This window comes from Hordeum vulgare, chromosome 3H (assembly GCF_904849725.1).
Source record: "Hordeum vulgare subsp. vulgare chromosome 3H, MorexV3_pseudomolecules_assembly, whole genome shotgun sequence".
Taxonomy (NCBI): Eukaryota; Viridiplantae; Streptophyta; class Magnoliopsida; order Poales; family Poaceae; genus Hordeum; species Hordeum vulgare.
In genome coordinates this window covers 535,906,221-536,050,399 of record NC_058520.1, presented here as the reverse complement: position 1 = coordinate 536,050,399, position 144,179 = coordinate 535,906,221, and the positions used below count along the sequence as shown (strand labels likewise).

The window sequence follows — 144,179 nt, the reverse complement described above, 5'->3', positions numbered from 1 at the left end:
TAAGAAGGTAAATTTCGTCGAAGGAATTACTACATTGAGTGATAAAATGGGTGATCTTATGAATATGTTTGGTAGTAAAAATACTCATGTTGATTCTAATGATGTTCCATTTTCTACTTTGATTGAGCAAAATAATGATGCTATATATGTGAACTCAATCTCTATAAACAATTTCAACAACAATGCTTATAGAGGGAATTCTATCCTAAGCCATACCCTAGAAATCCCTCCAATAATTATGGTAATTCCTATGGTAATTCATACAATAATAATAATAGGATACCCTCTGATCTTGAGAACCAAATTAAAGAATTTATTAGTTCTCAAGTGATTTTCAATACTATGGTAGAAGAAAAGCTACACAAAGTTGATGATATGGCTAGGAACATGGGTAGAATTGCTCATGATGTGGAAAATATTAAAAGTAATTTTTTCACCTAAGCATGATATAAATGTGTTAATTAAATCTATCCAAATATATATGAATGAAAGTAAGGAGAGGACCACTAAATTAAGAGCTAAGCGGGAATTCTTAGAAACGGCCCTTCCACCCGGGTTTTTTCGTAATCATGATGAGGATATTAAAATGATTGGTGTTTATCCTATTGAATCATCGTTTAGTAATATAAAACTTGATTAAAAAGGTACTAGAGATGAGTCAACTTCTATGTGAATGTGAACAAGCATAAATCATTACGTTTTCTACCTTGTCCAATGCCAACAGTTTTGGCATAATATAATTAATGGGGGATCACAATCACAACTTAGGATCTCTTTGGCTTCTCTGTGCTCCACAACTCCGCTCCTGGAGCGGGAGGAGTGGCGCCAAACGCTCTAGCTCCGCAGAGACCGAAGTGCGGAGCGGAGCTGGCTGCGGTTCAATTTTTTGGAGCGGCTGAAACTGAACTCCGTAGATCCTGGAAAAGAAAGAGTTCGTGGAAATTACGGCAACTTGCCACCGATAAGTGAAACCCGTACGGTTCGTGCGATATGTCTCTCTCGCTCGTACGTTTTTTTGCAACATAATTTTTCTTGGACCAGCTTATCTATACGAAAATCCCAATTAGCGATGGAAGCCAGAGTTTGGCTGCCGAACACGTTTGACTAATCGGGAAAGCTCGCACACAGTGCGAATCAGCGAGCGGAAGGCGGATTTAAAGATTTGGGGGAGCTAGGCTATTGCCGAATAGGCTCTTACTATAAGACTGGCATATGAATTTTTTCATTATTTTACTTTATTTTGATTGCAGCAAGAAAGTAAAGAAGCAAAACCAAAACTAAACTTTATTATATAACTCTCACTCGATTACATAGATAGATGTATCACAAAACTAGCACTCAAAAGAAAAATATTGAACTAAACTTTTATTTGGATAAATCATGAAATAACTAAAGATCAAACTAAGATGGATAAAGATAAAGAAGAGTGATGGTGATACGATAGCGGGGCACCTCCTGCAAGCTTGGCACAAGCCAAGGGGAGTGCCCATACCCGTGTACTCAAGTCTCCTTCTTTGGTGGTGAAGATGGAGGTGGTGGTGTAGATGATGAAGTAGTGTCAAACTTATCCTCCGGCTTCCATAGTAGTGGATCACCATTATAAGAAGAGGGAAGAGTCTCTAGAGTCCTGCAAATGGCAGCTAAACCCATACCTTTAAACCTTGCTTCATACTCAAAGATTTTGTTTTGAAGATCGAAGATTTGGCCTTGCAGAAAATTGATTTGCTCGTTGAGGGTGAATACGATATCCTCCAAGGGCCTGCCATCCACCTTCAGATCATGGGTGAATTCCATGATCATGGAGTGGTTGGCACTAAGTCCATGCTCCACCATGCCTTGGCACTTGAAGATCTCCAGCTCCACCGCCACAAGCCTAGATTCCATGGTCCCCATCTTCTTGGGCCCTTAAACATACCGGATGTGAAGCACCCCATCACGCATCTCAATGGTTTGAGGGTGCTTCCTCACCTCCGATAAGTAGGGTTTGATGACCCTCTTGAAGAATGTGTCCTTAGAGGAGCTTGATGAGGCCATGGTAATATAGATATGTCAGAAAAACAACAAGAAACAAGGATAGAGGATTTCTTCGTGGAACGGGGTGTCAAATCATCAGTAGATATATGTAGATAATTTTTATACAAGGAAATACGTGTTCTATAAGAAAACGGATCCAGGCAGGTGCCCGAGGGGCCCACTAGACATCTGGTCGTGCTAGGGGGGGCTGGCGCGCCCTGGTGTCTAGTGGACACGTGGCATGCCTTCCCGTGTGTTTCTTAATTTACTATTTTTTTTCTAATATTCCAAAACTGCGAGAAAATATTTTTGCGGATTGTTTTTAGCCCGTTTACTTACCGTATCACATACCTCTTCCTTTTAAGGGTTCTAGAGTGTTCTCGAAGGTCTCCCTAATGTGCTCCTCCGGTGTCATGGTTTGGATAATATTTATTTCAACATTAGTTGGTGTACCTAAAATATAGTGCTTTATTCTTTGTCCATTGACCACCTTTGGATTAGTGTCTTCGGGGTTATTGATCTTAATAGCTCCACACTGATAAACTTCTTCGATGATATATGGTCCTTCCCATTCGGAGAGAAGTTTTCCTGCAAAAAATCTAAGACGATAATTGTACAATAGAACATAAGATAAAGGGAAAACCTTCTTCTTGACTTCATCTCCCGATAAACCTGCAAGCCTAAATAATCTACAAACTTCATCCAAATAGATTAGGTGCATATCAGGATGTTTTGTTCCATCTCCTGCATAAGGATTAGCTAACATTTTCTCTATCATATCCGAAGGAATTTCATAATAAACATTTTCAGTAGGTTCATCAGGTTGAGAGACAACTCTTGGTGCTTCCTATCAAGGTGAAGATACCTCGAACAAACCCCTCAAAGGATTACTTTCCATAGTGGCAAGTAACACTAAATTTCAGCACGTAATATAAATTTTCCCTTACCAAAGGTGCTTCACTCCCTAGCAACGGCACCAGAAAAGAGTATTGTTGACCCACAAGTATAGGGGATCAATGGTAGTCCTTTAGATAAGTAAGAGTTCTGAACCCAACGAGGAGTGGAAGGAAATGACAAGCGGTTTTTAGCAAGGTAATTTATGCAAGCACTGAAATAGTGGTAACAAGTTGTTTGATAGCAAGATAATTGTAACAAGTGGCTAGTAGCAATAGTAACAATAGGTGCAGAAAGGTAGGCCAATCGTTTGTTGGCAAAGGACAGGCCGGAACACTTTCTTATAATATGTAAAGCGTTCTTGAGGGAACACGGGAATTTCATCTAGTCACTTTCGTCATGATGGGTTAATTCGCGTTTGGTACTTTGATAATTTGATATGTGGGTGGACCAGTGCTTGGGTGATGTTCTTACTTGAACAAACCTCCCACTTATGATTAACCCTCCTGCAAGCATCCACAACTATGACAAAGTATTAGGAATAAATTCTAACCATATCATTAAACGTATTGATCCAAATCAGCCCCTTACGGAGAAGTGCATAAACTGGGGTTTAAGTTTCTGTCACTCTCGCAACCTACCATATAATTACTACTCCACAATGCATTCCCTTATGCCCAAATATGGTGAAATGTTATGTAGTCGATGTTCACATAAGACCACTAAGGGAATCACAATATTCATATCATCAAAATATCGAACGAATATCAACTTCACATGACTACTTGCAACATGACTTCTCTCGTGTCCTCAAGAAAAAAAGTAACTACTCACAAGTGATAAACATGCTCATGATCAGAGAGGTATTAAATAGCATATTGGATCCGAACATATGATTTCCCACCAAATAAACCATAAAGCATCAACTACAAGATGTAATGAACACTACTAGTCACACCTGAGGTACCAATCCGAGGTTCCGGTACAAGATTGAGCACACGAGATGAACTAGGGTTCTGAGAGGTGGTGGTGCTGTTGAATATGTTTATGAAGATTGGCCTCCCCAAGATGAGAGGGTTGTTGGTGATGACGATGGCCTTGATTCCCCCTCCGAGAGGGAAGTTCCTCTGGAAGAATCGCTCCACCGGAGGGCAAAAGTGCTCCTGCCCAGGTTCCATCTCGAGACGGCGGTGCTTCGTCCTGAAAGTCCCCCTGTTATTTTTCAGGTTAAAAGGGAATTTATACGAGAAGATGGTCGCCAGAGGTGGGCTAGGGATCCTACTAGACATCAGGCCACGCCAGGGGGCTGGCGTGCCCTGGTGTCTAGTGGGCGCTTGGTAGCCCCCCTCCGGTACTTCTTCGCTCTAGTATTTTTATTTATTACAAAATAAATCTCCATAAAGTTTCATCCCATTTGGAGATGTGCATAATGGGTATCTCTGATGAAGCCTTTTCGGGTCCAGAATTCCATCTGCCGGCATTCTCCCTCTTGTTTTAAACCTTGCATATTACGAGAAAAACGGCATTAGAATTACTCCACCAAGTGGGAAAAAATCATAAAAACACTATAAATAACAGAAAGAAAACATGATGCAAAATGAAGTATCATTTTGCGATATGAAGATAGTTATATCTGAGTATGTTCATGACTAATTATGCCTTAGTAAGAATATTGGTGTTCAAATTTGTGATTCCCTATGCATGCATGATACGTCTCCATCGAATCTACTTTTCCAAACTCTTTGCCCTTGTTTTGGATTCTAATTTGCATGATTTGAATGGAACTAACCCGGACTGACGCTGTTTTCAGCAGAATTGCCATGGTGTTGTTTTTGCACAGAAATAAAAGTTCTCGGAATGACCTGGAAATTTATGAGGATTTTTTGTGGAATATATGAAAAATACTAGCGCAAGAATCACCCAGAGGGACGGAGCCTGGAGCTCACAAGCCCACCAGGACCGCCCCGCCCCCCTCGCCGGGCGTGGCAGGCTTGTGAGCCCCTCGTGGCTCCTCCGCCTCCAATTCCAGCTCCATATATTCTCTCTCGCCCGGAAAAAAATCAGGGAGAAGAATTCATCACGTTTTACGATACGGAGCCACCACCACCACCTGTTCTTCCTCTGGAGGGCAGATCTCGAGTCCGTTCTGGGCTCCGGAGAGGGGAAATCATCGTCGTCGTCATCACAAACCATCCTTCATCGCCAATTCCATGGTGCTCTTCACCGTTCGTGAGTAATCTCATCGTAGGCTTGCTGGACGGTGATGGGTTGGATGATATCTATCATTTAATCGAGTTAGGTTTTATGGGGTTTGATCCCTAGTATCCGCTATGTTTTGAGATTGATGTTGCTACTACTTTGCTATGCTTAATGCTTGTCACTAGGGCCCGAGTGCCATGATTTCAGATCTGAACCTATTATGTTTTCATCAATATATGTGTGTTCTTGATCCTATCTTGCAAGTTCTAGTCACGTACTATGTGTTATGACCCGGCAACCTCGGAGTGACAATAGCTGGAACCACCCCCGGAGATGACCATAGTATGAGGAGTTCATGTATTCACTAAGTGCTAATGCTTTGTTCCGGTTCTCTATTAAAAGGAGACCTTAATATCCCTTAGTTTCCATTAGGACCCCGCTGCCACGGGAGGGATGGACAATAGATGTCATGCAAGTTCTTTTCCATAAGCACGTATGACTATACGGAATACATGCCTACATTACTTGACGAACTGGAGCTAGTTACATATCTCCCCATGTTATAATTGTTACATGATGAATGTCATCCGACATAATTATCCATCACCAATCCAATGCCTTTGAGTTTTTCCTACTGGTCCTTGCTACTCTACTTTCACCGCTACTGCTGACACTACTGCTACTGTTACCGTTATTGTTGTCACTACTCTGCTACTGAAACTTTGCTGCAGATACTAAATCTTTCAGGTGTGGTTGCATTGACAACTCAACTGCTAATACTCGAGAATATTCTTTGGCTTCCCCTTGTGTCGAATCAATAAATTTGGGTTGAATACTCTACCCTCAAAAACTGTTGCGATCCCCTATACTTGTGGGTTATCAAGACTATTTTCTGGCGCCGTTGCCGGGGAGGCATAGCTCTATTCTCTGAGTCACTTGGGATTTACGTGTGTTGATCACTATGAGGAATCCGAGAGATCCAAAAACTAAAGTCTTGCCCTCAACTACGAGGACAGGTAAGGAGCTGTCATCTAGCTCTGCACTTGATTCAACTTAAGTTATGAGTAAGTTTGCGACACCACCACCTGCTAGAAATTCTGATATGTCGCATGTGATTGATGATGCTACTTATGCTATCCATGATGCTTATGATGATGCTTTGCTTGATACTGCTTTGCCACCGGGTGCATTTCTTGATGCACAAATTGCTAGAGTTGGTGCTGAATGTGATGATCCTTCTGAAACTGCTGAAATTATTGAAGTAGAACTTGTTGTTTCACCTGTTAGAACTAGCTCTCCTAGATATGAATTGCCTAATAAACCTGAGGGTTATGTTATGGAGGGAGAGGTAGCTGAAGACTTTCTTGCTTGTAAGGATAGCTATGATCTTGAGAATTTATTGCGCAAGTGGAAAGAAAAATCTCTGAATGCTAGAATGAAATACGATCCTAAGTTTGCTACTTCGCCCATCTTTGTCACTGATAAGGATTATGAATTCTCAGTTGATCCTGAGTTGATCACTTTGGTTGAATCTGATCCTTTTCATGGTTATGAGTCTGAGATGGTTGTAGCACATCTTACTAAGCTGAATGATATAGCCACCCTATTCACGAGTGAGGAAAAAATTCGCTATTACTATATCCTTAAGTTGTTCCCTTTCTCACTAAAGGGTGATGCTAAGACTTGGTTTACTTCTCCTGCTCCTGGTTGTGTCCGTAGTCACGAGGATATGATTTACCACTTCTCTGAGAAATATTTTCCTGCCCATAAGAAAGAAGCTACCTTGCAGGATATATCTAACTTTGTGCAAGTTGAAGAAGAGAGTCTCCCACAAGCTTGGGGGAGGCTTGTCCAGTTACTGAATGCTTTGCCTGATCACCCTCTTGAGAAAAATGAAATACTTGATATCTTTTATAATGGACTAACCAATGTTTCTAGGGACCACCTAGATAGTTGTGCTGGTTGTGTTTTCAGGGAAAGAACTGTGGAACAAGCTGTAATTCTATTGAATAATATCTTGAGCAATGATAATTCTTGGACTATTCCCGAACCACCTCCGAAGCCAACTCCGAAGAAAAGAGGTATTCTATTCCTCAGTCATGAAGATATGCAAGAAGCCGAGAAATCTATGCAAGAGAAAGGTATCAAATCTGAAGATGTTGAATCTACCACCTATCGAAGAAATACATGGTCTTGATAACCCGACACAGGTAGTAGAGGTAAATTCTCTTCGTAGATTCAATGAGAGTGATATTCCTTATGATAAACCGGCTAGCTTATGCTTAGATGAATTTGATAACTTCGTTGCCAAACAACAAAGTTTCAATGATTATGTTAGCAGACAATTGGAACATAATGCTCGTATGATTAGTCATATAAGTTCTTGTGTGGATAGAAATGTCAATGATCTTAAGCTTTTGAGTAGACATGCCTCTATCGTCACTACTCAAGTAGAACAAGTACTTAAGGCTCAAAATGACTTGCTCACTGAGTTGAATGACAATTCTGTTAGAATCGTCACTAGAGGTGGTAGAATGACTCAGGAACCTTTGTATCCTGAGGGCCATCCTAAGAGAATTCAACAAGATTCTCAAGGAGCTAGCACTGATGCACCTAGTCATCCTGGTAAAAGGAAGAAAAATAAAATGATAGGAACTTGCATGCTAGCAAACATGTTGCTGTTACACCTGAGAATCCAAATGATGTCTCTGTTTCTGATGCCGAAACACAATCTGGTGATGAACATGAGCCTAGTGATAATATTGATAGTGGTGTTCGTGTTGATGGTCAACCTAATAATGATAAGGATGTGGAGACCTGTTGTTGATCTTGATAACCCACAACCTAAGAACAGGAGATTTGATAAGAACGACTTTATTGCTAGGAAGCATGGTAAAGAAAGAGAACCATGGGTTCAGAAACCCATGCCCTTTCATCCCAAACCATCTAAGAAAAAGGATGATGAGGATTTTGAGCGCTTTGTTGAAATGATTAGACCTGTATTTCTGCAAATGCGTTTGACAGATATGCTCAAAATGTCTCCTTACGCTAAGTACATGAAAGATATTGTGACTAATAAAAGGAAGATACCTGAGGTTGAGATTTCGACCATGCTTGCCAACTACACTTTCAAGGGTGGAACTCCTAAGAAACTAGGTGATCCCGGAGTGCCCACTATACCTTGCTCCATTAAAGGAAATTATGTTAGAACTGCTTTATGCGATCTTGGAGCCGGTGTTAGTGTTATGCCTCTTTCTCTCCCTTTACCGTAGGCTTGAATTGGATAAGTTGACACCCACTGAAATCTCCTTGCAAATGGCCGACAAATCAACTGCTTTTCCTATCGGCATTTGCGAGGATGTGCCTGTTGTGGTTGCTAACGTTACTATCTTAACGGACTTTGTTATTTTGGATATTCCCGAGGATGATGCCATGGCTGTCATCCTTGGAAGACCCTTTTTAAACACTGCAGGGGCTGTTATTGATTGCAAGAATGGCAATGTCACTTTCCATGTTAATGGTAATGAGCATACGGTGTACTTTCCGAAGAAACAACATCGAGTACATTGCATCAATGCTATTGAAAAAACTTCACCAATTCTTATTGGAAGATTTGAATGCCCTATACCTACTGTCAAGATGAAGTATGATTTACTTGTTGGGGATATGCACATCCCGTTAAGTTAACCTAGTGATTATTCGAAAATTCTCCGGTTCTATGTGATTCGAAAAAAGTTTGTCAAGGAGACTTGATCAACCTCATTGACGGATTTCTTTCGATATCCATGAGATGGATGAATCTAGGAGTCACAACCCTCTGTTCCCAACTTTTAACTTTGTGTTGCTTAAAAGAAAAATGATAAATTTAGCTTTATTTTCCTGTTTTTTGATTTCTCCGTCCCTTAGAAAAGTGTCCCGAAAATAAAAGTTCTTCAAATGCCCTGAAATTCAAGTATGATTTTTTCTGTTTTTTTTTAAATTTCTGAGATAGAGAGCTAGTCAGGGGGATGCACCAGTGGGTCACAAGCCCAGGAGGCCCGGCCACCCCCCTGGTCGGGCCTGGCAGGCTTCTGGGCCCCACGTGCCCCCCTCCACTTATTCCAGCTCCCATATCCTTCTCCTACCTCCAGAAAAAATCATTCCACAGCTCAAACCCGTGTTCTTTCTCCTCTTGCTGCATTTTTCGATCTCCTTGTGCAAAGCCCCATTCACCAAACTATTTTGGGGAGTTGTTCCTTGGTATGTGACGCCTCCATTGGTCCACTTAGTTTTTGCTCTAGTGCTTTATTCGTTGCGTATTTTTTCTGCCTTGGTGACCGTGTAATTGAGCTTTGCATGTTCATTTTAGTTGGTCCCAAGTAGTTTTGATGCATGATTTGGCCTCTAGGCACTTGTAGGAGTAGTTGCTATGAGTTTTGTTGAGCCTCGTTCACTTTTCTTTTGAGTCACCAAAAATTTCAGAAATTTTCAGAGAAAGAAAAAGGAAAATATGAGGAGATTCCTAAGAGGCTCTTCAAGTCGTGACCCCAAGGAAGATGAAAATGAGAAGAAGAAACCCAAGTATCTGATCCCCCGAGTTGCAGAAGTTCGAGCATGTGAGTGGCCAAGCGATGTGTTCTTACGTGCCACGGGTCTTTATGAGGATTTTTATTACTTGGTGGAGAACGCAGGCCTTACCGCATTTGTTGAAGATAAGTGTCCACAATATCTCCTCCTCACTAATATTTTCGTGCAAAGCTTTAATTTCTATCCTACGAAGTATCCTCCTATGGTTGAGTTGAAGTTATATGATATCCCCAGTGTATGTCACTTCAAGATTTTTGGAATGTTTGCAAGTTACCTTATGTTGGGGATATTCATGAACCTCGTCCACGGTACTTGGAGGCTTTCATTGATACTATTGCTGTAGGAGAGGAGAGAGGAGTGTCTTACGCTAGAGTTGCTAGTATACAATTTCCTGTGCTTCGGTATTTCTCCCTATTCGTGGGAAAATGTTTTATTGGCCGTGGAAAAGCTGGGGCTCTTAGCTCCCCAGATCTTGCGGTTTTGCGCGAAGCTCTTTATAATGATAAAACTTATAGCTTGGGCCCTATAGTGGCTCAACGGTTGAACACGAACTGTACTAAAGGCGCTGTTTATGGAGGTATCTATGCTACCCGTCTTGCTAAACATTTTGAGATACCTATTAGATTGAACGAGGAAGAAGAGATGCTTCTTCCTGAGAGATATCTAGATTATGATAGCATGGTTTGCCATGACTTTCTTGATAAAGATATAAATAAGAGGATGATTTATAACTTGGTGTTTAGCCAGGGTACTCGTGAGACTATTACTTTGCCTGTTCCTTCTTTGTTCAATCTTCATCTAGGCAGGTACATTATTATGCCCTCAGACATCTACGCATATTGGGGCATAGCACCACCACAAGCACCCGTGCCCGAGCTACCAGTCGAGTACCAGACACGAGTTTATTAGTGGGAGCCAGAGGAGCTCACCCAGCACTGGCACCCTCAGTACACTCCGGAGTACCCCGGAGATGGTTACTTCCCTCCGTGGGAGTAGACCAACTTAGGCCAAAAGCCTAAGCTTGGGGGAGTACGTGCTTCTCACCGACTTTATATTCTTGCTCACACTTTCACTTTGATAGTCGGTGTTCACACCTTGCCATTGTATCATTCATGCTTGTTTATTTCTTTTTCTCGCTTTCTTCTCGTGTGTTTGTTTGATTTGAGAAAAACAAAAAAAATAGTTGTAAGTTTGCTTTCCAGCTTGCATAGTGGTATTTAAAAGGAAAACCCAAAAAGATTTCTCGTTCTTCTTTTGTTTGTTGGGAGCTTTACCGTGTAAATAGTTTTCTTTTTCTTTGGGTCAAGGTACAAGACCATGGTTAAAACGTTTAGCGGCTCTCACTTGCATGTTTGTTTATTCGTCAAAGAGCCATATTACTTTGTCTTCTCCTCTGTGTTTGCTTGCAGATTCCAGCTTAGTCCAATGCACGAACACTCTCATTATGATTCACATCATTCGGTCATGCAAGTGAAAGGCAATAGTGACGATATATGATGAAGTGACTGAGCCTGGAAAAGCTGGTATGAACTCGACCTATTTTGTTTTTGTAAATATGACTAGCTCATCGTTCCTAATTCAGCATCGTTATGAGAGAAACATGTTTACAATGACAACTTAGAGATCATAGTTTCTAATGCCATGCTTAATCAGCTAGGAGCTTATAATGGTTTGTCTTGGATGCCAACATGAATTTCAAGATGATTATGATGTAGTATGATAGGATGGTATCCTCCTTTGAATGATTCAAGTGGCTTGACTTGGCACATGTTCACGCATGTAGTTGAAACAAAATCAACATAGCCTCTATGATATTCATGTTCATGGTGATTTATGTCCTACTCATGCTTGCACTCAATGTTGGTTAATTTCAATGCATATTGATGACTGTTGTCGCTCTCTAGTTGGTCGCCTCCCAGTCTTTTGCTAGCCTTCACCTGTACTAAGCGGGAATACTGCTTGTGCATCCACTTCCATAAACCCAAAGTTGTTCCATATGAGTCCACCGTACCTACCTATATGCGGTATCTACCTGCCGTTCCAAGTAAATTTGCGTGTGCCACTCTCTAAATCTTCAAGTAGTAATCTGTTTTGTATGCCCGAACCGCTCATGAGGTGACAAGGGGTGGTCAATATCTTCCATGCTAGGCGTGTTATCCTCGATATGTGTTTATTCACTATCACTCACGAGGAAGGGGCCGATAATCGGAATGCCCAGTTCCATGCTCAAATCGAAAATATAATTGCAAACAAAACTCCCCTTGGATTGTTGTTGGTATGGATGGCACCCGAGGATTCGGCTAGTCGTGGAGTGTGATTGATCGGTGGTGGGGAGTCAAAACTTTACTTTTCTGTTTGGGAACCGCCTATACTATGTGTAGCATGGAAGATGGTGAAAACTCTTGGTCATCGCGTTGACAATGAGAGCATACCACTCAAAATTGTTTATCTTTGTTTTAAAAGCTTGAGCTCTGGCACCTCTGCAAATCAATGCTTCCCTCTGGGAAGGGCCTATCTATTTACGTTTCTGTTGAGTCATCCTCTCCTTATCAAAAGGCACCAATTAGAGAGCACCTCTGTCATTTTTATGCTTTGCTATTAATTGATATTGAGTATGGCTGTGACTGGATCTTCTTTGCCATGAATTACAATGTTCAGTCACCCCTTGGTCTTTGAAGGTGCTCTGTATTTATGTTTTGCGGTCTTAGAAAGGGCTAGCGAGATACCATCTCTTCATATTGCTTCATGTTTGTTTTGATTGAAGTGTTGACGTTTGAAACTTATTATTATTGCTCGCTAGTTGATTATGCCATTGATATGAGTACATCATGAGACCTAAATGTCATTGCTTATGTGATTAGCTTATGATCTTGCTGAAAATCTGAATATGAGTTAGACGTAATTACAACAACAAGATCAAACAGAGTTCGTAAAAGTTTTTCTTTTGTCTCTTTCAGTTTGTCAAACTGAATTGCTTGAGGACAAGCAAGGCTTTAAGCTTGGGGGAGTTGACGCGTCTCCATCGTATCTACTTTTCCAAACTCTTTTGCCCTTGTTTTGGACTCTAATTTGTCTGATTTGAATGGAACTAACCCGGACTGACGCTGTTTTGAGCAGAATTGCCATGGTGTTCTTTTTGCGCAGAAATAGAAGTTCTCGGAATGACCTAGTAATTTACGTGGATTTTTTGTGAAATATATAAAAAATACTGGTGCAAGAATCACCTCGAGGGACAGAGCCCGGAGCTCAGAAGCTCACCAGCCCCCCCCCCCCCGGCCGTGCCTGGCAGGCTTGTGAGACCCTCGTGGCTCCGCCGCCTCCAATTCCAGCTCCCTATATTCTCTCTCGCCCAGAAAAAATCAGGGAGAAGAGTTCATCGCGTTTTACGATATGGAGCCGCCGCCACCACCGGTTCTTCCTCTCGAGGGTAGAACTGGAGTCCGTTCTGGGCTCTGGAGAGGGGAAATCGTTGCCGTTGTCATCACCAACCATCCTTCATCGCCAGTTCCATGATGCTCTTCACCGTTCGTGAGTAATCTAATCGTAGGCTTGCTGAACGGTGATGGGTTGGATGATATCTATCATGTAATCGAGTTAGGTTTGATGGGATTTGATCCCTAGTATCCACTATGTTCTGAGATAGATGTTGCTACTACTTTGCTATGCATAATTCTTGTCACTAGGGCCCGAGTGCCATGATTTTAGATCTGAACCTATTATGTTTTCATCAATATATGTGTGTTCTTGATCCTATCTTGCAAGTTGTAGTCACCTACTATGTGTTATGACCCGGCAACCCCAGAGTGACAATAGCCGGAACCACTCCCGGAGATGACCATAGTATGAGGAGTTCATGTATTCACTAAGTGATAATGCTTTGTTCCGGTTCTCTATTAAAAGGAGACCTTAATATCCCTTAGTTTCCATTAGGACCCCGCTGCCACGGGAGGGATGGACAATAGATGTCATGCAATTTCTTTTCCATAAGCACGTATGACTATATACAGAATACATGCCTATATTACATTGACGAACTGGAGCTAGTTACATATCTCCCCATGTTATGACTGTTGAATGATGAATGTCATCCGACATAATTATCCATCACCGATCCAATGCCTATGAGTTTTTCCTACTCGTCCTTGCTACGCTACTGTTGTCACTGCTGCTACTATTACCGCTATTGTTGTCACTACTATGCTACTGAAACTTTGCTGCAGATACTAAATCTTTCAGGTGTGGTTGAATTGACAACTGATACGTCTCCAACGTATCAATATTTTTTTATGGTTCCTGTTTTTTCCGTGTTTTTGACCCTTCTCATAGGAGGATTTTAAACGGTGTCCAAACGGAATAAAACTTCTGAAAATATTTTTTCCGGAACAGAAGATACGCACGGGACTTGAGAACCAAGGCAGAGGCCACCAGGGGACCCCACAAGCCCCCTAGGCGCGGCCAGAGGGGCGCGCCTAGCACGCTTGTGGGGCCCGTGTGGCTTGTCTACCCTACCTCTTCCGCCTATAAATTCAGGAAAAATCCAAAACTGCGGAAGAGATCCACGAAAATACTTTTCCGTCGCCGCAAGCTTCTGTCTCCGCAAGGTCCCATCTGGGCCACGTTCTGGTGCCCTGCAGGAGGGGGGATTCGGATACGGAGGGCTTCTTCATCAACACCATGACCTCTCCGATGATGCGTGAGTAGTTCACCATAGACCTACGGGTCCATAGCTAGTAGCTAGATGGCATCTTCTCTCTCTTGGATCTTCAATACAAAGTTCTCCATGATCTTCATGGAGATCTATCCAATGTAATCTTCTTTTGCGGTGTGTTTGTCGAGATCCCATGAATTGTGGATTTATGATCAGATTATATATGAATCTTATTTGAGTTTCTTGTGATCTCTTATATGCATGATTTCTTATCCTTGTAATTCTCTTGGAGTTGTGGGTTTCATTTGGCCAACTTGATCTATGATTCTTGCAATGGGAGAAGTGCTTGGTTTTGGGTTCATACCATGAGGTGACCTCACCCAGTGACAGAAGGGGTAGCGAGCCACGCATCGTGTTGTTGCCATCAAGGGTAAAAAGATGGGGTTTTCATCATTGGTTTGAGTTTATCCCTCTACATCATGTCAACTTGCTTAAGGCGTTACACTGTTCGTCATGAACTCAATACACTAGATGCATGCTGGATAGCGGTCGATGTGTGGAGTAATAGTAGTAGATGCAGAAAGTATCGGTCTACTTGTCTCGGACGTGATGCCTATATGTATGATCATTGCCTTAGATATCGTCATGACTTTGCGCAGTTCTATCAATTGCTCGATAGTAATTTGTTCACCCACCGTAATATTTTCTATTTTGAGAGAAGCCTCTAGTGAACACTGCGGCCCCCTGGTCTACTTCACACCATATTTTCAGCCTTACATTTTTACTTCGTTGCACTTTCCGCCTTCAGATCTCAGTTTGCAATCAATCTTGAAGGGATTGACAACCCCTTTATAGCGTTGGGTGCAAGCTCGTTTGTGTTTGTGCAGGTACTCTGGACACTTGGCTTGATTCTCCTATTGGATTGATACCTTGGTTCTCAAACTGAGGAAAATACTTACTGCTCCTGTGTTGCATCACCCTTTCCTCTTCAAGGGAAAACCCAACGCAAGCTCAAGAGGTCGCCGGGGATTCCTAGCGCCGTAGCAGAAGGATTTCTGGCGCCGTTGCTGGGGAGGATCAAGTTCTAGGTGAACCTCATCCAAGTAAGTGTCGCAAACTCATCTCTTGAGTTTACTTTTTTGCCTCTCGTTTTCCTCTCCCCCACTTCTGAAAAACAAAAATTTACAAAATATTTGCCTTTTTCGTTCGCCCTTTCTCTCGCTTGCTTTCTGTTCGCTTGTGTGCTTGTTTGCTTGCAGAAGTCACCATGACTGAAAACACCAAACTTTGTGACTTCTCGAATACTAATAATAATGATTTCATTAGTACTCCAATTGCTCGTGGCACTAGTGCGGAATCATACGAAGTCGATGATGCTTTGCTGAATCTTGTTATGAAACAGCAATTCTCCGGCCTTCCTAGTGAAGATGCCGCATCCCATCTTAATACCTTCATTGAGCTTTGCGATATGCAAAAGAAGAAAGATGTGGATAATGATGTGATTAAATTGAAGCTTTTTCCTTTCTCGTTGCGAGATCAAGCAAAAACTTGGTTTTCGTCTTTGCCCAAAAATAGTATTGATTCTTGGAACAAGTGCAAAGATGCTTATATATCCAAGTATTTTCCGCCAGCTAAGATTATCTCTCTTCGTAATGATATAATTAATTTTAAGCAACTTGATCATGAACATGTTGCACAATCTTGGGAGAGAATGAAATTGATGATTAGAAATTGTCCCTCTCATGGCTTGAGTCTTTGCATGATTATACAAATCTTTTACGCTGGCTTGAATTTCGCTTCTAGAAATATCTTGGACTCCGCCTCAGGTGGAACATTCATGGAAATTACATTAGGAGAAGCCACAAAATTCCTAGACAATATCATGACAAACTACTCTCAGTGGCACACTGAAAGGTCACCTACTAGTAAAAAGGTACACGTTATAGAAGAAATTAACTTGTTGAGTGCTAAGATGGATGAGTTAATGAATTTGGTTGCTAGTAGAAGTGCTCCTTTAGATCCTAATGATATGCCCTTGTCTTCCTTGATTGAGAGTAGCAACGCGAGCTTGGACGTTAATTTTGTTGGCAGAAATAATTTTGGCAACAACAATGCTTTTAGAGGAAACTAAGTTCCTAGGCCTTTTCCTAGTAACCCCTCTAATAACTTTGGCAACTCCTACAACAATACTCATGGAAATTACAATAAATTACCCTCTTATCTATAGAGTAATATCAACGAGTTTATCAACTCGCAAAAGATTTTCAATGCGTCCATAGAGGAAAAACTACTCAAAATTGACGATTTGCCTAGGAGCGTTGATAGAGTGTCTGGTGATATTGATGCTTTGAAAGTTAGATGTGCTCCTCCCAAGATCAATATGGATGAACCTTTGAAAGTTATGCGTGTTTCCATGAGTGAGAGCAAAGAAAGAACCGCACAAATTCGTGCTAGACATGAATGGCTTAAAAAGGTGTGTTCTCGTGATAAGAATCACGAAGATCTTAAAGTGCTTGGTGTGACTCCCATTGAATCCTTGTTTTCTAGTGTCAAACCTAATGATGATGGGGCTGGATATTAATCCACTTTGGTTGAAAAACGCCCCAATGATTCGGAGTCCATCTATCTTGATGCTAAAAGCATTGAAAGTGGAGTAGAAGATATCAAAACTTTGAGTAGTAATGAAACTACTACTTTGGATTTCAAGGAATTCAATTATGATAGTTGATCCTTGATTGAATGCATTTCCTTCATGCAATCCATGCTAAACTCTCCACACGCTTATAGCCAAAACAAGGCCTTTACCGATCATATCGTCGAAGCTATGATAAAATCTCTTGAAGAGAAACTTGAGTTGGAAGTTTCTATTCCTAGAAAGCTTCATGATTAGTGGGAACCTACTATCAAAATGAAAATCAAAAACTATGAATGCAATGCTTTGTGTGATTTGGGTGCTAGTGTTTCTGCGATTCCAAAGTCTTTATGTGATGTTCTAGGCTTTAATGAGATTGAGGAGTGCTCTCTTAATTTGCATCTTGCGGATTCTACTGTCAAGAAACCCATGGTAAGGATCAATGATGTTCTTATTATTGCAAATAGGAATTAGATTTCATTGTGCTTGATATTGATTGCAATCCTACATGCCCTATCATTCTTGGTAGACCTTTCCCAAGGACTGTTGGTGCTATCATCGATATGAAGGAAGGGAATATTTGATTTCAATTTCCTTTAAAGAAGGGCATGGAGCATTTTCCTAGAAATAAAATAAGATTGCCTTATGAATCCATGATGAGGGCTAGTTATGGTTTGAGCACCAAAGACGACGATACATGATTCCATCACCCTATGCCTAGCTAAGGGCGTTAAACAATAGCGCTTGTTGGGAGGCAACCCAATGAATTTATCTTTTTCTTTCTGTTTTGTTGGGTCCACACCATCATAATTCTGTTATGATTGTGTTTTTTGTGTTTCTTTTTGTGTTTGAGCCAAGCAAAACCTTTATGACCAGTTTTGGTGATGGTTGTTTGATCCTGCTGGAAAAAGAAAGAAACTTTTCGCTCACGAGATTATTTTTCTTTTTTATTCAGAAATATATTTTAAGTTGATTCTTTTTGCTGCTGCTTGATATGCTTTTTTCCGAGGCGTTCGTAATTTGTCAGAATTTTGGAGGTACCAGAAGTATATGAAGTATACAGATTGCTACAGACTGGTCTGTTTTTGACAGATTCTGTTTTTGTTGTGTTGGTTGCTTGTTTTAATGAAACTATGGATAGTATTGGGGGGGTACTAGCCATGGAAAAGTGAGAATACAGTAACCTAACACCAATATAAATAGAAATCAATATTGTTACAGTACCTAAAGAGGTGGTAGTTTCTTTTCTTGTGCTAATGATATCACGAGTTTCTGTTTAAGTTTTGTGTTGGGAAGTTTTCAAGTTTTGGATGATATTCTCATGGACAAAGGGATAAAGAGTGCAAAATAGCTCAAGCTTGGGGATGCCCAAGGCATCCCAAGACAAATTCAAGGACACCAAAAAGCCTAAGCTTGGGATCCCCCGGGAAGGCACCCCCTCTTTCGTCTTCAATCCATCGGTAACATTACTTGGAGCTATATTTGTATTCACCACATGATATGTGTCTTGCTTGGAGCGTCTTGTATCGTAGGAGTATTTTCTTTTTGTTGTGTCACAATCATCCTTGCTGCACACATTTTGAGAGAGACACGCACTCATCGTGAATTTTCTAGAATGCTCATTGTGCTTCACTTATATCTTTTGAGCTAGACAGTGTTGCTCTATGTGCTTCACTTAGATCTTTTAGAGCACGGCGGTGCGTAACTTGGTAGTTGTCTTGTGCTATGAAAGTAGTCCCAAAGGTGATAGGTATCCAAAGAGGATACAATAAAACTTCCATCTTCATGTGCATTGAGTAGAAGAGAAGTTTGATTCCTCTCAATTAGTTTTGAGACATGGATTTGGTAATATTAAGAGTCATGTTAGTAGGGTGTTGTGAATCTAGAAATACTTGTGTTGAAGTTAGTGATTCCCGTAACATGCACGTATGGTGAACCGCTATGTTAGGAAGTCGGGGCTTAATTGATCTATTGGTTGTCATCCTTTGTGTTGCGGTCGGGATCAGACGATGGTTTACACCTACCAACCCTTCCCCTAGGAGTATGCGTTTAGGACTTTGTTTCGATTACTAATAAAAACTTTCGCAATAAGTATGTGAGTTCTTCATGACTAATGTGAGTCCGTGGTATAGATGAACTTTCACCTTCCACCATTGCTATCCTCTCTAGTACCACGCAATTTTCGCCGGTGCACAAACCCACCATATGCCTTCCTCAAAACAGCCACCATACCTACCTACGATGGCATTTTCATTGCCATTCTGAGATATATTGCCATGCAACTCCCACCGTTCCGTCTCATGACTTGTGCCGTCACTCTCATATTGCCATTGCATGATCGTAATATAGCTAGCGAGATGTTTCAACGTCATACGCCAAGCTAGATCGGTGCACATCCTGGTACATTGCCAGAGGCATTTCCTATAGAGTCATCATCATTCTAAGCTTTGAGCTGTGAGTAAATAAAAGTGTGATGATCATCATTATTGGAGCATTGTCCCATGTGAGGAAATAAAAAAAAAAAGAGGCCAAAGTTTCCCACATAAAAAAAAGAGAAAAAAAGAGGCCAAAGATCCCAAACAAAAAAAAGAGTGAAAAAGAGAGAAGGGACAATGCTACTATATCTTTCCACACTTGTGCTTCATGATAACACCATGTTCTTCATGATTGAGAGCCTCTTGTTTTGTCACCACCATATGCTAGTGGGAATTTTCATTATATAACTTGGCTTGTATATTCCAATGATGGGCTTCCTCAAAATTGCCCTAGGTCTTCGTGAGCAAGCAAGTTGGATGCACACCCACTAGTTCTCATTTTGAGCTTTCACATACTTATAGCTCTAGTGCATCCTTTGTATGGCAATCCCTACTCATTCACATTGATATCTATTAATGGGCATCTCCATAGCCCGTTGATACGCGAGTCAATGTGACCATCTCCTCCTTTTTGCCTCACAACCTCCACCACACTTTATACCACCATAGTGCTATATCCATGGCTCACACTCATGTATTGCGTGAGAGTTGAAAAGGGTTTGAGAAAGTAAGAGTGCTAAACAATTACTTTTCCAATACCAGGGTTGTGCATGATTTAAATTAGTTGTGTGGGGATGATGGAGCATAGCTAGACTATATGATTTTGTAGGGATAACTTTCTTTGGCCTTGTTATTTCGAAAGTTCATGATTACCTTGCTAGTTTGCTTGAAGTATTATTGTTTTCATGTCAATAGCAAACTATTATTTTGAATCTTACGGATCTGAACATTCATGTCACATGAAAGAAGTTACAAAGGACAACTATGCTAGGTAGCATTCCACATCAAAAATTCAGTCTTTATCACTTCCCTACTCGAGGACGAGCAGGAGTTAAGCTTGGGTATGCTTGATACGTCTCCAACGTATCTATAATTTTTGATGGTTCCATGCTATTATCTTGTCAAACTTTGGATGTTTTGTATGCCTTTTATATCTTTTTTGGGACTAACTTATTAACTCACTGCCAAGTGCCAGTTCCTGTTTTTCCGTGTTTTTTACCCTTTTCAAAGGAAGATTTTAAACGGTTTCCAAACGGCATAAAACTTCCGAAAAGATTTTTTCCGGAACATAAGACACGCACGGGACTTGAGAACCAAGGCACAGGCCACCAGGGGACCCCACAAGCCCCCTAGGCGCGGCCAGGGGGCCCGCGCCTAGCGGGCTTGTGGGCCCCCTGTGGCTCGTCTGCCCTACCTCTTCCGCCTATAAATTCAGGAAAAATCCAAAACTGCGGAGACATCCAAGAAAATCCTTTTCCGCCGCCGCAAGCTTTTGTCTCCGCAAGATCCCATCTGGGGCACGTTCTGATGCCCTGCCGGAGGGGGATTTGGATACGGAGGGCTTCTTCATCAACACCACGACCTCTCCGATGATGCGTGAGTAGTTCACCATAGACCTACGGGTCCATAGCTAGTAGCTATATGGCTTCTTCTCTCTCTTGGATCTTCAATACAAAGTTCTCCATGATCTTCGTGGAGATCAATCCGATGTAATCTTCTTTTGCGGTGTGTTTGTCGAGATCCGATGAATTGTGGATTTATGATCAGATTATCTATGAATCTTATTTGAGTTTCTTCTGATCTCTTATATGCATGATTTCATATCCTTGTAATTCTCTGCGAGTTGTGGGTTTTGTTTTGCCAACTTGATCTATGACTCTTGCAATGGGAGAAGTGCTTGGTTTTGGGTTCATACTGTGCGGTGACCTCACCCAGTGACAGAAGGGGTAGCGAGGCACGCATCATGTTGGTGCCATCAAGGGTAAAAAGATGGGGTTTACATCGTTGGTTTGAGTTTATCCCTCTACATCATGTCATCTTGCTTAAGGCGTTACTCTGTTCGTCATGAACTCAATACCCTAGGTGCATGCTGGATAGCGGTCGATGTGTGGAGTAATAGTAGTAGATGCAAAAAGTATCGGTCTACTTGTCTCGGACGTGATGCCTATATGTATGATCATTGCCTTAGATATCGTCATGACTTTGCGCGGTTCTATCAATTGCTCGACAGTAATTTGTTCACCCACCGTAATATTTGCTATTTTGAGAGAAGCCTCTAGTGAACACTATGGCCCCCGGGTCTACTTCACACCATATTTCCAGCCTTACACTTCTACTTCGTTGCACTTTCCGCCTTGAGATCTTACTTTGCAATCAATCTTGAACGGATTGACAACCCATTTATAGTGTTGGGTGCAAGCTCGTTTGTGTTTGCGCAGGTACTCTAGACACTTGGCTTGATTCTCCTACTGGATTGATACCTTGGTTCTCAAACTGAGGGAAATACTTACTGCTCATGTGTTGCATCACCCTTTCCTCTTCAAGGGAAAACCCAACGCAAGCTCAAGAGACCGCCGGGGATTCCTGGCGCCGTAGCAACAACCAAACTGCTAATACTCGAGAATATTCTTTGGCTTCCCCTTGTATCGAATCAATAAATTTGGGTTGAATACTCTACCCTCAAAAACTGTTGCGATCCCCTATACTTGTGGGTTATCAATGCACATGAAGTCAATAATTATGCTATGAAATTACATCCTACTTGTGTTGCATTATTCGGTGTTAGTTATGTTTAATGTTCACTTATGATAATTTTCATTCCATGGTTGGGCTCTTCTCAATCTATTTGCTAGCCTTCACTTGTACTAAACAGGAATACTATTGGAAATATGCCCTAGAGGCAATAATAAAATAGTTACTATTATATTTCCTATTTCAAGATAATCGTTTATTATCCATGCTATAATTGTATTGAATGGAAACATAAATGCATGTGTAGACATATAGATAAAACTGCGTCCCTAGTGAGTCTCTGGTTGACTAGCCTGTTGATCAAGGATGGTTAAGGTTTCCTAGCCATAGACAAGTGTTGTCACTTGATGACGGGATCACATCATTATGAGAATGATGTGATGGACAAGACCCAAACTATGAACGTAGCATATGATCGTGTCATTTTGTTGCTATTATTTTCTGCATGTCAAGTATCCATTCCTATGACCATGAGATCATGTAACTCACTAACACCGGAGGAATGCCTTGTGTGTATCAAACATCGCAACGTTACTCGGTGAATATAAAGGTACTCTACAGGCATCTCCGAAGGTGTACGTTGAGTTAGCATTGTTCAAGACTGGGATTTGTCACTCCGTGTGACGGAGAGGTATCTCGGGGCCCACTCATTAATACAACATCACATATAAGCCTTGCAAGCAATGTGACTAAAGAGTTAGTCACGGTATCTTGTATTACTTAACGAGTAAAGAGACTTGCCGGTAACGAGATTGAAATAGGTATAGAGATACCGACGATCAAATCTCGGGAAAGTAACATACCGAAGGACAAAGGGAATGGTATATGGGATTATATGAATCCTTGGCATAGAGGTTCAACCAATAAGATCTTCGTAGAATATGTAGGATCCAATATGGCATCCAGGTCCCGCTATTGGATATTGACTGGAGAGTGTCTCAGGTCATGTCTCCATAGTTCTCGAACCCGCACGGTCTGCACACTTAAGGTTCGGTGACGTTTCGGTATAGTTGAGTTATAGGTGCTGGTGATGTAAGTTTTTCTCAGAGTCCTGGATGAGATCTCAAACGTCATGGGGGTTTCCGGAATGGTCCGGAAATGAAGATTGATATATAGGAAGTTGGTATTTGGATTCCGGAAGGATTTCGGGCATTGTCGGCAGTGTACTAGGAGTGACGAATGGGTACTGGGGCCCACCAGGTGGGCCCACCACTCCTCAAGAGAGCCACGTGGACTTGATGGCGGCATATTAGCTCTTAGTGGGCTGTCTAGTCAACCAAATAAAGCCCATGCGGAAAAAGGTGGAAAATCCAAAAGAGGTGGACAATTTGGGAAGGAGTCCTAATCCAAGTAGGATTGGAGGAGGACTCCTCCCGCCTTTGGTCCGTCCGACCCCAAGGGGTTTCCCTTGTTGGGCAAGGCTGCCTCCTCCCTCCTCCTATATATACTAGAGATTTTAGGGGTTTTGAGACACAATTTTCAGCCACGTGCAACCCTCTCCTCTAGCTCGTAGTTCTTCCTCTAGATCGGATTTCTGCGGTGCTTAGGCAAAGCCCAGTAGGAATAGATCACCACTACCACCGGCGCGCCGTTACAGTACAGGAGAACTCATCTACTTCTCCGTCTCTCTTGCTAGATCAATAAGGCGGAGATCGTCATTGAGATGTTCGTGTGCTGAACGCGGAGGTGCCCTCCGTTTGGTACTAGATCGGTACGGATCGTGGGACGGTGGGAATTTGGATCGCGAAGGCGTTCCACTACATCAACCGCGTTTCTTAATGCTTCTCGCTTAGCGATCTACAAGGGTATGTAGACCCAATCTCCCTCTCGTAGACGATCATTACCATGATAGGTCTTTGTGTGCGTAGGAAATTTTTTGTTTCCCATGCAACGTTCCCCAACAGTGGCATCATGAGCTAGGTTCATGCGTAGATGAAATCTCGAGTAGAACACAAAAGATTTTGTGGGCGTTGATGTTTGATTTGTTGCCCTCCTTAGTCTTTTCTTGATTCGGTGGTATTGTTGGATTGAAGCGGCCCAGACCAACCTTACGCGTACGCTTACGAGAGACCGGTTTCATCGACTAACATGCAACTTGTTGCATATAGATGACTGGCGGGTATCTGTTTCTTCAACTTCGGTTGGATCGGATTTGACCGAGGCGGTCCTTGGAGAAGGTTAAATAGGAATTTGCATATCACTGTTGTGGCTTTGCGTAAGTAAGATGTGATCATACTAGATACACATAGCAGCCACATAAAACATGCAACAACAAATTAGAGGACGTCTAACTTGTTTTTGCAGGGTATGCATGTGATGTGATATGGCCAAAGACATGATGTGATATATTGGATGTATGAGATGATCATGTTATAATAGTTAAATATCGACTTGCACATCGATGCTACGGCAACCGGCAGGAGCCATAAGGTTGTCTTTAAACTAACATTTGTGCTTGCAGATGCGTTTACTACATTGCTAGGTAGTAGCTTTAGTAGTAATAGCATAGATAGCACGACAACCTTGATGGCGGCACAATAATGGAGATCATGGTGTGGCGCCGGTGACGATGAAGATCATGCCGGTGCTTTGGTGATGGAGATCAAGAAGCACAAGATCATGGCCATATCAAGTCACTTATGAATTGCATGTGATGTTAATCCTTTTATGCACCTTATTTTGCTTAGAACGACGGTAGCATTATAAGGTGATCCATCACTAAAATTTCAATATAAAATTGTGTTCTCCCCGACTATGCACCTTTGCGACAGTTCGTCGTTTCGAGACACCACATGATGATCAGGTGTGATAGACTCAACGTTCACATACAACGGGTGCAAAACAGTTGCACACGCGGAACACTCAGGTTAAACTTGACGAGCCTAGCATGTACAAACATGGCCTCGGAACACAATAGGCCGAAAGGTCGAGCATGAATCATATAGTAGATATGATCAACATGGAGATGTTCACCACTGAAACTATACTCAACTCACGTGATGATCGGACTTAAGTTAGTGAATTTGGATCATGCAACATTCGAATAACTAGAGGGATCTCTATTTGAGTGGGAGTTTATTAGTAATATGATTAGCTAAACTCAAATTGTCTTGAACATAGTCTAAGTAATCTTTGCAAAATTTTAAGTTGTAGATCAATGGCTCGCGCAGTAGCAACCCTCAATTTCAATATGTTCCTAGAGAAAGCTAAGTTGAAAGATGATGGTAGCAACTTTGTAGACTACGCTGGAAATCTGAGGCTTATCCTTCAAGTTGGGCAAAAGAATTATGTTCTTGATGCAGCGCTAGGAGATGAACCACCCGCTATGGCTGACCAAGATATTTTGAACGCTTGGCAAGCTCGTAAGGATGACTACTCACTAGTTCAATGTGCAGTTTTGTATGGCTTAGAACCGGGACTTCACCGACGTTTTGAACGTCATGGAGCATATGAGATGTTCCAAGAGTTGAAGTTTATCTTTGAGAAGAATGCCCGGATCGAGAGGTATGATACCTCTGATAAATTATATGCTTGCAAAATGGAGGAGAATTTGTTTGTGAGTGAACATGTGCTCAAAATGTCTGGTACTCAAACCGTCTAGCTGAGTTGGGGATTGCTCTCCCGCAAGAAGCTATCACTGACATAATTCTTCAATCACTACCACCTAGCTACAAGAGCTTTGTGTTGAACTATAACATGCAAGGTATGAATAAGTCACCCGGCGAGTTATTTGCGATGCTGAAAGTCGCTGAGTCAGAAATCCAGAAAGAGCATCAAGTGTTGATGGTCAATAAGACCACTAGTTTATTGTAAATCACATGAAGATGTGAGAATAGATTATTGACTCTAGTGCACGTGGGAGACTGTTGGAAATATGCCCTAGAGGCAATAATCAATTAGTTATTATTATATTTCCTGTTTCAAGATAATCATTTATTATCCATGCTATAACTGTATTGAATGGAAACATAAATGCATGTGTGGACATATAGACAAAACTGTGTCCCTAGTGAGTCTTTGGTTGACTAGCCTGTTGATCAAGGATGGTTAAGGTTTCCTATCCATAGACAAGTGTTGTCACTTGATGACGGGATCACATCATTAGGAGAATGATGTGATGGACAAGACCCAAACTATGAACGTAGCATATGATTGTGTCGTTTTGTTGCTATTGTTTTCTGCATTTCAACTATTCATTCCTATGACCATGAGATCATGTAACTCACTAACACCGGGGGAATGCCTTATGTGTATCAAACATCGCAACATTACTCGGTGACTATAAAGGTACTCTACAGGCATCTCCGAAGGTGTCCGTTGAGTTAGCATGGATCAAGACTGGGATTTGTCACTCCGTGTGACACAGAGGTATCTCGGGTCACACTCGGTAATACAAGATCACATATAAGCCTTGCAAGCAATGTGCCTAAAGAGTTAGTCACGGGATCTAGTATTACGGAACGAGTAAAGAGACTTTCCGGTAACGAGATTGAAATAGGTATAGAGATACCGACGATCAAATCTCGGGCAAGTAACATACCGAAGGACAAAGGGAATGGTATACGGGATTATATGAATCCTTGGCATAGAGGTTCAACCGATAAGATCTTCGTAGAATATGAACATCCTGGTCCCGCTATTGGATATTGACCGGAGACTGTCTCAGATCATGTTTGCATAGTTCTCAAACCCGCAGGATCAGCACACTTAAGGTTCGGTGACGTTTTGGTATAGTTGAGTTATAGGTGCTGGTGATCAAAGTTTAGTTTGGAGTCCCGGATGAGATCCCGGACGTCACAAGGGTTTCCGAAATGGTTCGTAAACGAAGATTGATATATAGGAAGTTGGTATTTGGATTCCGGAAGGATTTCGGGCATTGCCGGCAGTGTACCGGGAGTGACGAATGGGTACCGGGGGCCCACCAGGTGGGCCCACCACTCCCCAAGAGGGCCATGTGGACTTGATGGTGGTGCAATAGCTCTTAGTGTGTTGTCTAGTCAACCAAAGAAAGCCCATGTGGAAAAAGGTGGAAAATTCAAAAGAGGTGGACAATTTGGGAAGGAGTCCTAATCCAAGTAGGATTGGAGGAGGACTCCTCCCTCCTTTGGTTCGGCCGCCCCAATGGGTTTCCCTTGGTGGGCAAGGCTGCCTCCTACCTCCTCCTATATATACTAGAGGTTTTAGGATTTTTGAGACACAATTTTCACCCACGTGCAACCCTCTCCTCTAGTTCGTAGTTATTCCTCTAGATCGGTTTTCTGCGGTGCTTAGGCGAAGTAATGCAGGAATAGATCACTGCTACTGCGACAAGAGACCTTCCCTGGCAACGGCGCCAGGAATCCTTCTTCTTCGGGTTACGCCTATAGGGACTTCCTTGGAAAATATGCAAAGGATTTCCCCGCGGCCTTGGAGCATTGCGTTGGTGTTCCCTTGAAGAGGAAAGGGTGATGTAGCACAGCGACGGTAAGTATTTCCCTCAGTTTGAGAACCAAGGTATCGATCCAGTGGGAGGATCGCGTCAAGTCACAAGTACCTGCACAAACACAAAGATCTTGCACCCAACGCTATGAAGCGGTTGTCAATCCCTTATAGATTGTTTGCAAAGTGAGAACTGAAAGCAAAACGTAAACAAAGCAAAGTAAAAGTGAAAGTGGAGACGATAGTTGTGAATAGACCCGGGGGCCGTAGTGTTCACTAGTGGCTTCTCTCATGAAAGCAATTAGACGGTGGGTGAACAAATTACTGTCGAGCAACTGATAGAACCGCGCAAAGTCATGACGTTATCTATGGCAATGATTATATCTATAGATATCACATCCCAAACAAGTAGACCGATACTTTCTACATCTACTACTATTACTCCACACGTCGACCGATATCCAGCATGCATCTAGTGTATTAAGTTCAAAAGAACAGAGTAACGCCTTAAGCAAGATGACATGATGTAGATGGACAATCTCATATCTACGATAAAAGCCCATCTTGTTACCCTTCATGGCAACAACACGATGTGTGCCTTGCTGCCCCTTATGTTACTGGGAAAGGTCACCACATGGTATGAACCCAAAACCAAGCACTTCTCCCATTGCTAGAATCATAGATCTAGTTGGCCAAACAAAACCCAAGACTCGAAGAGACTTACAAGGATATCAAATCATGCATATAAGAAATCAGCAAAGACTCAAATATAATTCATAACTAATCTGATCACAAATCCACAATTCATCGGATCTCGACAAACACACCGCCAAAGAGGGTTACATCGGATAGATCTCCATGAAGATCATGGAGAACTTTGTATTGAAGATCCAAGAGAGAGAAAAAGCCATCTAACTACTAACTACGGACCCGTAGGTCTGAAGTGGACTACTCACGAGTCATTGGAGAGGCGACGATGTTGATGTACAAGCCCTCCAACTCCAAAGTCCCCTCCGTAGGGCACCGGGAAGGTTCTCCAGATGAGATCTCGCGGAAACGGAAGCTTGCGGCAGCGGAAAAGTGTTTTCGTGGATGCCCTGATTTTTTCTGGATTTTTAGGGAATTTATAGCCAAAGAGCTAGGGCAGGGGAGCGCCAGGGAGGCCACAAGCCTGGTTGCCGCGGGCCCCCTGGCTACGGCAACAGGGCTTGTGGGCTCCCTGTGGGCCCCCTGCCTTGGCCCTCAAGCCTCCCGATCTTCTTCTGTTCTGGAAAAAATTATTTCGGGGATTTTATTCCGTTTGGACTCCGTTCCAAAATCAGATCTGAAAAGAGTCGAAAACACAGAAAAAACAGGAACTCGCACTTGGCACTGAATTAATAAGTTAGTCCCTAAAAAGATATAAAAGGTAAACAAAACATCCAAAGTTGACAAGATAACAGCGTGAAACCATCAAAAATTATAGATACGTTTGAGACGTATCAATCACCACCACCACCGGTGTGTCATCACACTGCCGGAGAACTCATCTACTTCCCTGTCTCTCTTGCTGGATCAAGAAGGCGGAGATCATCATCGAGCTGTACGTGTGCTGAACGAGGACGTGTCATCCGTTCGGTACTAGATCGGGACGGATCGTGGGACGGCGGCGATTTGGATCACGAAGACGTTCCACTACATCAACCACGTTTCTTAACCCTTCCCGTTTAGCGATCTACAAGGGTATGTAGATCTGATGTCCCTCTCGTAGATGATCATCAGCATGATAGGTCTTCGTGTGCGTAGGAATTTTTTTGTTTCTCATGCAACGTTCCCCAACAAATACTGCTTGTGCATCCAAATCCTAAACCCAAAGTTGTGCCAAATGAGTCCACCCTACCTACCTATGTGCGGTATTTCAACTCTGTTCTAAGTAAATTTGCATGTGCCAACTTTGACGTTCAAAATAAAATTATGTTTCGTGTGCCCGTACCGCTCATGAAGCTGCGAGGGGTAGCCGGAATCTTCCATGTTAAATAGGTTATTCTCAAGAGAAGTGTTTATTCACTTGTCATTGCACGAGAGTATGGCAGTAATAGGGATGCCTGGTCCCAAAATGCAAAGATCTATTTTATGTTGCCAAATAATAAATTCTTTCGAAAGAGTTGGTATGGACGGTACCCGTGGATGCGACTAGTCGTGGAGTGTGAAAGAATTGTGCAAAAAGGAATAAACTTTATTTTCAGTTTAGGAACCGCCTATAATTTATTTAGCATGGAGGATATTGGAAACTCTTAGTCGTTTTTGTTGACAGGAAAAGCATACCACCCAAAATATTTTATCTCTAAATTTTCCACTTTAAGCTTTGGCACCTCTAGAAATCCCCACTTCCCTCTGCAAATGGCCTATCTATCTACTTTATGCAATTTTTATTTTAGTCTCCATCTTCTCTTATAAAGCACCAACTAAGGACCACCATCATCATACTTCAGCATTGGATGTAGTTAATGTTTGGTTGTGTTGCCTGAACGGATCAAGATGGAGCATGATGGTCTAGGGATACCATTCTTTAGCATTGATATTTTGAAAGACTTGGTTGCTTGTTGATATGCTTGAATATTGAAATTTTCATGTAAAACTATAGAGTATTGTTTTGAATCATCTACAAGTCCATATTTCCATGCTAAAAAGAAAAAAAGAATATGATGAACATGTGATGCAGCATTCCACATCAAAAATTCTGTTTTTATCATTTACCTACTTGAGGACAAGCAGGAATTAAGCTTGGGGATGCTGATATGTCTCAAATGTATCTATATTTTTTTATTTTTCCATGTTGTTATATTATCACTTTTGGATGCTTTATGATCAATTTATAGCAACTTTATATCATTTTTTGGGACTAACCTATTGACACAGTGCCTAGTGTCAGTTGTTGTTTTTTGTTGTTTTTCTTCCTTCACGGAAAATCAATATCAAATGAAGTCCAAATGCCACAAAACTTTATGGAGATTTTTTTGGACCAAAAGGAAACTTGGAAGCCAGGGATAATCACGACAGGAGGCCCAGGCAGCCTACTAGGCACCAGGACGCGCCCGCGGCCCCTGGCGCTGTGGTGGCTGATGGGGGCCTCGAGCTCCTCCTCCACCGCATGTGAGCTCTATAAATACCCCAATATTCCAGAAACTCTAGAGGAGTCGACGAAAAATTATTTCAACCGCCGCAAGTTCGAGAAGCCATGAAATCCAATCAAGAGCCTGTTACAAAGAGGAACATTATCAAGGAGGGGTTCACCATCCTCGTTTGTGCTCCTCTGATGATGCGTGAGTAGTTCATATCAGACCTATGGGTTTGTAGGCAGTATCTAGATGTCTTTCCCTCTCGTTTTTCTTCTCGATACAATGGTCTCTTGGAGATCTATTTGATGTAACTCTTTCTTTTGAGGTGTGTTTGTTGGGATCCGATGAATTGTGAGTTTATGATCAGATCTATGAAATTATATTCATGCTTTATTATTATAGCCTCATATTAATTCTCGATATTTGGTTTTTGTCTGGCCAACCTGATCTTTTATCTTGCAATGGGAAGAGGTGCTTTGTGATGGGTTCGATCTTGCGGTACTCAATCTCGGTGACAAAAACACACATGACACACACATGTATTGTTGCTATCAACAATAAAAAGATGGGCTCTATTATTACATGAATAGATCTTGTCTACATCATGTCATCGTTCTTAAGGCATTACTCCGTTGCTCCATGAACTCAATTCACTAGGTGCATGTTGGATAGCGGTTGATGTGTGGAGTAATAGAAGTAGATGCAGGCAGAAGTCGTTCTACTTGTCTTGGATGTGATACCTTCATACATGATCATTGTCTTGGATATCGTCATAATTATCCATTGTTCTATCAATTGCCCAACAGTAATTTGTCTACCCACTGTTTGATATTTTTCTCGAGAGAAGCCACAAGTGAAACCTACGGCCCCCGGTCTATTTCATATCATCTATTTCCAATCCCTACTTTGCTATTCACATTTCTATTTTATTTTCATATCTATATTATCAAAAAACAAAAAATACCTTGTTGTGTTTTATTTGCTATCACTTTTATTTGCATATACTAATCTATCTTTCACTTTACCCACGAGGTATTGACAACCCCTACACGCGTTGGATTGCAAGGATTTGTTATTTGTGTGTAGGTACCGCTTACATAGTCTTCTGGATCTTCCTACTGGATTGATACATTGGTTTTATAACTGAGGGAAATACTTGCCGTCCCTGTGCTACATCACCCTTTAAGCTTGGGGGGAAACCAACACAAATCAGCGGGGAGTCAGCCCCACATTACGGAGTCAAGCTCTTCTACCAACTGGCAATCGGACTCTCTCAGAGATCGAACTAAATGTGGCTTGATTCCGTGCATGATGAGACCATTAGCCCATTTAACCTGTTCATTTATTTGTGGGTGATATACTTAGGCGTAATCAAGCTAAATGCCCAAGTTCGCGCACCAGTCCTTCACTTGCTGTCGGGGATATAACCCCAAAATTTAACCCGCCCGATGGGGCCGGGTTAAGCCGCGAGAACAACGTGAGAATATGGACCACAGGACTTAGTTGACAAGCCACCAAGCGACCCATCACCAGAAGACGACACTAAATAGAAGGACGTCCGATTTCGAGGAATAGGACGTTCGATTTCGAGAAACAGAAGCGGTCCAATTTCAAGGCCGCGCTCAAAGCGCCCTGCCCTAAGCATGGCACTAAGGACAAGCCAGCTAAACATGCATGGGAAGACTGTTATATCATGCAGGGATTCCAAAGGAAGACTCTTGAGAGACACGCCAAGACGTGTTGGAGTCAAGATTCCCCTGATTGGTCACATGGAGATTTTGGACAGTCAAGTAGCGATCAGTATCACGTTTTCACCACCAACACTTGCAGGCAAGATTCAAAGGTTAAAAGGAGGGCTATTGGCATGGCCGAGCCGGCAGTTCCAGAGTACCTCCGTTGGTCTGAGCAGCAAATTACTTGGAGTCGTCAGGATCACCCACCCCGGGTTGACAACCCTGGGGATTGGCTTTAGTGGTAACACCTCAAGTCGGTGGTTATAGCCTCTCAAGGGTCATCGTGGACGGAGGAAGTAGCATCAACATCCTGTATTTATGACACCTTTCGGCGGATGAGTCTTCCCGACAACAGTTTGGAAACTTCGACCTCCGTTTTCCATGGCGTCGTTCCCGGAAAGTTGACATATCCGATTGGGAGAATCAATATTAACGTAGTCTTTGGGGATGAGCACAATTATAGGTCCGATCCTATGACTTTCAAAGTTGTGAAAATACAAAGCCCTTATCACGGCTTCTTCGGAAGACCGGCTTATGCACGCTTCATGGCCCGTCCCTGCTATGTTTACCTCAATCTCAAGATGTCGGGTCCCAACGGTCCTTTCACGGTGAATGGAGATAGGATGACGGCCTAAGAGTGTGAAGAAGGGGATGCAGCCTATGCAGAGTGAGCTTGCGTTGTCGAAGAGCTGAAGTTTTATGAAGCCAACATTGACCTAGCCGATATGAGTCCTCTCAAGAATCCAACCATAGAGTCTGAGGAGCCTCTCAAGTTTAAGATGGCCGAAGACACCAAGCAGGTCGACTTTGTCCCACGCGACTCATCCAAGAATTTCACTATCAGGACCAAGTTTGATACTAAATAGGAAAGCGCGCTCATCAAGTTCATCCATGAGAATCGGGACATCTTTGCATGGAAACCTTCTGACATGTCGGGAGTACCGAGAGAACTCGCTAAGCACCACCTTAATGTGGATTCAAAGATGAAACTAGTGTGCCAATACCTCCACCGTTTTAACGAAGAAAGACACAAGGCCATTGGGGAAGAAGTAGCCCTGCTCCTAGCTGTTGGGTTCATCATTGAAGTATTTCATCCTGAATGGTTAGCTAACCCGGTTCTCGTTCTAAAGAAAAATGGCACCTCGCGCATGTGTGTTGACTACACGAACCTCAATAAAGCTTGCCCTAAAGATCCTTTCGCCCTCCCATGCATCGATCAGATCATTGATTCTATGGTGTATTGCAAGTGATTATGCTTTTTAAATGCATATTCGGGCTATCATCAGATCACAATGGCCAAGGAGGATCATGAGAAGACGGCTTTCATAACCCCTTTTTGTGCCATTTGCTATGTTTTTATGCCACTTGGACTAAAAAGCGCAGGGGCGACTACCAGCGATGTTTGCAGAATTGCCTTCACCCATAGATTGGGCGTAAAGTTCACGCCTATGTTGATGACATCGTGGTGAAGTCTAAGAAGAAAGAAACACTACTGGATGATCTTAAAGAAACGTTTGACAACATACGAGTCTACGAGATGAAGTTGAACCCAACAAAGTGTGTGTTCGGGGTCCCTGCTGGCAAGCTACTAGGTTTCTTAGTTTCAGAAAGAGGCATTGAGGCCAATCTAGACAAGATCAAGGCGGTAACTTCACTAGGTAAGTCGGCTAACATAAATAAGGTTCAACGCGTGGCAGGACGTATCACAACTTTGAGACGATTTATAAGCCGCCTGGGGGAGAAGGTGATACCTCTATATCAGTTGCTGAGGAAAATGGACAATTTGGTATCGACTGATGCAACCGACGAAGCTTTTGAGTCACTCAAGAAGCAGCTGGCCGAGCTTCCGGTTCTTGCTGCCCCGGCTAACAAAGAGCTTATGCTCCTGTACATTGCTGCCAACTCTATGGCAGTAAGCGTTGCTCTCGTTGTTGAATGGAAGGAGGAAGGAAAGGAATATCCAGTCCAGCGGCTGATTTATTTTGTCAGTGGGGTGTTAACCCTGTCCAAGCAACGATACCCGCACTGGCAGAAGCTCATCTTCGGGGTCTTTATGGTGAGCCAGAAATTGAAACACTACTTCCACGGATACCCAATCACATTTTATTCAGCACCTCTTGGTGACATAATACAAAATCGCGAAGCAACTGGGCGGATTGCTAAGTCGGCAATCGAACTTGGTCCACATCGGGTGAAGTACATGCCACGGACAACTATCAAATCTCAAGCATTAGTAGATTTCATCAACGACTGGACGGAGTTGCAAATGCCCTAAGACAAGTCGGACAATACGTATTGGAACCTACACTTCGATGGGTCTAGACAGTTAGAAGGATCCGGGGCTGGGGTCGTGTTAACTTCTCCACGAGGTGACAAATTCTGCTATATCTTATGGCCCATGTTTACCTACACCAATAACGTGGCTTAATACGAGGCTTTATTACATGGGTTAAGGATGGCCAAGGAAATGAGCCTTAGCCGGGAAAGATGTCTGGGAGACTCAGATTTAGTGGCACAACAGGTTTCAGGGACCTTGGATTCCAAAGCTCCTTTGATGGCGGCTTACTGATGAGGTGTTACCGAGGTGGCGGGTTACTTTCATGGATTCCAAGTCAACCATTTAGATCACCGGCTCAAGGAAGCAGCAGACGCCATATCACGGCTTGGGTCTCGGCGAAAGCTTGTTCCCACAAATGTTTTTCTAGATGTTCTTCACAATCCCTTAGTAAAACTACCATTTGAAGAAGACTTAGCAATTCCAAATCTAGAGTGACAGCTGGTGGCGGCTCTCCATGTGACCCTAGAATGGACGGTGTCATACTTGACATATCTCACTAGAGAGAACTCCCATTCGAGGAGGTTGAGGCTCGCCAAATAGTGTGTCGGTCTAAATCTATGACTATCATTAAGGGCGAGCTACATCGGTGGAGCAGTACTGTTGTATTCGAGAGATGTGTCTCTCCCAAAGAGGGGCAAGAAACTTTAAGTGAAATCCACGCTGGTGATTGCGGGCATCACGCTGGTTCAAGATCTTTGGTAGCAAAAGCTTTTCGACATGGGTTTTATTGATTGAAGGCTCATGCAGATGCGGAAGATCTTGTGTGCAAATGTGATGGCTGTCATAAATTTGTGTGGCAAGCTCACGTACTGGCTCAAGATTTGCGCCTGATTCCCATCATGTGGCCGTTCGCAGTCTCGAGACCTCATATGGTTGGGCCATTCAATATGTCACCAGATAAAAAGACCCACATCCTAGTGGCGGTTGATAAGTTCACCAAGTGGGTTGAGGCAAAACCTATCAGTAATTGCGATGCGGAAACAACGGTGAAATTTTTGAAAAAACTAATCTATCGATTTGGCTATCGCAATAGTATTATCACAGACAATGGTACTAACTTATTCAAGGGGGCTATGGAATAGTTTTGCCAGAAGGAACATATCCGACTTGATTTAGCGGTTGTGGCACACCCGCAATCTAAGGGGGCTATGGAATAATTTTGAGAGGTATTAAACCCCGGCTTATGGTCCCGTCGACGCGAACTCTAGGATGTTGGGTGGAGGAGCTTCCCTGAGTTCTTTGGAGCATTAATACTACTCCAAACAGATCCACTAGGTATATGCCTTTCTTCCTGGTCTACGGTGTTGAGCGATACTCCCAAGCGACATTCAACACGACTCACCTAGAGTCGCCACTTATGTTGAGGCCGACAATGAAGAGGCAAGGAAAGGCAAGATTCTTTGGATGCTCTGGAGGAGGAGCGAGACTTAGCGGCAGCTAGTTCAGCAATATACCAACAAGACCTACATCGCTACCATAGCCGTAGGCTTAAAAGTCTTACCTTTCAGGAAGGCAACTTGGTGCTCCGGCTTATCCAAGATAAGACAAGGATGCATAAACTTCTGTCACCATGAGAAGGACCATTTATTGTCAGCAAAAATCTCAACAACAGTTCGTATTACCTGATTGATTTATGACCCGGTAAGAACACCACTCAAGCAGAGACAACTCACCCTTGGAACATTGCTCATCTACGACCTTATTATGCATAGAGCTACCGGCTCATTATTCCTTGTAAAACCTCTATGATATTTTGAATTTAATAAAGCTCATCTTTTCGCAAAAAAATTGAGTGTGAGCCTTTGTTATTTACATTACATAGGGGACTAGAAGACAAAATTGTCGTGATCTATAAGAATTAAGCCGACTTATCTCGGGACTACTGGTCTCCTTGTTGTTTAGCAGTAATAGCATTGTCTTCTACAATCCTATGCCAGGCCTTCTTGTTGATCATAGGTCACTTGGGGGCTTCTAACTGATCGAGTTTAGCCTTCTTACCCTCTTGATCGGCAAAGACACCACAAAATGGTTAAACCTAGCGGTATGCTTTGGCGACTCCGAAAAAGGTGACTCCATGTACTCTTGACTAATCAATCCATTATGGACCGTGAATTAGCAAGGTTAAAACATGGGTATGTCATGTGAGAGACGGCATATTGAAAGCGAGGATAAACCATGTATTATTATGCCCGCTTCATTGAAGCAAGGCTAGAACTTCGAAAGATGGTCTATTTTTACTACGTCCCACTAAGCCGGATTTTATCGATGTCATCACTTAAGATTGTTAGGCATACATATAGTCTCTCTTCAAATAAGTGAGAGGGATGAAGGACGAGCGATGATGGCTGAATCTGAAGGAAAACAGATTCAGAGCATACAAAGTTATCTCGCTCATACATTCGCAAAGACACACGAAGGCGAGTCAAATATGTTACAATACACTCGAGGCCCAATTGATGGAAACTTAAAGTTTTTACAAAATTCAAGCCTAAGCTTTGTCTTGATCCTTGGCTTGGTATATCTTTGACTAATCTTCTGCTTGAGGTGTCGGCTCTACTATTTGACGGTCATCTAAATTCCAGTTACAATGAGCCAAGGCTTCAAACCTGGCTTCCTCATGGAAGATTGGTGATGGATTGATACGTCTCCAACGTATCTATAATTTTTGATGGTTTCATGCGATTATCTTGTCAAACTTTGGATGTTTTGCATGCTTTTTATTTATTTTCTGGGAATAACTTATTAACTCAGTGCCAAGTGCCAGTTCCTGTTTTTTCCATGTTTTTGACCCCTTTTAGAGGAGATTTTGAAATGGGGTCCAAACGGCAGAAAATCCCCGAAAAGATTTTTTTTGGAACGGAAGAAGATCGAGGAACTTGGGAGCCAAGCCAAAGGAGCTCCAGGGGACCCACAAGCCCCCACCCCGCAGCCAGGGGGGAGCCATCCAGGCTTGTGGGCCCCCTGGAGGTCCCCTGACCTAGATCTTTCGCCTATATAATCCCACAAATTCCAGAAAAAATCAGGAGATCATCGAAATCGCTTTTCCGCCGCCGCAAGCTTCTGTCTCCGCAAGATCCCATGTGGGCACGTCGTGGTGCCCTGTCAGAGGGGGGATTCGGACATGGAGGGCTTCTTCATCAACACCATGACCTCTCCTATGATGCGTGAGTAGTTCACCATAGACCTACGGGTCCATAGCTAGTAACTAGATGGCTTCTTCTCTCTCTTGGATCTTCAATACAAAGTTCTCCCTGATCTTCATGGAGATCTTGTTGGAATTATGCCCTAGAGGCAATAATAAATATTGTTATTATTATAATTCCTGTATCAAGATAATCGTTTATTATCCATGCTATAATTGTATTGAATGAAGACTCATTTACATGTGTGGATACATAGACAAAACACCGTCCCTAGTAAGCCTCTAGTTGGCTAGCGAGTTGATCAAAGATAGTCAGTGTCTTCTGATTATGAACAAGGTGTTGTTGCTTGATAACTGGATCACGTCATTAGGAGAATCACGTGATGGACTAGACCCAAACTAATAGACGTAGCATATTGATCGTGTCATTTTGTTGCTACTGTTTTTCTGCGTGTCAAGTATTTGTTCCTATGACCATGAGATCATATAACTCACTAACACCGGAGGAATACTTTGTGTGAATCAAACGTCGCAACGTAACTGGGTGACTATAAAGATGCTCTACAGGTATCTCCGAAGGTGTTCTTTGAGTTAGTATGGATCAAGACTAGGTTTTGTCACTCCGTGTGACGGAGAGGTATCTCGGGGCCCACTCAGTAATACAACATCACACACAAGCCTTGCAAGCAATGTAACTTAGTGTAAGTTGCGGGATCTTGTATTACGGAACGAGTAAAGAGACTTGCCGGTAAACGAGATTGAAATAGGTATGCGGATACTGACGATCGAATCTCGGGCAAGTAACATACCGAAGGACAAAGGGAATGACATACGAGATTATATGAATCCTTGGCACTGAAGTTCAAACGATAAGATATTCATAGAATATGTAGGATCCAATATGGTCATCCAGGTCCCGCTATTGGATATTGAACGAGGAGTCTCTCGGGTCATGTCTACATAGTTCTCGAACCCGCAGGGTCTGCACACTTAAGGTTCGATGTTGTTTTATGCGTATTTGAGTTATATGGTTGGTTACCGAATGTTGTTCGGAGTCCCGGATGAGATCACGGACGTCACGAGGGTTTCCGGAATGATCCGGAAACGAAGATTGATATATAGGATGACCTCATTTGATTACCGGAAGGTTTTCGGAGTTACCGGGAATGTACCGGGAATGACGAATGGGTTCCGGGAGTTCACCGGGGGGGCAACCCACCCCGGGGAAGCCCATAGGCCTTGGGGGTGGCACACCAGCCCTTAGTGGGCTGGTGGGACAGCCCAAGAAGGCCCTATGCGCCATAGGAAGAAAATCAAAGAGAAAAAAAAGGAGGAGGTGGGAAAGGAAAGAAGGACTCCACCCACCAAACCAAGTAGGACTCGGTTTGGGGGGGGGGAGACCTTCCCCCCTTGGCTCGGCCGACCCCCTTGAGCCCCAAGGCAAGGCTCCCCCTCTCCCACCTATATATACGGAGGTTTTAGGGCTGATTTGAGACGACTTTTCCACGGCAGCCCGACCACATACCTCCACGGTTTTTCCTCTAGATCGCGTTTCTGCGGAGCTCGGGAGCGTCGTCACCAACCTCCGGAGCCCTGCTGAGACAAGATCATCACCAACCTCCGGAGCGTCGTCACGCTGCCGGAGAACTCTTCTACCTCTCCGTCTCTCTTGCTGGATCAAGAAGGCCGAGATCATCGTCGAGTTGTACGTGTGCTGAATGCGGAGCTGCCGTCCGTTCGGCACTAGATCGTGGGACTGATCGCGGGACGGATCGCGGGGCGGATCGAGGGACGTGAGGACGTTCCACTACATCAACCGCGTTCACTAACGCTTCTGCTGTACGGTCTACAAGGGTACGTAGATCACACATCCCCTCTCATAGATGGACATCAACATGATAGGTCTTCGTGCGCGTAGGAAATTTTTTGTTTCCCATGCGACGTTCCCCAACAGTGGCATCATGAGCTAGGTTCATGCGTAGATGTCTTCTCGAGTAGAACACAAAAGTTTTTGTGGGCGGTGATGTGCGTTTTGCTGCCCTCCTTAGTCTTTCTTGATTCCGCGGTATTGTTGGATTGAAGCGGCTTGGACCGACATTACTCATACGCTTACGAGAGACTGGTTTCATCGCTACGAGTAACCCCCTTGCTCAAACATGACTGGAAAGTGTCAGTTTCTCCAACTTTAGTTGAATCGGATTTGACCGAGGAGGTCCTTGGATGAGGTTAAATAGCAACTCATATATCTCCGTTGTGGTGTTTGCGTAAGTAAGATGCGATCCTACTAGATACCCATGGTCACCACGTAAAACATGCAACAAATAAATTAGAGGACGTCTAACTTGTTTTTGCAGGGTATGCTTGTGATGTGATATTGCCAACGATGTGATGTGATATATTGGATGTATGAGATGATCATGTTGTAATAGATAATATCGACTTGCACGTCGATGGTACGGCAACCGGCAGGAGCCATAGGGTTGTCTTTATACTAACGTTTGTGCTTGCAGATGCGTTTACTATTTTGCTAGGATGTAGCTTTAGTAGTAATAGCATGAGTAGCACGACAACCCCGATGGCGACACATTGATGGAGATCATGGTGCGGCGCCGGTGACAAGAAGATCGTGCCAGTGCTTTGGTGATGGAGATCAAGGAGCACGTGATGATGGCCATATCATGTCACTTATGAATTGCATGTGATGTTAATCCTTTTATGCACCTTATTTTGCTTAGAATGACGGTAGCATTATGAGGTGATCTCTCACTAAAATTTCAAGACGAAATTGTGTTCTCCCCGACTGTGCACCGTTGCTACAGTTCATCGTTTCGAGACACCACGTGATGATCGGGTGTGATAGACTCAACGTTCACATACAACGGGTGCAAAACAGTTGCGCACGCGAAACACTCGGGTTAAGCTTGACGAGCCTAGCATGTGCAGACATGGCCTCGGAACACATGAGACCTAAAGGTCGATCATGAATCATATAGATGATATGATTAGCATAGGGATGCTTACCACTGAAACTATGCTCAACTCACGTGATGATCGGACTTGAGCTAGTGTAAGTGGATCATGAACCACTCAAATGACTAGAGAGATGTACTTTTTGAGTGGGAGTTTAGCAAATAATTTGATTAAGTTAAACTCTAATTATCTTGAACATAGTCTAAGTCCACTTTGAATATATTTGTGTTGTAGATCATGGCTCACGCGACAGTCACCCTGAATTTTAATACGTTCCTAGAGAAAGCTAAGTTGAAAGATGATGGAAGCAACTTTGTAGACTGGGCTCGTAATCTTAAGCTAATCTTACAAGCTGGGAAGAAGGATTATGTCCTTAATTCTGCGCTAGGAGATGAACCACCCGCTATGGCTGATCAGGATGTTAAGAACGCTTAGTTAGCACGTAAGGAGGACTACTCAGTAGTTCAATGTGCAGTCTTGTATGGCTTAGAACCGGGACTTCAACGTCGCTTTGAGCGTCATGGAGCATTTGAGATGTTCCCGGAGTTGAAGTTTATCTTTCAGAAAAACGCCCGGATCGAGAGGTATAAGACCTCCGATAAATTCTATGCTTGCAAGATGGAGGAGAACTCGTCTGTCAGTGAACATGTGCTCAAAATGTCTGGGTACTCAAACCGTCTAGCTGAGCTGGGGATTGAACTCCCGCAAGAGGCTATCACTGACAGAATCCTTCAATCACTGCCACCAAGCTATAAAGGCTTTGTGTTGAACTACAACATGCAAGGGATGAACAAGTCTCCCGGCGAGTTGTTTGCGATGCTGAAAGTCGCAGAGTCTGAACTCCGTAAAGAGCATCAAGTGTTGATGGTGAATAAGACCACTAGTTTCAAGAGAAACGGCAAAGGCAAGAAGGGTAATTCAAAGAAGAGCGGCAAGCGTGTTGCCAATCCGACGAAGAAACCCAAAGCTGGACCTAAGCCTGAAACAGAGTGTTACTATTGCAAGGGTATGGGTCACTGGAAGCGCAATTGCCCCAAGTATCTAGCAGATAAGAAGGCGGCCAAAGAAAAACCAGGTATATTTGATATACATGTTATTGATGTGTACTTAACCGGCTCTCGTAGTAGTGCCTGAGTATTCGATACCGGTTCTGTTGCTCATATTTGCAACTCGAAACAGGAACTGCGGAATAGACGAAGGCTGGCGAAAGATGAAGTGACGATGCACGTAGGAAATGGTTCCAAGGTTCATGCAATCGCCGTCGGCACAGTTTCACTTCAGTTACCATCAGGATTAGTTATGAACTTAAATCATTGTTATTTAGTGCCTGCGTTGAGCATGAACATTATATCTGGATCTTGTTTATTGCGAGACGGTTAATCTTTTAAGTCAGAGAATAATGGTTGTTCTATTTCTATGAGTAACATCTTTTATGGTCATGCACCCAATGTGAGAGGATTGTTCATATTGAATCTTGATAGCGATACACACATACATAACATTGAGACCAAAAGAGTTAGAGTTAACAATGATAGCGCCATATTTTTGTGGCACTTCCGCTTAGGTCATATTGGTGTAAAGCGCATGAAGAAACTCCATGCTGATGGACTTTTGGAGTCACTTGACTTTGATTCACTTGACACGTGTGAACCATGCCTCATGGGCAAGATGACTAAGACTCCGTTCTCCAGAACAATGGAGCGTGCAAGTGACTTGTTGGAAATCATACATACCGATGTGTGTGGTCCGATGAGCGTGGAGGCACGCGGCGGATATCGTTATTTTCTCACCTTCACTGACGATTTGAGTAGATATGGTTATGTCTACTTGATGAAGCACAAGTCTGAAACATTTGAAAAGTTCAAGCAATTTCAGAGTGAAGTTGAAAATCATCGTAACAAGAAGATCAAGTTCCTACGGTCTGATCGTGGGGGTGAATATCTGAGTTTCGAGTTTGGTGCTCACTTAAGACAATGTGGAATTGTTTCACAGTTGACACCGCCTGGAACACCACAGCGTAATGGTGTGTCCGAACGTCGTAATCGTACTTTATTAGAGATGGTGCGATCTATGATGTCTCTTACCGATTTGTCGTTATCGTTTTGGGGTTATGCATTAGAAACAGCTGCATTCACTTTAAATAGGGCACCATCAAAATCCGTTGAGACGACACCATACGAACTGTGGTATGGCAAAAGGCCAAAGTTGTCGTTTCTTAAAGTTTGGGGATGTGATGCTTATGTCAAAAAGCTTCAGCCTGAAAAGCTGGAACCCAAAGCGGAAAAGTGCTTCTTCATAGGTTACCCAAAAGAGAAAGTTGGGTACACCTTCTATCTCAAATCCGAGGGCAAAGTGTTTGTTGCTAAAAACGGAGCTTTTCTCGAGAAGGAGTTTCTCTCGAGAGAATTGAGTGGGAGGAAGATAGAACTTGACGAGGTTGTCGAACCTCTCATCCCTCTGGATGGTGGCGTAGGGCAAGGGGGAACCTCTGTCGTTGCGACGCCGGTTGAGGAGGAAGTTAATGATAATGATCATGAAACTCCGGTTCAAGTTTCTGGCGAACCACGCAGGTCGACGAGACCACGTGCTGCTCCAGAGTGGTACGGTAATCCCGTCTTATCAATCATGTTGTTGGACAACAATGAACCTGCAAATTATGAAGAAGCAATGGTGGGCCCAGATTCCAACAAATGGCTAGAAGCCATGAAGTCCGAGATAGGATCCATGTATGAGAACAAAGTGTGGACTTTGGAGGTACTGCCTGAGGGCCGCGAGGCTATTCAGAACAAATGGATCTTTAAGAGGAAGACGGACGCTGACGGCAATGTGACCGTTTATAAAGCTCGACTTGTGGCAAAGGGTTTTTCACAAGTTCAAGGAGTTGACTACGATGAGACACTCTCACCCGTAGCGATGCTTAAGTCCGTCAGAATCATGTTAGCAATAGCTGCATTTTTCGATTATGAAATCTGGCTGATGGATGTCAAAATGGAGTTCCTTAACGGTTTCATTAAGGAAGAATTGTATATGATGCAACCCGAAGGTTTTGTCGATCCTAAGAATGCTGGCAAGGTGTGCAAGCTCCAGCGATCCATTTATGGACTGGTGCAAGCATCTCGGAGTTGGAACAAACGCTTTGATGAGGTGATCAAAGCATTTGGGTTTATACAAGTGGTTGGAGAATCTTGTATTTACAAGAAAGTGAGTGGGAGCTCTGTGGCGTTTCTAATATTATATGTGGATGACATATTGTTGATTGGAAACAACGTAGAGTTTTTGGAGAGCATAAAGGATTACTTGAATAAAAGTTTCTCTATGAAGGACCTAGGAGACGCTGCTTACATTCTAGGCATTAAGATCTATAGGGATAGATCAAAACGCCTGATAGGACTTTCACAAAGCACATACCTTGATAAAGTTTTGAAGAGGTTCAAAATGGAACAGTCCAAGAAAGGGTTCTTGCCAGTTTTACAAGGTACGAGATTGAGTAAGACTCAGTGCCCAGCAACTGATGAGGATAGAGAGCATATGCGCACCGTCCCCTATGCTTCAGCCATAGGTTCTATCATGTATGCAATGTTGTGCACTAGACCGGACGTTAGCCTGGCCATAAGTATGGCAGGTAGGTTCGAGAGTAATCCAGGAATGGATCACTGGACGGCGGTCAAGAATATCCTGAAGTACCTGAAAAGGACTAAGGAGATGTTTCTCGTGTATGGAGGTGATGAAGAGCTCGCCGTAAAAGGTTACGTCGATCCAAGCTTTGACACAGATCCGAACGACTCTAAGTCGCAAACCGGATACATATTTATTCTTAATGGGGGTGCGGTAAGCTGGTGCAGTTCCAAGCAAAGCGTCGTAGCAGATTCTACATGTGAAGCGGAGTACATGGCTGCCTCGGAGGCGGCTAAGGAGGGTGTCTGGATGAAGCAATTCATGACGGATCTTGGAGTGGTGCCAAGCGCACTGAATCCAGTAACCTTGTTCTGTGACAACACGGGTGCCATTGCCTTAGCAAAGGAACCACGGTTTCACAAGAAGTCCAGACACATCAAACGTCGCTTCAACCTCATCCGCGACTACGTCGAAGGGGAGGACGTAAATATATGCAAAGTGCACACGGATCTGAATGTAGCAGACCCGCTCACTAAACCTCTTCCACGGGCAAAGCATGATCAACACCAGAACTATATGGGTGTTAGATTTATTACAATGTAATTCGCATGATGATGTGAGGGCTAGATTATTGACTCTAGTGCAAGTGGGAGACTATTGGAATTATGCCCTAGAGGCAATAATAAATATAATAATTATTATAATGTATCAAGATAAGCGTTTATTATCCATGCTATAATTATATTGAATGAAGACTCATTTACATGTGTGGATACATAGACAAAACACTGTCCCTAGTAAGCCTCTAGTTGGCTAGCCAGTTGATCAAAGATAGTCAGTGTCTTGTGATTATGAACAAGGTGTTGTTGCTTGATAACTGGATCACGTCATTAGGAGAATCACATGATGGACTAGACCCAAACTAATAGACGTAGCATGTTGATCGTGTCATTTTGTTGCTACTGTTTTTCTGCATGTCAAGTATTTGTTCCTATGACCATGAGATCATATAACTCACTAACACCGGAGGAATACTTTGTGTGTATCAAACGTCGCAATGTAACTGGGTGACTATAAAGATGCTCTACAGGTATCTCCGAAGGTGTTCGTTGAGTTAGTATGGATCAAGACTGGGTTTTGTCACTCCGTGTGACGGAGAGGTATCTCGGGGCCCACTCAGTAATACAACATCACACACAAGCCTTGCAAGCAATGTAACTTAGTGTAAGTTGCGGGGTCTTGTATTACAGAACGAGTAAAGAGACTTGCCGGTAAACGAGATTGAAATAGGTATGCGGATACTGACGATCGAATCTCGGGCAAGTAACATACCGAAGGACAAAGGGAATGACATACGGGATTATATGAATCCTTGGCACTGAGGTTCAAACGATAAGATCTTCGTAGAATATGTAGGATCCAATATGGCATCCAGGTCCCGCTATTGGATATTGAACGAGGAGTCTCTCGGGTCATGTCTACATAGTTCTCGAACCCGCAGGGTCTGCACACTTAAGGTTCGACGTTGTTTTATGCATATTTGAGTTATATGGTTGGTTACCGAATGTTGTTCGGAGTCCCGGATGAGATCACGGACGTCACGAGGGTTTCCGGAATGGTCCGGAAATGAAGATTGATATATAGGATGACCTCATTTGATTACCGGAAGGTTTTCGGAGTTACCGGGAATGTACCGGGAATGACGAATGGGTTCCGGGAGTTCACCGGGGGGGCAACCCACCCCGGGGAAGCCCATAGGCCTTGGGGGTGGCACACCAGCCCTTAGTGGGCTGGTGGGACAGCCCAAGAAGGCCCTATGCACCATAGGAAGAAAATCAAAGAGAAAAGAAAAAAAAAGGAGGAGGTGGGAAAGGAAAGAAGGACTCCACCCACCAAACCAAGTAGGACTCGGTTTGGGGGGGAGACCTTCCCCCCTTGGCTCGGTCGACCCCCTTGGGGCTCCTTGAGCCCCAAGGCAAGGCTCCCCCTCTCCCACCTATATATACGGAGGTTTTAGGGCTGATTTGAGACGACTTTTCCACGGCAGCCCGACCACATACCTCCACGGTTTTTCCTCTAGATCGCGTTTCTACGGAGCTCGGGCGGAGCCCTGCTGAGACAAGATCATCACCAACCTCCGGAGCACCGTCACGCTGCCGGAGAACTCTTCTACCTCTCCGTATCTCTTGCTGGATCAAGAAGGCCGAGATCATCGTCGAGCTGTACGTGTGGTGAACGCGGAGGTGCCGTCCGTTCGGCACTAGATCGTGGGACTGATCGCGGGACGGTTCGCGGGGCGGATCGAGGGACGTGAGGACGTTCCACTACATCAAGCGCGTTCAGTAACGCTTCTGTTGTACGATCTACAAGGGTACGTAGATCACACATCCCCTCTCGTAGATGGACATCAACATGATAGGTCTTCGTGCGCGTAGGAAATTTTTTGTTTCCCATGCGACGTTCCCCAACAGATCTATCCGATGTAATCTTATTTTGCGGTGTGTTTGTCGAGATCCGATGAATTGTGGATTTATGATCCGATTATATATGAATCTTATTTGAGTTTCTTATGATCTCTCTTATGCATGATTTCATATCCTTGTAATTCTCTTCGAGTTGTGGGTTTTGTCTAGCCAACTAGATCTATGATTCTTGCAATGGGAGAAGTGCTTGGTTTTGGGTTCATACCGTGCAGTGACCTCACCCAGTGACAGAAGGGGTAGCGAGGCACGCATCGTGTTGTTGCCATCAAGGGTAAAAAGATGGGGTTTTCATCATTGGTTTGATATTATCCCTCTACATCATGTCATCATGCTTAAAGCGTTACTCTGTTCGTCATGAACTCAATACACTAGATGCATGCTGGATAGCGGTCGATGTGTGGAGTAATAGTAGTAGATGCAGAAAGTATCGGTCTACTTGTCTCGGATGTGATGCATATATGAATGATCATTACCTTAGATATCGTCATGACTTTGCGCGGTTTTATCAATTGCTCGACAGTAATTTGTTCACCCACCGTAATACTTGCTATTTTGAGAGAAGCCTCTAGTGAACACTATGGCCCCCAGGGTCTACTCCACACCATATTTTCAGCCTTACACTTTTTACTTCGTTGCACTTTCCACCTTCAGATCTCACTTTGCAAACAATCTTGAAGGGATTGACAACCCCTTTGAAGCGTTGGGTGCAAGCTTGTTTGTGTTTGCGCAGGTACTGTGGACTTGACGAGACCCTCCTTCTGGATCGATACCTTGGTTCTCAAACTGAGGGAAATAATTACCGCTCCTGTGCTGCATCACCCTTTCCTCTTCAAGGGAAGAACCAACGCAAGCCCAGCCTCTGTCAACGTGTCAACTTCTGGCACTGTTGTCTGTGGGATAGCAATGGATCGATGTCAGAAGCAAAGGTTTGCTTGTGATGTTGTGGAGTCAGACCAACTGATTTAAATCGAGGTGGTTGAATCTTAGCATTGTTTGAGTCATAGGCAGGATGATAACTCTTCAAGGACATGCCACTTACAAGCTGGCTACCATTTTTTGGGCTGTTGAGACGCTCTGATGATAATCATCTTCTTCGAAAGGTGAGCCACCACCTTCAGCTTCGGGAATCCTTTCAACATTTCCGCCGGGTCAAGTTCACATGAGTAAGCTAGAGCACGACTTAAAGAATAAGTGGCTCCAGCCCGGACAACTGATCTTTTTAGTTCCCCGATCTGTTTTGGAATTGTAGAAAGGAAGGCTAGGACATCCTTTATAAGAGTGATCGGCTCTTTATTCCCAGCAAGAGCCTTTATGGTGCACAAGCTCCATGTATACAACTGTTCAGTTGGAACGTATACGAATTTAAGGTTCAGCAAGCAATTGTCCTGAATATTGCGTGTACGACGACCTACAAAAGAACCAAAACACATAATAGGCCATAATATTGATTGTTGGCAGGCAAAAGGTTGAAAAGCTCCACAAGCACTCACCAAAGAAAGCATAAGTCATCTGGTCGATGTGCTTTATAAACTTGGACAACTCTCTAGAGACTATTTTCAACCTGCTCTTAGCATCAGTGGAGCGTTTTCTCAAGGCGGCTTTTTCGTTTTCAAAGGACTCCCTTTCTGCCATGAAGCCAGCCTTGATTTTCTGAGTTTGCTCCAAAGATAGACGAAGCTTTTCTTCAAGCTCTGCTCAGGCGAGTTGTCCCAGTTCAAGAGCTTTGGTCAAATCTGAGATTTTTGATTCATCAGATTTCGAGTTTTCCTACAAAAAGGATGGGATGGCAATTATGATAACAAGTCTCAAACAGACTTTGCGCAATATGCTTGGCACTTGGGGGCTAATGAATATAAGTTTTTTAGCCTACATAATGAATAAAAGACCCAACTCATCTCAAGGAGATGAGACGGCCCTTGGAGGCTACGGGTCGAGTTCAAAATTTCAAATAAGTTATAAAGACCCGACTCATCTCAAGGAGATGAGCCAACCCTTAGGGGCTAAAGGTCGAGTTCAAAATTCCAAATAAGTTATAAAGACCCGACTCATCTCAAGCAGATGAGCTGGCCCTTGGGGAATACAAGAGAATATGTGCATATGAGGTGCATATCTTACCTCTCACTTCATCTTTATTGTACTCACAAGGCTAACTTCCATTTAACGGCTTGAGGAAAGACGCTCAAGATAACCAGCATATAACTCTTCAACACCAAGAGGAAGAGACTGAAGTTTAGCTTTTCCCTTATCAGATGGGGCGTTTCCTTCTTTCGTTGGTTGCTTTGCCAAAATGATAGAAGGCCCAGGAGCAGCATAGTCTGACCCAAGGATAACCACTTCTGTAGCAGTATCACAAGGGACATCCTGGGAAGGAGCATTAGAGATTGTCGGGTTAGCTTCGACACCCGGAGAGGAAGCAATATGATTCTCAACCTCAGGGTGAGGTAGATCAACAGGAACCTCCTCGCAACTTTCACCTTGCCCGGTGCCAACAGAAGCTGCCGTATCTAAATCCTCCGGCTCAAGAGTAACACAAGAGTTGCCAACTTTCCGTGTCTTTGCCATGTCCCTATAAAACAAGAAGACAGAGTAACCTTTAAATAAAAATTTATATAGGCTGGCATATACCACCAAAAATGACGAAACTTACCCTTGGTTAACAATGAAAGGCGGCAGCTTCGCGGAAGAAGAGTCGCGAGACGAGGGAAGCGATTTCTGATAATCCGAATCAGCATGATTGAGGGGTTGTTTAAAAATACTAGCCTGTGGACGAGAAAGAGTCGGACTATGTGGCACCTTGTCTTGGAGTTGTCGAGAAGTGGATTGTTCATATATGCAGGCTAAAGGAGACTCGTCTTGAAATGCTAAGGCGGTGACAACCACTTTACTTCTCTTGTTAATAGAGGCAACCTTTGGCTTACTAGCCGAGACTTTTCGTTTCTTCTTCCAAAACAAAGAAGAAGCTTGCAAGATTTGAGCAGATTAAACAAAGGTGCTCAAGAAAGTTGAAGAAAGTATTACAAAGGTACTCAGATGATGAGTTAGGATCCTTACTGGAGGAGCCGGGTTGAGCGTATTGAAAGGCTCCAAGGCAACTTGATCACACACAGCTTGGGTTTCCCCAAGTAATTTCTTCACAACTTTATTTATACCGTATCCTGTCAAAACTGTTCTGTTGTACCTTTGAGGGTAATCTTCACGACCGGAGTACTTCCACATCAGAGAACTCCGGCGACTCAACGGAAGGATCATCCAAGATACCCAACATCGGGTCAAATCTACTCCGGTCAGACCCTGATGTTTGAGAGCCACCAATTTTTGAAAAGACAAAGGCAAACTTATCATGCTCCTCGTGAGAAATCTGGCCAGGAAGCTTGAAATCCACTCGAAGGCGAGTTGTCTGTAACCCGACAGGGGATTTTCATTCTTTGGGGCAGCATTTTTACAATAGAACCAAGTCTTGTTCCACCATTTAGGATGGCTCGGCAAAGCAGCAGAAGGGAAAACACCATTTCTACGTCTTTGAATCGAGATTCCACTCAATTCTTGGCTAAGCCCGTATGTGCACTCAGTCTGGCGGTTCAGGCAGAAAAAATCCAAGAAAAGCGGAACGGTGGGTTCCATCTGCAAATATACCTCAAACAAGACTTGGAATTGGCAAAGATTCGATATGGAATTAGGTACCAAGTCTTGAGGATGAAGGTGGAGAGAATAAAGGTACTTCCTAAAAGAATTTTGACCCGGGAGGAGAGAAGCCCCTAAAGAGATGATCCACAAAAACCACAACCTCTCCTTCATTAGGATTTGGCCTTGTTTCTCCTTGAGGAGCCCGCCACCTGAGTATTTATTTAGTGGATAATAAACCTTGACCTACATACTCCTGAAGCAGATCTTCTGAAACTTGCGAAGGCACCCAATTACAGGTAGAAGTCTTCGACATATTGATGTGCCTCGACATGAGTAGCAAGGTTACAAACAGTTATCCATATTATGAGTAAAGATAGAAAAGCACAAAAGGAGGAAGCACTGTAAGGTTCAGCCGTAAATCCACAAGAAAGGCAATTTATTCATATGGCGGGTTAAGGTAATCTAAAAGGTAAAGCCGGCAACCTTGGAGGCACATCACCAGTGGCTAAAAGTTTTTCCTTTACAAAATTCTATGGAATATAAGGCAAACATGTTTCACCAAACTTTGCGACAACCATGCATCTAGAAAATATTTGGAAAATGAAAATTATTAAACCTAAAGGCATGACAGGGGCATTCAATCTATATCACGAAGGTTTTTTGGGAGAAACTAAAACATACCGTTGCAGTGGAAATGAAGGATCTAGAACATGAAGAAATAAGAGTGTTGATGAACTGACAGAAGGATCCCTCCAGGTCTCCGATGAACTCTAGGGGTAATTCAGATGAGGAATTTACGAAATGAAAGAGTACCATACCTCGTCGATCAATGAAGGTGTCGAAATAGCCCGAGTAAAACCAGGAAGCAGCAAGGAATCGTAGCAATGGCGGATGGTTATTGAAACAAGACGACGACAATGGTGCGACTCGATGCTCGGGCTAGAGGAAGAAGACATGAAAAGAGGGTAAAAGTGAAAAAGAAAAGCGTTCACCCATTTTATAATACCCAAAGGGACAGCTACAAGGCGCGAGAATAGAGGAGTCGCAGTAAAAACATTGACACGATGATGCCTCGATTTCCGGGAGAAGGGTGCATGCAGGACCAGTTATGATGATGATGCGATGGCATTAACTCTGGCGAGTGATGTCAGGAAATGAAGAGGTGAAAATTACAAGCCGATAATCAGAGAGATTGCGACAAAGGCAAAAAATAGCCGGCTCAGTGTATCTTGGTCAAAATAGCTTGACATGAACAAAGTTCAAATCAACCTGGGGCCTAATGTCGGGGATATAACCCCAAGATTTAACCTGTTTGATGGGGTCGGGTCAAGACGCAAGGACAACATGAGAAGATGGGCCAGAGGACTTAGTCGACAAGCCACCAATCGACCCATCACCAGAAGACGACGACTCAAAGATATACAAGGAAAGAGACGCCACAAGCTTTCCTAACCTAGGAAGAAAGATAAGGTAGATTTGTAGTAGGACACGGGTGCTTATTCCACCTAGACTCCATTGTAGGCTTGGGGATTCTACATGTATATAGAGGAGAACCCTCAAGCCAGAAAGATCAAGTGAGAAACCCTCCAGAGCTAGGTTAGCGATCCCGCACCCTTGTAATCGAGATTCCCATCAATACAAATACAAAGCAGGACGTAGGCTTTTACCTCCATCAGAGGGGCCAAACTTGGGTAAATCCGCCTCTCGTTTCCCAATCAACTCCTTCGAGTCACCACACCGCGACGATGGCCGCACCACTAAGTCCATTTACGAGGACATCTGCCGTGACAAAACCATTACATTTACCGAGTTGTGAAATTGGATCCATTATCTCCTATTATACTACTAGAAAAAATGCCCATGTGTTGCAACGGGGAGTAAACATTTTAATTTATTTAAGCTATTATTTTAATTTTGATTCAATTTTGATTTTGACTTGTCATATTGATGGCGTGCACTTACGATTATACTAACGAGGCCGACCTATAGATTAACTTTATTTAAGAAAGCCTATATGTGTCACTTTCACATACCCCGAATGAAACATAAATTAAAATCGTACTTATCCGTTCAATATTAACGTTCATGACTATCACACAAATAGTTCAAACATTTTTAAAATAAACCATCATGTACTTATAATGTTCATGAATTTATAAGTGCATGTACATCACAAAATTGGTTATATATTCACTGCAAAAAGATAGTATAGTCTCATGGTCAGTACGTATGGATTGCACAAAAAATAAGGTATATACGTACGGTCCTAGATCGCGCAACATGTATAAAGAGAGAATCTCATGCAAATATAGCATTGCCAAGGATTATATTTTTTTTCCTTCGCTCGCTCCTTGTCAACCAACGACGGTACGAAATAAAGACGTGCAGTGTATCATCTATGAAGTTGCACCCTAAATTGCATTTTAAAAATAATTAAGGACAGTAAAACCGGACCTATTCCGAGCTCTCTCACGCATCCTTGTTCGTGAGCCGTTGATTTCGCGTGTGGGATGTAGATCACCGTCAAATCAATGTTCACCATATTCAAATTCTGCACGTTTTTCTAATCAAATTTCATATATAACATGTTAAAATTGGAGTTACGGTTTAAGAGATATGTTTTTTTGAAAAAATATATTAATTCTTAATAGATGGGGGATGATTAACACATATATTAGGGGGTTTTATGTAAAACTAGAAAAATGGTTCATAGTCACTTAAAATAGGGACTGAGGGTTAGTTCGGATTAAATATAGGGGGTTTTGCATAAACATAAAAAAACGGTTCGACCTGACTTACAGAAGGACTGCAGGTTAATTACTTGAAAAGGCATGGACTTCTTTGCAAAAACGCCAACGACGTACGACCAAAAGCAGTATTTGCTTTATTATTAGGTAGAGATGAGGGAAACCATAATGGTGAACCACATCGGATATAAAACCACTGACAGGTCTGGACTTGGCAGAAGTTACCGGTTTAGCTTCGATCCACTTAGTGAATTTATCGACCATAACCAGTAAGTAATCAGTATTGTCTAAATAACTGTTGCGGGCATCTGGCTTTGATTTACAAAACGCTGACATCCAACATAATGTTGGACGAGTGTGTAGGCGTGTGTCGGCGTGTGCACGCGCTGTGGTCCAAAAGAAACTAGTCTGGAAAGTTTTGCTTACCAGGGTCCTAGCCCCTACGTGGTGGCCTCCCATCCAACATCTATTTCAGCCAAGAGTTGTTTACCTTCTTCGGATATGCACCGCTGGAGGACTCTGTGGCATCCATGTTTTCAGAGTTCATGGGTCAACCCATAGTGCCTCTGTTATCGGAACACTCGACATTGCGCCAAAGTAGCATTCACCCGAGGATGGTCCGCATGTGTCGTCTCGTTCGGGCCTAGAGGCCGGAGCCCGGACGAGAGTCGTCTCCACAATGAGATCGGCCCCCTCTGATGTGAGAGCATCAGGGTAAAAGGTCTCGTCAGAATAAGCTCTCCCTAGGAGTCAGCGATGGACTCTAAGTTCCTGAACCAGATCTCCTAATCAGGGGCAAGATTTCCGATACGGTCTAAGAGACCGTCGGGTTGGCATGCGGTACGATGCTACCGAACGTGAAGACCTGCCCGAGGATGAAAACATCCCCGATGCAGATTTTATTATTGACGATGAGGCGAGCCATCAATCCTTCCGTAGTTCCACAACGGTCTCTCAATGCAAGCACCAATGTCGGTGTCAAAACCAACATATCTCGAGTAGGGGGTCCTAACTATGGATCTTGGATCGATGGGTAACAAGGGACAAGGGAGATGATGTTTTACCCAGGTTCGAGCCCTCGTGATGGAGGTAAAACCCTACATCCTGCTCTTGTAGTATTGATGGGGTTGCACAGAGTACAGAGTTTATCTTCTTCGAGCTTGGATGTTTTGGTATAGACCCTAACAATAATGAGCTTAATCCCCCCCATGAACTAAAGCCTCCTGGTTTATATAGATACCTAGGGTGTCAGGGTTATACAACGTCAGTTACACATCAAGGAGGGATCACACAGGTCTCCACGGGATCATGGGCTACACGCCAAGTCTTCGGAAGAGTCTGTCTTGAATACAACTTCACTTCATTTACCCCAAGCACAATTGCGATGATAGAACAACCCAGGAGTCCGGCCCATGAAAATAGGTAAGCGGCCCCAGGACCCCTTAAACATGGACTCCCTCAATCCCCATACTTAATTCCTACTCGTCCTCGAGTAGGTGAACGATAAAAGAAGTAGTTTATAAAGTACGGATGCTAGCATAGTATATAAGTTTGATCAATGATAATTCCAATTTCTTTTTCTATCATCATAAAAAACAACTCTTTTCTCATAAAACTCATCATGATAATGTAGCAATCAATTCACAAGTCATGGTTCAAACAATGCATTCTCTTAAAACTTAACAATCTATGTTTTTAGTCATCAAACAATTTCACTGCATCGTATTTTCACCTAAGTCTAAGTAAGATCTCCACATACTCAATTATCATATAGTCTTATATGATTGCTAATAGTCAAAGCATGTTTTTAGAAGAAACGGCATCCATCGAACACACAAAAAGATAGGGGCTTAATGTTTTGCCTCCCAATGAACTTATCATAATGATAATTTTTAAGAATAATGAATCATGATCAAATATGTTTGACTGGATATACATTCCTGGATCTTTCCCCGCCACATAGTGCTTGCCAACTAATAGAACGAGGTTGGAATAATAAGTTGACTCAACATTAAAAGTAAATAACATAAAAGTAAATAGATTGTCCCATCAGAACGGGGAGCAGGGATTTGTAGAGGTGCTAGAGCTCTTTGTTTAAAACAAAGATGAATATATTTTAGGTGGTGTGCCTTTCCTGTCAATGTTACAACAAGGGATTTCAATATCTTCCATGCTAATCACATTATTGACGGTTCCCAAACATAATTGAAATTTTACTCCCCTCAACCATTCAAACACTTTCCATGGCTAGAAGTACCCACGGGTGCCCTCCAAACAATCAAATTTCTAGGGGGGGTTATTGTCTATTTTATTTTTGTATTATGCGGGACTAGGCATCCTTTCTACCAGCCTCTCTCATGCAATGACAAGTGAATAAACACTCATCATGAGAATAACCCGCTTATCATGGAAGATATTGACCACCCCGATCGCTCCATGAGCGGTAGGGGCACATAAAACGGGTGTTTATTTGAAGGTTTTAGAGGTGGAACACGCATATTTACTTGGAATGAGAGTGAAATACCATATATAGGTAGGTATAGTGGACTCTCGTGGAAGAAACTTGGATCAATGATTTGGATGAACAAGTAGTATCTCTACTTAGTACGAAGTTTTGGCTACCAAAAGGTTATAAACAAGCAACACATGTTGGAGGATGCATAACAATATAAATTCTATGCAAATATACCCAAATAGAACGATTACGTTGTCTTCCTTGTCCAACTTCAACTATTTTATCATGGTTTAAAATAATTAATGGATATTCACAATCATAAAAGATGTCCAAGATAATATATTTGCATGTGAAAGTTCTCTTTCTTATATTAATCATTCATGAATTGCTTGTATGACCAATATTTTGATTGTGAAACTACAATATATTTTACTTTATAAACCAAACATGAAACTACTGGTAAGTATAAAGGACACTAATATTTTCAGATTTATGATATTCAATTCAATCACAAATTACCCTTATTATATAAGTGAAGCACAAGAGTAAACATGAAACTACTCACAAAAGATCTAAGTGAAGAACAATGAGTAGTCAAACAATTAAGTAGCTATTTGAGGATTCTCTCTCAATAAAGATTTTACGATCTGAGAATTTTATTCAAACAACAAACAAAACAAAAGTAGATTCCAATAATAGCACATACCATGTGGACAAATAAAAACTTAGGCTCAACATAGGCTAACCGATATTTGCTGACGAAGAGAGGAGCGATGCATAGCATCCCCAAGCTTAGATGCTTGAGACTTCTTGTAATATTTACTTGGAGTGTCTTGGGCATCCCCAAGATTGAGCTTTTGTATCCCATTCAATTCTCCCATATCCCTCTTTTCACCTAAGTCTCAAAAACTTCATCCACATAAAACTTGAAAAGAACTCGTGAGATAGGTTAGTACACATAAGAATAAATCAACACTTCATGTATTAGAAATACAAGTTGCATAATAATTTTCAAACATTAGGTATTGTATACTATAATTTTCACAATTTATATCTACCAATATAAGTCATGAAAACTCTAATATAAGTAGATAACAAGACCATGACAACAAGCTGTCCAAACAGAATAATATGTAGCAACTAATTTAAAAAGTGTACTTTGGTAACTAAACAAATTCTGAAAATTTAGGACATGATAAATAATTTGTATGGTAGTACTTTATAAAAATTTCATAAAATTTCAATGTTCTAGTAAATGTCATAATTCAAATACTACAACAAAAGTTTCTATTTTTGTACAGCACACATCACACATGCAGTTCAAGCATTCCAAAGGCAATTATGGGAACTTTTTATTGAAAAAATTGATTATATATAACATAAAGTAAATACTAACAAAATAAAATGATGCTCCAAGCAAAACAAATATCATGTAATGAATAAAAATATAGCTCCAAAAAAGATATACCAATAGTTTGAAGAGGAAAGAGGGGATGCCTTTCGGGGCATCCCCAAGATTAGACGCTTCAGTCTTCCTTGGATATTAACTTTGGGTGCCTTGGGCATCCCCGAGCTTAAGTTATTGATGCACCTTATGTTGGAAATATGCCCTAGAGGCAATAATAGTATGGTTATTATCGTATTTCCTTGTTCATGATAATCGTCTATTGTTCATGCTATAATTGTATTAACAGGAAACAGTAATACATGTGTGAATAAATGGATCACAATGTGTCCCTAGCAAGCCTCTAGTTGGCTAGCTCGTTAGTCAATAGATGATCATGGTTTCCTGGTCATGGGCATTAGATGTCATTGATAACAGGATCACATCATTGGGAGAATGATGCGATGGACAAGACCCAATCCTAAGCATAGCACTAGATCGTATTGTTCGTATGCTAAAGCTTTTCTAATGTCAAGTGTCTTTTCCTTCGATCGTGAGATTGTGCAACTCCCGGATACCGTAGGCGTGCTTTGGGTGTATCAAACGTCACAACGTAACTGGGTGACTATAAAGGTGCACTACGGGTACCTCTGAAAGTGTGTGTTGGGTTGGTACGAATCGAGATCGGGATTTGTCACTCCGCATGACGGAGAGGTATCTCTGGGACCACTCGGTAGAACATCATCATGAGCTCAATGTGACTAAGGAGTTAGTCACACGATGACGTGCTACAGAACGAGTAAAGAGACTTACCGGTAACGAGATTGAACAAGGTATAGGTATACCCATGATCGAATCTCGGGAAGTTCTATACCGACTGACAAAGGGAATTGTATACGGGATTGATTGAATCCTTGACATCGTGGTTCATCCGATGAGATCATCGTGGAGCAAGTGGGAGCCAGCATGGGTATCTAGACCCCGGTGATGGTTATTGGCCGGAGAAGTGTCTCGGTCATGTCTGCATGTCTCCCAAACCCGTAGGGTCTACACACTTAAGGTTCAATGACGCTAGGGTTATAGGGAATTGTTATACGAGGTTACCAAAAGTTGTTCGGAGTCCCGGATGAGATCTCGGACGTCACGAGGAGCACCGGAATGGTCCGGAGGTAAAGATTGATATATAGGATGGATGGTTTTGGACACCGGAAATGTTTCGGGCGTCACCGGTAGTGTACCGGGACCACCGGGACCACCGGAAATGGTCCCGGGGGTCCACCGGGAGGGGCCACCAGCCCCAAGAGGTAGCATGGGCCAAAAGAGGGAGGGCAACCAGCCCAAAGTGGGCTGGTGCGCCTCCCACAAAGAGGCCAAGGCGCAGGAGGTGGGGAGGGGGGAAACCCTAGGCGCTAGTGGGCCTAAGGCCCACCTAGGGGTTCGCCACCCCCTTCCCCTGCCCTGGCCACCGCACCTCCCATCTGGGGGGGCTGCCGCACCACCTAGGGTGGGAACCCTAGGGGTGGCACCCCCCCTCCCCTCCTCCTATATATAGTGGGGGTTTTGGGGCTGTTTTGGAGACAGTTTTCCCTCTCCCTCGACGCAGCCCTGCCCCCTCCTTCCTCCTCTCCAATGGTGCTTGGCGAAGCCGTGCCGGCAGATCTCATCTCTCCATCGACACCACGCTGTCGTGCTGCCGGAGATCTTCCCCAACCTCTCTCTCCTCCTTGCTGGATCAAGGTGCGGGAGACGTCACCGGGCTGCACGTGTGTTGAACGCGGAGGTGCCGTGGTTCGGCACTAGATCGGAATCACACCGCGGTCTGAATCGTCGCGAGTACAACTCCATCAACCGCGTTCTAGCAACGATTCCGCTTAGCGATCTTAAAAGGTATGAAGATGCACTCACCCCTCTCTTGTTGCTGGTCTCTCCATAGGAAGATCTGAATATGACGTAGGAAAATTTTGAATTTATGCTACGTTACACAACAGTGGTATCAGAGCCAGGTTTTCTATGCATAGATTCTATGCACGAGTAGAACACAAAAGTTTGTGGGCGATGATTTGTCAATTGCTTGCCGCTACTAGTCTTATTCTTTTCTGGCGGTATTGTGGGATGAAGCGGCCCGGACCGACATTACACGTACGCTTACGTGAGACTGGTTCCACCGACAGACATGCACACCGTGCATAAAGGTGGCTAGCGGGTGTCTGTCTCTCCCACTCTAGTCGGATTGGATTTGATGAAAAGGGTCCTTATGAAGGGTAAATAGCTTTGGCATATCATCATTGTGGCTGTCATGTAGGTAAGAAAGTGTTCTTGCTAGAAACTCAAATCAGCCACGTAAAACTTGCAACAACAATTAGAGGACGTCTAACTTGTTTTTGCAGGGTTTGACATGTGATGTGATATGGCCAAAGTTGTGATGTTGCATGTATGATGTATGAGATGATCATGTTATTGTAATAGGTTTCACGACTTGCATGTCGATGAGTATGACAACCGGCAGGAACCATAGGAGTTGTCTTAATTTATTGTATGAGATGCAACGCCATGTGCTTACTACTTTTACTTCATTGCTAACGGTTAGCTATAGTAGTAGTGATAGTAGTAGTTGGCGTGATGACTTCACGAAGACACGATGATGGAGATCATGATGATGGAGATTATGGTGTCACGCAGGTGACAATGATGATCATGCGATGCCTGAAGATGGAGATCGAAAGAGCAAAGATGATAATGGCCATATCATGTCACTATATGATTGCATTGTGATGTTTATCATGTTTTTCATCTTATTGCTTAGAACGACGGTAGCATAATAAGATGATCCCTCTTAAAATTTCGAGAATGTATTCCCCTAAGTGTGCACCGTTGTGAAGGATCGTTGTCTCGAAGCACCACGTGATCATTGGGTGTGATAGATTCTAACGTTCGCATACAACGGGTGTAAGCCAGATTTACACACGCAAAACACCTAGGTTGACTCGACGAGCTTAGCATGTACAGACATGACCTCGAATACAAGAGACCGAAAGGTCGAACATGAGTCGTATGGTTGAATACGATCAGCATGAAGTTGCTCACCATGATGACTAGTCCGTCTCACGTGATGATCGAACACGGGTTAGTCAACATGGATCATGTATCACTTAGATGACTGGAGGGATGTCGATTTAAGTGGGAGTTCATACTTAATTTGATTAAATGAACTTAATTGTCATGAACTTAGTCTAAAATTTGTATTTATAAATATTGTAGATGGCCAACGTCAACCTCAATTTCAACGCATTCCTAGAGAAAAACAAGCTGAAAGATGATGGTAGCAACTATGCGGACTGGGTTCGCAACTTGAAGCTCATCCTTGAAGCAGCTAAAAAGGCTTATGTCCTTGATGCGCCGCTAGGTGACCCTCCCGCTCCCACAGCAGCCTAGCACATTCTGAACGTCTCGCAAACGCAGAGCGATGACTACTCTCTGGTTAGGTGTGGCATGTTATACAGTTTGGAAACGGGGCTCCAAAGGCGTTTTGAGCAACACGGTGCATATGAGATGTTCCAAGAGCTCAAACTAGTTTTTCAAGCTCATGCCCGTGTCGAGAGATATGACGTCTCCGACAAGTTCTTTAGCTGTAAGATGGAGGAGAACAGTTCTGTCGGTGAGCACATACTCAAAATGTCTAGGTTACACGGTCGTCTGACTTCACTTGGAGTCGAACTTCCGGATGATGCTATAATTGATAGAATCCTCCAGTCTCTCCCACCAAGCTACAAAGGTTTTGTGCTGAACTACAACATGCAAGGGATGGAGAAGACCATTCCCGAGTTGTACTCGATGCTCAAGTATGCAGAAGTAGAAATCAAGAAAGAGCATCAAGTGTTGATGGTCAACAAGACCACTAGTTTCAAGAAGGGCAAGGGTAAGAAGAACTTCAAGAAAGAAGGCAAAGCCGTTGCCGCGCCCGGTAAGCCAGATGCCGGGAAGAAGAAAAAGAATGGACCCAAGCCTGAGACTGAGTGCTTCTATTGCAAGGGAAAAGGTCACTAGAAGCGGAACTGCCCCAAATACTTAGCGGACAAGAAGGCCGGCAACGTTAAAGGTATATGTGATATACATGTTATTGATGTGTACCATACCAGCGCTCGTAGTAGCTCCTGGGTATTTGATACCGGTGTTGTTGCTCACATTTGCAACTCAAAGCAGGAACTGCGGAATAAGCGGAGACTGGCCAAGGACGAGGTGACGATGCGCGTCGGGAATGGCTCCAAGGTCGATGTAACGCCGTCGGCATGCTACCTCTACATCTACCGTCGGGATTAGTTCTAAACCTTAATAATTGTTATTTAGTACCAGCTTTGAGCATGAATATTGTATTAGGGTCTTGCTTAATGCGAGACGGCTACTCATTTAAGTCAGGGAATAATGGTTGTTCTATTTATATGAGTGATATGTTTTATGGTCATGCTCCACTGGTGAATGGTTTATTCTTGATGAATCTCGATCGTGATGTTACACATATTCATAGTGTGAATACCAAAAGATGTAAGGTTGATAATGATAGTCCCACATACTTGTGGCACTGCCGCCTTGGTCATATCGGTGTTAAGTGCATCGCAATCGTCTATTGTTCATGCTATAATTGTATTAACAGGAAACAGTAATACATGTGTGAATAAATGGATCACAATGTGTCCCTAGCAAGCCTCTAGTTGGCTAGCTCGTTAGTCAATAGGTGATCATGGTTTCCTGGTCATGGGCATTAGATGTCATTGATAACGGGATCACATCATTGGGAGAATGATGTGATGGACAAGACCCAATCCTAAGCATAGCACTAGATCGTATTGTTCGTATGCTAAAGCTTTTCTAATGTCAAGTGTCCTTTCCTTCGACCGTGAGATTGTGCAACTCCCGGATACTGTAGGAGTGCTTTGGGTGTATCAAACGTCACAATGTAACTGGGTGACTATAAAGGTGCACTACGGGTACCTCTGAAAGTGTGTGTTGGGTTGGTACGAATCGAGATCGGGATTTGTCACTCCGCATGACGGAGAGGTATCTCTGGGCCCACTCGGTAGAACATCATCATGAGCTCAATGTGACTAAGGAGTTAGTCACACGATGACGTGCTACGAAACGAGTAAAGAGACTTACCGGTAACGAGATTGAACAAGGTAGAGGTATACCGACGATCGAATCTCGGGCAAGTTCTATACCGACAGACAAAGGGAATTGTATACGGGATTGATTGAATCCTTGACATCGTGGTTCATCCGATGAGATCATCGTGGAGCAACTGGGAGCCACCATGGGTATCCATACCCCGCTGATGGTTATTGGCCGGAGAGGTGTCTCGGTCATGTCTGCCTGTCTCCCGAACCCGTAGGGTCTAGACACTTAAGGTTCGATGACGCTAGGGGCTATAGGGAATTGTTATACGAGGTTACCGAAAGTTGTTCGGAGTCCCGGATGAGATCCTGGATGTCACGAGGAGCTCCGGAATGGTCCGGAAGTAAAGATTGATATATATGATGGATGGGTTTCGACACCGGAAATGTTTCGGGCATCACCGGTAGTGTACCGGGACCACCGGGACCACCGGAAATGGTCCCGGGGTCCACCGGGAGGGGCCACCAGTCCCAAGAGGTAGCATGGGCCAAAAGAGGGAGGGCAACCAGCCCAAAGTGGGCTGGTGCGCCTCCCACAAAGAGGCCCAAGGCGCAGGAGGTGGAGAGGGGGGAAACCCTTGGCGCTGGTGGGCCTAAGGCCCACCTATGGGTGCGCCACCCCCTCCCCCTGCCCTGGCCGCCGCACCTCCCATCTGGGGGGGCTTTCGCACCACCTAGGGTGGGAACCCTAGGGGTGGCACCCCCTCCCCTCCTCCTATATATAGTGGGGGTTTTGTGGCTGTTTTGGACACGGTTTTCCCTCTCCCTCGGCGCAGCCCTGCCCCCCTCCTTCCTCCTCTCCCACGGTGCTTGGCGAAGCCCTGCCGGGAGACCTCGTCTCTCCATCGACACCACCTTATTCTCCTCATATCGGTATCTCACCCAAAACTTGAAAACTACAATCACGCAAAACTTAACGGAACTTCATGAGATTGGTTAGTATAATAAAAATAGATCATTCACTTAGGTATTGCCAATAAAAGATTCATAATTGTTCTCACATAATACCTACTGTATTCTATCTTTCCCATAATTTATATCACTAAATATAAGCTATGGAAACACTAGAACAAGCAAACTATGCATGCAAAACAGAATGTGTCAAAAACTGAATAGAGTGTAAAGATCTGAACTCAATCCATAATTCCCTACCTCTCAAAATTCTTAAAAATTAGTACAACATAGACAACTTAAATAGCGAAACTTTATAAAAATTCAGAATTTTGTGGACTCTCTAGTAAAATCACAAAATTCATACACTAGACGCAAACGTTTCTGTTTTTGCACAAAATCAAATTAACAAGTATCCACACTATCCAAAGGCTTTACTTGGCACATTATTAAAATACAAGACACAAAACATGATTTCTAAAGTATATTAACCATGTAAACACACAAAATAGAAATTATAAGTGTTGGATTGCCTCCCAACAAGCACTTTTCTTTAATGCCTTTTAGCTAGGCATGATGATTTCAATGATGCTCACATGAAAATAGTAATTGAAACATGCAAGAGAGCATCATGACTCACATGGCAAGAACATTTAAGTCTAACACACTTCCTATGCATAGGTATTTCCCAAGAAAGCAATTTATTGTAGCAAGAATCAACTTGCATAGGAAGGCAAAACACGCATAACTTAAAAACATTGAACACATAGAGAGGAAACTTGATATTATTGCAATACCCACAAGCATATGTTCCTCATAATAATTTTCAGTAGCGTCATGAAGTAATTCTACAATATAACTATCACATAAAGAGTTCTTTTCATGATCCACAATCATAGAATTTTCATTACTCGCCACATAAGCATTTTTTTCTCATTCATAATAGTCGGAGCAAACTCAGCAAAAATAACTATCATGGGACACTTTATTGACATAACCAAATTGAACATCAAAATCATGTTAACAAGTTTCATGGTTACTATGACTTTTTATGGCATACATCTCATCACCATAATCATCATAAACAGGAGACATGCCATCATCATAATATATTTGCTCATCAAAACTTGGGGGACTAAAAATATCATCTTCATCAAGCATAACATCTCCAAGCTTGTGGCTTTGCATATCATTAGCATCATGGGTATTAAAGAAATTCATACTAACAACATTGCTATAATGCTCAACACTCAAGGATTTAATACCAAACATTTTATTGGACTCTTCTTCTAGCACTTTGGCACAATTTTCACGGAAGACATTATAAAGAGGAAGCATTTGATGCCACCTCAATTCCATTTTTTGTAGTTATCTTTTATAAACCAAACTACTGAAAAATAAGAAAAAGATTCAATTGCACTCATGTCTCTAGCAACGGTGCAACAAAAGAGCTTGATGTCTACTATGCAACTTTATTCTTTTTGACTATGTTGGTCCTCCAAGTGTAGAGTGTTGTAGGACAATAGCAATTTTCCCTCAAGTGGATGACCTAAGGTTTATCAATTTGTGGGATGTGTAGGATGAATATGGTCTCTCTCAAACAACCCTGCAATCAAATACAAGAAATCTCTTGGGTCCCCAACACACCCAATACAATGGAAAATTGTATAGCTGCACTAGTTCGGCGAAGAGATGGTGATACAAGTGTAGTATGGATAGTAGAAATATATTTTTATAATCTGGATAAATTAAAATAGCAAGATAACAATTAGTAAACATTGAGCAAAATGGTACATTAATGCTGAGAAACAAGGCCTAGGGTTCATACTTTCACTAGTGCCATGTCTCAACATCCTAACATAATAGAATCATATGATCATCCCTCAACATGCAACAAAGAATCACTCCAAAGTTCATAAGTAGAGGAGAACATAAGATGAAATCGTTGTGGGTAGTACAACGACCTCAAATTTATTCTTTCCGGTCAATCTATTGAGCTATTCCTATAAGTATCACAAACAACCCTAGAGTTCGTACTAGAATAACACCTATGGTACGCATCAACCAACTCTAATGTCACCTAGATACTTCAATGTCACCAGAAGTATCCATGAGTTGATTATTCGACATGCATCAAACAATTTCAGATTCATCATATTCAATCCAACACAAAGAACTTCAAAGAGTACCCCAAGATTTCTATCAAAGAAAGTAGGACAAGAACGTGTATCAACCCATATGCATACATTACCCCATTATCACCACGGGAATCTGCAAGTTGAGTACCAAAACAAATATCAAGTGAATCAATAGAACACTCCATTGTCACCATGGGTATCCATATGCAAGGCATACATCAAGTGATCTCAAATCCAATATTCAATTCGACATAACAAAATCTCAAAGGGAAAGATTCAATTCATCACAAAAAGATAGAAAGGGACGAACATCATATGATCCAACTATATTAACAAAGCCCATGATGCATCAAGGTCGTGACATCTCAAGAGCACGAGAGAGAGAGAGAGAGACATCAAACACATAGCTACTGGTGCATACCCTCAGCCCCGAGGGTGAACTACTCCCTCCTTGTCATGGACACCGCCGGGATGATGAAGATGGCCATCAGTGACGATTGGCCCCTCCAACAGGGTGCCGGAATAGGGCTCCGGATGAGTTTTCTTCAATACGGAGGCTTGTGGCGGCGGAGCGTAAATTATTGGTTAACTTTCAAAGGTTTCTGTATATATAGGATTTTTAAGCATTGGAATCACATCAAACGGAGCCACGAGGCGGTTCCAAGCCATCAGGGCGCGCCCACGTGGTGGGCGTGCCCTGTTGGCTTGGCACCAATAGGTCGCCCCCTCTCGTAGTTCTTCACTCCGGTATTTCTTATTTGCTTCAGAAAAAATCGTCAAAAAGTTTTGGGCGATTCCGAGAACTTTTATTTTATGCACAAAAAACAACACCACGTCAATTTTGCAGAAAAAATGCCAGTCCGGGTTAGTTCTAATTAAATCATATAAAGTGCATCAAAACCATATAAATTATTGTTAACGTGGGTAAATGTGGCATGGGCAATTCATAAATTATCGATACGTTGGAGACGTATCACTTCTCCATATCATCCTCAATCCAATGGTCAAGTTGAATTGCGCAATAGAGAAATCAAGTTAATTTTGCAAAAAAAACATTAATAGACCAGGAAGAGTTGGTCTAAGAGGCTTTATGATGAATTATGGGAATATAGAAACGCTTATAGAAATCCTATGGGTATGTCCCTATATAAAATGGTTTAGGGAAAAGCTTGTCATTTACGTTCCCCTAGAATTGGAACATAAGGCTTGTTCGACAATTAAATAACTTAATTATGATTTAAGAGGTTATTTGACATGTGTTCTCTAGTTGAGTGGTGGACACAAGCCTATGAGAATACCAAGTTGTTTAAAGAGAAGGTAAAAGTATGGCATGACAAAAGAATACAAAAACGAGAATTTAATGTGAGTGATCATGTTCTATTATACAATTCTCGTTTCAGATTTTATTTTGTAGGAAAAATCCTCTCCAAATGGGAAGGGACCCAAATTATCAAGGAGGTTTATCGCTCCAGAGCCATCAAGATCAACAATGTCGAAGAGACAAATCCTAAGGTGGTTAATGGGCAAAGAATTAAACACTATATTTCAGGTACACCAATTAACAAGGAATCCAACATTATCCAAACGATGACACGAGAAGCGCACATAAAAGATATCTTCCACAATGCTCTAGAATCCTGAAAAGGAGTAGGTATGTGGTACGGTAAGGAAACCGACTCCAAAACTTCCAGTAAGGCACTTTTGTTCGTTTCAGAATAAAAAAAATAGAAAAATAATAAACAACCAGGAAAGTGCACAAGGAGACCACGAGCCTAGGGGTGCGCCCTACCCCGGAGGGCGCGCGTACCGAGCTCATGGGCCCCTCGTGGACTTCCCCGACACTGTTTTCCTTTCATAGATTTGTCATGCACGGAAAAAAGCATGATATATACCCCTTGATGTGTTGACCACCCTATCGCAAGTTTTTGCTATGTTCTTGTTTCGAGCTATTTCCTCGAAGATTTGGGTGCACTTTGTCGTCTCAAGAATTGGACGGGGAGATCTACGTTTTAAACCCCATTGTAGATCATGAGGTCTATGGGGATATCGACCCCTATGGATGCACAAGGATGAGGAGGAGGATGCAGATCTCAAGAGGATGGAATCCTCTAGTGAAGAAGAAGAAGAAGCTCCTTTACCCCAACCTGGAGATATGCATGTGGAATTCAAAAATTCAAGATTGCTGAATAAAGTTATACTCCCTCCGTCTCAAAATTCTTGTCTTATATTTTTCTAGATATGAATGTACCTAGTCACGTTTTAATATTTTGATACATCCATTTTTAGACAAATCTAAGACAATTTTTTTTAGACGGAGGGAGTACCTTCCAGTACTTGATTTACCCCTTATTGTCGTGCGTAGGTGGAGGATACCATCTCTTCCTCTAGCAAGATTCATCCCTTGGCGGATGGTGCAATAATCGTTACAATTAAGCTTCACAAGGATATTTTGGACCTTATGTGTGAGGTCGATAAGCTTAGAGCATATCCAATAGACGGTCCAAATGTAAAAATACCTAACTTTTCGATCGTCTGAGGCAAAAAACGCTTCTCGAGCAGACGGTCCATATGTAAAAAAAATGGATCGGCTTCCTCGTGATGTAAAACGCAACACCTCACGGTGCAAATTTACATCACGAGGTGCATCTGGTCCAAAACCAGCTGCCGCCCGCGAACGCCCAACCACCACTTCATTTCCCTTCCCGCCCGCCCGCCCGCGTCTGCCCGCCCGCTTCCCGCTCGGCCGCCGCCGCCCCCCGTCGTCCGGCGCTGCCATGGCCGAAGGCGATGACCACGCCGCCTTCTCCGCCGCTGCCGCCACCGGTGGGCTGACCCACGTGGCCGTCGCCGCTGCCATCTCGCCCGCAACCGCTGCCATGCCGCCACCCCCCGCTCGCTGGCCTGGATTAGCGCCGCCCCGGCCGGTGGCCACCGCGCCAGCGGCGAAGCCAACGAAGGGACGAGGCGGCGGAAAATGGGCGGCCAACCGCAGCCGCAACCCGACCGACAGTTCTACACGACCGGTGAAGCTCTCCAAGGCGGCCGCGGCGGCTCAGGGTGACGAATCGCAGCTGATGCGGTCGGCGGCCTCCTCCAGCAGCCCTACATCCATTCCTCAATCTCCCCCGCCGCCACCGCCGGCCGTGGAGGACGATGTGGCCACGCCGACGGCCACCGCCTCACAAGGCCGGTGGTGTTGATAACTCGCATGAGTCATCACTAATAATAAAGCAGCTACTGCTTCTGCCGTACGTCGTGGATATTTTGCAAAAAAGTCCCTGTCTTTTCAAGTAATTAACCCACCGTCCCTCTTTAAGTGACTAACCAGAAAAACGTTTCGTTCTTACAAAAAGAACCACGTGTTTTGGAGTATTCCACCCGAGATCCTTCTGTTAAGATAAGGTTTTGGTGATCATGGCCGAGGTGAGGAGGCGCGCCCCGGTGTAGGCGCTAGCTTGGCTCGTGCAGCATGCGTCGAGGGCTCCCGCGGTGCTGACGGAGGCGAGGCGGTCGGACGTGGGGCCGCGAAGACCACTCATAAATTCCGCCTCTTCCTTTCTTCTTCTTTCAGATCTGCTTCGTGCTTCCCCTTCCTCCTCGCATCGCTTTTGCCAACCCAACCAACCAACCGTGCTTCTCGCCGGAGAGAGCAGGGTCGGGCGCCGTTCGTTCCTGCTCTTCCTCCCACTTGGAGAAAATTCTTTCTTCTCGTACGCCATTCTTTTTTAAGTTTAGTTTCTTCCAGTACGAGTTTCTTGTTCCTGTTGAATTCTTCCTCTTCCTGTGCGAGCCAAACTCCCACCCTTCTTGGAGCAGAAATCGATCTTTTGTTTTCTTGCTCGTCTCTACCGATTTGTTCTCGAGACGCCCTCCTTTTTTCCGCCACAAGCTATCATCTCCGATGGGCAACGCGTTCGCGCGCATGTCGCACAAGGAGCACCGGGGCGCAGCCGTGGTGTCGCGCAGCAAGCGGATGGGGAGCGCCCGCCCGCCACATGGCGGCGCGGCCAAGCTCACGCCGGCCGAGGAGGAGCTCCTGCACCGTCAGGCGCTCGCCATGGCCATCCACCAGCACCTCGACGCCGGCGGCTCCATGTCGCGCCGCATCGACGCTGGCGCCGGCTCCATGTCCCGACGAATTGGCCCCGGCTCCACCAGCTCCCAACGGCACGGCAACCTCCCAGACTCCGTCACCAATGCCACCAAGGCTGTAAGCCTCCCCCGCCTTTCTCTCGTTCTGCTCCATGCTCCCTCCCTTGTACGTAGCATCCTTGTGCCTTGTTCTTGCCTAGAAAAATATATCTACAATGTTATATTCTACAGTAGTAATTAACAAGTTCATTGTCAAAGAAAGTTCTGAATTTCTTTGTGAATTAGTACAGAGGTTGGTCCAGTTGCAAACTGTAATTTAGTGTTTTATTCAGATATCATTTCATCCTTTGTTGCTTCAGTCTTTCAGAGTTTTGGGATCCAAATTGATCATGTACGAGGAGGAGGAGGGGCAGGTTATGACGATGGAGGGCTGGATCCAGTCGATGGGGGCGAGCGACGGCGGCGGCTTGGGATGGCGAGGGGTCTGCAACTCTGGCACAATTATTTCGAATTAGTAGTTGAAACTTTGAAGTTTCTCGGAGGGATTCTGACGGATGGAGGAGCTATGGTGCGGCATCATCAATGGAGCAGCCGGGTGCACGGCAGAGCGCGCTCGCATCTGCTCGCGTACGCGGACATGAATGCTACACAGGTTCATGGAAACATTGGAGCCAAATTATTCTGGTCCATCCAGACGGGAATTTAGCGTACATACACCATGGTGCACTCAAGTTTCTCCTGCTAGAACGAAGTTGTGCCAACACATACCATCCTAGACAGCAAATTGGAACTTTTTCATATCATGTTTTTATTCTATCAATTTTAAATAAAGTGTAAATGGAGAAATCCAATTGGTTGCTCATGTAATGGTTTGATTCTTTATTGTGGAAAATCATTACCTTTTTCATAATCTTGAAGTTATTTTGTTAGCTAGCAAAATCATTTAGTTACATTAAAAGGTCCCAAAATTTGATTGTACTGTTGACAACCCAGTGCAACGCACGGGCACTTTTACTAGTAATATTCATGTGCATTTCAATTTCTAGGGCGAAAAACTTTGCTTGAGACGATGCTCTTTTGGTAGAGGGATTTTATACTATGATGGTGATGCACTTTTGATTGAAACTATGATGATGGTGCACTCTATTTTCAAATTTTTGATGCTAGTTCAATGCAAAACCGCGGCTAAACAGTGGCTGGCAGCAGCCGCGCGGCCGTTTTCAGATTTTTACATCTTTGGTTTGGACCATCTATTGGAGTTGCTCTTTTGGACCATCAATTTGGACCATCTGTTGGAGTTGAGCGTTTTTTGGAGCTCCAAAATGCACTTTTTGGCGGTCCAAATTTTACATCTCCGGTTTTGGACCGCCAAAATTTGGACCATCTATTGGAGATGCTCTTAAGGAGGATGTCTATTGCCTAAGAAGCATCATTTCCAATAAAATCACTTCATCACCCCCATCACCCAAGAAGAAAACTTGAGTACACGGGTATGTGCAGCACCATTGGCTTGTTCCGAGCTTGGGGGAGGTGCCCCAATATTGTATCACCGTCACTTTTACCATCATTACCTATTCCAGTTTGATCCTTAGCTATCCTATGATCTAGAATAGTAAAGTTTTAGTATTATTTAGTTTTGAGTGTTTGCTTCGTGATTCATCTATCTATGTAATCGAGTGCGAGAGTTATATAATAAAGAGTAGTTTCAGTTTGTTTGCTTTACCTTTATGCATCAATCCTAGCAGTGGAAATAATAAAAATATCATATGCTAATCCCATGGGGAGTGATGACTTCACATAAAAAGAGTATAATTGATAAAATTTGTTGAAAGTTGACAAACATAGTATTAGTCATTGATAAAATTCATGAAAAAATGGAAGAGAGGCCACACATATAAATATACTATCCTAGATGTCTTTTGTGATTGTGAACCCCATTAAATATTCTATGCATGATCAACTAGTTGACGTTGGACAAGGAAGACAACATGATGGGTTATGTTTTCTTATATTCACATAGAAGTTATATTGTCATGGTCCTCTAACATGTGGTGCTTGCTCATAATCTTTTGCTAGCCAAAACTTCACACCTAGTAGAGATACTACTTGTGCATCCAAAACCCGTGAAGCCACTTTCTTGTCATAAGAGTCCATCATATCTACCTATGGATTGAATAAGATCCTTCAAGTAAGTTGTTATCGGTGCAAGATCAATAAAAATGCTCCTAAAATATACATGATATTTTATTGTAAGGTAAAATAAGCTTCGTACAAACTTGTGATGGCAAATAAATAAAAGCGACAGACTACATAATAAAGGTTGCTATCATAAGGAGCAATATTAAGTTATGTTCCTTTACATTAAGAGCTTGCACATCAAAATAAGAAGTGCATGACAACCTGTGCTTCCCTCTGCGAAGGGCCTATATTTTACTTCCATTTATTTTTACTTTTATGCAAGAGTCATTAATGTTCATCCCTGTTCCATCCTTATTTATTCTCTTCTGGGCAAGAATCCTATGGTGAGGAAATAACCATGCATATATATCCAGTTGGATGTAGGTGATCACGAGCTATTGTTGTTGACATTATCCTCGAGATAAATAGTTGGGTGGTGAACATTATAAAACCATGTCTTTCTATTTTACTTATTGAAACTTTTTGTTTCACAAATATGTTGTGAGTGTCTGCAATCATAGAAGACTAAATGATAGTTGAGTATGTTAACTTGCTAAGTAAATCTCTCACATAGAATCTTTCTGAAAATATGATGGATTGTAGTTGTTTAATGACTAAGAACATAGTTTGTTAGATTTCAATAAGATTTATGGTTCATACTTTAGCTTGTGAATAGGTTACCACTTGTTCATAAGAAGCTTTATGATGTTATATTTCTACTATGATAATGAACATGATGCATGCATGTCCACATTTTATTTTGTCGACACCTCTCTCTCTCTAAGAATGTGGTCATGATTATCACGTCTGGCTTTTGCTTGAGGACAAGCGAGGTCTAAGCCTGGGAGAGTTGATACATCCATTTTGCATCATGCTTTTATTATTATTATTTATTATGTTTTGAGTCATTATTTCACTTTATATTATGGAATCCTAATGCCTTTTCTCTCTTATAATACAAGATTCACACCAAGAGGGGAATTGCCGAAAACTGGAATTCTGGACTGGAAAGGGCTATAGAAGAGTTGGATATTTTCTGGAACTCCAAATGACCTAAAAAAATACGGAGATTTATTTTGGAATATATAAAAAAATAGTGGCAAAGAGAATACCATCAAGGGACCCACGAGGAGGCCACGAGCTTGGGGCGCGCCCTACCACCCATGGCACGCATCCTGAGCTCGTGGGCTCCTCATCAAGCCTCCAGTGCCCATATGAAGTGTTTTGACCTAGAAAAATATCATGAAACATCTTTCGGGATGAAGCGCTTCCGTCTCGAGGCGGAACCTGGACAGGAGCACTTTTGCTCTCCGGTGGAGCGATTATGTGAGGGAAACTTCCCTCCTACAGGGGGAAATCGAAGCCATCATCATCACCAATGCTTCCTCCATTGTGGGAGGACCAATCTTCATCAACATCTTCACCCGCACCATCTCATCTCAAGCCCCAGTTCATCTCTTGTATTCAATCTTTGTCTCAAAACCTCAGATTGGTACCTGTGGGTTGCTAGTAGTGTTGACTACATCTTGTAGTTGATGCTAGTTGGTCTAATTGGTGGAAGCTTATATGTTAAGATCCTTAATCATATTATTTACACCTCTGATCTTGAACATGGTGATGATTTGTGAGTAGTTACTTTCTTTTGAGTAGTTACTTTCGTTCTCGAGGACATGAGATAAGTCTTGTTATAAATAATCATGTGAAGTTGTTATTCATTCGATATTTTGATGATATGTATGTTGCTCGTCCCTTAGTGGTGTCATTTGAACGTCGAATACATGACACTTCACCATATTTGAGCCTAAGGGAAAGCATTGGGGAGTAATAAGTAGATGATGGGTTGCGAGAGTGATAGGAGCTTAAACTCTGGTTTATGCGTTATTCTGTAAGGGGTTGATTTGGATCCGTATGTTTCATGATATGATTAGATTTATCTTAATTCTTCTTTCGTAGTTGTGGATGCTTGCGAGAGGGGGTAATCATAAGAGGTTTGTTTGTTCAAGTAAGAATAACACCCTAGCACCGATCCACCCACATATCAAATTAGCAAAGTACCGAACGTGAATCAACTAAACATGATGAACGTGACTAGAAGACAATTCCCATGTGTCCTAGAGAGTGCTTTACTTCATATAAAAGAACTTTTCGGCTGGTCCTTTGCTACAAAAAGGATTGTGCCACCTTGCTGCACCTTTGTTACCATTTTTTACTTGTTACGAATTGCTCTACTACAAAACTATCTGTTATTGCTACTCTCAGTGCTTGAAGGAATTACCTTGCTGAAAACCATTTGTCATTTCCTTCTGCTCCTCATTGGGTTTGACACTCTTACTAATCAAAAAGACTATGATTGATCGCCTATGCTTGTGGATCATCAGGGTACACTAAAGGCAAGGTGATTGTGGTTACATAATGCATGGTCCCACTTTTTGGGTTGTCGACATGCATTTGGTGGTGTCTATTATTATTTTGATGTGTTCTCCTCAAGATGCAACCAACTGGTTGAGATTCCTTTATGGTGTAGTGGCCAACAAGTCAAGGGTCTACAGAAGTAGCGGGTTTACTGCTTTTTATCGATCTTTGTGGTGGTCGTTGGATTTGGTTGCATGCCTTGTAAGGTTGTTGCTTGTTTGTATTATATGGTCAAGTTTGTAACCGTTTTCCCTCAATTTTCCTAATTAGGAAAGTATTCATTGGTTGTAATGGATGATTCAAATAATTTATCTTAATTTAAAAATAAAAATTAACACAACAATTAAAGGAAACCAAGGAAAATAAATTTAGCCAAGTCCTTCAACTTTTCGACAAGCACACGATATAGGAAACACAGAAAGCAATCCAATCCTTGAGTAGATGTTTACCTCGTTGGATATACTGGCCAGCGTCCCCTACTGTTGCCTTGCTTGGACACAACAAGGGAACAAGGGACTCACATTGGAGGTTGAAGATGAAGGAACATGCAACAAGAAAAGTTGCTGGGTAGTCGACAATCCACCCATGCCTTCCAAGAGGCACATTAGAGCTTTTGTCCTTAGATCCACGACTCGGTTGGCGGAGGTCTTCTCGTGCCATAAGAAAATCAAAAGATTGTTGGGGAACGTTGCATGGGAACCAAAACATTTCCTACGCACACATAAGATCTATCCATGGTGATGACCATCTACGAGAGGAGAGCGGATCCACATAACCTTGTAGATAGCTAAGGAGGAAGGGTTAAGAAACGCGGTTGATGTGGTCGAACGTATTTGCTATCCAAATTGCAAGCCGTCCCGCGATCCAATCACGATCTAGTGCCGAACAGATGGCACCTCCGCCTTCAGCACACGTACAACTCGATGACGATCTCTGCCTTCTTGATCCAGCAAGAGAGACAAAGAGGTAGCTGAATTATCCGACAACACGACGATGTGACGACGATGATGGTGGAGCTACTCCGGCAGGACTTCGCCATGCACTACCGGAATAACCTACGGGGTGTCACGAAGTAGTGGAGGGAGAGGGGCTGCGCCGTGGCTTGAGGTGCGGCTAGCCTCTCTACCCTCCACTTTATATAGGAGGGAGGGAGGGGTGGCGCCCTGGGGAAAAACCCTAGGGTTCGTCCGGCGCACACAAGGAGGGAGGAGTCCTCCTCCAATTCAGTTTATTGGAGGAGGAGTCCTCCTCCTAGTGGGTTTGCCCCACCTCCTCTCCCTTTGGCACTTCGACCGAATAGGCCCACTTGGGCTAGCCGCCCAGCCCACCAGGGGTTGGTGCACCACCCTTAGGCCTATTTGGTCCCTCTCCGGGTGGGTCGCCCCTCCCGGTGGAACCCCGGAACCCATTCGTCACTCTCGGTACTTTACAGGTAATGCCCGAAATCTTTCCAGAAGGCAAATGCACCCTTCCTGTATATCAATATTCGTCTTCGGACCATTCCGGAACTCCTCGCGCTGTCCGGGATCTCATCCGGAACTCCGAACAACATTTGGTTACCAACATACATAATTCAACTATACCGAAACGTCACCAAACCTTAAGTGTGCAGACCATGCGCGTTCGAGAACTTTGTAGACATGACCGAGACACTCTTCGGTCAATAACCAATAGCGGGACCTAGATGTCCATATTGGCTCCTACATATTCTTCGAAGATCTTTATCAGTTGAACCTCTATCTCTGGGATTCAGTTAATCCCGTATAACATTTCCTTTGTCCTTCGGTGTGTTACTTGCCTGAGATTCGATCGTCGGTATCTCTATACTATTTGAATCTCGTTACCGGCAAGGCTCTTTACTCATTCCATAATACAAAATCCCGTGGATAACTCTTTAGTCACAATGCTTGCAAGGCTTGTTGTGATGTTATATTACCGAGTAGGCCCCGAGATACCTCTCCATCATACAGAGTGACAAATCTCAGTCTTTATCCATGCTAACTCAACAGACACCTTCGGAGATACCTGTAGAGCACCTTTATAGTCACCCAATTATGTTGTGACATTTGATACACACAAGGTATTCTTCCGGTGTCAGTGAGTTACATGATCTCATGGTCATAGGAACATATATTTGACATGCAGAAAAAACAGTAGCAATAAACAACACGATCACATGCTACATTCATAGTTTGGGTCTTGTCCATCACATCATTCTCCTAATGATGTGATCCCGTTATCAAGTGACAACACTTGTCTATGGCTAGGAAATCTTAACCATCAGTTAACTAGAGGCTTACTAGGGACAGTGTATTGTCTATGTATTCACACATGTATCTGAGTTTACATTCAATACAATTCTAGTATGGATAATAAACGATTATCTTGAACAAGGAAATATAATAATAACTATTTTATTATTGCCTCTATGGCATATTTCCAACAAAGATCATTTATGCTAACCCCCTCCCCCACCCACGCTAGATGAGGGGAAGCCGAAGATAGATTCACTCCCATTTTTTTGCTACGCCCATGGTAGCCTGAGTAAAGGGGATGGCGATTTATGCTAGTCCGGTTTGACCCACTTATTGAGGGAGAAACCATCAGGTGTACAATGAACTGCTAGCTTCCTCCATAGAAAACGATTAGGGGAAGACCACGACAATCTGCATACACCATGTGCATGGCACATTGAAGTACTCCAAACAAGCACATAGTTAAATGCCCTTCAGAGCATCTCTAGTGGATGGTGTATATGAAGGTGGATGGTAAATATACACGTTGCAAACAGAAAAATGCTTCCCAGTGGAACGTGTATACGGGCGTGGAAGTTATACACGTCCATCCACGAGGCTACTCCTCGTGTAAATAAACACGAGCCAGCCACGCTCGTGGAGCTCGCGGCGCTGTGCGGGAGGGCTGGCGGCGCTGTGCGGGGCGGGGTGCGGGCGGGCTGCTGGCGGCGGGAGGGGTGCGGGCAGGCTGCTGGCGGCGGGCGGGGTGCGGGCAGGCTGCTGGCGGCGCTGCGGGGGCGGGGTGCGCGACGGCGGGGTGCGGGCGGGGTGCGCGGCGCTGCGGCGGCGGGGTGCGGGCGGGGTGCGCGGCGCTGCGGCGGCGGGGTGCGGGCGGGCTGCTGGCGGCGGGCGGGGTGCGGGCGGGCTGCTGGCGGCGCTGCGGCGGCGGGGTGCGGGCGGGGTGCGCGGCGCTCCAGATCTGCCGACGGGAGGGGCAGGGCGGTGGCCTGGCAGAGGAGGACCGGCAGCCTGGGCAGAGGAGGGGCCGGCGGCCTGGGCAGAGGATCCCGTGCCCGCATCGCCAGCGCTCGAGCTCCTGCTCCACCCGCTCGAGCTCGGCCTGTTGTAGGGCTTCGGCTCCGGGTACTCGCCGGAGACGAGGTTGGGGTCGTCGCTGTGGTGGGCCACCGGTCACCCTAGCGATGGGAATGGAATGAGGGAGGCACCCTCGAGTCCATGGACATCTTGGATGCCACGGGGAAGGCTGCCGGCGACGAGGGAGACGGCTGCAATGCGGCGAAGCTCCCCTGTCTTGTTCTCTGAACCTGTGTGCACTACTGAATCCAAATTTACACGTTCCACTGAAAAACTAGGACGTGTATAATTTAACAACGTGTATATGGACGTGTATATGAAGATATACACGTTCAAATATACACCATCCACTAGAGATGCTCTCAGGTGGCTACTACTCCCCAACCTCCCCGTGCCTATCCCGCTCCGGCTGACAAGAATGACGGATGAGAAAGGAAGGGGAGTGTGAGAACGGTTGTGACTCACAACGAGAAGGAAACGATTGAGAGATAAAGACAACATAATTGTGCGCTTATAGAATCATGGTTATGCGATTAGTTAATGGTGTCAAGTGTTATTATATTTTAAAATTATTCAGCACTATGCCAATGTATTTGGGATGCACGCTATGATCACACATGGTGCCTCATTCGATGTTTTTCTTTTTAATCTTTTCCTCAATGGTTAGTTTCAATGTCTTTGTATTTGGGCAAAATTACAAGGCTCCATGGGGTGTTTTTCATAAGGACGGACAAACTCTTCGTGTGACCATTGGATCGATGATCAAATGGTCCAAAAGTTCACGTGTCATGAAACCGTGGGAGTTGGGAGGGGCTGGAAGCACATGATATTCTTCACTTTACAATATTTTTAGGGCTTCCCTCTACAATATTATCCAGTTCACAAATCAATCGTCTGGGTTAGGATCGATTTTGACTCCTACCTAACAATATGTGTAATTTCTTGTACATATCTTATATCTTCTACTCCCTCCGTTTCTAAATATAAGTCTTTGAAGAGATTCCAGTACAAGATTACATACGGATGTATATAGACATACTTTAGAGTGTAGATTTAACCATTTTGCTTCGTATGTAGTCACCTAATAAAATCTCTTAAAAGACTTATATCTAAGAACGAAGGGAGTATAAAGCTATGGTACGTCTTTAACGTATCTAAACCTGGGAATGGTTATTAGAAAACCGGGTCTAACGGTTCGGTTATTAATTTGGGTTTGATTGGTTTTGGTTTTATTGGATTGAGCTTTTTTAGTTTGGTTTTGGTTTGGGTATGTGAAGAAACCAGTTTGGGTATAGTTGGTTATGGGTTTAAACAGTTTGGTTATAAACGGTTATAAACTATGGATCCAAACCGGTTTCTAGGCATTGGTTATGTGCAATAACAAACTATGACCGAGAACGAATATCTTTGATTCGCATGCATGTTGTAACGCACTATATAATTATGTATTATTAGGAAATACCAAATAAAAATCGAAAGTATTTGCTTGTGATTTGGCTAAGCAATTTTGTTTCAATACACTTGTTAGTGAGCTATTCAAACATGGACTTTTTTTTTGCCTTTTGATGTGTGTTGACTTTATCTCAAGGATTATTTTGTTCTCAAACTGTTGTAGATGCACTTATACCTTTTCTATCTCATTTGCTTTTTAACTTGTCAATTTGTGTAATTATATATACATTAAAGCAAATCCATAGTTATGTATTGGTTATAAACCCACGGTTATTTATTGGGTTTAAGTTGGTTTGGGTGGAAAAAATAATGGGTTTAGTTTTGGTTGGGCTGAAAATGACATCAAATGGGTATGGTTTAAGTATGATTTTGAGAGATAAATGTAGGGTATGGTTCAAGTATGAAACCATTCTCAACTTTAAACGTACCCTGAAAGAAAAAACCCAAATCAGCCGGCTATAATAAGATAAACAAAGATACGATAAAGTAGAGCCGACACACAACGCTGTGATCAGATCAGTACACCATTTATTATACCCAGTGGGATCATTCCTCCGATGGAAACAGGTATTCATAGCAGGATACTACACCAAACGGATATTTTCCCTTTCCCCCCTCTTCCTCCCTCCCCAAGAGGGAGGATATTTTTCCTCCGCTGGAACCCCCGCAGAAAAAGAACCATTTTAGTCGGACGCATCGAATCCAGCGGCGAACAGGAACCGGCCAGCCAGGCGGCAGGGCCCACGCGCCACGGTGCGTGACACGGACCCGCCGACGGCGTGGCCCACTCCACCTCCCGTCCGGCTCCTCCTCCCCCTCGCTGGCCGCGCCCCCCCTCCCCGCCTGGGGTATATAACCCCGCCCGCGACACACGCCCACGCACCGCCCCCACACACGCGCCACCGCAGACGCAACCCGCGGCACGGCCCGGCCCGGAACCAACCTACCGAACGACGCACGCCACCGCACCGCACCGCGCCCTTTCCGCCGCCGCCGTGCCCTCCGTTCCGCGGCTCCGGCCGGCCGTCGTGGGCCCCCACGGGCTACGCGGGGATCGCACGCGCGCGGGGGGAGGCCGAGGGGCAGGGGCAGGGGTGCGCGGCCGGCGACGCGTGGGGGGTGCGGCTGGAGGCGGAGGAGGGAGGGGATGGAGAAGTACGAGGCGGTGCGGGACATCGGGTCGGGCAACTTCGGGGTGGCGCGGCTGATGCGCAACCGCGAGACCCGCGAGCTCGTCGCCGTCAAGTGCATCGAGCGCGGACACCGGGTTCGTTCGCTTGTCTCCTTCCCCTCCCTCGTCCTCTCCGCTTATTTATTTTTGTCTGTGCTATACATACATGGGGGGAGTAATTGGGGCTGGCCGGCTTTGCTCGTTCGGTGGGAGGTGGATTGATTAATTGCCGTTTTGGGGGATCTGTGCACTGCAGATTGACGAGAATGTCTACAGGGAGATCATCAACCACCGCTCGCTGCGCCACCCCAACATCATCCGCTTCAAGGAGGTTCGTGGAAAAAATCGTCGACATGGCACAATTATTTTCCTCTGTTTTTTTAAACATATTTTTTTGCGTTTCTCGATGCAAATCGTTGCAAGGTTACGGGTAGGAATGGTGCGGATGATGGTTTTCTTTTTTCCTGTAAAAAAATTCTCTTAACTGCATGTAGTGAGGAATCTTTTGATTGCTACCTAATCTTTGATACTTCCCTTCCTGATTTCGCTTTACGCAAGCCACTTGTATATTTGTGTGATTTGGGGAATGGATTCGCATGTTACAGATGCATGTCGTTGAGAGACACCTTCTCCGTGGCAATTATTCACCTGAAACATAAAGGCATGCGCATCTTTCTGTTTGCATTGTAACAGCACAAACTTTTAATGGAAGAAGGAATCAGATTGTGCTTTTAGCTTTATTTACTACTAGTTCCTTATCACAGCCACACACATGATTTTAATTGTTCCGGGGGGAATTCTCCAGGTGGTACTGACGCCAACAAATCTTATGATTGTCATGGAGTTCGCAGCAGGTGGGGAGCTGTTTGAGCGGATCTGTGATCGCGGGCGGTTCAGTGAGGATGAGGTCTCGTGATTTATTCCTGACTTTTATAATCTTATTATTTTCGATTCGGGTGGAAGAGCAATATTTAATCTGGTTTTGCTTCACACAGGCAAGGTATTTCTTTCAGCAGTTGATCTGTGGTGTGAGCTACTGCCATCACATGGTATGAACACACAAGCAAGAGTATCGTTAATACTAATAGTTTACATTCAAATCAGCAACCCATTTTCCTCAAGCACAAATGACTACTGTACCTACTGTTTCAACTTTCAAGTTTCTTTTATCTTTCACGGCTGGTTTCACTGTTAACCTTCTGCAGTTGGATGTATGAGCCAAGCTCTAGTGTACTGTATTTCTATTAACTTGATTCTCGGGATGGTCTTGTCATATACCAGCAAATATGCCATAGAGATTTGAAGCTGGAGAATGTTCTCTTGGATGGCAGTGCAGCTCCACGGCTCAAAATATGTGATTTTGGCTACTCCAAGGTTGTCCCTGTACCCATGTATTGAAACTTCAAGTTATCGATGCCTGTAAATTCTCACAGAAACTGTTCTTCCCATTTCTGTACCAGTCATCAGTACTGCATTCAAGGCCCAAATCAGCAGTGGGGACACCAGCATATATTGCACCAGAGGTGCTATCCCGACGTGAGTATGATGGAAAGGTGAGTTTGTAATTTTTTATTGTTTTACATTTCTTGTATCTGGTTTCTATTATTCCTTTGCAAGATAATATGTTAGGTCATTAGAACAAACCTCTTTTCTAGGCATTGTATGTGCAAACATCTCTTTCACCTTGTGGTTTCCACATGTATAATATAGTATGCAAGTTTTGCTCATGATTTTGCTGAAAGACAAGTATTTGGGCATTTCGCCAAGCCTTTCCGAGTGGTTAAATAGTCGGGGCCTTGACACTATTTAAACTTCTTCATTGAAACCATTTAGTGAATGCACTTGCATCATGATTGTGACGTTACATATGCTTGGCCCCTCAATTTAATCAAAAGTCCGGTTGGATGACGGGCACTCCAAGGCTAAAGGAGTCCCTCCCAAAAGCTTGCATTATCCAAAAGTAGGGAAAATATTTTAGGAAATGCTTGATATTTAGCTTTATTTATTAAGTTGTGATGGACAATACATTATATTATATTTAAAAAATACCACAAATATTGGACAAACAGATCACCTGAAATTCTCTTGGCAAGCTTCTGTTTGATGAGGAGTCATTGTCAGCATGAGGTGCTGGAACATCTTCTGTTTGGTTTGTCGAGGTAAGATGTACAACAAAGGATGTTGACATCGGAAAAGTGGAGTGGGCTATTTAGTGAATGCAGACCATCCATCCACAAAATAGGTTCTTATCCTCTAGATTCTACATGTTTCTAGATATGATTCACCTTTTAACTATTCATATAGTTTTTGGATTCTATAGTTTCTTGTTTAAATCATTTTGTCGCATATAGGTAGGTAGGTTTGCCTAACAAAAGTAAGTCCAGCACGGCCCCTATCATGGCAAATTTTCTGCAGCCTACTTTCCTGCCTTGCTGTTTGCTTAGATGCACCTAGATCCACAGAACCACTGCCATACATATATGCAAGGATGTCTTATTCCAGTCCACATTGTAGGAAATGTGATGCCATGGCTTGATACAAAGATACATTGTGTAGGCATATATTATGCAAATGGTGGCTGTATTCAGTAGCTTTTCATGGGAATGGAGTACTGTTGTGTTGCCATGTTTGTTTCACTTAGTTTTGCGATGTTGGTGACTTGGTGTACACATGACTGCGGGGGTGGTGGGTGGATTCTTACACTTGACTGCTCCATAAAATGTAGCCAAAATGACATTTTGTAATTAGCACATTGTTCAGTCCAGTTATTTTGACTTAAACATTGGTATTTCTTACTGAACTTTTTGAATGTAATATGCTTATGTTAGCTGAGCTATGCTGACTGTGCTTCACATTTTCTTTCATGTTGCTGTACTGGCATGAATTATTAGTATGCTAGCACACTGAAACTTATTTTAACAATGCAAGGAACCTTTAGGCTAAATAGAATAGTGAAACAACAGAACAGAAATGCACCAAATGAAAGTGATTCAGCAATCAAGCATAAGTGCCATCAGGATGCCTTATCTTGACACTGCAGAGCCAACACAATTTTCCTGTGCGGTTACCGAATCTGAAGTTTAGCATCCACAGCAAACCATGTCAATCATATAGTCACATAACATTTTGTCAGATGTTGGCCCTGAACTTTGTAAGTCATCCTAATGGATATTAGTTAGTACTCCCTCTGTAAAGAAATAAAAGAGCGTTTAGATCACTAAAAAGTAGTTATCTAAATAATCTTATATTTGTTTATGGAGGGAGTATCTAGTTATATGAGAGTATTGTTCAGCTATACTCATTAGCTGCAATGGATCTTGTTAATGTAGCTTGCAGATGTGTGGTCTTGTGGGGTGACTCTTTACGTCATGCTTGTGGGAGGCTACCCATTTGAAGACCAGGATGACCCGAAGAATATACGCAAGACCATTCAGGTGACGATCTATAACTACATGACATACTATTATGGCCTGCAGTATTTCCTTTTGCACCTCACCTGACCCTCGTCATGACCACTCTTCATCCACAGCGAATAATGTCTGTGCAATACACTATACCTGATCATGTCCACATATCCACGGAATGCAGACAGCTTATGGCCAGTATCTTTGTTAACGTCCCATCGAAGGTAATGACCTCAATCTGTATCTTCTGCCTTATCCTTTTAGGAAGCCACCCTGTTCCATAGCAAGTGACATCGCATTGATGTTGATAATTTGAATGCTGTTCAGAGAATCACGATGAGGGAAATAAAGAGCCACCCGTGGTTCTTGAAGAACCTGCCAAGGGAGCTCACTGAGACGGCGCAGGGCATGTACTACAGGAGGGATAACGCCGTGCCTTCTTTCTCGGAGCAGACCTCAGAGGAAATCATGAAGATTGTCCAGGAGGCAAGGACCATGCCGAAGTCATCCAGGCCAAGCTATGGTTGGGGCGACGACGGTTCAGACGACGAGGAAGAGAAGGAAGGGGAAGACCGACCAGAAGAGAGGGAGGAGGAGGAGGACGAGTACGACAAGAGGGTCAAGGAGGTCCATGCAAGCGGAGAGCTCCGCATGAGCTCGCTACGCATATCATGAAAGTATGCGGAGTAAGTTACCTGTAGATAATCGGGCTATCGTGGGACTTGTGCGCTCAGTTGGGTAATGCAATTTTTGCTGGAAGTTTGCTTCTCTTTGGTTTTGGTTCCTGTAACGTAATTTACATGGGACAAAGGGGGCTTGATGAATGCTGTAATATTTGGCTCTTGACAGAGGAAAACTTATGTACATATAAAGCGTATGCTTGTACTCCCCGTGACAGTGAGAAACCCAGTCCATCCAGAGGTTCGTGTTTAAAAGAATAAATTATTGCCGACGCATTCTGTGGTTCGCCCTAAAACCGGCAGTTTCTGTTGTAGGTGGGGAAGTAGGGACAATTTTTTTTGACCTTTTACCTTAACATATTTCAGAATTGACCTTACATTTGAAAAAAGTTCGAATCTGACCTCTTTTGGTGAAGCCAACATCCTGACGTCTAGGTTGCATGGGATACGTCAAGGTTGGTACCAGACGTCAGGGTCCTGGACCAAACGCCAAGGACACTGGCGTCTGGTACCAGACGTCAAGGACCTTGACGTCTGGCTGGCATGGCACAGATTATAAAAAAACATTTGTATGATCTGCTGAGAGTAGACGCCAGGGTCCCTGGTGTTTGATACCAGACGGCAGGGTCCCTGGCGTCTGGTATCAAGCCACGTCAAAGACTCAACGGATCAGCCGGTCAAGCCAGCCCGTACCAGACGTCAGGGACCTTGACGACTCCCAAAGGGATGTTGGCGTCATTAAAAGAGGTCAGATTTGATATATTTTTTTAAAGTAAGGTCAGTTTCGAAATTTCTTAACGCAAAAGGTCAAAACAAAAAAATCGGCCGGGAAGTAGCAGGATCAGTGCCTGAAGTGGTCCTTACTAAAAGGAAGCGTTCTTTACTTGCAATGCCAGGCGCAAGCAAGTCGCGTTTGTAAATGCCACTGGCACCACCAGTGTGGGAGTTAGGTGGATACACCCTCTTGAGAATGTCCCTTGGCTACTTTTGGTATAACAGACAGTTAGCAGCACCAACCCATCCTCAACTGAACCGATACCAAATACTCCTACCAGTAGGTGCAGCCATCTCCACACGCTGTGATGACCGCAAGCACCAACTACACATACGGCTCCTAAACTGGTATCATGGGCACTCGTCTTTCTTTTCTCAGCTTTTCAGGGACACGCAAGGGTTCAAACCTTGTTTTGTGTCTCGACAGTCAACGAGCTAGCACCATCACCTAGCTCCGACGATATGCTTTCTAGCACGGAGATGCTCTATTTCACAGTTGCTTGATTTGCAACGAAATTTAACAAGTCTAAGGAGAAAGTAAGAGCAACTCTAATGGGTCGGCGCGGATATAAAAGTCGGCCCAACGTGCCAACCCAAACGGACACGCGCCCGCCTGACGTCCGCCTGGCGACCCATTTTCAATCTAATTTTAAGCTGGATTTGCGTCAGCGCGGACACAGAAGGACGAGCCTACTACTCTTTCCGGGCCCGCCGGTTGGTGGCATCCATCACCATTTCCCCAAAAAAACTATCCCGCCCGCGCGCGCTCCCGCCCCATGCCCGCTATGGACGACGACCTCGACCTCGACGCCGCCGCCGGCCTCGCCTCCCTCGCCTCGTCCGGCAAAGGCAAGTTTCGCGCCCCCCGGAAAGCCGCCGCGCCGAAGCCGAAGAAGGTGTTGACGCCCGAACAACGGGCAAAGGAGTCTGCAAAGAGGAAGGACCGGAGGCACGTGGTGGACGCGAGGGATGAAGCCATCGCGGCGGCCGCCGCCACCTCCACCGCGCAGTAGCAGGTCACCAACGCCCGTGTCGCGGCGGCAACGAGGGAGGTGCTCTGCATGCTGGGGTTAAACCCTAGCCAGCACGGCCTCGCTAACGCCGCTGTGGCCGCCGCGGTCAGCACCGGCTCATCCGCCTTCCCTCGGACGGTGCTGCCTGACTCGCCCGACGCGTCGGCTTGCCACCCGGTACCCGGCTTCCACGTCTACCCGCAGGCCTCCCGCCTCTTAGGGGAATGCTCGCCCGAGGTGAGCATGGTCGCGCCTTCCACGCCCGCGCCAGCGCCCATCGACCCCAACGCCACACCGGTGGCCGCTGGCTCGTCAGCCGGAGGCGCGAGAAAACGCGCGCGACAGACGCCAGCCGACCAGCTGCCGGACGCGCGTAACCTGTTTGATGAAATGCCAGCCGCCGGCGACGACGACTACATGCAGAACATGATCTTCGAGGGTGGTGCGCAGGCCCCAGGCTTCGATCCCGACGAGACACAAAGTCAGGATGGCCGAGGGCCGTTCACGCCGCCCGCTGGCTACAATGAAGATCAGGCTGCCTTCATGCGTGATCAGGTCGGCCTGGACCTGGACGGCTTCCCTCTCGACCATGAGTTCCCGGAGGACTATGGGCTAGAGGAAGAGGACGAGTACGCCATCGAAGCGGAGCCTTTGTTTGAGGACGAGCTCGCCAACCAAGCCGACAGGCCGAAGCCGAAGCGCAAGAGCAAGCGGACCAAGGCATACACGACGGCCGAGGACAAGTTTCTTTGCGAGTGTTGGAGAGACATTGGGCAAGACCCCAAGACGGGCGCCGAACAAAAGCATTCAACCTTTTGGATTCGTGTTCACCATGAGTTCCATGAGCGCAAGAAGTTTCCGTCGTATCAAATAGTAAGCGTGCGCGGGTGGGTGTCCATTTCGAAGCGTTGGAGGGTGATCCAACAAGAGTGCAACAAGTTTTGTGCCACTCTTGAGAGCGTCAAGGCCCGCCCTTGAGCGGCATCGGCATGCAAGACATGGTATGCTAGCAAGCCGCCCTCTCTTTTGTGTCATCAAGTTTATGCTTGGGTGTTCGTTTGCATATCATTTTTGCCAATATGCTTGCATGAAATACATTTGTAGGCATTTCAAGCTTTGGAGGCATTCAAGGTCCAACAACAATGGAAAGTCCTTCAACCTCTTCCATTGCTTTAGGGTGATCAAAGACGAGGAGAAGTTCAAGGCGCAATATGCCGCCCTCAAGTCGCGTGGTGGGAAGCAAGCCGTGGGGGAGGTTGGGGATGGCGAGAAGGCTCGGCCGCGGGGGAAGACCAACTCCAAGAAGGAGGACAAGCGGGACGCGGCATCGGTCGCCTTGATCGCAACCGTGAAGGGCATGATCACCAAGGACTCAAGGGAGGAGAAGCGCCGGCAAGAAAGAGAAGAGCAAATGAACGCCTTCTTGGAGATCCAAAGGAGGAGGCTTGACATTGAAGGCGGAGAAGCAAGCACAGATGCTTGAGATGGAGACGGAAAAGCAAGCCAAGATGCTAGAGATCGAAGTCGCCAACGCCAAGACCAAGGTCAAAGAAATGGCTCTCGCGAGCATGATGACCGGGGTGGAGATCATGAAGGTGGATCTCAACACCATGTCGCCAAGGAAGAGGTCGTGGTTCGAGAAGATGCAGGTCGACATGCTTAAGTTCGACGTCGAGTGATCTATGGTGGTGAGCGCCATCTTTTTTGGATGCCGGCAGGTGTGCTGGCATGACCACAGGGCCGCGATAGCGTGGTCGAACTCAAGTCCCACCCTTTTTGTGTGCTGGCATGTGTGCCGGCCGGCTAGCGAGCGCCATCTTTTGACATGGTGCCGGTATAAGACATGGCCGTTGGCATGATCGGCCGCGGGTCTTTTTTTTTAATGTTGATTGCGGACATGAAATGGATCGACGCGTTGGACGCACTGTCGATCTAAATCTAAAATAGGACGGACGCCGGACAGGCGGCCAACCCAAACGGACAAAAAGCGAACAAATTCGTCGTCCGTTTGGATCGGTCGGTTGGGTTGCTCTAAAAAAGAACCAAGATGCACTGTGCAGAAGTACACCTATGGTTGGATAGCATCACAGGGAGCCTTCACAGGCTACACTGCATGTCCCTCTTTCTTGGAACATCGACACAGCATAGCGAAAGTAAAAAAACATATGTCTAGACAGAATTACAGGAGCCTTCACATAATACACTGCATGCCCTCTTTCCTTTGAACATCGACACAGCATGGATTCAATAATTAGCTGCGAGCTTACATAATACAACATGAATCACAAGCTATTCCTACTGCATTGACCCACTGTACTGCTTATTTACTCATCAGCAACAATCTCAGGCTGGGGCGCCAAAGTTATCTACGTCCCGAACTGAATGCTACGGAGACGACAGGAATCAACATGTTACAGTGCTAATGGCCTGGGCGAGATCACGACTGTACTTCCACATATGTTTTGCCCAGTTATCATTTCTATCAGCTAGCATGGATTAGTATTGTACTACTATTATTACTATCATGGTATACACTTGCGCTTCCAAAAAAGTGAGATGACATTGTAAAACTAGTCAGTCACCTTTCGCAATCACAACAAACACATCGTCTAGAGACCACTTCTTAATCTCTGACTTGTGTTCTGGATTAATGATTGCCTCATCGGTGTTGGCGAGCCGGTAGCCGATCACAATCTCGTCTCTCTCACGAGCCCTCACCATTATGTCCAGGAAACTCAATTCCTCTTGCTCGTACAGGTAAAACTCAGCCGACCTTATGCACATCTCGTTGCCCTACAACATAGGATTACCACGGTCAGATGAGATCTAAGGCAAGTCACTGGGTAGTTAACTTTAAAAACTATCATCTGGTGCGTCATTAAATAGAGATACTTCAAGTCATTGTTAGCTGGGAAGTGTGGCTTGTACACATAATAGATTGTGGAAGAAGCATGTTATTGCAATATTAAAGCACAATCCAAATCATGTCGTAATTAGATAGTACCTCCTCAGCAAAAAGTTCCTCGAGAACTCTGTTGATTTGCTTGTCTTCTGCTACCATTGCTAATGCCATACTGACAAGTTCATTTGACAGGACATAATCGCTGATTTTGGAGACAGATACAAGGTTTCTAGTTCTTGAGTCCAGTATCTCACTGATTATTATTGATTTGTCCGATGCATGCTGCATCTTCCGAATCCAGGAGCTGTGAGAGAAGCCATTGTGATGTAGAGGTGATTTTGACTCCTTTGACGGAAGACGTTTGGACTACAGAAGAAGGTATACATCAGTAATGCGGTGGTCATCTACCTGCGCACTGTCAGTAATATATGCTACAGCCAGGCTGCTTGTTGCTCACCTGAACGTCACGAATTAGAAGAAGTGTAGCTAAGGACCGTGAATCTGATTGTACAATGGAGTCCTCCACCGACTCATCTGCAAGAATTAAAATCTGTGGTTTCAAAGTTAGCAATGGGTGTATTTCAGCATAGGTAAACCGAGAGTAGAAGAAATGCAAGCCAAGATGATTAACTAATTTGGACCACATTGACGGTTTCATAAAAACAATCATTGTTTGAATAGAACGTTCAGAGTATACTATATTTGTCTCTATGATAGGGCATATACTCACAGAATCAAAGGTCTCAAGAGGCAAGCTTTCTAGGTGCCGCCTGATGACAGCATTCCCTTCTTTGTGCACAAGTTTAATGTTTGTTAGTCCAAGAATATCCATACCACCGTCAGTCAGTTTTGTCTCCCTCGCCTTCTCTGGCACCTCATTGAACATCCACAATTCAGAACCTGGAGCAAGAAATGCTTCTAGAACCTACACAACAGCACCAACATTCATATCCAAAATGTGCGTAAATGTACATCGATCCAGGCAAAATGTGCAGGTTAACTTACCATTATCATATCGTGGATGTCACGTCGCCAACCACAGAACAAGATTTTCTCTGGATATTTAGGAGGGGTGGGAACATTAGGTAGAAAGCCCTTATGCACCTGGCAAGAAATAACATTGATCAAATAAAAATCTAACTGAATAGGATATTTTTTATCTGGGCAGTATGACTGGCTTGATGAGAGTTGGTACGAAGAGACTAAAAGCATAGCTCAGAAAATTAACCTCTGGTAGAGGAGCAGGTGCATAAGTATCATCATCTTCGGCTATAACAAGGATCTCATCACCTTCTCTTAAAACATAATCATCATCCGGATTCATTAATATACTTCCAAATCTTGACGCAAGCTTCACTCCGCAGGGCACAGCATCAGGGAATGAGATTAACACATCCCCAAACCGCATGCCATCCAATTCTGGCCATCTTTTTATATAGAATTCTGCATTTTCAAATCCCAAAATATCCTCCCATATCTGCAAATGAATATGGTGGGTTACCAATCATGGAGATACATCCCGGGCAAAAATACAGAAACGAACAGCATTGCAGTTTCGTATGCCAGGCTCAAAGATTTTGTTTCTTTTCTTTCTTACTGCAGAACCAAGTGTTACATTGAAATGTACCTGTGCCAAGCCAGGTTGGAGTGCACACTGTATCATCAAACGTCCAATGACATCATGGGCAACAACTGTTTCAATTAGTTCGCCTCCAACCAATTTCACTAAAGGTTCATTGTCAAGGTCACTCATCTCTACAACAATATGCCCCCTTAAGCCCTCTTTTACTCCAGTCAGGCTCAGTACGACACGCAAAGCTCGTGCATCACTCTGGGGATAATGGAAAAAATGAACGTGAGCAAATAATTATATGAGCTGCTAACCCCAAAATAGTAAAGGTGGGTAGAAGAAAACACTAACTTGGTCTGCATTTTCATCAGATGCTAAGACAATAATAGCACGCGCTTTGGAAACAGAAACCTGTGGGGAGGAAATGACATTTCAGATCTAAAATATAAGAGAGATTTACATAATACTCCCTCCGTACAAAATATAAGACGTTTTTTGATACTCCCTTTGTATCAAAAAACGTCTTATATTTTGATACAGAGGGAGTACATAGCATGAGAAGAAACCATCGGAGGAGTGTATTGATAGTGGAAGACCAGAAGAATATCTTGGTACCTTCTTTAGATCTGCTAGGATTAGAGGGCTGCCGCTTCTACATATTACAGATGTTCCCATGAAGTCAAATCCTAGCTTTCCTATGTCCATCTCCATCTCTTCCTTGTCTCTTTCTGCCAGAACAACAACTACACCACCACCAATACTTTTATTCGCTATAGCTAGCTGCTTCAGAAGAGAGCCCTGCTCCACACAGTGAAAAAAGAAGTAAGACAGTTGATCAAGCAAGCAAATAAACTTCAGTGCTCGGTGCACAACTTCCTTCAGTAAGATTGGAGGATAATGTACAAAACAAAGTGCACAGAGTGACTAAAAATGGTGAAAAAAGACAAACATTTAACTTCGGAAGTTGGATTGTCTAAACTGAAATTTAAAATACAGAATTAAGTCTTAAAAGCTTAATGTGCGTTGAATCCTTGAAAATAAAATCCTACTACAAGTCAGCATGCATAACATTTCTTACAAGCCTACTTCAGAGATGCACTACTAGGGGATCGTCAAGTTCTATGATAGCACGCTTTACTAAGTTATCTACTGCCTGACTGATTTGTTACTTATTATTGATACTAAAGCAATATTTCACCAGAACATTACCAGCTTGTCGCTCCATCCGAGGATTAGTATATGGTTGACCTCTATCACCTCACTTTTCCCCTTACGCCAGGAATCTACCTTCTCCGATATCGCATCTGACACAAGCCCGAGCATCGTGGCAAACACCAGCATGCCACCGGCGCTAATCGACACGGACACAATCCTTGGACCCAGGCCAACCTGGTCAGCATGGTTTCCTGAATCTGCCACAAAAGTCCAAGAAAGCCAAATAGCCTCCAGGAACCCACTGCCACTAACAGAATACAGCGCAATGCCGCCCGAGGCGATGAGAATTACAGTGGCGATCAGGAGGGCGAGCAGCTTAGCATACGGATGCCCTGAGAAGAACACATCAACCTTGTAAGCGATCCGCTTCTCGAGAGGCACTTCTTCCTCGGTACTTCTCGTCCTACTGGAATTTTCTTTCTTCCGTCGCAGCTGCTCAGCGTATTTAAAAAGGAATATCGGTATTGCCAGAGCAAGCATCGGAGCTAATTTCCAGCTCTCGGAGGTAACAAACCCTGAACCAGGGTCCCCCAGAACCCAGGATGTCTCAGCAGTTTCCTCACTGTCCACAGCATCAGCACCACCACCACTGCATGATCTGATCTTCTTCTGTAAAAATGCAAGTGCTTATAAGCTGTCAGCGACACCAGTTATGTTGAAACTAACTAGCACCACACAAATTTTGACAGGTGAAATAGGGTAGGTAACCTGGAGCCCCAACACTTTCATCCACTGCCAGAAGGCCAGGGAAGAGCTTGTGGCGGTTACGACCAGCAACTGCAGCAATTAATTCACGGGGGAAATGGACCAGAATAGTAAGTCAGCTGCTACAAAAAAGGCTGGAGCTTTAAATGGCGTCGCTTACGAGCAGGAGGCAGTACGGGGAGAGATCGAATCGGCGGGCGCGCGTGGGGGGCGGCGGCGGCGGCGAGAGCGGCCTCCTCTCCCCGAGCAGCGCGGACTGCTTGACCACGGAGGCCAGCGACTTCTCCTCGTCCCGCTGCGAGGCCGCCACCCTCCGCGTGGTGGCGGGGTTGCCGCTAGGGTTCCGACGGGCGGCGGAGGCGGGCGGCGGCGTCTGCTGCTGGCGCGGCGGGCGCGGGCGCGAGGCGTGCGGGCCGAGGAAGGACGGGTAGCACCAGTCGCGGTCGAGCACGCCGGCGTTGGGCGCCGCGTGGGAGGGGTCGTCCACGGCGACGGTGAGCCGGCCCGGCACCGGCGGGAGGGCGGCGACCGCCGCCGAGGAGCGGCGAGCGAGGATGCCGCCGTCCCTCCCGCCCCGTCTTATCTCGGCGGATGCGGCGGCGGAGCCGGAGATGGTGCGCGATTTGGCGAGCTGCGGCCGCTGCGTGCGCGGGGCCGGGTCGTCGGCGCCGGCCGCCCGGCCGGCGCCGGGGTCCGCCTCGCCGCCGTCGCTCTCCGCCATTAGCAGCAGCGGAGCTCGAGCTCCCCTCCTCTCCCCACCTCCGGCGCTGGCCCAGCTGGTGGCAGTAGTAACAAGCCACTCCGCGGGATTCCACTTTAACCACGTGATTAGTTATCCCGGCGACCCCCGGACAGGATCAGCGGACCGTGGCTAGTGGTGCGGCCCCACCTGTCATCCGCCGTGGACGGCTAGTTGACCGTGACCGTGACCGTGGAGTGGAGCGGGCGGGGCAGCGGCGGCATGCCGTAGCTAGCTCGGCGGAGGTGGTAAAAACAACCGCGGGAGATGAAGGAGGCGCAGGCGCCCGTCAAAGAAAAAGAAAAAAAGGAAGGAGGCGCAGGCGGCGATCGTGGCGCCGTGGCGGAGGCAGCGCACGTGCGGCGCGCGTGGGCAGCCGCAAAGGAAGCCGGAGCCCAACACCAACAGCGATCTGATCTCTCCCTTTTCATCCCGCGCGTCATGTGAAGCCGGTGGGAGGTGGGGCGATCTGCTCCGTCCGTCGCCCCACTTGGTGGCGAGGGTGCCGGGATCGTGGCCGTCCGGCGGTGAATCGCCGGACCGGACGAAACTTTGCCGCCCATGTTGTTATTGTGTAGGAAAAATAGAAGGAAGTTTAGTGGTAGTAGTACTATAATAACTGGTTGAGCTGGCAGTGTAAATTTTCCTTTGTGTTGGCATGAAGAGCATGTGGGCGTGCGTTGTTAATTCCGGAGCAGAACTTTCCATCCCTGATTGGAGCAGTGATTCGTTTCCTGGTTATTGCAGCGGCTCGTATGGCACGGCAACAGAGCACATGTCCTGGTCTCACTTTGAGCCTGCTCGCTTTCTTGCTAGCCTAACCAGCATCCAAGGAGCACCCAAGTTTTCTTTTTTGAGCTGGACTAGTAAACATGCCCGTACAAACGCACGTCTTGATCAAAACAGCCCATTAAATTTAATATGAGTATTGAATTCTGAATTATATTCTAGAAATTTCGAAAAAAATGATAGAATACTATGGCATGATGATCTCTGCCTCTCGAAAGGTCATGTTTAATACAAACCCCATTACTCATCATTTTACTATGCTATGTGAGGTTTAATCAGACCAAAAAAGAATCTAACCCATTTAAAAATCACAAAACTATGGTAAAGATTTCAGAAAGTTTTCTTGGGTTAAGGTAAAAGAAAAATGTGGGAATGTGAAAGAACGGATCTAAAGTGGACAACATATTGAATTAATGTGAAGATAACAATGGGAATCTAACTTTCAGTTCTAAAAATTATAAACTGTGTAATCTGAAACATGCAAAATACGTAATATAAAAAGTGTTAGTTCTATAGAGCGACCGAAATGGCGGCAGCACCCACATCCTCGCCGGCTACGACTGGACTCTCATGTCCCCGCCTGTTGCGGACGCACTCGGTACCCGTGTCAGTGCATAGTGGAATTGAGACTTCCGCATCCTCAACGGTGGTAGGAACCCGCGCTTCTCCCCATTATTAATAATCCCGTTTTCTGGACCAACCATTAGAAAAACATAATATCAATTAAACAAACGGTTCACTTTTATCCAAGTCTATTCAGAGTACAAGTACTTACCTCAGCCTTTAGAGGATGTCTATATCTGATTGGGTTTGATGCATGGACTTCTAATCTCCTTGCCAATCTTCCTCTTTATTGTTAGCAGTCCTAATTTTCATGTCTCACTTTAAACTCTTCGTACTGCGATTCTATCTTGTTTGAGGCCAAACTTCTCTACATTCACATGAGTATTTAGAGCTACAATTAAACTGAGAAAGCAATTGCACAAAATGATAGAAATATAAATGATACATTTCTGAATACATATCAATCTAGTCCTTAGTAATGACCATATCAGTTACTATATTTAGATGGCAACTGAGGTATATCATGACGTTATAGGGGAAAAAGATCGCAAACTGCAAACGCAAAATGCTTAAGTTTCCATGGTAACCGGAGTGACCCATCCTATGTGTAATTAAGCTTCAAACTATACTTTAAAAATAAAATTATTCGTTGCAGATGTCAAGTACAGATACCGAATAGTCAAGTTACCTGGCATCATAGTAATCGAATTCGCATAATGAAAATCATGGAAGTGCTAAGAAAAGTGATTCCATTAAGTATTGTGATATGAAATAGTTGTGCTAGCTAAGATATTTAAGTGTAAGAAATGAACACGGTTCCTTGCAAACTCTATACACAACATGCCTGTTGTACGCTATTGAACTTTAGCTCCTCCTTCATCCATTTTAGAGTCCTTATGCCTAAAAATAAAAAGTACATGGTTATTGTTTATGCATGAAAATCTGATGGTTCTCCAAGGGGGAGAGGTAATCAAACATCAATTCAAGAGCTATTATCAATATGAAAATATCAAATAATAAGAAAAAAGAGAATATTGCTTACAAAAAATAATTTTGTACAATATGAACTCATGATATCTGCATCCTCACTTTTGGCACAAGTAGATCATCTTTTATTTGGCAACTATTAACAAAAGTATTATTAGACTATAGATTAAATTTACTTAACTATTTAACACGTATGGACGCACATCCGAACTGCAAAAGAAAAAGAACAATAGTTGATGCAGCTGATTGTCGCACCTGCATCTATGCGTAGAACAGAAAACAAATTTAGTCTGGAAACTGACTACTCATTTCTCCTCAAACCAAATAAAAGTGAAAGGATCATGGCCATATTTCCCCCCTATTGACAGGTTTAAATTGCTGTAAAAAAAGAGAGAATAGACTCACTTGATTGAGCAATGAACGACCAAAGAATACAGTTGCAAATACTCCAGGAATAAGGGCACAAGCATGGTGTTATACATGATTTGTCGAGTTACAACTAACACGGAGATTGGGAAGCGCTAATAATTGGGCAGTTTCATGAAGTTGCATCCAGCCACCTAACCAACCTGCCTGGTTGATGAATTGAGCATAATTTTGTGGGAAACCAAACCTTGGCCCCAAAGCCAAAACGCAAAATCAACACGAACAGAGCAGAGGAGAGCAGAGGAGAGGAGACGGGGAACGGGATGGAGGCGCGAGGTTCGTACCGAGATCTTGTCGGCGAGGTGGGTGAGGTCGTGGAGGCCACCGGGATCGTCGTCGCTGCTGCCGCGTGAGTCCCCGCCTCCGCCGCCGCCGCCCTCGAGGAAGTCGCTGACGAGCATGGCCAGGTCCATGTCGCTCTCGTGGCTCCCGTGCTAGCTCGCACTCCCGGGCCCGTCCCCCCTCCCCGCGTCCGCAGCCACAGGTCCCCCACCGCGATAGGCGACCCGCCCCTCGGCGAAACCCTCGCAGTGGACGGCGGGGCCCACCTCCGTTGCGCCGCCTCCACCACCGCGTCCGACGGCGACAACGCCCCGAACTCCTTGGCCACCAGCATCATCCCAACGACGAACTGCTGGTAGAACGTGCCCCGTCGGCAATGGCGACGGCGATGGTGCGACATTTTGGTGCACTTCGGTGAGGTCGGCGTGCAGGTAGGATATGGTGCTGGTGGCGACGGAGGTTAAGAGGATGTGGGTGCTAATCACGGAAGACAGGTGCAGGATGCGGGTGGAGTTTGGTATTCTCCTCTGCGGTGGAGTATGGTCAGCCAATGCTAATTGCTAAGTCCACCCAGTAAAGCTATTACATCAATGAGGGCTGTTAGATTAAGATTTGTGTGTTTAATCCTGAGGTGCTGATTGATTGATGTGTGTTGTGGTGCGTTTTATGGGGTGCGCGTTGTGAAATTCTTGTTTGCTTGTTTAGGAAAACACTTCCCATAACTTAAACACGCACATCAGACTCGCTGGCGACCAAATCAAGTACATAGCCTGGGGCGTAATCCTTCCACCAGGTGCAGGGCACACCAGTCTTAGAGGGTGTTTGTTTTCAGGGACTTATTGGTTTAGGGACTTAAAAAAGTCCCTATAAGTCCCACCTAAACCAAACACAAGGGACTTATTGGGACTTATTGTGGTGATTTGGGACTTATCAAATAAGACTCTCAGGGAGGAGCTTATTGGGACTTATCCCGGGCCGGACCTACCCCGCGTCGCTCCAGGCTCGTTCCCCGCACGCCGCCCCGCCTCTCAGTCCAATCGTTGCCGCCGCCCCGCCTCTCGCCCCGTCGCCGCCCCGCCCCTCGCCCGTCGCCGCCCCGTCGCCGCCCCGCCTCTCGACCCGTCACCGCCCCGCCTCTTGCCCCGTCGCCGCCCCGCCTCGGTTCATTCTGCCTCGGTTCGCCGCCCTGTCGCCGTCCCGCCTCTCGCCCGCCGCCGCCCCGCCGGGGTTCGCCGCCCCGTCGTCGTCCCGCCTCGGTTCGTTCTGCCTCGGTTCGTTGCAGCGGTGCCTCCAATCGCCGGACAGGCCATCTCCTGAGCCTCGTTGCAGCGATGCTTATCCTATGTGCCGTACACGTTGGCTGATGACGATCCATATGAACAAGTGTATTATTAGGTGCAACATGGACTTATAAGTCCCTGTAAACAAACAGGTAGGGACTCGGGACTTATAAGTCCCTGTAAACAAACATGTAGGGACTTATGACTTATAAGTTGGGACTTAAAAAAGTCCTAGGACTTATGAAACAAACAGGGCCTTATAGCCAAAGTCTGCTAATTCATGGGCCACCCTATTACACTCTCGGTTAACAAAACGAAATTCAAAGGCATCAAAAGGCGCGTGACACAAGCTGCGTGCTTCTCTTAGCAGGACGCCGATGTTGGACAGGTCATAATCGCCGGAGATCAAGCCGTTGACGAGCTGCAGCGAGTCTGATTTGAAAAGAACCCTGTGGACGCCCATCTCACTTGCCGCTCAATAGCTTTTATACACGCCGTCGCTTCAGCAAGCAGGGGGGAGGACAGGTACTCGAGAATGCCAGCACACGCAGCAATGAACTCACCCTGGTCCGAGCGAGCAACACAGCCCCAGGCACCATTCCCCTACTCCATGTAAAAGGCAGCATCGAAGTTTATTTTGACAAAGCCCTCACATGGCTGACACCAGGTTTCAGTCTCGGGAGGCAGTGACTGTGCTCGAGACCCCTCATCTGAAGCGCAAAAGTCATCATAGAGCTTCCGGATGAAGTAACAAGTTTCCCCGCAGACTTGATTTTCTCTCCCGCATTCGCCTTGTTTCGCACATTCCACCATTCCCACATCAGGATCAGGGGTAGGTCTCGCCTTTCTAGCTTCAAAGACCACAGATGATCAAACATCTCGGAGGGATTAGCACATTGGATCAGAGCCATCCGAACATCCTCAAGCTGCAGCTCACGCCACACCTGTTTAACCTGCTTGCATTTTAAGAAAAGATGCCCTCCATCTTCGTCCAGCCTGAAACACATTGGGGACCTTGTATCCAGCTCCACATGTTTCCGTTTGATGTTCATGCGTAGCGGCAGGCTATTATGTGACAATCTCCAGAGGAACATTCTGATCTTGGGTGGTAGTTTTAGGCTCCAGAACCTATTCCACTTAGGGCATCTCCAATGGTTGTAAGATAGTTGTTGGTAATTTTGACACATAGGATTTTTGATGATGTGTCATTGCAATAAATGAGGAAAGAGAACAAGGTTGTATGTAAATTAACCAACACCCTTGCACAAGCTCCAATGTAGAATGAGAGAGCACCTTATTTATTACCTCACATCTTATTGAACAAACTAGATACAACCCATTGGAGTAGTTGTATGTTAAGGTGTTGGCTGATGACATGGCATATTTTACCAACAAGCTAACCAACAAACTGTTGGAGATGCCCTTATGAGACACAGCCGGTGCTGGAACACAAGAGCTCGCATCCCTATGACGCTTTGAATCCCTCAGCTTTACCCCAAGATGATAAGCTGACTTAACTGAAAACTGACCTTTCGCGTCAAAATGCCACGCCACCTGATCATCCATTCCACTCCTCACAGGAATTGCTAAGATCTCCTTTGCATCTTCTTCACAGAACAGCTCCCATACCAGATCATTGTCCCATGATTCAGTAACCGAGTCCATCAGATCGGAAACCTTGTCAATCAGGACATTACCTCGGCGAGTGCGGAGTCTACGGGTATCACCCCGTGGGATCCATGGGTCTTCCCAAATTCTCACATGTTCTCCAGAGCCAATCCTCGAGACAACTCCTTTTTTTTAACAGCTCTATACCTCTAAGAATGCTTCGCCAAGAGTAGGACATCTCGCCCTCCGTACTTGCCTCCAACACCGAGCAATTCGGGAAGTACTTGGCCTTTAGGACCTGCGCACACAAAGTATCTGGAGCCTACAAAAGATGCCACCCCTGCCTTGCCAGCATAGCAATATTAAAAATATGCAGATCCCTGAAGCCCAGACCCCCACTCTTTCTTTGATTTAGTCAACCTTTCCCAGCCTATCCAGTGACATCGATCCCACTGATCCTGGTGGCTCCACCAATAACGGTTTATGAGTGTGCCAATCTCCTCGCACAGCCTCTTGGTAAGGTCAAAACAAGACATAGCGTAGGTAGGAATCGCTTGGGCCACCGCCTTAATCAAGATTTCCTTGCCCGGTTTTGATAACAGTTTCTCCACCCAACCCTGCATCCTTTGCCAAATGAGTTGTTTTATGCACTCAAACTGCTTGCTCCTTGATGCCCCGACAAACACAGGAAGGCCAAGATAGCGTTGGCCTTGTGACTCATTTGGAATGCCCAGAACTTGCAACACATCAGTTTTTGTTATTGCACTTGTACCTTTGCTGAAGTTGGCCCACGATTTTTCTTTATTAATCATTTGCCCTGACTGCTCCTCATACAAGGCAAGGATAGATTGCAACTTGGTAGCACCTTCGAGATCAACTTATACAACACATTGCACAAGCTGATAGGGCGATACTCTGTTACTTTCTCTAGGTTCTTGCTTTTTGGAATCAAAACTATAGTGGTCTCATTCCATGTTGCCGTCATTTGGTTACCATTAAACACTCCAAGTACCTCATCCTGGACCTTGCCCCCTACCAATTCCCAGAACCTCTTGTACAACACAGCCGGCATGCCATCCGGCCCCGCGCCTTTAAGTCTCTAAAAGAGTCAAGAGCTTTTTTCACTTCTTCTCTATATTCCCGTGTCAGTCTTCCATTCATCTCAGGAGTAACAGAAGGAGGGACACAGGATAAAATCTCATCATTAGTAATACCTGCAGAAGACAGGAACAAATTTCTGTAGTAGTTGGCAATAAATAGCCTCAACTTCTCCTCTCCTTCCACAACACTTCCATCCTCCCTTTTCAGTCTCCTGATTACATTCCTCCTCCTCCTCTCCTGATTACATTTCTGTAGGAGCACCCAAGTTGACAAGTTGTTCTCCGCGGCTGTGCTTGGACGGGCAGAGGCAATGGCGCCATTACGACTGCCATATCTCGAGGCAGAGGAGTTGGGAGGCGGGCGACGATCTTGGACGGCGGAGGTGGATATGACGAGATGATTTTCGTAGCGAGGATGTGGACACAGGTGGATTCCATGTGGGTTTCATGGAAAAGCCCACATATCCTACATAATTTGTAACACAATCTGTGGATGCATAGCCCGCCAAACGGGTGGGCTAAACGGACCGGCCCGTGAGCCCGTTGGCATGGCCCGCCATGAGCCATGCACGCGGGCTGGAACGGCACGGCCCGTTTATTTTTTTTATATATTTTTAGATTTTTTAAATATATATATATACATAATATATGACCCAATAGGCTTAAAAATAAGCCCATGAGGCTAAAAATATGCGGTCCAACATGCTAATCGGACCAACATGCCGGCCCGTTTAATAACCGGATCGTGCATGGGCCTGGAGGCGCAACCCAGGGGCTGACACGACACGGCCCAATTAATAAACGTGCCGGTGCGGGCCGTGATGTGTCGGTCTCGTTTACAACGGGTCGTGTCGTGCCGGCCGTTTGGCCAGGTATGCGTGGGTGTTTGCTACAGTCAACCTTCCTTGACTGTAGCAATATAGCTACGGTGTTTGCTACAGTCAACAAAGCAGATAGGCCTCACGCCCCAGGCCGCCGTCCGAGCTTCTTGGGGCCCAAATCTGTCACTGTCTGTGTGTACATGCCTTTCTCTATGTCTGTATGGACGCATGTGTTTAAATGTGTCCCTTGTAATTATTGTCCCAAAGGCATGTGTATCAAGGGTATTTTACTTGAACCCTTTGATCAATAAACAAAGTTGGACTCATTCTATCATTTAGAATTAATAAGTTATCGGCGATTTCTGCTTAAAGAGAGCTACCATGGACAAAAGAAGAACAACCTTCATCGATTTAAGAACACATGCTTTGCTTGGACTAAAAGAGAAAAAGACGCGAAGACTCGAACATCTAAGAAGTTGCAGCCGAAGAGGCCCTCGTATGCCTTCGATCAGGAGCTCGAAGACGAGAGGAGATGCGGTGGGCCCCGCGCGTCAGCCTCTCACGCGGTGACCATGCCGGCTCGTTTACTGGAGTAAGTGGAGACATATCGCGAGGAATGCGCTTTCCCATGGCAAAAACATACTCCGTCGCGTACTTGCACGAAAATGTGCTTTCTCTTGCGGAGGCGTATTTTCATAAATGCGCTTTCAGCCCAACCCCGCCGACCGAACCGGTTATTTTGTGAACGTTCACCCATTAAGAGCATAAACAGATATATTTTGTTTGCTTTTCTGCCTAACAAACGAATGGTCATATGTTTTCCACCATAACTCCGATTGAGGTAATTTCAAAGCCCATGTTCTCAGTTCCTCGAGCTCGTTGCGATGGTGCCACTTTCATAATGTTATCACCTGTTGAAAATGCCATCTTTGCCCTTCCTCGAATCCAGGCTTTTCTCGAGAGCACTAGTTGTGACATCTCGTATCCACTGGATCGTCGCATTTCCATCTGGTTTATTCGTCCACCTCAAGGCAATCCAACCTCTTATCATGAGCACCAAACTTGCATGTTGACTTTACTTGAACCGTGTGCATGTGTAACCGAAGTAGATTCATAGTATGTTTCGAGCTGCAATGTGTGATGTATGTTGGTCTTACTTGCCCTGTCATGCTATGACCGGAGTTCATACCATCTTTCTTCATGTTAGCAATAATATTGTTATTGATAATATCATGTTAATGTTGGAATTATGCCCTAGAGGCAATAATAAATATAGTTATTATTATAATTCCTGTATCAAGATAATCGTTCATTATCCATGCTATAATTGTATTGAATGAAGACTCATTTACATGTGTGGATACATAGACAAAACACTGTCCCTAGCAAGCCTCTAGTTGGCTAGCCAGTTGATCAAAGATAGTCAGTGTCTTCTGATTATGAACAAGGTGTTGTTGCTTGATAACTGGATCATGTCATTAGGAGAATCACGTGATGGACTAGACCCAAACTAATAGACGTAGCATGTTGATCGTGTCATTTTGTTGCTACTGTTTTCTGCGTGTCAAGTATTTGTTCCTATGACCATGAGATCATATAACTCACTGACACCGGAGGAATACTTTGTGTGTATCAAACGTCGCAACGTAACTGGGTGACTATAAAGATGCTCTACAGGTATCTCCGAAGGTGTTAGTTGAGTTAGTATGGATCAAGACTGGGATTTGTCACTCCGTGTGACGGAGAGGTATCTCGGGGGCCCACTCGGTAATACAACATCACACACAAGCCTTGCAAGCAATGTGACTTAGTGTAAGTTGCGGGATCTTGTATTACGGAACGAGTAAAGAGACTTGCCGGTAAACGAGATTGAAATAGGTATGCGGATACTGACGATCGAATCTCGGGCAAGTAACATACCGAAGGACAAAGGGAATGACATACGGGATTATATGAATCCTTGGCACTAGGTTCAAACGATAAGATCTTCGTAGAATATGTAGGATCCAATATGGGCATCCAGGACCCGCTATTGGATATTGACCCAGGAGTCTCTCGGGTCATGTCTACATAGTTCTCGAACCCGCAGGGTCTGCACACTTAAGGTTCGACGTTGTTTTATGCGTATTTGAGTTATATGGTTGGTTACCGAATGTTGTTCGGAGTCCCGGATGAGATCACGGACGTCACAAGGGTTTCCGGAATGGTCCGGAAACGAAGATTGATATATAGGATGACCTCATTTGATTACCGGAAGGTTTTCGGAGTTACCGGGAATGACGAATGGGTCCCGGGAGTTCACGGGGGGGGGGGGGCAACTCATCCCGGGGAAGCCCATAGGCCTTGAGGGTGGCGCACCAGCCCTTAGTGGGCTGGTGGGACAGCCCAAAAGGGCCCTATGCGCATTGGAAGAAAAATCAAAGAGAAAAAAAGGAGGAGGTGGGAAGGGAAGGAAGGACTCCCACCCACCAAACCAAGTCCAACTCGGTTTGGGGGGTGGGAGACCTCCCCCCCTTGGCTCGGCCGAACCCCTTGGGGCTCCTTGAGCCCCAAGGCAAGCCCCCCCTCTCCCACCTATATATACGGAGGTTTTAGGGCTGATTTGAGACGACTTTTCCACGACAGCCCGACCACATACCTCCACGGTTTTTCCTCTAGATCGTGTTTCTGCGGAGCTCGGGAGGAGCCCTGCTGAGACAAGATCATCACCAACCTCCGGAGCGCCGTCACGCTGCTGGAGAACTCTTCTACCTCTCCGTCTCTCTTGCTGGATCAAGAAGGCCGAGATCATCGTCGAGCTGTACGTGTGCTGAACGCGGAGGTGCCGTCCGTTCGGTACTAGATCGTGGGACTGATTGCGGGATTGTTCGCGGGGCGGATCGAGGGACGTGAGGACGTTCCACTACATCAACCGCGTTCACTAACGCTTCTGCTGTACGGTCTACAAGGGTACGTAGATCACTCATCCCCTCTCGTAGATGGACATCACCATGATAGGTCTTCGTGCGCGTAGGAAATTTTTTGTTTCCCATGCGACGTTCTCCAACAGTGGCATCATGAGCTAGGTTCATTGGTAGATGTCTTCTCGAGTAGAACACAAAAGTTTTTGTGGGCGGTGATGTGCGTTTTGCTGCCCTCCTTAGTCTTTTCTTGATTCCGCGGTATTGTTGGATTGAAGCGGCTTGGACCGACATTACTCGTACGCTTACGAGAGACTGGTTTCATCGCTATGAGTAACCCCGTTGCTCAAAGATGACTGGCAAGTGTTGGTTTCTCCAACTTTAGTTGAATCGGATTTGACCGAGGAGGTCCTTGGATGAGGTTAAATAGCAACTCATATATCTACGTTGTGGTGTTTGCGTAAGTAAGATGCGATCCTACTAGATACCCGTGGTCACCACGTAAAACATGCAACAACAAAATTAGAGGACGTCTAATTTGTTTTTGCAGGGTATACTTGTGATGTGATATGGCCAACGATGTGATGTGATATATTGGATGTATGAGATGATCATGTTGTAATAGATAATATCGACTTGCACGTCGATGGTACGGCAACCGGCAGGAGCCATAGGGTTGTCTTTATACTAATGTTTGTGCTTGCAGATGCGTTTACTATTTTGCTAGGATGTAGCTTTAGTAGTAATAGCATGAGTAGCACGACAACCCCGATGGCGACACGTTGATGGAGATCATGGTGCGGCGCCGGTGACAAGAAGATCGTGCCGGTGCTTTGCTGATGGAGATCAAGAAGCACGTGATCATGGCCATATCATGTCACTTATGAATTGCATGTGATGTTAATCCTTTTATGCACCTTATTTTGCTTAGAACGACGGTAGCATTATGAGGTGATCTCTCACTAAAATTTCAAGACGAAATTGTGTTCTCCCCGACTGTGCACCGTTGTTACAGTTCGTCGTTTCGAGACACCACGTGATGATCGGGTGTGATAGACTCAACGTTCACATACAACGGGTGCAAAACAGTTGCGCACGCGGAACACTCGGGTTAAGCTTGACGAGCCTAGCATGTGCATACATGGCCTCGGAACACATGATACCGAAAGGTCGATCATGACTCATATAGATGATATGATTAGCATAGGGATGCTTACCACTGAAACTATACTCAACTCACGTGATGATCGGACTTGAGCTAGTGTAAGTGGATCATGAACCACTCAAATGACTAGAGAGATGTATTTTTTGAGTGGGAGTTTAGCGTATAATTTGATTAAGTTAAACTCTAATTATCTTGAACATAGTCTAAGTCCACTTTGAATATATTTGTGTTGTAGATCATGGCTCACGCGACAGTCACCCTGAATTTTAATACGTTCCTAGAGAAAGCTAAGTTGAAATATGATGGAAGCAACTTTGTAGACTGGGCTCGTAATCTTAAGCTAATCTTACAAGCTGGGAAGAAGGATTTTGTCCTTAATGCTGCGCTAGGAGATGAACCACCCGCTACGGCTGATCAGGATGTTAAGAACGCTTGGTTAGCACGTAAGGAGGACTACTCAGTAGTTCAATGTGCAGTCTTGTATGGCTTAGAACCGGGACTTCAACGTCGCTTTGAGCGTCATGGAGCATTTGAGATGTTCCAAGAGTTGAAGTTTATCTTTCAGAAGAACGCCCGGATCGAGAGCTATGAGACCTCCGATAAATTCTATGCTTGCAAGATGGAGGAGAACTCGTCTGTCAGTGAACATGTGCTCAAAATGTCTGGGTACTCAAACCATCTAGCTGAGATGGGGATTGAACTCCCGCAAGAGGCTATCACCGATAGAATCCTTCAATCACTACCGCCAAGCTATAAAGGCTTTGTGTTGAACTACAACATGCAAGGGATGAACAAGTCACCCGGCGAGTTGTTTGCGATGCTGAAAGTCGCAGAGTCTGAACTCCGTAAAGAACATCAAGTGTTGATGGTGAATAAGACCACTAGTTTCAAGAGAAACGGCAAAGGCAAGAAGGGTAATTCAAAGAAGAGCAGCAAGCCTGTTGCCAATCCGACGAAGAAACCCAAAGCTGGACCTAAGCCTGAAACAGAGTGTTATTATTGCAAGGGTATGGGTCACTCGAAGCGCAATTGCCTCAAGTATCTGGCAGATAAGAAGGCGGTCAAAGAAAAATCAGGTATATTTGATATACATGTTATTGATGTGTACTTAACCGGCTCTCGTAGTAGTGCCTGGGTATTCGATACCGGTTCTGTTGCTCATATTTGCAACTCAAAACAGGAACTGCGGAATAGACGAAGGCTGGCGAAAGATGAAGTGACGATGCGCGTAGGAAATGGTTCCAAGGTTGATGCAATCGTCGTCGGCACAGTTTCACTTCAGTTACCATCAGGATTAGTTATGAACTTAAATCATTGTTATTTAGTGCCTGCGTTGAGCATGAACATTATATCTGGATCTTGTTTATTGCGAGACGGTTACTCTTTTAAGTCAGAGAATAATGGTTGTTCTATTTCTATGAGTAACATCTTTTATGGTCATGCACCCAATGTGAGAGGATTGTTCATATTGAATCTTGATAGCGATACACACATACATAACATTGAGACCAAAAGAGTTAGAGTTAACAATGATATGGCCATATTTTTGTGGCACTGCCGCTTAGGTCATATTGGTGTAAAGCGCATGAAGAAACTCCATGCCGATGGACTTTTGGAGTCACTTGACTTTGATTCACTTGACACGTGCGAACCATGCCTCATGGACAAGATGACTAAAACTCCGTTCTCCGGAACAATGGAGCGTGCAAGTGACTTGTTGGAAATCATACATACCGATGTGTGTGGTCCGATGAGCGTGGAGGCACGCGACGAATATCGTTATTTTCTCACCTTCACTGACGATTTGAGTAGATATGGTTATGTCTACTTGATGAAGCATAAGTATGAAACATTTGAAAAGTTCAAGCAATTTTAGAGTGAAGTTGAAAATCATCGTAACAAGAAGATCAAGTTCCTACGGTCTGATCGTGGGGTGAATATCTGAGTTTCGAGTTTGGTGCTCACTTAAGACAATGTGGAATTGTTTCACAGTTGACACCGCCTGGAACACCACAGCATAATGGTGTGTCCGAACGTCGTAATCGTACTTTATTAGAGATGGTGCGATCTGTGATGTCTCTTACCGATTTTCCGTTACCGTTTTGGGGTTATGCATTAGAAACAGCTGCATTCACTTTAAATAGGGCACCATCAAAATCCGTTGAGACGACACCATACGAACTGTGGTATGGCAAAAGGCCAAAGTTGTCGTTTCTTAAAGTTTGGGGATGTGATGCTTACGTCAAAAAGCTTCAGCCTGAAAAGCTGGAACCCAAAGAGGAAAAGTGCGTCTTCATAGGTTACCCAAAAGAGACAGTTGGGTACACCTTCTATCTCAAATCCGAGGGCAAAGTGTTTGTTGCTAAAAACGGAGCTTTTCTCGAGAAGGAGTTTCTCTTGAGAGAATTGAGTGGGAGGAAGATAGAACTTGACGAGGTTGTCGAACCTCTCATCCCTCTGGATGGTGGCGCACGGCAAGGGGAAACCTCTGTCGTTGCGACGCCAGTTGAGGAGGAAGTTAATGATGACGATCATGAAACTCCGGTTCAAGTTTCTGTCGAACCACGCAGGTCGACGAGACCACGTGCTGCTCCAGAGTGGTACGGTAATCCCGTCTTATCAATCATGTTGTTGGACAACAATGAACCTGCAAATTATGAAGAAGCAATGGTGGGCCCAGATTCCAACAAATGGCTAGAAGCCATGAAGTCCGAGATAGGATCCATGTATGAGAACAAAGTGTGGACTTTGGAGGTACTGCCTGAGGGCCGCAAGGCTATTCAGAACAAATGGATCTTTAAGAGGAAGAAGGACGCTGACGGCAATTTGACTGTTTATAAAGCTCGACTTGTGGCAAAGGGTTTTTCACAAGTTCAAGGAGTTGACTACGATGAGACATTCTCACCCGTAGCGATGCCTAAGTCCGTCAGAATCATGTTAGCAATAGCTGCATTTTTCGATTATGAAATCTGGCAGATGGATGTCAAAACGGCGTTCCTTAACGGTTACCTTAAGGAAGAATTGTATATGATGCAACCCGAAGGTTTTGTCGATCCTAAGAATGCTAACAAGGTGTGCAAGCTCCAGCGATCCATTTATGGACTGGTGCAAGCATCTCGGAGTTGGAACAAACGCTTTGATGAGGTGATAAAAGCATTTGGGTTTATACAAGTGGTTGGACAATCTTGTATTTACAAGAAAGTGAGTGAGAGCTCTGTGGCGTTTCTAATATTATATGTGGATGACATATTGTTGATTGGAAACAACGTGGAGTTTTTGGAGAGCATAAAGGATTACTTGAATAAAAGTTTCTCTATGAAGGACCTAGGAGAAGCTGCTTACATTCTAGGCATTAAGATCTATAGGGATAGATCAAAACGCGTGATAGGACTTTCACAAAGCACATACCTTGATAAAGTTTTGAAGAGGTTCAAAATGGAACAGTCCAAGAAGGGGTTCTTGCCAGTTTTACAAGGTACGAGATTGAGTAAGACTCAGTGCCCAGCAACTGATGAGGATAGAGAGCATATGCGCTCCGTCCCCTATGCTTCAGCCATAGGCTCTATCATGTATGCAATGTTGTGCACTAGACCGGACGTTAGCCTGGCCATAACTATGGCAGGTAGGTTCCAGAGTAATCCAGGAGTGGATCACTGGACGGCGGTCAAGAACATCCTGAAGTACCTGAAAAGGACTAAGGAGATGTTTCTCGTGTATGGATGTGACGAAGAGCTCGCCGTAAAAGGTTACGTCGATGCAAGCTTTGACACAGATCCGGACGACTCTAAGTCGCAAACCGGATACGTATTTATTCTCAATGAGGGTGCGGTAAGCTGGTGCAGTTCCAAGCAAAGCGTCGTAGCAGATTCTACATGTGAAGCGGAGTACATGGCTGCCTCGGAGGCGGCTAAGGAGGGTGTCTGGATGAAGCAATTCATGACGGATCTTGGAGTGGTGCCAAGCGCACTGAATCCAATAACCTTGTTCTGTGACAACACGGGTGCCATTGCCTTAGCAAAGGAACCACGGTTTCACAAGAAGTCCAGACACATCAAACGACGCTTCAACCTCATCCGCGACTACGTAGAAGGGGATGACGTGAATATATGCAAAGTGCACATGGATCTGAATGTAGCAGACCGCTGACTAAACCTCTTCCACGGGCTAAGCATGATCAACACCAGAACTGTATGGGTGTTAGATTTATTACAATGTAATTCGCATGATGATGTGAGGACTAGATTATTGACTCTAGTGCAAGTGGGAGACTGTTGGAATTATGCCCTAGAGGCAATAATAAATATAGTTATTATTATAATTCCTGTATCAAGATAATCGTTTATTATCCATGCTATAATTGTATTGAATGAAGACTCATTTACATGTGTGGATACATAGACAAAACACTGTCCCTAGCAAGCCTCTAGTTGGCTAGCCAGTTGATCAAAGATAGTCAGTGTCTTCTGATTATGAACAAGATGTTGTTGCTTGATAACTGGATCACGTCATTAGGGGAATCACATGATGGACTAGACCCAAACTAATAGACGTAGCATGTTGATCGTGTCATTTTGTTGCTACTGTTTTCTGCGTGTCAAGTATTTGTTCCTATGACCATGAGATCATATAACACACTGACACCAGAGGAATACTTTGTGTGTATCAAACATCGCAACGTAACTGGGTGACTATAAAGATGCTCTACAGGTATCTCCGAAGGTGTTAGTTGAGTTAGTATGGATCAAGACTGGGATTTGTCACTCCGTGTGACGGAGAGGTATCTCGGGGGCCCACTCGGTAATACAGCATCACACACAAGCCTTGCAAGCAATGCGACTTAGTGTAAGTTGCGGGATCTTGTATTACGGAACGAGTAAAGAGACTTGCCGGTAAACGAGATTGAAATAGGTATGCGGATACTGACGATCGAATCTCGGGCAAGTAACATACCGAAGGACAAAGGGAATGACATACGGGATTATATGAATCCTTGGCAGTGAGGTTCAAACGATAAGATCTTCGTAGAATACGTAGGATCCAATATGGGCATCCAGGTCCCGCTATTGGATATTGACCGAGGAGTCTCTCGGGTCATGTCTACATAGTTCTCGAACCCGCAGGGTCTGCACACTTAAGGTTCGACGTTGTTTTATGCGTATTTGAGTTATATGGTTGGTTACCGAATGTTGTTCGGAGTCCCGGATGAGATCATGGACGTCACGAGGGTTTCCGGAATGGTCCGGAAACGAAGATTGATATATAGGATGACCTCATTTGATTACCGGAAGGTTTTCGGAGTTACGGAGGTTTTAGGGCTGATTTTAGGGCTGATTTGAGACGACTTTTCCACGGCAGCCCGACCACATACCTCCACGGTTTTTCCTCTAGATCGTGTTTCTGCGGAGCTCGGGCAGAGCCCTGCTGAGACAAGATCATCACCAACCTCCGGAGCGCCGTCACGCTGCCGGAGAACTCTTCTACCTCTCCGTCTCTCTTGCTGGATCAAGAAGGCCGAGATCATCGTCGAGCTGTACGTGTGCTGAATGCGGAGGTGCCGTCCGTTCGGTACTAGATCGTGGGACTGATCGCGGGATTGTTCGCGGGGCGGATCGAGGGACGTGAGGACGTTCCACTACATCAACCGCGTTCACTAACGCTTCTGCTGTACGGTCTACAAGGGTACGTAGATCACTCATCCCCTCTCGTAGATGGACATCACCATGATAGGTCTTCGTGCGCGTAGGAATTTTTTTGTTTCCCATGCGACGTTCTCCAACAGTTAATACCTTATCTGTATGTCATACCATGTTTATGCTATTGTGAACCTGCCATACTATATCGATATCATGTTGTTGCCATGCTTCATATGTCCTACATGCTATTCACTTAAGAAGTTTGGTAAAATATGTTCTTTAATGCATGCATGATTTTCATGCTCATAAACATTAATGGTATGGTAAATGGATATGATAAAAAATGATGTAATATAAAATTTTGCCTCCATCGACTAGATCGTGTCATAGTGCCACTGAATCGAGCTCATTAGTGCAAGCACACTTGCTTGAATGGTGAGGCTGTAATTTGGTCTATTGCCATGCCTCTTGCTAGTACCTCTCACGAGGGAACATTATGTGCGTGTGCTACCCTGGCCCGATAGGCGACAATAACCTTGTTTACCCAGTTTTGGTATTTGTCGGTGTCAAAACCGACAGATCTCGGGTAGGGGGTCCCGAACTGTGGATCTTAGATTGATGGTTGCAGGAGAGAGGGGAGACAATGTTTACCCAGGTTCGGGCCCTCTTGAGGAAGTGAAACCCTGCGTCTTGCTTGATTATATTGATGTGGATGATGATTACAGAGTCTACCTCGAGATCGTGTACACTAAACCCTAGGTGGAATAATTTGTCTACATGGACGAGGACCCCCGGTTTATATAGTCACCGGGAGGGCCTAGGGTTACATGCAACCGACCTAGACTACTTTACTTGGTCGCCACGCCAGTATTTGGGGTTCTCCTTCTTGAATATGAGACAATCGCATAGCCCAGCCCATCATAGGCACAACCAATCAGGCCAACCTCTTCGTAGTAAGTCGACTACGTGAGGACCCCTTAATCGCGGACTCCCTCAGTATTGAGCTCAAGTCCCCCTTTGGAACAGTTTTGTTTGGACACGATGGTGGCCATGTGTCATGTGGTGAGAGAGGGTCACCCATGACATAGCCCAAAAGGGAAGTGTGTCGGAGTGTGTCGGTGTAGGGGGTCCCGAACGGTGGACCTTGGATCAATGGGTTGGAGGAGAGGTGGGAGACAACAGTGTACCCAGGTTCGAGCCCTCTTAGGAGGTAATACCCTACGTCCTGTTTGATTGTATTCATGAAGATGATTACACAGTAGATCTACCTCGAGAGCGTATATGCTAAACCCTAGATGATTCAGGCCCCCCTCCACGGATAGGGGTCCCTGGTTTATATAGACACCAGGGACCCTAGGGTTTAGAAGTTATCGATTACAATCGGGAAGAGATGAGCCGACCTAGTCTTTCTAAGCTTGAAGTACACGCCAATCTTCGGGATATTCCTTCCAGAGTAGAGGTCGTCATAAGGCCCTGTATTCTACAATGCAGCCTAATGGGCTCACCCGGTATTGACTAACCGGCCGCCCGAGGACCGTAGAATCGTGGACTCCCTCAGTAGCCCCCCGAACTAGCCTTCAACGTCGGTGTGTTCAGTCTTTGGCTGCTCCTTATATCGATAGCAATCGGCTTGCAAGGTGAGTTCCACTCATGCTCGGTTGACTCTGATTTGATTGCTTTAGTAACCTGCACATCTTTAAAACTGGCATATTTTTTCTTTTCAACGAAGGCATTTAAACGTCAATGTGTGAATAGCCGCTTGATTGGCAGGCTTTCCCAACGAAAGGTCGCCTCGAACCGCGACTCGAGGCCATGTTTCAAGGGACACATCCTCTCGCGGAGATCATGCCTCCGCATTTACTGGGATACGAATAACTGCACAGGCTTACCCACGCGCACAACGGATCAATAATTTTTCGGAGGTGGGTGGCGGAGCAACCGGCATAGTAAAAAGGACCCTTGGTATTATAGTCCCTTATAAAAAGGAACAAAGACCCAAAGATCTTTACCACCTGCATTCTCGGCTTCTCTCCTCCTCCAAGCTTGAGCGCCCAGATCTAACCCTTTTTCCGCTCTCTTTTTTCATCGCTGTCTTCGAGCCCATACCATGGCCGGTTCTCATGGCAAGTGGGAGGTGTTGACCATCTCCGACGCTGATATGTAGGAGCTGAAGCGATCCGGATACCTTTCCTCTGACATTGCACATCGGGCGACGGAGGCAGGCCAGGTGATCCCGTCTCCCAGGCCGAGTGAGCGGGTAGTGTTCATTCGCCATTTCCGTCAGGGCCTAGGCTTTCTCCTTCACCCTTTCGTTAGGGGCTTTATGTTCTATTACGGGTTGGATTTCCGTAATAGTTCTCTATGTTCGTGTGCAAAGCATTCTTGCGGGTTCACCCGCATTCCGGGCTCTGGCTTAAGACGTTCAACGTCAAGCCAAAGTCTGTGAGCAGCCAACACACTGATTGCAGCGGGGTGGTGATTGATACGTCTCCAACGTATCTATAATTTTTGATAGTTCCATGCTATTATCTTGTCAAACTTTGGATGTTTTGTATGCCTTTTATATCTTTTTTGGGACTAACTTATTAACTCAGTGCCAAGTGCCAGTTCCTGTTTTTTCCGTGTTTTTGACCCTTTTCAGAGGAGGATTTTAAACGGTGTCCAAACGGAATAAAACTTCCGAAAAGATTTTTTCCGGAACAGAAGATACGTGCCAGACTTGAGAACCAAGGCAGGGGCCAGCAGGGGACCCCACAAGCCCCCTAGGTGCGGCCAGGGGGCCCGCGCCTAGCAGGCTTGTGGGCCCCCCTGTGGCACGTCTACCCTACCTCTTCCGCCTATAAATTCAGAAAAATTCCAAAACTGCGCGAGAGATCCACGAAAATACTTTTCCGCCGCCGCAAGCTTCTGTCTCCGCAAGATCTCATCTGGGGCACGTTCTGGTGCCCTGCCGGAGGGTCCATAGCTAATAGCTAGATGGCTTCTTCTCTTTCTTGGATCTTCAATACAAAGTTCTCTATGATCTTCATGGAGATCTATCCGATGTAATCTTCTTTGCGGTGTGTTTGTCGAGATCCGGTGAATTGTGGATTTATGATCAGATTATCTATGAATCTTATTTGAGTTTCTTCTGATCTCTTATATGCATGATTTCATATCCTTGTAATTCTCTTCAAGTTGTGGGTTCTGTTTGGCCAACTTGATCTATGATTCTTCCAATGGGAGAAGTGCTTGGTTTTGGGTTCATACCGTGCGGTGACCTCTCTCAGTGACAGAAGGGGCAGCGAGGCACGCATCGTGTTGTTACCATCAAGGGTAAAAAGATGGGGTTTTCATCATTGATTTGAGTTTATCCCTCTACATCATGTCATCTTGCTTAAGGCGTTACTCTGTTCGTCATGAACTCAATACACTAGATGCATGCTCGATAGCGATCGATGTGTGGAGTAATAGTAGTAGATGCAGAAAGTATCGGTCTACTTGTCTCGGACGTGATGCCTATATGTATGATCATTGCCTTAGATATCGTCATGACTTTGCGCGGTTCTATCAATTGCTCGACAGTAATTTGTTCACCCACCGTAATATTTGCTATTTTGAGAGAAGCCTCTAGTGAACACTATGGCCCCCGGGTCTACTTCACACCATATTTTCAGCCTTACTCTTTTACTTCGTTGCACTTTCCGCCTTTAGATCTCACTTTGCAATCAATCTTGAAGGGATTGACAACCCCTTTATAGTGTTGGGTGCAAGCTCTTTTGTGTTTGCGCAGGTAATCTGGACTTGACGCGATTCTCCTACTGGATTGATACCTTGGTTCTCAAACGGAGGGAAATACTTACTGCTCCTGTGCTGCATCACCCTTTCCTCTTCAAGGGAAAAACCAACGCAAGCTCAAGAGGCAACAGAAGGATTTCTGGCGCCGTTGCCGGGGAGGATCAATGTCACGCCCAAGATGCGACCCTATCTTCAATTTGGCACAAAGGCCTCGTCAGGGATAGAAGCGCATCTCGTCGTGTCGCAAGAATGGATATCGTTACAAGTACATGTACTGAAAAGAAGATATATATATAGAATTGGCTTACACTCACCACAAGCTACATCAGAGTCACATCAGTACATTACATAATCATCAAGAGTAAGAGCAGGGTCCGACTACGGACGAAAACAAACGACAAAACAAGAACGACGTCCATCCTTGCTATCCCAGGCTGCTGGCCTGGAACCCATCCTAGATCGATGATGATGAAGAAGAAGAAGCAACTCCAAATGAACAATCAACGCGCTCGCGTGAAGTAACCTTTACCTGTACCTGCAACTGCTGTTGTAGTAATCTGTGAGCCACAGGGGACTCAGCAATCTCATTGCGAAAGGTACAAGACTAGCAAAGCTTAATGGGTGAGGTATGGTTAAGTGGTGAGGTTGCAGAAGCGGCTAAGCATATATTTGGTGGCTAAACTTACGAGTAAAAGAAATAAGAGGGAGATGATCTACGCATAGCGGACATGAACTACAGATGATCATATGAATGATCCTGAACACCTACCTACGTCAGGCATAACCCCACCGTGTCCTCGATCGGAGAAGGAACTCACGAAAGAGACAGTGACGGTTACGCACATAGTTGGCATATTTTAATTAAGTTAACTTCAAGTTATCTAGAACCAGTGTTAAACAAAGTTTCCACGTTGCCACATAACCGCGGGCACGGATTTCCGAAAGATTTAACCCTGCAGGGGTGCTCCAACTAGTCCATCACAAATTACCACAAGCCGCATAGAAATCCTCAATCACGAAGCTCGCGATCTCGTCGGATTCCCTAGTGGAAAACCTCAACTCTGAGATTACCCAAAGCATCACCGGAATCCCGATGCACAAGATATCTCGTCAAAGGTAAAACTAATCCAGCAAGGCCGCCCGACGTGTCGACGTACCCGATAGGAGCCGCGTATCTCGTTCTCAGGACACGACGGATGGAACTAGCTACGAGTGCCAAACCTCGAGTTTCCTCGCGGTGGCCCCGCAGGCAGACCGTTTGGGACCAACACCATCAGCACTGGCCCCCCTGTTTATGTAAAATTACTCCACAGGTAGCGCTAACTCCCTATGCATTTCAATTTATCAAAATATTAAGTTGGGCAAATGTAGAACCAAAGTTGGGCCTTGCCAGACCAGCTTTAATCTAAAACGAATTATCAAGGGGGTCCCCATAACAACCCCGATCGTGTTAGGAGTGCTCGTTTATGGAACATAACACCGGTAGCCGAAACTAAGGGGGCAAAGGTGGAACAAAACACCAGGCTAGAAAGGCCGAGCCTTCCACCTTTCACCAAGTATATAGGTGCATTAAATTCAAAAGCATTAATAGGGTGATATAACAAGGAACCCATGTTTTCACATGGAAGCAACTGCACCTGCAACTAGCAACGCTAACAACATGGATAAGCAAGCGGTAACACAGCCAATCAGTGGTTTGCTAGGTCGAACAGGTTGAAGGCTATCATGACATTGTTGAGAGGCTGGTATTTAACATGTGGTAGGCAACGAGACATAATCGATAGAAGCGGTAATACTAGCATGGCAATGATAGTAATGGTATCTGGGGAAATGATCACCTTGCCTGAGATCCCGCTTGGAAGAAGAATGCCTCCGTGAAGCAGACGAACCGACGTAGTCGAACGGGTCCTCACAATCTGACACGCTGCGGAACTCTATCGAGACGAAGCAAACCGGAAACACAAATCAACACTCGGAATTCACCACACGATGCACAACACAAATGATGCATGAGCAGCTGAATACATGCAAGTCACGGCATGACAAATCACGACAAACAAACACTACACATTAAGTGAAGTTCAATATGCTATGAATTGCATATTGACGAAACTCCACATTTAATTATTTAGTTCTATCCCGATTAGATACACGGCAATATTAAATGTTGTTAAACATGGCACGAGGGTGAAGCACAAATTAATCTACCTAGCTAGGCATTTTAAATGAGACCGGAAACGACATATAGCATCTCCGAAATGACCCCACGTGTTAAAACTTAATTCTGTCCAGATTTGTCCTAATCATATTTTAGGTTTGTTAAACGGAAAAACAAAGTGGTTCGCGTGAAACTACACGTCGTTCTGCTCCATTTACATATATGGCACATCTCTAATGGATCTACGGACAAATAGTTACGACCTAAACCGTTTCAACACGTCAACACGCAAACCGATGCACACAACACACTAAACAGTTCTAATTATGCATGAGAGTTGGAAAATATTACTCTACGCAAAATTCTAGTCAAGTTTCATATCTAAATCACTCCGATCCAGTGTACGGTTTGAAAACTACGCGGGTTTGAATATATGCTCTAATCTGTAATTTTGAAATTCGAGACTAATTAGACAAATTCACATGCTGTAAAAAAACACAACCGGACCGAATTACACCATAGCGTAGCAGCCCAGGAGTGGATTGGACCCAATTGTCTATGTACATCAATGAAAAAAAAAACAAAGGCAGAAATGAAATTGGGATTTGATCCCAGGACCTCACAGATGAGGCGACACCTAAGTAGCCAGCTGGTCTACAATACAACACTGACAACAGGTGGGTTTGGGCAAATATGACCATTCCATCGGGCTGATAACACTGAAAGCCAAACATATCAGCTCGCATCCTAAAAACAGAAAAAGGTTTGAGGTGCCAGGGATTGAACCCGGGACCTCCTGGAAAGTGCGTGGGATGAGAACCACTCCCATTACTAGTGTTTTGTTAACAAAACTAGTGCCCATACTAAATAACTTCTGCAAACCAAAACAGATCTAGCCAAAATACCAAGGTTCAGTCATGAAGGAGCTTGCTCACGGCGGGAGAAATAGAGGCTGCAGCCATGGTATTCAGAGGCGGGCGAGGGAGACCGGGAAGGAGGGCGGTGCTGGGGACCTGCTGGTTGGGAACGACACAGATGGTGCCCCCGGATGGAGGCGAGGTTGCAGCTTCGTCCCACGGAGGTGAAGCTCCATGGACGGTGCTGCACTGGTCTCTCCACGGATCAGTTTCCTGGACAAGCAGAGAGGAGAGGGAGAGAAATAAGGAGAAGGAAAAACAAAGAGGGAGGAGAAGAGAGAGGAACACGACACCTGCAACTAGGCTCGGGTCGTGCTGCCGCTGCGGCACAAACACAGTAGAGGAGGCCGCGGCTCCGATGCCTCGTGCTACTACTGGTGGCATGGAGTTGGCTTTCTACCTGAAGCCGCAGATCGAGCTGGAGGAGCTGGGCCTCGGGCAGATCAAGGCTGGCCGAGGGGTGGCCTATGAGGGCAACCTCCTGCTCGAGCAGAAACGCAGAGAGAGGCGTGGGGCTGCTCGGGAGGGATGCTGGCATGGGCGGCTCGGGGCTCTGCATGCGGCAGCGCGGCTGGGGCACAAGGCGCGCAAGGTTGCTGCGGCAATTGCTGCATATGAGGGTTGAGGATGAATGGATCATGGAATCCTGTGTGGCTGCGAGGGGATAACTCGGGCACGCAAAACAAGGCAGGCGGAGTGGCGGCGGCTGCTAGGAGGATCCCTAGAAAATAGGGTTTGGTCTAGGATTGATCCGCATACGCATATATAAGCGTCCAATGACTAAAACGGGGTTAAACTGGACCTCCGATTAAATAAGATGATTGAGAATAACTAGGTTAGGAAGATCCATGGACAAACCGATGACGGTTTGCGGTAAAACGGGGTTGATCGGAATCCAATGGTCACGACCGCCCGGTTTGGGTGCCGGGAGGTTTCGGGCTAGGTTGCGCGTAGGGTCGAAGCACTGAGCAGAGGGGTTAGGCGGAGATGAGAGGGAAAACGGGTGGCGCGGCAGCGCGATTTAAAACACCGGGACACGTACGACGAATAACCGAAGACGGTGCCGCTACGGACGACCGTTCGGGTACCAGACGGACTCCGATTGCGACGAAACTTGACAGGCGGCCTACCTATATTAAAATACGACCGCACATCAAATATCAACCCAATCATAGAAGGTTTTATGCACACTTTTAAAACAAGGTTTTGACGATGCCGCGGGTGCGTGCGTGTGCGGTCGGGCTCAGAACGGACAACGACGCGAACCGGCAACTAACAACGGATGCAAGTTTTTTGAAAACGGGCGGCAACGGGATGCCGATGCAATGCTGATGATGCGCATGATGCGATGATGATACAACAAATAAAAATACCCACACGACGGAAACGGAAAGGAAAGGGGAATCTTCTGGAACGTTGGCATCGGGCTGTCACAATCAAGTCAAGAACTCATCCAAGTAAGTGTCGCAAACTCATCTCTTGCATTTACCATTTTTGCCTCTCGTTTTCCTCTCCCCCACTTCTGAAAAACAAAAAATTACAAAAAGGTTTGCCTTTTTCGTACGCCCTTGTCTTGCTTGCTTTCTGTTCGTTTGTGTGGGATAGTCTACCTGTCCTCATGGCTAGACCCACCGCTTCGAACGATACTCCCGAGAACAAAGTTCTCAATTTCAAACAAAATGAGGAAGAAAACTTAAAGGACGTTTGTTATAGGATTTGCAATGCTCAGAGTAGATCTACTCATAAGCAATCTACTACCATCCTGCTTCGCAGTTTTTATGTGGGTATTTCTCCTTGGAATAGGTATATTCTTGACACCATCGTAGGAGGAAATTTCTTGGGTAGCCATACCGTTGATTCTTACGGAGTTGTAATAAATTTGGTAGGCTCACCCCCACTCATGGTTTATGGAACTACCTTAACTGTGGAACATGTGATGTGTAGGCTGGACGTCATTGAAAATAAAGTTGCTACGATCGAACTCATTGAGAATTTGGACAAAAAGATCCACAATCAAATCACTCAGTACGGATCCAAGGTGGGAATGGTTTTGAAAAATCTAAAGGAGAAGGAACCCACAGTTAACGAAAAACCAGGTCATGATTCCGCTAGGATTGGCAAACTAGACGATGTTATAACCAACTTGGGTTCCGCTTTTGCCGCTGTGCAGAATACTTCAAATTTTGCCCACAATAAGTCCACCAAGTCTACTTTTGTTCCTAAAAGTAGTGGTAAATCATCTAGTAAGAAAGATGTAGTCCCCCAAGTGTAAACCTTCCCTATTTGGAACCTATTGCAAGTGGGTCCACCTTGTCAGGGATATGATGATATCATTTGTGCCATGACTTCATGTGATGTCCCTTGTATTTTCTTCCTTGCATGCATGCATGTCATATCATATCTTCCATGTTTGATTGAGGCTTTGTGATTGCAAGTGTGGTGGTGATGATGTGGTGTCTTGTGAATTCATGTGATGTAGGTGCATATGTGTTGTGGTGAGTAGTAGTAGTGTTTGTGGTGATAGTTGGTTTGCAAACCCTTTGTTCACAAAACTCCTCTCTCTCTTTTAATTCCCTAGTTCAAATATTAGCTTGCTCCTAAGCTGTTTTGAAAATGTCCTATGTTTAGAGAATATTGTGGGGATGATGGAGTGACATATTTGATGTTTTGTTAAGTTGGTATAAGGGTGCAAATAAATCCAAAGCAGAAACTAAATTGCTGTTTTGCATTTATTCAAGTTGCTCCAAAAATTCCCTTTGTATTTTATTCAAATAGGTTAAATGATTTCATGACCAGGGGCATTTTTATTTTTTTTATCTCCAACAAAAAGCCCTGTGTCTATTTTTCTTTCTGTGGGTTTTCTTTTAATGGGAATTAGTCCAGGAGCTTCTTTCTCTATTTGATGCCCTAGTGGGCTTCCTCCCACCTAGGCCGGCCCACCCCCTTCCTCCCTCGCGCAGGTGGCCCGTGCACTTTCGTTCCCCTTCAGACGCCGTGTCTCCCCCCTGCACCTTTCCGTCAGGCCAACAGAGAGCGCGTGCTGATGCCGTGAGGGCGCCAACGTCGAGGGCCCCCTTTATATTCGTTGGCGTCCGTGCCTCCCCCTCCTCCTAGGGTTCCTCCTCTCCCCAGTTCGCCGCCACCACCTCTCTTCCTCCCCTTTCTCTCTTCTCCCGTCGACAGGTGAGTCTCTGCTAGGTTCAGACCAGAGAGAGAGAGAGCAGCTCCTCGCCGGCGTCTTCCCCGCTCCCGTCATCGTCCGCCGCCGCTGCCATGTCCAGGAGCTCGGGGTTCGACCCCGCGTTCCATTCCCGTCGTCGGTAGGGTCGGGGAGCGATCACACCGACGGGGCCGAGCTCGTCTCCGCCGCGAACCCGGTGGTCTGCCTCCTCTTCTTCGGTTCGGCAACAGCAGATCGTTCTTCTTCCTCTTCGTCGCCTCGTCGCCGTGGGTCCCTCTCCTTCCTTCCCCAAGGTGAGGATGCACCTCCCCTTCCTTCTCCTCCTCGGTTCCGTCTAGATCCGCCGTGTGGCGTCACCGTGCTTCTCTGTCAGTAGATCGGCAGCAGGGTGTTGTGTGTGGTGCAGTGCTCTGGTGATGTCGTGCCTGTATGTTGTGTAACAGGGTTTCTTCCCCCTCGTAGTGCATCGTTGGTAGTAGTGGTGGCTCGCCTCTCCTCTTGGCGCAGTAGGAGCAGCAGCACGACGAGGCAGCCGGCGATCTCTCTGTCGCCGTGCTCCTCTGTCGAAGCAAACAGCAGAGAGATGTTGTGTGTATCTTCTCTGTCAGGTGAGCCATGCATGTGTGTAGCAGTAGCAGGGGAGCTCTCCCCTTCGTGTTGTAACGTCGTGGTGCAGGGGCTCTCCTCCGGTAGCGCAGCGCAGCAGCAACGGCAACGGCGAGGAAACCCGGCAACCTCCCTATCGGTGGTGCGTCTCGGTGTTGGGGAACGTCGCATGGGAAACAAAAATTTTCCTACGCGCACGAAGACCTATCATGGTGATGTCCATCTACGAGAGGGGATGAGTGATCTACGTACCCTTGTAGATCGTACAGCAGAAGCGTTTGGAGAACGCGGTTGATGTAGTGGAACGTCCTCACGTCCCTCGATCCGCCCCGCGAACAATCCCGCGATCAGTCCCACGATCTAGTACCGAACGGACGGCACCTCCGCGTTCAGCACACGTACAGCTCGACGATGATCTCGGCCTTCTTGATCCAGCAAGAGAGACGGAGAGGTAGAAGAGTTCTCCGGCAGCATGACGGCGCTCCGGAGGTTGGTGATGATCTCGTCTCAGCAGGGCTCCGCCCGAGCTCCGCAGAAACGCGATCTAGAGGAAAAACTATGGAGGTATGTGGTCGGGCAGCCGTGAGAAAGTCGTCTCAAATCTGCCCTAAAAGCCCCATATATATAGGAGGAGGGAGGGGGACCTTGCCTTGGGGTCCAAGGGATCCCCAAGGGGTCGGCCGAGCCAGGGGGGAGGACTCTCCCCCCCAAACCGAGTCCTACTTGGTTTGGTGGGAGGGAGTCCTTCCCCCTTCCCACTTCTTCCTTTTTTTTTCTTTCCTTTGATTTTTTCTCTCTTGGCGCATAGGGGATTGGTGGGCTGTCCCACCAGCCCACTAAGGGCTGGTGTGACCCCCCCAAATACCTATGGGCTTCCCCGGAGTGGGTTGCCCCCCTCCGGTGAACTCCCGGAACCCATTCGTCATTCCCGGTACATTCCCGGTAACTCCGAAAACCTTCCGGTAATCAAATGAGGTCATTCTATATATCAATCTTCGTTTCCGGACTATTCCGGAAACCCTTGTGACGTCCGTGATCTCATCCGGGACTCTGAACAACATTCGGTAACCAACCATATAACTCAAATACGCATAAAACAACGTCGAACCTTAAGTGTGCAGACCCTGCGGGTTCGAGAACTATGTAGACATGACCCGAGAGACTCCTCAGTCAATATCCAATAGCGGGACCTGGATGCCCATATTGGATCCTACATATTCTACGAAGATCTTATCGTTTGAACCTTAGTGCCAAGGATTCGTATAATCCCGTATGTCATTCCCTTTGTCCTTCGGTATGTTACTTTGCCCGAGATTCGATCGTCAGTATCCGTATACCTATTTCAATCTCGTTTACCGGCAAGTCTCTTTACTCGTTCCGTAATACAAGATCCCGTAACTTACACTAAGTTACATTGCTTGCAAGGCTTGTGTGTGATGTTGTATTACCGAGTGGGCCCCGAGATACCTCTCCGTCACACGGAGTGACAAATCCCAGTCTTGATCCATACTAACTCAACTAACACCTTCGGAGATACCTGTAGATCATCTTTATAGTCACCCAGTTACGTTGCGACGTTTGATACACACAAAGCATTCCTCCGGTGTCAGTGAGTTATATGATCTCATGGTCATAGGAATAAATACTTGACACGCAGAAAACAGTAGCAACAAAATGACACGATCAACATGCTACGTCTATTAGTTTGGGTCTAGTCCATCACGTGATTCTCCTAATGACGTGATCCAGTTATCAAGCAACAACACCTTGTTCATAATCAGAAGACACTGATTATCATCGATCAACTGGCTAGCCAACTAGAGGCATGCTAGGGACGGTGTTTTGTCTATGTATCCACACATGTAAATGAGTCTTCATTCAATACAATTATAGCATGGATAATAAACTATTATCTTGATACAAGAATTATAATAATAACTATACATTTATTATTGCCTCTAGGGCATAATTCCAACAGTCTCCCACTTGCACTAGAGTCAATAATCTAGCCCTCACATCACCATGTGAATTACATTGTAATAAATCTAACACCCATACAGTTCTGGTGTCGATCATGTTTTGGCCGTGGAAGAGGTTTAGTCAGCGGGTCTGCTACATTCAGATCCGTGTGCACTTTGCATATATTTACGTCCTCCTCCTCGACGTAGTCGCGGATGAGGTTGAAGCGTCGTTTGATGTGTCTGGTCTTCTTGTGAAACCTTGGTTCCTTTGCTAAGGCAATGGCACCAGTGTTGTCACAGAACAAGGTTATTGGATCCAGTGCACTTGGCACCACTCCAAGATCCGTCATGAACTGCTTCATCCAGACACCCTCCTTAGCCGCCTCCGAGGTAGCCATGTACTCCGCTTCACATGTAGAATCTGCTACGACGCTTTGCTTGGAACTGCACCAGCTTACTGCACCCCCATTAAGAATAAATACGTATCCGGTTTGCGACTTAGAGTCGTCCGGATCTGTGTCAAAGCTTGCATCGACGTAACCTTTTACGGCGAGCTCTTCGTCACCTCCATACACGAGAAACATCTCCTTAGTCCTTTTCAGGTACTTCAGAATATTCTTGACCGCCGTCCAGTGATCCACTCCTGGATTACTCTGGAACCTGCCTGCCATACTTATGGCCAGGCTAACATCCGGTCTAGTGCACAGCATTGCATACATGATAGAGCCTATGGCTGAAGCATAGGGGACGGAGCGCATATGCTCTCTATCTTCATCAGTTGCTGGGCACTGAGTCTTACTCAATCTCGTACCTTGTAACACTGGCAAGAACCCTTTCTTGGACTGTTCCATTTTGAACCTCTTCAAAACTTTATCAAGGTATGTGCTTTGTGAAAGTCCTATCACGCGTTTTGATCTATCCCTATAGATCTTAATGCCCAGAATGTAAGCAGCTTCTCCTAGGTCCTTCATAGAGAAACTTTTATTCAAGTAACCTTTTATGCTCTCCAAAAGCTCTACATTGTTTCCAATCAGTAATATGTCATCCACATATAATATTAGAAACGCCACAGAGCTCCCACTCACTTTCTTGTAAATACAAGATTCTCCAACCACTTGTATAAACCCAAATGCTTTGATCACCTCATCAAAGCGTTTGTTCCAACTCCGAGATGCTTGCACCAGTCCATAAATGGATCGCTGGAGCTTGCATACCTTGTCAGCATTTTTAGGATCGACAAAACCTTCGGGTTGCATCATATACAACTCTTCCTTAAGGAAACCGTTAAGGAACGCCGTTTTGACATCCATCTGCCAGATTTCATAATCGAAAAATGCAGCTATTGATAACATGATTCTGACGGACTTAAGCATCGCTACGGGAGAGAAAGTCTCATCGTAGTCAATTCCTGGAACTTGTGAAAAAACCCTTTGCCACAAGTCGAGCTTTATAAACGGTCACATTACCGTCAGCGTCCGTCTTCTTCTTAAAAATCCATTTGTTCTGAATGGCCTTGCGGCCCTCAGGCAGCATTTCCAAAGTCCACACTTTGTTCTCATACATGGATCCTATCTCGGATTTCATGGCTTCTAGCCATTTGTTGGAATCTGGGCCCACCATTGCTTCTTCATAATTTGCAGGTTCATTGTTGTCTAACAACATAATTGATAAGACGGGATTACCGTACCACTCTGGAGCAGCGCGTGATCTCGTCGACCTGCGTGGTTCAACAGAAACTTGAACTGGAGTTTCATGATCATCATCATTAACTTCCTCCTCAACCGGCGTTGCAATGACAGAGGTTTCCCCTTGCCCTGCGCCACCATCCAGAGGGATGAGAGGTTCGACAACCTCGTCAAGTTCCATCTTCCTCCCACTCAATTCTCTCGAGAGAAACTCCTTCTCGAGAAAAGTTCCGTTCTTAGCAACAAACACTTTGCCCTCGGATTTGAGATAGAAGGTGTACCCAACTGTCTCTTTTGGGTAACCTATGAAGACGCACTTTTCCGCTTTGGGTTCCAGCTTTTCAGGCTGAAGTTTTTTTGACATAAGCATCACATCCCCAAACTTTAAGAAACGACAACTTTGGCCTTTTGCCATACCACAGTTCGTATGGTGTCGTCTCAACGGACTTCGATGGTGCCCTATTTAAAGTGAATGCAGCTGTTTCTAATGCATAACCCCAAAATGATAACGGCAAATCAGTAAGAGACATCATAGATCGCACCATTTCTAATAAAGTACGGTTACGACGTTCGGACACACCATTACGCTGTGGTGTTCCAGGCGGTGTTAACTGCGAAACAATTCGACATTGTCTTAAGTGAGTACCAAACTCGAAACTCAGATATTCACCCCCACGATCAGACCGTAGGAACTTGATCTTCTTGTTACGATGATTTTCCACTTCACTCTAAAATTGCTTGAACTTTTCAAATGTTTCAGACTTGTGCTTCATCAAGTAGACATAACCATATCTACTTAGATCGTCAGTGAAGGTGAGAAAATAACGATATCCGCCGCGTGCCTCCACGCTCATTGGACCACACACATCGGTATGTATGATTTCCAACAAGTCACTTGCACGCTCCATTGTTCCGGAGAACGGAGTCTTAGTCATCTTGCCCATGAGGCATGGTTCGCACGTGTCAAGTGAATCAAAGTCAAGTGACTCCAAAAGTCCATCAGCATGGAGTTTCTTCATGCGCTTTACACCAATATGACCCAAGCGGCAGTGCCACAAAAATATGGCGCTATCATTGTTTACTCTAACTCTTTTGGTCTCAATGTTATGTATATGTGTATCTCTATCAAGATTCAATATGAACAATCCTCTCACATTCGGTGCATGACCATAAAAGATGTTACTCATAGAAATAGAACAACCATTATTCTCAGACTTAAAAGAGTAACCGTTTCGCAATAAACAAGATCCAGATATAATGTTCATGCTCAACGCAGGCACTAAATAACAATGATTTAAGTTCATCACTAATCCCGATGGTAGTTGAAGTGACACTGTGCCGACGGTGATTGCATCAACCTTGGAACCATTTCCTACGCGCATCGTCACTTCGTCTTTCGCCAGCCTTCGTCTATTCCGCAGTTCCTGCTTCGAGTTGCAAATGTGAGCAACAGAACCGGTATCGAATACCCAGGCACTACTACGAGAGCCGGTTAAGTACACATCAATAACATGTATACCAAATTTACCTGATTTTTCTTTGCCCGCCTTCTTATCTGCCAGATACTTGGGGCAATTGCGCTTCGAGTGACCCATACCCTTGCAATAGAAGCACTCTGTTTCAGGCTTTGGTCCAGCCTTGGGTTTCTTCGGCGGATTGGAACCAGGCTTGCCGCTCTTCTTCGAATTGCCCTTCTTGCCTTTGCCGTTTCTCTTGAAACTAGTGGTCTTGCTCACCATCAACACTTGATGCTCTTTACGGAGTTCAGACTCTGCGACTTTCAGCATCGCAAACAACTCGCCGGGAGACTTGTTCATCCCTTGCATGTTGTAGTTCAACACAAAGCCTTTATAGCTTGGCGGCAGTGATTGAAGGATTCTGTCAGGGATAGCTTCTTGCGGGAGTTCAATCCCCAGTTCAGCTAGACGGTTTGAGTACCCAGACATTTTGAGCACATGTTCACTGACAGACGAGTTTTCCTCCATCTTGCAAGCATAGAATTATCGGAGGTCTCATACCTCTCGATCCGGGCGTTCTTCTGAAAGATAAACTTCAACTCCTGGAACATCTCAAATGCTCCATGACGCTCAAAGCGACGTTGAAGTCCCGGTTCTAGGCCATACAAGACTGCACATTGAACTATTGAGTAGTCCTCCTTACGTGCTAACCAAGCGTTCTTAACATCCTGATCAGCCGTAGCGGGTGGTTCATCTCCTAGCGCAGCATTAAGGACATAATCCTTCTTTCCAGCTTGTAAGATTAGCTTAAGATTACGAGCCCAGTCTACAAAGTTGCTTCCATCATCTTTCAACTTAGCTTTCTCTAGGAACGTATTAAAATTCAGGATGACACTTGCGTGAGCCATGATCTACAACACAAATACATTCAAAGTGGACTTAGACTATGTTCAAGATAATTAGAGTTCAACTTAATCAAATTATATGCTAAACTCCCACTCAAAAAGTACATCTCTCTAGTCATTTGAGTGGTTCATGATCCACTTACACTATCCCAAGTCCGATCATCACGTGAGTTGAGTATAGTTTCAGTGGTAAGCATCCCTATGCTAATCATATCTCCTATATGATTCATGATCGACCTTTCGGTCTCATGTGTTCCGAGGCCATGTCTGCACATGCTAGGCTCGTCAAGCTTAACCCGAGTGTTCCGCGTGCGCAACTGTTTTGCACCCGTTGTATGTGAGCGTTGAGTCTATCACACCCGATCATCACGTGGTGTCTCGAAACGACGAACTGTAGCAACGGTGCACAGTCGGGGAGAACACAATTTCGTCTTGAAATTTTAGTGAGAGATCACCTCATAATGCTACCGTCGTTCTAAGCAAAATAAGGTGCATAAAAGGATTAACATCACATGCAATTCATAAGTGACATGATATGGCCATCATCACGTGCTTGTTGATCTCCATCACCAAAGCACCGGCACGATCTTCTTGTCACCGGCGCCACACCATGATCTCCATCATCATGATCTCCATCAACGTGTCTCCATCGGGGTTGTCGTGCTACTTATGCTATCACTATTAAAGCTACATCCTAGCAAAATAGTAAACGCATCTGCAAGCACATATGTTAGTATAAAGACAACCCTATGGCTCCTGCCGGTTGCCGTACCATCGACGTGCAAGTCGATATTTCTATTACAACATGATCATCTCATACATCCAATATATCACATCACATCATTGGCCATATCACATCACAATCATACCCTGCAAAAACAAGTTAGACGTCCTCTAATTTTGTTGTTGCATGTTTTACGTGGTGATCAAGGGTATCTAGCAGGATCGCATCTTACTTACGCAAACACCACAACGGAGATATATGAGTTGCTATTTAACCTCATCCAAGGACCTCCTCGGTCAAATCCGATTCAACTAAAGTTGGAGAAACCGTCACTTGCCAGTCATCTTTGAGCAAAGGGGGTTACTCGTAACGATGAAACCAGTCTCTCGTAAGCGTACGAGTAATGTCGGTCCAAGCCGCTTCAATCCAACAATACCGCGGAATCAAGAAAAGACTAAGGAGGGCAGCAAAACGCACATCACCGCCCACAAAACCTTTTGTGTTCTACTCGAGAAGACATCTACGCATGAACCTAGCTCTGATACCACTGTGGGGGAACGTCGCATGGGAAACAAAAATTTTCCTACGCGCACGAAGACCTATCATGGTGATGTCCATCTACGAGAGGGGATGAGTGATCTACGTACCCTTGTAGATCGTACAGCAGAAGCGTTTGGAGAACGCGGTTGATGTAGTGGAACATCCTCACGTCCCTCGATCCGCCCCGCGAACAATCCCGCGATCAGTCCCACGATCTAGTACCGAACGGACGGCACCTCCGTGTTCAGTACACGTACAGCTCGACGATGATCTCGGCCTTCTTGATCCAGCAAGAGAGACGGAGAGGTAGAAGAGTTCTCCGGCAGCGTGACGGCGCTCCGGAGGTTGGTGATGATCTCGTCTCAACAGGGCTCCGCCCGAGCTCCGCAGAAACGCGATCTAGAGGAAAAACTATGGAGGTATGTGGTCGGGCAGCCGTGAGAAAGTCGTCTCAAATCTGCCCTAAAAGCCCCATATATATAGGAGGAGGGAGGGGGACCTTGCCTTGGGGTCCAAGGGATCCCCAAGGGGTCGGCCGAGCCAGGGGGGAGGACTCTCCCCCCCCAAACCGAGTCCTACTTGGTTTGGTGGGAGGGAGTCCTTCCCCCTTCCCACTTCTTCCTTTTTTTTTTCTTTCCTTTGATTTTTTCTCTCTTGGCGCATAGGGGATTGGTGGGCTGTCCCACCAGCCCACTAAGGGCTGGTGTGACCCCCCCAAATACCTATGGGCTTCCCCGGAGTGGGTTGCCCCCCTCCGGTGAACTCCCGGAACCCATTCGTCATTCCCGGTACATTCCCGGTAACTCCGAAAACTTTCCGGTAATCAAATGAGGTCATCCTATATATCAATCTTCGTTTCCGGACTATTCCGGAAACCCTCGTGACGTCCGTGATCTCATCCGGGACTCCGAACAACATTCGGTAACCAACCATATAACTCAAATACGCATAAAACAACGTCGAACCTTAAGTGTGCAGACCCTGCGGGTTCGAGAACTATGTAGACATGACCCGACAGACTCCTCAGTCAATATCCAATAGCGGGACCTGGATGCCCATATTGGATCCTACATATTCTACGAAGATCTTATCGTTTGAACCTTAGTGCCAAGGATTCGTATAATCCCGTATGTCATTCCCTTTGTCCTTCGGTATGTTACTTTGCCCGAGATTCGATCGTCAGTATCCGTATACCTATTTCAATCTCGTTTACCGGCAAGTCTCTTTACTCGTTCCGTAATACAAGATCCCGTAACTTACACTAAGTTACATTGCTTGCAAGGCTTGTGTGTGATGTTGTATTACCGAGTGGGCCCCGAGATACCTCTCCGTCACACGGAGTGACAAATCCCAGTCTTGATCCATACTAACTCAACTAACACCTTCGTAGATACCTGTAGAGCATCTTTATAGTCACCCAGTTACGTTGCGACGTTTGATACACACAAAGCATTCCTCCGGTGTCAGTGAGTTATATGATCTCATGGTCATAGGAATAAATACTTGACACGCAGAAAACAGTAGCAACAAAATGACACGATCAACATGCTACGTCTATTAGTTTGGGTCTAGTCCATCACGTGATTCTCCTAATGACGTGATCCAGTTATCAAGCAATAACACCTTGTTCATAATCAGAAGACACTGATTATCATCGATCAACTGGCTAGCCAACTAGAGGCATGCTAGGGACGGTGTTTTGTCTATGTATCCACACATGTAAATGAGTCTTCATTCAATACAATTATAGCATGGATAATAAACTATTATCTTGATACAGGAATTATAATAATAACTATACATTTATTATTGCCTCTATTGCATAATTCCAACACTCGGTGCACAGCCTGGTTCGGCTGCTTGTAGTAGCTTAGCTGGTTAGTTTCCCCCATTCTAGCAGTTACCGATTCGTAGCGCAGTGGTTGGAACCTTGGGGTTGCTCTCGGCAGGTCGTGGGTTCGAGTCCCAGGGGTGGCACACCCCCCTTTTTGCATTTTATTTCGGCCAGTAGCTTATCCCAGCAGAGTTGTTTAACCTGCTAGCTGCCCTTCTCTGTCGAGCTATTGCAGGCTAGCAGGGTGGTTGTGTTGCAGTATGAGAAACAGAAGGTTCAGGGTTTGATCCCTCTTCCCCCTCCTTTATTTTTTTGTGCTATGCATTTAGTTTCTTGTGCTGTTTGCACCTTAGATTGTGTAGTAGTTGTTGTGGTGTGCCTCACACCATGAGGGTAATTCATCTTCCCTCACAACAGCTTTATGTGCATAGTATATTTGAATGTTTGTGAGTAGATGCCCATGTATGGGGGATGAGCCTTGTGTTGTGTGTTCTAGTAGATTCATGTGCATGAGAAGATAGTGTGGTGATATGATGGTTCCATGTTTTATCTTGTTTAGTAGATCCCCTTCATTTTGGTTCTTGGGAGTAAGTGCTTGCCTTGAGGTAGTGGTGGTGATATGTGAGTGGTGAGGCAGCCCCACTTTGCAACACTTGTGCTCCTGCTCATGTTCATATGAAAGAGAGCATGAGGTGTGTGTAAGATCTATGTGGTAGTAGTGTTTGGGTTGTTGATGTGCATGACACCAACATGGGGTCCAATCCCTCATGTCCATATTTTCTTTGTGCACATGAGCATAGCTATGTGATAGTTGTTCTAGTGAGAGTTGCATGAAATGTTGCACTATTCACTATGTTGGATTCTATGTAGATTTTCTTTTCTAGTTTGTGCTCACTTGCTCCAAGTAAGTGCCCACATATTATATATGTTTTTGTGGTACAAAGATCCCAGGAATCCATTGGCGAAATCATTTTTGCCATTGGAACATTTTCTGGAAAAGTCATACTTACATTTTCTTCTAAGTTTTGAGCTTGGTTCCATGGATTGCGATGGGCTCTTGTATTTGTTTCCTGGTTGTGGTAGTAGAGGGTGACCCCCTCTACCACATGTTGGTTTAATTCATGATTTGGAAGCCATGTGTGCAAGTTGTGCCCATCCAAAGTAGGCATGTGACTGAAATTCCAGATTAGTGAAAATCTGAGATTTTCCCTAAGTCTGAGAATCTGTTTATATTTTCTTCTCCTGTAGATGAGGTTGTATTGGTCATTGTGTTGTGATCTAGCCATAGATTTCAACTAGAAAGTTGGACCTGATATGTTTGTATAGCTCCCTGTAAAAGTTCATGTCATTTGGAGCCCTGTAGGTATTGTTTTGGCTGCTCTCAGAAAGCTTCAGAGCAAAGACAGAAAGTTAGGTGCGGGAATTTTCACCAAGTCCGTGAGATCTGATGGTTTTGGGCAAGTTTGCAGCCTTATAACTTTCTGTGTTTAATTCCTTTTTATGTGATTCTTGCTTGTGCTGGTAGTATTCTTGGCTAGCTACAGCTACATATATTATTTGTCATAGTTGGGTGGCTGTAGGTGCTTTGCATGTATCTCACAAAGTGCTATTATGCAGTTTATGGCAGATTGTGTAGTTTTGTCATTTTGATGGTTGTGAGTGCCTAGTTGATGTTGTGGTGTTCTTCTTTGCTCTACCCCATGCATGATGGGTTGTTTTATGTCTTGGCAACCTGGGAATACCAGATTTGAGCCAATTGAGTGTGTGGTGATGATTTTGACACGTAGGGCTTCATATCTTGTTTCGTTGATTCCCGTTGATCCGTAGCTCCGATTGTAATGTTCTTTATATGGTTTTGCATCGTTTTCACGAGATGCATCTAATCATGTCATTCTCATGCATGTCAAAATAGGTTAGCATGCAGTTCTGTCCAGGAACTTGTTAGTGATAGAAATAGTGATGCATGCTCATTTTCATCTCATGCATCATGTGCTTGTTGCATCTTGAGGTGCTGTTGTTCATTGGATGTTATTATTATGTTGGGTAGCACCGGGGTCGGAGAACGAATACGTGGAGTCAGGAGAGTACGTGCAGGATGATCAAGAACCATTCCAAGCTGAGGATATCACAGGCAAGATGATATGACCTTGATTCCATCTCTAGACTTGTTATGCTAGATTACGTTTCCTTTGTCATATGCTCGCTGCCTACCACTAAAATATTTGCCTCTTGATATGCCATGAACCCAAACACTGATCCCTTCCTAGCAAACTTGAATGGCTAAGTAGGCTTTGCTCAGCTACTAATGTTAGCGTTGCTAGATGCAGGTGCTTTGACTCATTTGATAACATGAGCTTGATATCATTATCTTAAATTCTGTTATTTAATTAATGCACCTATGTACTTGGTAAACAACGGAAGGCCTAGCCTTTTGCCGGGTGCTTTGTTCCGTTATTGCCGCCATAGTTACCGGCTACCGGTGTTTGATTCCATATTGATCGCTCCTAACACGTTCGGGGTTGTTATGGGGACCCCCTCGATAAATCACGTAGTGTTAAGACTTGTCCGGCAGGACCCAACATTGGTTTTAATTTGCTAATCACTTAATAATAATCTGCATAGGGAATAGCTACCGCGAGGAATTTAATCAACAACCCGGGCCAGTGCTCCTCATGAGTGTTGGTCCAACCACCTATCAGTCGGCAAGACCACCCCAAGGAAACTTGAGGTTTGGTCCTTGTCCACTTTGCATAGACGGTGTTGTCCTGAGACTGAGATACGCGGCTCTTATCGGGGTCGTTGACACACCGGGAGGTCCTGCTAGCCTTGCCTTACCTTAGCGATATATCTTGCGTATAGGAATCCCAGTGAAGCTTTGGTTCTCCCCAGAGTTGAGGTTTTCCTCTAAGGGATCCGACGAGATCACGAGATTCGTGATAGAGGATTACTTTGCGGCCCGTGTACGTTTGTGATGGACTAGTTGGAGCACCCCTGCAGGGTTTAATCTTTCGGGAAGCCGTGCCCGTGGTTATGTGGCAACTTGGAATATTTTGTTAACATCCGGTTCTAGTTAACTTAAACATAAGCTAATAAAATTGCCAACCGTGTGCGTAACCGTGACTGTCCCCTCGAAGATCTCTCTTCGATCGGGAACACGGTGGGGTTATGAATGACGTAGGTAGGTGTTCAGGATCACTTAGTGATCAAGTATTCACGATCGCTAGTATAGTCCACCTTCATAAATGCTCTACGTAAGTTAGCCACCAAATCAAGCTTAGGATGCTGCAACCTTAAACACTTCACCTTATCCTACCTAATAACTTGACTAGTTCTGGCACCAAGGTCTTAGATTGTTGAGTCCCCGTGGCTCACGGATTCATCCACAATACCAAGAGGTTCAGGTACCCCAGAGACAGATGATCCTGACGGCACGCAGCTGGCGTGGCAGTACGATGAGGAGACAGACCGCCTGTACGTGAACTATCCAGAAGATTGAGGCGTGGTCGTGATCGTGGGCCTGCAGGCAGGGTAGCATAGCCTTTCTATGTTTTGTAGTCCGTAGCGGAACTACTTTGGTTGTATGCGTGATGTACTCTCATATATTTATGAGAAGGCAATTGAACCCCTGATTGTCTGTCTTTTATTATTATGTATGTGCTGTGTTACCTATTTGCGAGACGCTTAGATGCGCTCCTTTCCAATTCGGGGCCTCGATCCCCAGATCGGAAAGGACCGCATCTTGGTCGTTACAAGTTGGTAATCAGAGCCTTACGACCATAGGAGCTTTTGTGTGATCGTACTTGGCCGAGTCGAGTCTAGAAAATGTTTTGAGTCTTAGTTATATCGGAGAGTAGGATTCTTTTTTCTCCTCTTCTATGCTCTGGTGAGGTTCCCGGCTTAGGAAATCTTTAACTCTACTCCTTTTCCCGCTCAATTTTTTTTAGGATCACGCGGGTATTTGTGAAATCTATATGATTTCGATGTGACAGAGTCCTGTCCTGGTGCCTCCTATCTGCTTTAAGTTTCAGGGGGTTGAGCTCCAGGGGATTCTTGCGCACATCGCCATCATTCAGATTTCTGAGTATCTAAGAACGAAGGATGTTCGTAATTTATTCAATACTGGTAGTGGCGAGATAACCCCGATGTCCCCAGTACTGGTGCAGATTGTTCGGGAGTACCGCCATACTTAGTATCGTTGTGATCACGAGGGTCTGTTGTAGATGAAGGTCCGAGATGCTGGTTGTGTGTTGAAGGATGTGATACATGTGACGGGTTAGTTTAGGAGTTGTGTGAAATACTCCTTGTATCCGTGTACCAGATTGCATGACCAGTTATTTCGAGAATTCATAGGTGGTATATCAAGTAGTATCTTATAGGACTATCTTCCTACATACGCATGATTGAGGTTGGGGAAATCTCGATCATATGTTTGTTCCGAGCAGTTCTAGCTCATACTCGTTTGCAGTGGTCTTAATCGGCATTTTGTCGTCCGTCACTTTGAGGATGCACTCTTGCTATGTTATTCGAGTGCAAGTGCTAAATTATGTTCAGATATTCTGTCTTTTGATTCAGCAATATCTTCAATTATTCTGTGGACTAAGATGCCGTCTGTCTTCAGGATGGCTCCACCGACTCGTCAGAATTCAGGGCGTGAGGATATGCCGCCTCCACCTCCTCCCCCTCTGCCGCTGCCGCCTCCTCCTGCAGAGGCCTGGCAAGCGGTGATGGCAGCTACTAATGCAAACACCCAGATGCTGATACAGTTGCTGCAAGAGAGAGCCAACCAACAACAAGGCAATTTTCAACATGGTGGAAATCAGTTTGCGAGTCTGAGTCAGTTCCTCTCAAACCAGCCAAAGACGTTCAGTTCATGCGACCAACCATTTGATGCAGAAGATTGGATCCGTGATATGAACAAACATTTCGAGTGCAGCAATGTGCGTCCGGAGGATTATGTCAAGTTTGCAACGTTTCAGTTGAAGGGCCAGGCTTCTGTATGGTGGCAGCAGCTGAAGGACTCCAGAGGCGCCAGGGTGATGTCTTGGGATGAGTTCTGTCGTGACTTCAGGTCCCACTACATCCCTTCCAGTTTTGTGGAGGAGATGCGTGAGAAGTTCAGGCGTTTGAAGCAGGGCGGCAATTTCGTGTACAAGTACAATGTTGAGTTCCACGAGCTGGCCCGTCACGCGCTGCAGGATATCCCGGATCAGAAGAGCAAGATTTATCAGTTCAGGGGTGGCTTGAAAGAAGACTTGCAGTTAGCTCTTGCCTTGCACGATCCTGAGGAGTTCGACAAGTTCTACAACCTAGCTCTCAGAGCAGAGGCAACCTTGCTCAGGGTGGCAAAATTCCAAGAAGCGCTTCAGAGATTCCAGCTCTTCCTCGACTCAGGTGGTTCAGAAGCAACAGAAGTTTTGGGTTTCTCCTTCTCCTCCTCGGCACTCGCATCAGCTTAAGCACTCAGGTGGTCATGGTTCTTCCCACCCACCCAACCCTGGCTTCCAGCAGAGATACCAGCATCAGAAGCAAGGGCCTCCTCAGACTCAGTACCGGCAGCCAGCAGATGTCACTTGTCACAAGTGTGGGCAGAAGGGTCACTATGCCAACAGATGTACTTCTCAGCTCCGACTGCTGCCTCCTCCTCCTCCAGGAAAACCTCCAAGCAATGCTCTTGTCAAGTTCAACCCCAGATCAGCTCGAGTCAATATGGTGAACTCAACTGAGGCAGAAAATTCATCAGATGTGATCATTGGTAACCTCCTCGTCAATGATTTTCCTGCTAAAGTGTTATTCGGTTCTGGTGCATCGCATTCGTTTATCTCAAGGCCATTCTCATTTAAGCATGGGTTCCCTACTCGTGATTTGCTTAAGCCTCTTTCAATTGTGTCTCCTGGCAAGATCATGAATTCTTACATGATGGTTCCGGACGTTTCTGTCAAGATGGGCGCTTATGCTTTCCTGGTATCTCCTATTGTCTTGGGCAATTCTGACATCGACTTGATTCTTGGTATGGACTGGCTGGCCATGAACAAGGCGTCAATTGATTGTGAAGCCAAAGAAGTGAAGCTTACCCACTCGTCGGAAGACGTGATTATATTCGCGACACGCGATGACACAATCCGTCTGTTCTCCTTGAATGAAAAGGGTGAGATCAATCCTATTGAGCAAGTTCCAGTGGTCTGCGAGTATGAAGATGTGTTTCCTGAAGAGCTTCTAGGCATGCCTCCACACCATGAAGTTGAGTTTGTCATTGAGCTTGAGCCAGGCACAGAGCCAGTGTGCAAACGGCCGTACAAGTTGGGTCCAGAAGAATTGAAGGAACTTAAGAGGCAACTCGATGAGCAGGAGCGTTTGGGTTTGATCAGACCGAGCTCGTCTCCGTGGGGATGTGGTGTTCTGTTTGTCAAGAAGAAGGATGGCACGGATCGGCTGTGTGTCGATTACCGTCCATTGAATAAGAAGACAATCAGGAACAAATACCCACTTCTGAACATAACTGAGTTGTTCGAACAGTTGAAAGGTGCTAAAGTATTCTCCAAGCTTGATCTCAGAATGGGCTATCATCAAATTTGGATTCGCGAGGAAGACATTCCGAAGACGGCCTTCAGGACTAGTTTTGGCTCGTATGAGTATACGGTCATGTCTTTTGGTCTGGCAAATGCTCCTCTGACATTCTGACGATTGATGAACAATATATTCTCTCCGTACAAGAATGAATTTGTCTTGCTCTATCTCGACGACATTCTGGTCTTTTCTGAGACTGAGGAAGAACATGAAGAACATCTCAGATTGGTGCTTGATTAGCTGAGAGAGTACAAGCTGTATGCCAAGTTTTCCAAGTGTGAGTTCTGGCTGAAAGAAATGGTTTATCTTGGGCACATTATCTCTTCTGAGGGCATTAAAGTTGATCCGTCCAAGGTTCAGGCCATTGTTGAATGGGAGCCTCCGCGGAATGTGAAGCAGCTTCGAAGCTTTCTCGGGCTTGCTGGATATTGCAGAAGGTTCGTTGAGAACTTATCCAAGATCGCCAAGCCGCTCTCAAGTCTTCTTCAGAAGGGTGTTAAGTATGCTTGGTCTCCAGAGTGTCAGCTGGCCTTCGATACAGTCAAAGAGAAGCTTACCTCCACTCTGGTCTTGGTCCCTCTGGATGATTCCAAGCCGTACCAGGTCTTTTGCGACGCTTCTCTCCAGGGTCTTGGTGCACTCCTGATGCAAGATAAGAAGGTGGTGGCTTATACCTCCAGGCAGTTGAAGCCAGCAGAGAAGAACTATCCTATGCATGATCTTGAGCTAGCAGTTGTGGTTCACGCCTTGATGACTTGGAGACATCTCTTGTTGCAGCGTGAGATTGAAGTTTTCACCGATCACAAGAGTCTCAAGTACATCTTCACTCAGCCTAACTTGAATCTTCGGCAAACACGTTGGATAGAAATGCTCCAGGATTTTAATCTGAGTGTTGAGTACACGCCAGGCAAAGCTAATGTCGTGGCGAATGCTTTGAGAAGGAAGGCATATTGCAATAGTCTGATTCTGCAACCTCTCTAGCCGGGTCTTTGTGAGTCTTTCAGGAAGCTCAACCTTCATCTAGTACCTCAGGGATTTCTTGCGAACCTTCAGATCTCTCCTACCTTGGAAGATCAGGTCAGAGCAGCTCAGCTTCTTGACGCTATGGTGAAGAAGGTCAAGATTGGCGTGGGAAAGAGTCTCCCCAAGTATAAGTGCTTCACTGTTGATGCCAGGGACATGTTGTTTTTCGAGGATCGCCTTGTCGTCCCGAAAGGTGATCTCAGGAAGGTGGTCATGGAAGAAGCTCATAACTCTCTGCTCTCTATTCATCCTGGAAGCTCCAAAATGTACCATGACTTGAAGCAAACCTTCTGGTGGACTCGTATGAAACGTGAGATTGCTCAGTTCGTAAACGAGTGTGATGTATGTTGAAGGGTGAAAGCAGAACATCAACGCCCAGCAGGTCTCTTGCAGCCTTTGTCGATTCCCGAGTGGAAGTTTGATCACATTGAGATGGATTTCGTCACCGGGTTTCGAAGTCCAAGAAGGGTAATGATGCTATCTTCGTCGTCATCGACAAGTTGAGTAAAGTGGCTCATTTTCTTCCAGTCAAGGAGTCCATTTCAGCAGCTCAGCTGGCAGAGTTGTACACCTCCAGGATTGTCTCTTTGCACGGCATACCTATGATGATCTCTTCAGATCGCGGAAGTATCTTCACTTCCAAGTTCTGGTACTCCTTTCAGTCTGCTATGGGCACGAAGATCTGCTTCAGCACAGCGTTCCATCCTCAGACTAGTGGTCAAGTGGAGAGAGTGAATCAAGTTCTTGAGGATATGCTGAGAGCATGTGTTATCTCTTTTGGCATGAAGTGGGAAGATTGTCTACCTTTCGCGGAGTTCTCGTATAACAACAGTTATCAAGCTAGTTCTGGCAAGGCTCCATTTGAAATTCTTTATGGAAGGAAGTGCCGTACTCCGCTCAACTGGTCCGAGATCGGCGAGCGTAAGATCCTTGGGAATGATATGATAGAAGAAGCTGAGGAGATGTGTCGGATCATTCGCGACAACCTCAGAGCAGCTCAGTCCCATCAGAAGGGCTATTATGATAGCAAGCACCGTGACATGTCTTATGAGCTTGATGACTTTGTCTATCTCAAGGTGTCGCCTATGAAGGGTATGAAGTGCTTTGGCATCAAAGGCAAACTTGCGCCTCGTTTCGTTGGTCCGTTCAGAGTGGTTGGCAAGAGAGGCGACCTTGCGTACCAGCTCGAGCTTCCGTCAACCTTTGCAAATGTCCATGATGTGTTCCAAGTTTCTCAGCTTCGGAGGTGTTTCAAGACCCCCGAGCGCACTGTGCATCTTCAAGACATCAACCTTCAGCCTGACCTTTCTTATCGTGAGCATCCAGTTGTGGTTATCGAGGCGACTGAGCGCAAGACCCGTAAAAAGACTGTCAAATTTCTCAAAGTGTAGTGGTCACACCATTCCGATAAAGAGGCGACTTGGGAACGCGAGGATCACCTCCGTTCCGAATTCCCCGATTTCTTTCAGTCTTAGAAGTTCGAGGGCGAGATCTTCTTTGTACTGTGGGAGAGTTTGTAGTGCCACAAGTGTAAACCTTCCCTATTTGGAACCTATTGCAAGTGGGTCCACCTTGTCAGGGATATGATGATATCATTTGTGCCATGACTTCATGTGATGTCCCTTGTATTTTCTTCCTTGCATGCATGCATGTCATATCATATCTTCCATGTTTGATTGAGGCTTTGTGATTGCAAGTGTGGTGGTGATGATGTGGTGTCTTGTGTATTCATGTGATGTAGGTGCATATGTGTTGTGGTGAGTAGTAGTAGTGTTTGTGGTGATAGTTGGTTTGCAAACCCTTTGTTTACAAAACCCCTCTCTCTCTTTTAATTCCCTAGTTCAAATATTAGCTTGCTCCTAAGCTGTTTTGAAAATGTCCTATGTTTAGAGAATATTGTGGGGATGATGGAGTGACATATTTGATGTTTTGTTAAGTTGGTATAAGGGTGCAAATAAATCCAAAACAGAAACTAAATTGCTGTTTTGCATTTATTCAAGTTGCTCCAAAAATTCCCTTTGTATTTTATTCAAATAGGTTAAATGATTTCATGACCAGGCGCATTTTTATTTTGTTTTTATCTCCAACAAAAAGCCTTGTGTCTATTTTTCTTTCTCTGGGTTTTCTTTTAATGGGAATTAGTCTAGGAGCTTCTTTCTCTATCTGCCCCCCTAGTGGGCTTCCTTCCACCTAGGTCGGCCCATCTCCCTTCCTCCCTCGCGCAGGTGGCCTGTGCGCTTTCGTTCCCCTTCAGACGCCGTGTCTCCCCCCTGCACCTTTCCATCAGGCCAACAGAGAGCGCGTGCTGACGCCGTGAGGGCGCCAACGTCGAGGCCCCCCATTATGTTGGTTGGCGTCCGTGCCTCCCCCCTCCTCCTAGGGTTCCTCCTCTCCCCAGTTCGCCGCCGCCACCTCTCTTCCTTCCCTTTCTCTCTTCTCCCATCGGCAGGTGAGTCTCTGCTAGGTTCACACCAGAGAGAGAGAGAGAGAGCAGCTCCTCGCCAGCGTCTTCCCCGCTCCCATCGTCGTCCGCCGCCGCTGCCATGTCGAGGAGCTCGGGGTTCGACCCCACGTTCCATTCCCGTCATCGGTAGGGTCGGGGGGCGATCACACCGACGTGGCCGAGCTCGTCTCCGCCGCGAACCCAGTGGTCTGCCTCCTCTTCTTCGGTTCGGCAACAGCAGATCGTTCTTCTTCCTCTTTGTCGCCTCGTCACCGTGGGTCCCTCTCCTTCCTTCCCCAAGGTGAGGCTGCACCTCCCCTTCCTTCTTCTCCTCGGTTCCGTCTAGATCCGTCGTGTGGCGTCGCCGTGCTTCTCTGTGAGTAGATCAGCATCAGGGTGCTGTGTGTGGTGCAGTGCTCGGGTGATGTCGTGCATGTATGTTGTGTAACAGGGGTTCCTCCCCCTCGTAGTGCATCGTTGGTAGTAGTGGTGGCTCGCCTCTCCTCTTGGCGCAGTAGCAGCAGCAGCACGATGAGGCAGCCGGCGATCTCTCTGTCGCCGTGCTCCTCTGTCGAAGCAAGCAGCAGAGAAATGTTGTGTGTGTATCTTCTCTGTCAGGTGCGCCATGCATGTGTGTAGCAGTAGCAGGGGATCTCTCCCGTTCGTGTTGTAACGTCGTGGTGGAGGGGCTCTCCTCCGGTAGCGCAGCGCAGCAGCAGCAGCAACGGCGAGGAAACCCGGCAACCACCTTGTCGCTGGTGCGTCTCGGTGCAGATCCTGGTTCGGCTGCTTGTAGTAGCTTAGCTGGTTAGATTCCCCCATTCTAGCAGTTACCGATTCGTAGCGCAGTGGTTGGAACCTTGGGGTTGCTCTCGGCAGGTCGTGGGTTCGAGTCCCAGGGGTGGCACACCCCCCTTTTTGCATTTTATTTTGGCCAGTAGCTTATCCCAGCAGAGTTGTTTAACATGCTAGCTGCCCTTCTCTGTCGAGCTGTTGCAGGCTAGCAGAGTGGTCGTGTTGCAGTATGAGAAACAGAAGGTTCAAGGTTCGATACCTCTTTCCCTCCTTTATTTTTTTTGTGCTATGCATTTAGTTTCTTGTGATGTTTGCACCTTAGATTGTGTAGTAGTTGTTGTGGTGTGCCTCACACCATGAGGGTAATTCATCTTCCCTCACAACAGCTTTATGTGCATAGTATATTTGAATGTTTGTGAGTAGATGCCCATGTATGGGGGATGAGCCTTGTGTTGTGTGTTCTAGTAGATTCATGTGCATGTGAAGATAGTGTGGTGATATGATGGTTCCATGTTTTATCTTGTTTAGTAGATCCCCTTCATTTTGGTTCTTGGGAGTAAGTTCTTGCCTTGAGGTAGTGGTGGTGATATGTGAGTGGCGAGGCAGCCCCACTTTGCAACACTTGTGCTCCTCCTTATGTTCATATGAAAGAGGGCATGAGGTGTGCGTAAGATCTATGTGGTAGTAGTGTTTGGGTTGTTGATGTGCATGACACCAACATGGGGTCCAAACCCTCATGTCCATATTGTCTTTGTGCACATGAGCATAGTTATGTGATAGTTGTTCTAGTGAGAGTTGCATGAAATGTTGCACTATTCACTATGTTGGATTCTATGTAGATTTTCTTTTCTAGTTTGTGCTCACTTGATCCAAGTAAGTGCCCAAATATTATATATGTTTTTGTGCTAGAAATATACCAGTAATCCATTGGTGAAATCATTTTTGCCATTGGAACATTTTCTGGAAAAGTCATACTTACATTTTCTTCTAAGTTTAGAGCTTGGTTCCATGAATTGTGATGGGCTCTTGTATTTGTTTCTTGGTTGTGGTAGTAGAGGGTGACCCCCTCTACCACATGTTGGTTTCAATTCATGATTTGGAAGCCATGTGTGCAAGTTGTGCCCATCCAAAGTAGGCATGTGACTGAAATTCCAGATTAGTGAAAATCTGAGATTTTCACAAAGTCTGAGAATCTGTTTATATTTTCTTCTCCTGTAGATGAGGTTGTGCTGGTCATTGTGTTGTGATCTATCCCTAGATTTCAACTAGAAAGTTGGACCTGATATGTTTGTCTAGCTCCCTGTAAAAGTTCATATCATTTGGCGCCCTGTAGGTATTATTTTCGCTGCTGTCAAAATGCTTCTGAGCAAAGACAGAAAGTTAGGTGCAGGAATTTTCACTAAGTCCCTGAGATCTGATGGTTTTGGGCAAGTTTGCAGCCTTATAACATTCTGTGTTTAATTCCTTTTTGTGTGATTCTTGCTTGTGCTTGTAGTATTCTTGGATAGCTACAGCCACATATATTATTTGTCATAGTTGGGTGGCTGTAGGTGCTTTGCATGTAGCTCACAAAGTGCTATGATGCAGTTTATGGCAGATTGTGTAGTTTTGTCATTTTGATGGTTGTGAGTGCCTAGTTAATGTTGTGGTGTTCTTCTTTGCTCCACCCCATCCATGATGGGTTGTTTTATGTCTTGGCAACCTGGGAATACCAGATTTGTGCCATTTGAGTGTGTGGTGATGATTTTGACACATAGGGCTTCATATCTTGTTTCGTTGATTCCCGTTGATCCGTAGCTCCGATTGTAATGTTCTTTATATGGTTTTGCATCGTTTTCACGGGATGCATCTGATCATGTCATTCTCATGCATGTCAAAATAGGTTAGCATGCAGTTCTGTCCTGGAACTTGTTTTAGCTTCTTAAGCTTGTGTTAGTGATAGAAATAGTGATGCATGCTCATTTTAATCTCATGCATCATGTGCTTGTTGCATCTTGAGGTGCTGTTATTCATTATATTTTATTCTTATGTTGGGTAGCACCGGGATCGGAGAACGAATACGTGGAGTCAGGAGAGTACGTGCAGGACGATCAAGAACCATTCCAAGCTCAGGATATCACAGGCAAGATGATATGACCTTGATTCCATCTCTAGACTTGTTATGCTAGATTACGTTTCCTTTGTCATATGCTCGCTGCCTACCACTGAAATATTTGCCTCTTGATATGCCATGAACCCAAACACTGATCCCTTCCTAGCAAACTTGAATGGCTAAGTAGGCTTTGCTCAGCTACTAATGTTAGCGTTGCTAGATGCAGGTGCTTTGACTCATGTGATAACATGAGCTTGATATCATTATCTTAAATTCTGTTATTTAATTAATGCACCTATATACTTGGTAAACAACGGAAGGCCTAGCCTTTTGCCGGGTGCTTTTTTCCGTTATTGCCGCCATAGTTACTGGCTACCGGTGTTTGATTCCATATTGATCGCTCCTAACACGTTCGGGGTTGTTATGGGGACCCCCTCAATAAATCGCGTAGTGTTAAGACTTGTCCGGCAGGACCCAACATTGGTTTTAATTTTCTAATCACTTAATAATAATCTGGATAGGGAATAGCTACCCCGAGGAATTTAATCAACAACCCGGGCCAGTGCTCCTCATGAGTGTTGGTCGAACCACCTATCAGTCGGCAAGACCACCCCAAGGAAACTTGAGGTTTGGTCCTTGTCCACTTTGCATAGACGGTGTTGTCCTGAGACTGAGATACCCGGCTCTTATTGGGGTCGTTGACACACCGGGAGGTCCTGCTAGCCTTGCCTTACCTTAGCGATATATCTTGCGTATAGGAATCCTAGTAAAGCTTTGGTTCTCCCCAGAGTTGAGGTTTTCCTTTAAGGGATCCGACGAGATCACGAGATTCGTGATAGAGGATTACTTTGCGGCCCGTGTACGTTTCTGATGGACTAGTTGGAGCACCCCTGCAGGGTTTAATCTTTCGGAAAGCCATGCCCGCGGTTATGTGGCAACTTGGAATATTTTGTTAACATCCGGTTCTAGTTAACTTAAACATAAGCTAATAAAATTGCCAACCGTGTGCGTAACCGTGACTGTCCCCTCGAAGATCTCTCTTCGATCGGGAACATGGTGGGGTTATGAATGACGTAGGTAGGTGTTCAGGATCACTTAGTGATCAAG

The 144,179-nt window shown here is 45.0% G+C and overlaps 3 protein-coding genes across 5 annotated transcripts; 1 reads left to right on the top strand and 2 right to left on the bottom strand.

Annotated features, from left to right (window-relative positions):
* The first annotated feature begins 79,587 nt into the window (after positions 1–79,587).
* On the top strand, positions 79,588–84,147 carry LOC123444784 (serine/threonine-protein kinase SAPK4). The gene is made up of 9 exons (XM_045121626.1): positions 79,588–79,949; positions 80,110–80,184; positions 80,659–80,760; positions 80,849–80,902; positions 81,135–81,227; positions 81,314–81,406; positions 83,183–83,287; positions 83,383–83,481; positions 83,585–84,147. The coding sequence occupies exons 1-9, from the start codon at positions 79,830–79,832 to the stop codon at positions 83,930–83,932; spliced, it is 1,089 nt and encodes a 362-aa protein (XP_044977561.1). The 5' UTR covers positions 79,588–79,829; the 3' UTR covers positions 83,933–84,147.
* A 3,767-nt stretch (positions 84,148–87,914) lies between these two features.
* On the bottom strand, positions 87,915–92,837 carry LOC123441991 (probable ion channel POLLUX). The gene is made up of 12 exons (XM_045118137.1): positions 92,277–92,837; positions 92,120–92,188; positions 91,406–92,020; positions 90,812–90,994; positions 90,548–90,607; positions 90,254–90,457; positions 89,855–90,103; positions 89,632–89,730; positions 89,357–89,551; positions 89,084–89,176; positions 88,729–88,992; positions 87,915–88,517 (listed from the first exon to the last, which is right to left on the bottom strand). Exons 1-12 carry the CDS (start codon positions 92,835–92,837, stop codon positions 88,299–88,301), a joined length of 2,811 nt encoding a protein of 936 aa, XP_044974072.1. The 3' UTR covers positions 87,915–88,298.
* A 22,872-nt stretch (positions 92,838–115,709) lies between these two features.
* On the bottom strand, positions 115,710–117,856 carry LOC123440467. Of its 3 annotated transcripts, none has more exons than XM_045117032.1 (2): positions 117,281–117,835; positions 115,710–116,121 (listed from the first exon to the last, which is right to left on the bottom strand). In XM_045117032.1, the coding sequence occupies exons 1-2, from the start codon at positions 117,644–117,646 to the stop codon at positions 115,876–115,878; spliced, it is 612 nt and encodes a 203-aa protein (XP_044972967.1). In that variant the 5' UTR covers positions 117,647–117,835; the 3' UTR covers positions 115,710–115,875. The 3 variants fall into 3 exon arrangements, with proteins under 3 accessions (XP_044972967.1, XP_044972968.1, XP_044972969.1); XM_045117033.1 differs by lacking the exon at positions 115,710–116,121 and having other exon boundaries at positions 117,075–117,475; positions 117,556–117,856; XM_045117034.1 differs by lacking the exon at positions 115,710–116,121 and having other exon boundaries at positions 117,075–117,475; positions 117,663–117,856.
* Between the last annotated feature and the right edge of the window lie 26,323 nt (positions 117,857–144,179).

Excerpts from the sequence above, each read along its gene's own strand:
- LOC123440467 (XM_045117032.1), bottom strand. The coding sequence starts at position 117,646 with ATGCCACCAGTAGTAGCACGAGGCATCGGAGCCGCGGCCTCCTCTACT. Across the intron at positions 116,122-117,280 it reads CAGCCTCTATTTCTCCCGCC|AGTTCCGCAGCGTGTCAGAT; the intron begins GTGAGCAAGCTC and ends TCGTCTCGATAG.
- LOC123444784 (XM_045121626.1), top strand. The coding sequence starts at position 79,830 with ATGGAGAAGTACGAGGCGGTGCGGGACATCGGGTCGGGCAACTTCGGG. Across the intron at positions 79,950-80,109 it reads GCATCGAGCGCGGACACCGG|ATTGACGAGAATGTCTACAG; the intron begins GTTCGTTCGCTT and ends TGTGCACTGCAG. Across the intron at positions 80,761-80,848 it reads GGCGGTTCAGTGAGGATGAG|GCAAGGTATTTCTTTCAGCA; the intron begins GTCTCGTGATTT and ends TGCTTCACACAG.
- LOC123441991 (XM_045118137.1), bottom strand. The coding sequence starts at position 92,837 with ATGGCGGAGAGCGACGGCGGCGAGGCGGACCCCGGCGCCGGCCGGGCG. Across the intron at positions 90,995-91,405 it reads TCGGATGGAGCGACAAGCTG|GGCTCTCTTCTGAAGCAGCT; the intron begins GTAATGTTCTGG and ends TGTGTGGAGCAG. Across the intron at positions 90,458-90,547 it reads CTGATGAAAATGCAGACCAA|AGTGATGCACGAGCTTTGCG; the intron begins GTTAGTGTTTTC and ends CATTATCCCCAG.